Source organism: Taudactylus pleione, unplaced genomic scaffold (genome assembly GCF_031769625.1).
Source record: "Taudactylus pleione unplaced genomic scaffold, aTauple2 ptg000478l, whole genome shotgun sequence".
Lineage (NCBI taxonomy): Eukaryota > Metazoa > Chordata > Amphibia > Anura > Myobatrachidae > Taudactylus > Taudactylus pleione.
The window spans coordinates 4106247-4228601 of record NW_028284880.1 but is presented as its reverse complement, the minus strand read 5'-3'; the positions used below and the strand labels follow the sequence as shown (position 1 = coordinate 4228601).

General features: G+C 45.9%; 1 protein-coding gene across 1 annotated transcript; it reads right to left on the bottom strand.

The window, feature by feature from the left end:
* Positions 1-1185: 1185 nt before the first annotated feature.
* LOC148503037 (putative N-acetylated-alpha-linked acidic dipeptidase) lies at positions 1186-65998 on the bottom strand. Its single transcript, XM_088449034.1, has 19 exons — positions 65796-65998; positions 61987-62098; positions 57363-57549; positions 50863-50964; positions 49432-49557; positions 48634-48820; positions 47650-47743; positions 46204-46302; positions 45075-45160; positions 44619-44738; positions 44086-44168; positions 40871-40934; positions 28058-28125; positions 26028-26119; positions 23878-23968; positions 18225-18489; positions 10811-10892; positions 6262-6354; positions 1186-4292 (listed from the first exon to the last, which is right to left on the bottom strand). The coding sequence occupies exons 1-19, from the start codon at positions 65917-65919 to the stop codon at positions 4103-4105; spliced, it is 2265 nt and encodes a 754-aa protein (XP_088305160.1). The 5' UTR covers positions 65920-65998; the 3' UTR covers positions 1186-4102.
* Positions 65999-122355: the final 56357 nt, after the last annotated feature.

Genomic DNA, 122355 nt, shown 5'->3' with positions numbered 1-122355 from the left:
CATAGAAACCTATGAGGGAGGCGGCTGCCAACGGCAATGGAGGGATCGCGGCAGGTATCGGAGATACCTACTGCAGTCCCTCCTTCATACATTCGGGGGATACTTAGTATTTGAGGTAAACCCCCGAAAACGTGTGGTTTCTGGGAATTTACCTCAAATTCACTTTGATAAATGGGCCCCCAAGTAGCTTACAAATAGAAGTATTGATGCAGCCTGAAGCATTAGGGTATCGCTGGGTGTTGTAGTGCACCGGATGTCAGAGTGTTAAAAACACCAGCAGATAGTGATACTATGCTCCTCTAATGTAGTGGTGGTGATGTAGTGTACTCGAGGGACTCCATGGGCTCTGCAGGGTTGACAAATCCATTCACTAGAAACAATGCGAGCATGTGCAGTAACATGGGAGTAACTACCATAGGTGCAAGGGGTACAGATGCTATGGGGCCCAGAGCTTCCTTGTCAAAGTTACATGTGTTATATACATCCATGGGAGTAACTACCATAGGTGTATTGGGTGCAGCTGCTATGGGGCCCAGAGCTTCCTTGTCAAAGTTACATGTGTTATATACATCCATGGGCGTAACTATCATAGGTGCAAGGGGAACAAATGCTATGGGGCCCAGAGCTGAGGTGGGCCCATCTTCCTTGTCAAAGTTACATGTGTTATATACATCCATGGGCGTAACTACCATAGGTGCAAGGGGAACAAATGCTATGGGGCCCAGAGCTGAGGTGGGCCCATCTTCCTTGTCAAAATTACATGTGTTATATACATCCATGGGTGTAATTACCATAGGTGCAAGGAGTAAAGATATTATGGGGCCCAGAGCTTCGGGGGGGGGGGGGCCCACCTTCCTTGTCAAAGTTACATGTTTGGGCAATAGCGCTAAAGGTGACTTATAAATGGGTATTTGTGGTCATCATTGCTATTACTGGCACATACGGTGCTGCGGATACTGTATAGTGGTTCACGAGCGCCCTACTGCCACACTAATGGGCCTCAGTGGAGATCTCCCATCAATTGTGGATGAACATTCATGAAATGTAACAATCTTTATATAATGCAAAAATGAAAAAAATAAAAATAATAATAATAATAATAATAATAGACTCTGTGGAGGCCAACACCTAAGTAAGGACACCGGAGACAGTCATATAGTGTAATTGTAGCTTTATTGGGCCCAAGTACAGGAATGAGAAAAAAAACAAAACAGAACAGGAATAAGTTATACTTAATGCTAAACACAGAACTCTCCCACCTCTGAGTGTCCTCCTTCGCCCACCACTAAGGAACCTCACGTCAGACTCCTGATGTTTTAAATCTGCACATGCGTCCTGGGCGGTGACTTTCATTGGCGGGTGTGCCGGGGATCTTGCCGGCATGAGGGACTGGACGCAGTTCCACTAGACCGGCGGCCGTGTACCGTCGGACATTTTGAACAACCACAGGGTGGCTCTAATGTCCATGGTCTCAGGCGACAACACATTGGCTGCGGCAATAGTATAAGTTTGCAGGAGCGGCTGTGACTTTTGCCACCGCTATTACTGCATCAGCGCCCGTCTCGGAGTCATGCCCGTAATTAGCTTAAAAGAAAACATAGTTTATTGGCTGCATTTGAAGTTTGCGTAATGTCCATGCTGGATCAGGCATAAGCAACCCCTTGGCACTAATGTCACAATGTGGTACTTGAGGATGTTTTGAGTGGCACCCCAGTGCTGGATTACCAACAGGGCAGCTGGGGTCGAACGCCCAAGGGCTGCCACACACTGGGGGGACCCTCACGTATAGCTGCATCACCAGTGTGTGGCATAATGTGAGCTGGGGTTTCTGTGAGGTATAATGTGACCTGGGGGCACTACAGCATGTTTAACACATTTGTGGTGCTGGCCGTAGTTTCACGTTATGTTGCCCGGGGCCCCACAAACCTTAATCCTGCCCTGGTGTTACCGATGGGGTCAGTCCCTCTCATGCTAGTAACACTGCTCCGCCCCTCGTATTCTATCTCCTTCCCATTTAGAGAAAACAAGGCACTTTAGACCCTCTCCAAATAGTAGAAGCTAAGGGCCTGATCCAGAGCCGCTCGCAAGCGGCTTGATATTTCCCCCCTGCGCATGCGCCGTGTCCGGCGTGGGCATGCGCGAGCCCTGCCGAGCGACTGAACTTCAGTCACTGCGGAGCTCGCTACAAGACGGGGCGGCTGTCGATGGTGAGTGACAGCTCTCCCCGTTTTGTAGGCGGGGAGGGGGGGTGGCTGCACAAATGCAGGCGTTCCCATTGGAACGCCTGGCGTTTGTGGAAGGCCCTACTGACATCACTAGTGATGTCAGTAGTGGACTTCCTGCTCTATTAGAGCAGGAAGTCCACTCGGTCTTGCGGTAGCCGAGACCCTACCACAGGGTCTCGTCGCAAGGACGATGGTCGCGATAATCACGACGGCCTCCTGCCCGCTCGCACAAGCTGTAGGAGGTCTCCCACAGCTTAGTGAGTGGCCAGAGGATATAAAAAAACATGCCCATCAGACCTTGTGAGCGGCCTCCGAACGGGTCTGAATCAGGGCCTAAGTGTGGCCGGCATTCCCAGCAAAGCCCGGGCCTCTGGGGAGTGAATCCTGCCGCAGTTAGTGCTGCTCACAGTTGAAAAAATAGTGCAAAATTCTGAAGCCCGTCTTCAACCCCAGACTAGACCAAACTAGCTTACAGGGTAGCACTAACATTTTTAGTAACGATCTATTACTTTTGGAAATGTTTGTATTTGTTGTAATGGTGGTGGCACTCCTGAAATTTTTTGTTTTGGCTTGTAATGTTGAACGTCTGGCACCCTAAATGAAATTAGTTAAAAAATATTACCTACCCCTGTGAAGGGATGGGCATTGGTGGGATGTCCATCAATGGTTACCATCGATAGGCCCATCGGTGATTACCATCTATAGTGAACCATTGATGGTTTGCAACCCCTTGATGGACACCGCTGCTAGGGGCATGGCAGGCAGTGGGTCAATCAAAAAATTGGGGGCGTAGCTTAGCGTCTGCAAGGGGGCGGGGCTAAGATCCGTCCTTTCAGGTGGAAAGAAATCGGCTACCACTCATCCATAGATGGTGGAGAACCATTGGTTCTCCACATTGATGGTAAAACTAGTTAACATCGGCCATTCACCATTGATGTTTTGAAATCATCGATGGTCATCCCTACCCCTGTGCTAGATATTGGTTTAGGACAGGGGTGGGTAACCTTTTTTCTGCCGAGGGCCATTTTGATATATATAACATTATTTGCGGGCCCGGTGCAGGCCACGCCCCCTCCGTGTGATGTCACATGGGGGCACGGCCACATTCGCTGGTGATTACAGCAATGCCTGGAGCATCCTGAGGATGCTCCGGGGAGCTGTAAGGGCAGCGGTGTGACCGTCTGAAGCGTCCTAAGGACGCCCCAGACGGCACTGCTGCATAGATTCTGGCTGCAGAGTACCATTCTAGGCACCAGGCTAGCCAGATGAGGCTAGCAGCAAAAAGCTCAGAGGGCCAGACCAAATGATCTCGTGGGCCTTATACGGCCCCTGGACCTGAGGTTCCCCATCCCTGGTTTAGGATATACCATATGCAGGATATGAGCAAACTGTCACCACTATACCCCCTTAGCTCTATTGTATAGTCAAACCTTTCTAAATCGGGCCGCACCCCATCAAAAACAGGACATCCTGCCCTAATGACGTTACATCGCGCCTGACTCTAAACCACACATGGTGCAAATAAAGGGATTATGGAGTAGAGAAAACAAATAAATAAGCTATGATAAATTACCAAAATCATCAATCTTACAAAATCATCAATGTAATAGCGCTGTGACAAAAACTAGGTAAAATCCTATTACAATCCATTAATATTTAAATGAGATATAGGAGAAGGAGGGGGGGGGGGGAAACACTGTTACAGTCTCTTTGAGAAATGGTTTCACAAACAAGATTTTCACGTGTACAGTTCTAATAACCAGATGACATAATAGAGGTGGATCCAACATGTTGGTGAAGCATAAAGATTAGGAATCTTGTTACTAGTAAACACATTGGTGGAGAAGTTGAATATGAGACACAGTCAGTTACTGTATTCAGGACACTTCTTGTAACGTCTGTGCTGCAGCCTGAACGGTGAAAGCGGCTATTGAGATTTGTTTCCTCACTTCGTCCCATGCATTGGGCTGGTCAGCCCTGTTCTCGATATCAAACAATGCATCATAGATGCCAGGGAAAGACTCGCCGGCGTACTTGTTGTGACTGCTCGGAGCGAAGATTATATGCCTGGGGAAATGCAGAACAAGCAGGAAAATGCAAAGAATTACTGTAGTTCATATTTTTTTAAAATAATATTTAATTTTTTTAAATTTCATTATGAGATCTCAGTTTGGGACGAATCCCCTCTTAGGGGAATATTTATGAACATTATATTTTGGGACTTTTCTTGTAATAGATCATACCCATCAAAAGGTATCCCTTGGATGTACGAAGGAGGGAACACAGAAGATATCTCCAACATCAGACGTGGTCCCTCCTTTTCCCACTGCAAAAAACAACCTCTGAGGGCTGCTTAAATGGCCAGATTACATTGGGCAGGACAAGGATGCAGTAGGTAATGCAGCATCTCATTGGTCAGCAGCTATAGACATCCTCCAATCATATGCCACGTTCACTACACACCTCCTGCTGACTGATGAAAGCACCACTCTGCGGTAGATTTACTAAAGCTTCTAAAAATTAAAAGTGGTGGTGTTACCCATAGCAACCAGATTCTAGCTATCATCTCTGTATTGCATGCTATAAAACGATAGACAGAATCTGATGTCTTCTCATCAGGGCCGTTAAGAGTCGCACCGGGCTCGAGTGAAGGAGGCGTGGCCTAATTGAGGGAGATGAGGCCACACCCCCTCAAAAAGTGAAAGGATCCTAGTTGCTGGGGAGGGGAGCGCTGTGAGCCCCCCAGCCCAGCGCAAATCCGTGAGGGGGGGCCCGATCAGTGTGATAGCTGCCCTCCACAGGATGAGATGAGTAGTCTTCTACTGTAGCCCATCACAGCATTGTGTACTGGGCTGCTGAAGGGAAAGAGGGGGGGGGTGTTGGAGCCGGGCCCCTCCAGCAAGCCCGGGTAATTACTACCCGCGCCCCCCTCTCGGCGCCCCTGCTTCTCTTAAACAATGTGCTGGCATTAAGTACCTGTGGTGGTCCAAGGGCAGGAATCTCACCTAAATGGTACACATGAAGGGGTGGGACGTTGGACCTAAAATGTTGGGATGGTCCCAAATTGGGCAACCCTTTTAAGCCTCATTCAATTCACCAAACCCCACCCACCCCCCAAGTCCTCATTAGTTTTTGTTACCAGTGCCAGCTACAAACATATTATAACAGAACCAAAGTTGAGGAATGTATCATTATAAATCCATGAAGAACGTAGTAACATCGGTGTAGAACAGCACGCGTTTCTTAGTTTCCCTCTAAAACAAATTGGTATCCGTTGTGTCTGTTGAAGAGCTGCAAGTAGTTGGCTTCACTACAAAAAACAATTATACATATTTTTGACAGCTACAAAGTGTCCAGTGTATTCCTAACGTGCATAGAACAACGGGGCAGATTCCATTTGCAGTGGGACTTTCCGCAGGGTTTAGCTACCAGGTTAAGTGCCTGGAGCTATTCAATTACTGCCCGCGGCAAGCCTGCGACTAAACCCTGTACTTTACGAAGATTACTTCTCGTGCTGTCCTGAGAAATCTGTGTTAACTAGTGCTTCCGGGGCCAGTCGTGGGCTTAACTCAAGTAGCGATTAAATACAGTAGCTCCAGACACTGTGCCTGGAAACTATTGGGGCCCATCCATCAGCGGATTGGCGCAATCCCGCGATGCCGCAACCCGGCATCGCCGGATCACAGAAATCCAACATGTTGGATTTTCCCGATTTGACGATCGCGATCGTCAAATCGGGGACATTTAACATGTAATATTTCAGCAATCCTGCGACGGATCGCTGACCATCGATGTTGGTCGGCCGGCGTTTCCACCCGGCAGATCGGCATTTCCAATCGCGACGCGGGATCGCGGAAATACCGGTCAGATGTATGGGCACATTATGGCTTACAGCGTATTAGCCGCAGGTTTACCGTGGGAAATAGGTAACCCGAGAGCTAAAATCCTATGGCTAATTCGTCCTGCCCTAATGATTGTACAGAGGTCTGACATTATCCTGAGCAGGTGAATTCACTCATTAGCAGTTTTTCTTTACCTGTAGAATTTACGACCCGGTAATCCCAAAGGATCAATGAACGCTCTCTCCAGATACATTAGCTGATCGTTCGTGGATCTCACCGCTATTGGGCTATTACAATAAGATACAGTATTACGGACATTAGACACTATATACAATATATAAATGGATGCTGTATGAAATATACACTAAAAAGAGGTCAGCAACAATATAAAGGCATGTGGTTATTATAATATGCAGAGGGGGGGGGGGAGATGTTGTCCTTTATATTATACTGCAGTGTGTGATGAATACTGAAGTCATGTCTACAGTATGTTCATATCTGCGCTTGCTATGAGAAGTTCACATGATCACACACCCATAAATCGGCCAGTAATTTCGTGTGTGGGGAGGGGGTCAATCCAGGATTATTGCTAAGTAACAAGGGGGTAGATGTATGAAGCAGTGAAAAGGGTGAGGAAGTGTGCCAGTGGAGCAGTTGCTCATGGCAACCAATCAGATTTGAGGTTGCTTTTATGAAGTTCATTCAAAATAATAGCTAGGAGCTGATTGGCTGCCATCCACTGGCACACTTCCCCACTTTTTTCACTGCCTCATACATCTATCCCATGATTCTGCTGGACAATGAGGGAGCTGGCGCAGAGTAAGTCAGCTTGTGTTGCATGTTGTGTGTGATTTCGCTGTCTGCATGCTCAGAAATCGGAGCACAAATATGCGAGATTGCAGACCCGCACACATATGACAGTTACGACACCATGTTCATGTAACAGTGGCCCATGTAGATCTGCAGAAACATGCATACAGTAGATGCCTGTTAGGAGGCATATGTTTTGCAAACGTGCTATTGATGATGACTTGTAGCAACTACTGTGGGGTCGATTCAGACCCGGACGCTAAGCTGCGCTCTCTCGCATCCAAAAGGGGCTGGGTATGCAAATTCCACAATCGCACTGTCTGGTGTAAGGCCGCCCTCTATGTCTTTGAAAGCGACGGCAGAGCAAACGCACGCCGGTATAAAGACGTCCACTTTTCGATCTTTACACACATCATCTCCTGGAAGTGTATGATTAATCAGAACCATCGGAGCAGCACGCAGCGCTTGGGGTAGACCCTACTCCGCCGCAAGCACTGCGATCACTGTAGGCTGAAATACAACCAAGTGACGTGTACTATGACGCTTCCATGCTAATTATGTACACCCATAACACTCTGTTTTGACACCCAGACACGCCTGCGTTTGCAGCACCACCCTCCCAGTTCACAAGCACCTTCCCCTGTCACCACCCACAAACGGCGCTGTCACTCATAGTAGCGTCCAGTCTGTGTACTACGAGCGCACAATCCCGGACACAGTGACTGGTTTGCGCATATGTGTTTTTCCGCATATGCAGGCGTAGACAGGCGACAATCGCCCATAGAATGCGTCCGCGGCTTAGCGTCCGGATCTGAATCGGGCCCTGCATGTGTGCAGGGATTTGCCTGTGTATAGAAATATGATAATTTGTGATACTGTATTTGTGAGTATATAAATTTTTCTACTATCGCATCACACTCCAAAAACAATGGCTACAACTGCTAACAATGGACCCCGACTGCTGATAGCAGAGCTGTTTTCTAGCCATCAAAACCGTCTTCAGGATAAATTCCCATCAAGGGATGCATGGGGAGTCTCTCTCTCCTGCAAATATGCCCTGTTATTAGACACAGTGGATCTAATAGTATTCATATCTACAGAGTCTACAGCATTTGGCCCCCTCTCTCCTACTCTAAAGATTTTCACCCAATCTCCAAGAGATCTTGAGAATAGAAGACAAGTGGTCAACTTTCCTCCACTCTACTCCACTTCAGTAACAAGCAGAGAAAGGAAACAGAGTGGCACAGCAGATGCACCAATCTACATCTGCTCAGACTAAACTAGGCACACCTTGGCACTCTCAATAAAGCTGTAAGTACCTTAACTGGAATCTGTGTGCCAAAGCCAACATTGATTTTGGGTCTGAATAACATATTGACAACAAATATAAGAACTGCATAGTGTCCCCAAAAATAATTTGGGGCCTGAATTGTACACCTGGCAGAGTTATCGGCAGAGGCGGGTTAAGTGCCTGATTCAGAGGTGAATGATTGCCGATGTTGGACGTAGTGGAGCTATATTTTGCTACTGCATCTATGTCACACCGTGCATGCGTCCTGATTGTGGCCCTCATTCAGACCTGCTCGCAAGCGCCTATGCGCTCACAAGCGGGTTGATGGTGGGGCACTGCGCACGCGCCGCGTGCGCAAGCCCCGGAGCGAGAGAGAAATTCTCTTGCTCTGGGGCTCGCTACAAAACGGGCGGCTGTCGATGTTGATCGACAGCACGCCCCGTTTTGTAGACGGGGTGGCCGGACAAACGGAGGCGTTCCTGAAGGAACGCCTGCCATTTGTAGGCGGCCCTACTGACATCACCAGTGATGTCAGTAGGGAGCTTACTGCTCTGTTAGAGCAGGAAGTTACCTGGGGCTTGCGGTAGACGAGACCCTACTGCAAGGGTCTCGTCACAAGCCCCGATTGACGCGATGGTCTCGACCATCGCGACCATCACCTGGTCACTTGCTAAAGCTGTGGGTGGTAACCCACAGCTTATCGAGCGGCCAGGAGGTCGCCTTTCTAAACAAAAGCGGCCACCCTCATTCAGAGCGAGCGCTCTCTTTTTGTGAGCGGCTCTGAATGAGGGCCTACTGTATGTCCACGCAGAGCTTCTAATTTCAGGCACATGCAGGGAGAAGCACATAAAATGTTGTGGGCCTTCCTGGGTAGTTGCATGGAAGTGTCCTAGTGCACACAAGGGAATGGACCGGGATCGGTATGAAATACCCCCACATATATTTTTTCACTATTACTAACCCTCTTCCCCCCCTAACCCTATCCCTCCCTTAGGGGTGCCTAATCCTAATCTCCTCCCCAAGTGCCAAACCCTAACCCCCCCAGTAAGTGCCTAAACCTAACCTCCCCGCAGCCTAAACCTAACCCTCCTGGGGGGGTACCTAACCCTAACTTCCCCCCTAACCCTCCCGGGGGGTGCCTAACCCTAAGTCCCCCCCGAGAGCCCCTAACCTATCCCTCCCCCCAACTTGTGGCTGCCCACACCCGACTTACCTTTGTTCGGTATGCCGGGCGTCAGGCTCCCGGTGTAAGGATAATGACAGGCGTCGGGATTCCAACGCCTATCATTAGACCCCTGCCGGGATTAGACAGCCGGGAAGCCGGCGGTCAGCTTTTCGAACGTCGGCTTCCTGGCTGCATCCCGATGGACCGTCTTATGGGCGTGCTATGGGAGTGTTGCAGGCTTGTTGGTGAAAGTGTCTGCCTAGACAGATGCATGACCACTCGAATAGGAGGCCATACAAAGACATAGAAACTGGTGCAAGTTTGGATGGTTTAACAGATGGTGACAACTGAGGATGCACCAATCAGTATTACTGCTTGCACAGATGTCAACAGTGGGCATCTCAGATCTTGAACATTCCGACGTACAGATGAACACAAAGGAAGATGTGCAGTCAAGGGAGGCAGAGCCTCCTCTATCATACTCCTGAGATTTGATATAAAAATTATTACATTAAAACAAAGAAGATATTTATAACTTATAAACATCTTCTTTGTTTATTGTAATAATTGTTATAGTTAACACTCACTAGCTTTATGGAGCTCCCTGAGACTGCAGGGAGATGAGAGATGAGGCAGCAACAGCTCAGCCTCGCTTCTGTATAGTCAGGCACTGACTCCAGAGCTTGGGATGGGGCCAAACCACGGGAAGTAAGCTGCACATAGAGCTAATAGAGGCATGACTCTGAGTATGGGGGCGTGCCTTGAGCACTGATGGATACCTTGGATGTGTCATGTGACCAGGAAGTGCACTGCAGTGTTTAGAGATTGGAGCTCAGCAGCAAGAGAAGACACAGTGATGCAGGTAGGAGAATCAGTGGACACTGAAGCCTAGTGTAGTGAGGGGAGAGTTACAGTGAGTAGGAAGCGAGACAGGCTCCCAGCACTCAGACCCATCTCCATGTGTGCCTCCCCAGCCATTGTCCTCACTGCACGTCACTGCCAGGGGCCCATGTGGACCGCACACCTAGCACCTATTGCAGATATGCCCATGGTTTAGAGGTCCATAGTATCGTCGCTAAAGATCTACTGTAGACTATATTGTGTCTTTAGAATATGGTATACATTATATAATAGCCACTAGAATGCACTCTGTATTAAAGCCACAGGAATGCACCCTGATGTGTAGAAGACACTAAAATGCTCCCTCTATTGTATACCGCTCTCTAAAAGGGGTTCAGTATTGGATATGGGTGAGATCATGTGACACAGACAATTATAACTCTTTGAATAACTAAATTTCACACCTATCAAACCGTGCCCATACCATCCCCCAGATTCTGACACAACCATTTTTTCCCCAGTGTTAAAATTGCAGTCTCTCATGTGCCAGCTACTAATATATTAATTTTCTGTATACTGTGTAATGGAAAGCTCCATCCAGGGTAGGGCACAACAGGTAGGAAAGCTCCTTACTTACTTTGCCGTATCCAGGTCTTTCAGCCGCTGGTGAAATGATTTAGCCGTCCTGGTAAAATTTTCTACAGCAGAAAAAAGTGGATCTGGAACAATAAAAGTATCATTAATAGGTGACATAGTATATAAAGTATATAAAGAAATATTTTCAGTCATGTTGGCAGCTAAAGAGACATTTTGAAAATACATTGGTTTTCAGAGCCAATACTGTATCTCCTGTATAAGACAGAGCATCTCTGTGTGACACCTTATGCAATGGTCATTATTTGGTTAAGAAAAAGTAAGTACTTAACATTGCACAGAGAGACTCATTTACTAGAGCCAAATGTAGAGTAGAGTCGGATAAAAGCGTAACGTTATATTTTTAGTTATATACTACTTAGGTTACATGCAACATAAAATACCCTGCAGCAGGTAAGTGACCAATGTACTGCTGGTGCAGTGTGAGGACCAAGCTAGCTGGCATTTCGGATTTAGCATTTTTTCGCACTGAGGGCCTGATTCAGAGCCGCTCGCTAGATGCGATCGCTCGCTAGATGTGTATGCAAATTGTGTAGGCAGTGCTACAGCACAGCAATGCATTAGCATGCCCAGTATTTCTTAGAGAGCGATCACATAGTGTATGCAGACACCTACCAGGCTGTTTTAAGACGCCAACTTGTGCACGTCATGTCCAAGAAGTGTATGCAACCATCGGTACATCGGATGCTATCGCAGCGCTTAGGTTGACCATACCCTGCCGCAAGCACTGCGAGCACTTCAGTGTAACAACAAGCCAGGTGACATGTACTATGATGCTGTAATATAATTATGCACACATCTAACACCCTGTTGAGATGCTCAGGCACGCCTGTGTTTGCACCTCCACTCCCCCGTTTTTAATGGCCAGCCCCTGTTACTACCTACAAACAGCTTCACCTGTCACTCACTCTGCTGGGCTGTCTATGTGCAGCGAGCGAACGCATTGTGAACTTTCACTAAGGTATGCACATGCGTACTGCGATACATGCGCAGGGCCGCAACTCGGGGGGGGCTATAGGTGCACGTGCACCGGGTGGGGATTTGCCGGGGGGGGGTGAAAAAGCTGACTCGGCAAACTGAAAATGGCCACCGCCAAAGAGGAGACTAATGCTAGAGGTCCAGTAGGACCTCTAGCATCTGTCTCTTCCTTGACGGCAGCCATTTTTGGATGGCTGTTTTCAGCAGATTCCATGCGGACTAGCCGTCCGCATGGACTCTGCAGAAAACGGCCATCCAAAAATGGCCGCCGCCAAGGAAGAGACAGATGCTAGAGGTCCTACTGGACCTCTAGTGTCTGTTAGCAGAGTGCAATGCACACAGCGTTCCCGGAAGTGCCGGGACCGCTGGCGCTGCAGGGAGAAGATGCTGAGAGCTGCATCTTCTCCCTTCAAATCCCCTGGCAACGAGCATAAACCCCCCTGGAAACGAGCATAAACCCCATGGCAACGAGCATGTAACTCCTGGCAACGAGCATGGAACCCCATGACAACGAGCATGGAACCCCATGGCAACGAGCATGTAACTCCTGGCAACGAGCATGAAACCCCATGGCAACGAGCATGTAACTGCTGGCAACGAGCATGAAACCCCTGGTAACAAGCATAAATCCCCTGACAACAAGCATGAAACCCCCTGGCAACGAGCATGTAACCCCTGGCAACGAGCATGGGACCCCATGGCAACGAGCATGTAACCCCTGGCAAGGAGCATAAACCCCCTGGCAACGAGCAGGTAATTTTAAAGTAATTAGAAGCATTACTGTGGGGCATAAAATGGTGTCGGGCAAATATGTAAGTAGCACTTTGGTAATAGGCATTACAGTATGTGGCATAATGTGTAATGGGCATTATGGTGTATGGAATAATGTAAGTCACTATACCAGGGACGTCTGAGTAGTGCACTGCTTTATGGAGGAGCAAGGACAAACTCCAGGTACAGGAAGGGAGGGGGCGCAAAATTGCTGCCTTGCACCGGGTGACAGATATCCTAGTTTCGGCCCTGACATGCGCATAATGCATACACCCTGCATACCATCGGCAGCAGTGAGAGTATGCATCTTAGCGAGCGGGTCTGAATCAGGCCCTGAAGCCTGGCCAGAGATCAGATGCGCGATTGCAGAGTGGAATGCACTATGGACACATGAAGCCTTATGACTGGAAAGGTAGAACAGCGGTGGGAAGGGGCGTTATCACATAGGCAAAGATGATTAGCATCTTGTTTACACAAATGCGGCTCACGCAGACCAGCAATTAGACCCATATACACCTGTTAGCAGGCGTGTCTTTCGCACATACTATAGGGCAGATGATGATGATGACCTTTCGCAAACTCGGCGCATAAGCAGCTGATGTGGTGGCATCCTGAAATGTAAGGAATTTGTACATTTTGCTACCAACTCTGCATCAGCCGAAGAGTAGACTCCTCTCCTCACATCACAAGACCGCCTCTCTCACATCACTAATCTCCTGATACACTCTGTGCAGCTGGGGAACCTGGCTCCTCCCACTCTATAACTCTCAGTCTGTGGCTTCCTGCTGCCTCCATACCGCTCCTCACATCATGTCACTGCCCCTGTCACATGCAGCCCTGTCCTCACTAACACATCACTCATCTCCTGATGATTTTTCAACACGTTTGAGGTTGATTTTTTGTTTTTGCAGGAGACTAAGATTAGTAAATTGGACATCCTCCACAAAGCAAAGCGCGAGTGGGGAGGGGTCCTTCTTACTGGTCTCTTGCGGCCGAGCCGTACGGTGGGGTGGCAGTACTTTTTACTGACATGGTAACTGTGCACAAGTTTATAGAATTGCAAGCAGGTAGATGTATGATTTTGGATATCAACATAAAGGGTCAAGACCTAAGGTTGATTAATGTTTATGGGCCACAGACGTCCTGGGATAGGAAATGTCTCTTTATGGAGATTAAACCTTTCCTTTTATGGCTCAGCAGGTTATCTTTGGTGGTGATTTTAACACGGTAGGCCAAAGGACAGGGGAGGTTCAAGGAGACCTCTGGGCCCTGATACCCATTTTTTTTAGTTAGTATGGTTAGTCAGGCTGGTCTGGTGGACGTGCACTCCCCTGAACTCAAGGGTTTCACTTATTTTAGTTGTAGTCATAGGTCTAGAATAGATAGTTTTTTTGTTAAGGAGTCTTCCAAAACCTCATCCCTAGGGGTGAGGTTGGTGGAGTTCTCCAATCACGGTTTTCTCTCAGTAACTTTGAATGCCTCAGAAATCCCTCAGAAAGGACGGGGTTTATGGCGTTTGAACTCTGAGCTTCTAGAGGAAAAGAGAGTTAGGCAGTCCTTCAGGGTCTTCTTTCAATCTCAGGAGACACTTCTGGAGGCTGGTTGGAGTAGTCTCAAGTGGTGGGAGGTGATAAAAAGGAGAATCTGTAAGTCTTTAACCGTAGGCTCATAGCCAAGAAAAATGTCATAAAGCAGAATGCCTACCTTAACCTGAGAAATAAATTAGATTTCTTGATCTCTGAGGAGGGAGATAGTGGGGAAATCTCTCGGGTGAGGACGCAGATGAAAGAATTTCAGTATAACCGTCTGGCATCCTTGGTTCTGGAGAGGGATTACGGAACATACCACTCACCGGATCCTTACCAGAATTGTAGAAGGTCAGTCGATGCCAAAAGGTCAGAGGGCTGGTAGACGGACAGAATGTTCTTCGTATTGATATGAAGGGCATTCTGGATATCATTGTGTTCTATTATTCAGATCTTTTGTCTGAGCACTCACTTGTCAGAGAGAGGATGGAGGAATTTCTGAGGGGGACACCAGGTCTGGATCCTCGGTTGTGTCGCTTGACTCTTTGGAGAGTGACATAAAGGCGAGGGAAGTTAGGAAAGTGATAGAGGGGTTACATTCCAAAAAGTCACCAGGACCAGATAGGTTAACCTCTGAGTTTTATAAGACCTTTTCATACCTCCTAATTCCCTGCCTAGTGGAAGTGTTTAATGAGAGCCTGGATGAGGGAATTATCCCTCCTTCCATGAGGTTATCCGCTCTTATTTTACTGTCCAAAGGAAAGGACCTGTCTTGTATTGAGAACTGGCGACCCATAGCCCTTCTTAATACTGACAGGAAAATTCTGGCAAAAATACTGTTTAATAGGCTAACGGAATTTCTGAGCTGTTGCTTTCACCTTCTCAGCACTGTATGGTGAAGGGTTGTAGCACCTTTAGTGCTGTCCTTGGTGTCCGAGAGGACATTGAGCGGTACAGGGCTGAAAAGTGGGGAAAGCACCTACTGGCATTGGATCAGTCTAAGGCCTTTTGACCGGGTATACCATGAATACCTTTGGACCCTACTGAAATGGTATGATCTTCCAGAGCGGGTGGTGAATTTGCTGCAGACTATTTATCATTGGGCCCGGAAGCTTCCCACTTGTGAACGGTTAGGTGGGTCCCACTTTTGGTGTGGGCTCTGGTGTCCGTCAGGGTTGTCCCCTGAGCCCCCACATATGTTTTCGCAATTGATCCCTTCATCAGAAGGGTAGAGATTGGAACTGTGGGGGGGTGCAGCTGTCCCCACTGACGGTGGTGGCCTATGTGGATGACGTCACAGTGGTTATGTCTTCACAGGCAGAGGCTCGTGATGTGGAACACCTCATCTGTGAATACTCTGAGGACTCATGCTCCAGGGTAGATTGTGAGAAGTGTGAAGTTGGGGAGGAAGGTGATGAGTTCTGCCTTCCGGACAGCTTCCCTCAGGTCAGTCAGCAAATCAAAATTCTAGGCATCAAATTTGACCATGGTGATTACGCCTCCCTAAATTGGGATAAAAAGCTGGAAGATGTGGTCAGGAAGGTAGAGAGCTGGAAAAGATGGAAGTTATATTTGAGGCAAAAGGTTGACTTGTACAAAACTTACCTGAATCCTATATTTTAGTATGTCAGTTATGTGTGCTTTTTGCCTCAATCTATGTGGTCCAGATTGAATTCCTTGTTCTTTCTGCTGTTGTGTGGGATCAATATAGTCAAGAGGGGCATCACCTACAGACCGAGGAAAGACAAGGGTTTAGGCATGGTAAACCTTGTCGTCTTTTTTGTAACAACCTTTTTAAAACTGAACGTTGGGAGTATGTTTTTAGATAATTCTCCTTGGTGGGTAGAGGGATTCAGATTGTGGGTTTCTCCCTTCCTCAGTTTGTGGATAGAAGGAGGCCAAGTGAGAAGCTTTTGGATTCAGCATGGTTACCTCCTGATCTACGTCATCCAGAGCTTGAAGGCGATAAGGTAATATGGGGTGGAAGCAGGGGTGTATCTATAATGGGCGCATGCGCTGTGAGGAGATCTCAGGGAAAATGGCGGCCGTGCCAGTTCACCGGCTATCTGCGCATGCACAATAGACCCTGGGCACACTCTAGTGCCCAGAGGCTATTGATTCTGCAGTGGCCGGCCAGCCGCGTCAGTTGGTTGCCGGCCACAAGAGTGAGAGGAGGGGGCCTGTGACGGGTGATGCACACGGGCCTCCTCCTCTCTAAAGATGCCCCTGTGTGGAAGTGGGTGAAGTCAAAAACTTTTCCAGAAGGGAGTTGTGGAAGATAATTTTGCAGACCCACTTCCATGTCCCGCTGTCACTGAGGGACTGTCCAGACGATGTTGCTTCGGCCGGGTTAACTCTATCAAATTCCCAGAGGATACCACAGAAGTTTAAAGATATAGCCTGGCTCTCTTTTCATGGAAAGCTTTATGTTGGAGGGAACCTCAGGTGGAGGAATGCCAATGATCGTGGTTGCCCACGGGAGGAGTGTCCAGGGGTGGAGGAGACGATGGACGATTTCCTGTTTGAGTGTCCCTTTAATGTAAAAGTTTATGAGGAGGTATCAAAGGCCATTGGTATCCCATGCCTTTCGTGTCTCAGTTACACTGAGTGGGCTTATGGGGCAGTCAGAAGGTACGGTGGATTTAATTTGAACACAATTTATTTAGTTAGTTTAGCGGTTAGATTTCATATGTGGAATGAACGATGTCATGTTTCCATAAAGAAAAAGGTCCTCCCTTGTGAAGAGGTGGTGGGTTTAATTCTACAAGAGGTGAAGAAGATGATGGATCTGGAAAAGAAAAGGCTGGATGCGGTCAGCTGGTCTCGTTGGTGGAGTCAGTTGAAGCCCCCTTGAGAGGGTGGTAGGCAGTCTTTTCTATGTCCAGCTGTGGGTTCTTTTTCTTTTATCACTCCCTCGTAAATTTTTGATGTTATGATTGTTTTTTGATGGAAAGGTTTGCATACATCTACCTGTAGGTGTTAGATAGTGGTGAAGGGTTATGGTAGGTTAAGTTATGGGGCACATCCACTAGACGATCTACTCCCTGTCCAATGTCTAAACGATTTTCCCTTGAATTTTCCCTTGAAATTTTATCTTCCACTCTGAACGATTTGCAAAAGATCTAACGATAAACTATGTTGTTTCAATCTGTGATTCAGAGCTTTCAGCTATAGCGGGCAGATAGTGGTTCATCGTTTGATCGTTCAGCGTGATTTGTAAGCAATCAAGTGAAATTGACCTGCATGTTCAGTCGATGGAGGAGACGATCAAACGACCAGCGGGAGCGCGCATCGTACATCGTTAGAAACAATTACTACACGATTTGCAGACGATTTTTAAACGATTTTTAAACGACTGAACGATAACGATATCGTTATCGTTCAATCGCCTGCTAAAATCGTCTAGTGGATGCCCCCCATTAGGCTTGTGTGTGATGTAGATAGTTTAGGGGTGTCTTTAAAGCCTTGCTTAGTTTTCCCTTGGAGGGAGTGGATTGTTATATACAGTAGGTGGTAGGTTCAGTTCTGTGTATTAGGTTTCTTTTTGTGGGGATTTAATATGATGAAATATTACGGTTACCTATGGTTTTTTGGTTATGCATATTTATTCTATTTTATGTATTTATTTATATTTTATGTTGCAAATTTTAAATAAAATGAAGCATCTCCTGCTATACTCTGTGCTGCTGGGTACACTGCTCCATTCACTATAGAAGTCTCAGTCTGTGGTTTAACTGCGGCTTCCATTCCCCTCCTCAAACCACTAAAGCGCCTCGGTCACATGTTGCCCCATCCTCACTTACATTAGTGACCATATTGCTGCTCCCTCACAAGAACAGCAAATTAATCTCTTGAATATTCTGCGCTGTTGTGTAAATTTACATAATCTGATTGGCTGCGGGCAGTTTTATCTCCCATTTGAAAGTAGAGCAGGTGGCAAGACTGACAAACATAGCACACAGACGATAAATACAGATCATCCTCGGCAAACTTACAGCACATGTAAATCTTGCCGTTAATCAGATGACAAGACAATACCCACAGGCAATGATAGAAAATTGTGTTACTATCCGCAAAACAGCACATATAACTTATAAAAAGGGAAGGGGAGCAGAAACTTACCGAATGAGTCATTATAAGCCGCCACTGGAGATAAATGTTTCTGTGCCATATTGTGAATTATAGTAGCATAATTGTTTAGCGCGTCGGCATAGTCTCGAGCATCGAAGGGGAGAACCACAGAGTCGGCCAACTCAAAGACAAGTCCACCCCGCACTTTAGCTACCGCCAAGTGATTCTTATAGAGGGGGTCATAAAATGTATCGACGATCTCAGAAGTCTCGTAGACGCTGTGATATACAGGGTAGCCACTAAATCTTCCCTCTTTCTGAGAAATAACCATTTAAAATGATGATTAAACTACTGTATCATTTCTACAAATAAAAAAACATCATGAAAGATTAATAATGATCATGCGTGATTTGTGACCTTATGTAATATTGAGCTTTGGTTATTAAATGTCCCGAGTTGGATTCGCAGGTTTGCAGGGTCATTGAGAGAGCCACAGGGCCAGGGTTACTGAATGGGGCGTGGCCAAACCCAGGAGGTGTGGCCACACTCCCTCCGGGGGAAAAACAAAACAATAGAAAAACTATGCATGGCGTCTAGAAGCTGCACCACAAACTGCACATTTCTCCCCTTAGCAGCTGGCCTGAGCCCCTCCAACAGGCCCTGGTACTTAGTACACCCCACTTAAAGCCTCTCGACGCCCCTGCCAGAGCACTAAGGACCTCATTCAGAGCCGCTCGCTATTTGCGGTCGTTCGTTTAAAAAAAAGGGGTGACTATTCAAATGAACCGTTCCCTCTTTGCGGTCTGTTCACGCCTCTAAGTCTGAACGAGCGAGCAAAACTTGCGGTCAAAATTTTGTTAAAAACGCCCCCTGGCCGCTCGCATCATACGTCATGTCCGCTATTTATCAGATTAATCGAGTACATCGAACAGCATATGAACTGCTCGCTATTCTTGTGGCTGGTTTTTCCTACCACAGTTTTGCGAGCAGTTCTGACTATAAATCAACCAAGTGACGTGGTCAATGACACTGCTGTTTTAATTATGCACACCCATAAAACGCCCGCTTTGACCTTTAAGCACGCCTGCGTTCTGATCTCCACTCCCCATTTTCAAGCACCTTCCCCTGTTACCACCCACATACGCCTCATTCTGTCACTCAAAATTGCAGGCCCTCGCTATATAGCGAACAAACGATTTTCGGCCGCACTGACTGGTTCGCGCATGCGTACTAAAAACCGTACGCATGCGCAGATGTGCGAACATCGCTCGGAACAAGCATACTGCCGCTTACGAGCGGCTCTGAATGAAGCCCTAAATTCGGTGAAATAGGGTATGCAGTGCAGATACGATGGTCCTCCACCGGGTGTCACTCCACCCTGTGACACCCGGTGCTGCACGCTGTAAAATGGGCGTGGCCTCATGGTAAGGGGACGTGGCCTCACGGTAAGGGCGTGGCCATGCAGCCTGTACCCCCCACTTTAGTCTCCCCCAGTGGGTCCCATAGGTGAGGACTGCCCCCCGGAGACCAGTGTATTTGCAGTGCCGGCTTCCTCACTGAGGGCCTGATTCAGACCCACTCGCGAGTGCTCACAAGCGGGTCGATGTTGGCCCAGTGCGCATGCGCACAACGGAGACGGCTCCGTCGTGCACATGCGCGAGACCCGGATAGCGACGGGCAAGTCATTGCTCCGGGTCTCATACCAAAGGGGGCGTGCTGTCAATGGTGAGTGACAGCATGCCCCTTTGGTGGGCGTGCTGGGGGTGTGGCTGCCCAGACGAAGACGTTCCCATGGGAACGCCTACCATCTGGGGCCGGCCCCACTGACATCACAAGTGATGTCAGTGGGAGTGCTTTCGGCTCTGATAGAGCCGAAAGCACTCCAGGGCTTGCGGCAACGAGACCCTACCACAAGGGTCTCGTCGCAAGCCCGATGGTCGCGATGGTCTTGACCATGGCGACCATCTTCCTGGCCGTTCTAAACATTAAGAAGGACGGCCCTGATTCAGAGTGAGCGCTCTGTCAGAGCGTCCGGCTCTGAATCAGGCCCTGTGTCAGGAGCCGAGTGCTGCAAGCTACAATACAGCACCCGGCTCCCATGTCTGAGGGCACTTTGGCGTCACCCCTCAGCGGGTAACACCCGGGTGCGGCCTGCACCCACCTTGTGACGCCACTGCCGCTGAGTATAATGAATAAATAAATTATGATTAGGGGTCGATTCAATTAGCTGGAAGCCCCACAATGCACTCTTTGAACAATGTGGAAACGCCAGCGATGGCGAATCAACTTATCCCCATCACACCCCGATCTCGTGGATTTTCATATGCAGACCCAGAATCTGCCTGCCAAGCCCACCATAAGTGCGGCATTTGTGTGCACTTACTCACGGGTGAGCTGACTTGTAGCTAATTGAAATAACCCCTTATCTGTTTTTTGCCAGGAGTGCTGGGGGGCAGTAATTGTGGAAACGTGGTTGGTTGGGTCTGGTGTGTACAGGTCACGGTCTTGTTTTTCAGGTAGCGGTCTTGTAGATTTGTCCAAGAAGCGCAGTGAGGAAAAACTCCAGGTTCCAAAAGTGGTGGTCAGATGGAAAAGACAGTGGTTTAAATATAAATTTATTCTAATGAGAGGTGTTAATGTAAGAGTATAACTATGGGTGGACACTGCTAAATGTAAGAGAATGTAAGAGAATGGGACATGAATTAGGATACTGTACAGTTGTGTCCCCATACATCTAGCCTCCTTGCGCATTAAACAGCTCTTCTAGTCTTCCATGCTGTGCCGTGTCTCGGCAGCGCCGATCATTGTTTTCGTGAAACTTTTTCCTTTAAAATGCGTTGTATGCGCAAAGTGTGAAACTGCGGCTGTATCTGCATGCGAAATGCTACGCTACAGTATCACAGCCGCTGACAATGTAACATAGCATTTCGCATACAGATGCACCCACAGTTGCACACCACATTTAAATCAGCAGAAGCTGCTTGTGTGTTGTTTTTGCATTGCTTTGCGAATAAGACGCATTTTAAGGGAAAACATCACATGAAAAGATGCTCGGCGCTACCGAGTCACGCGGCGCTCACGCATTATGTGTAACCCATCGGGCCAACTCACCACCCAGTATCCACCTGGCACAATCTTCAATCTCTCTGTATTGATTATCTTAATTTTCCTCCAATCCTCATTCAGGGGCCTAATCATCATCGAAGGCCGTATGGCCTCCGATGATGAAGTTTAGAACTCACTACGATGGATACTTTAGTATCCAACTCGCAGCGGGGGAAGCCTGACACCGGAGCAATTCATCATTGCTGCGGTGAGGGGACAGCTGCTCTGAAAAGCAGTTGCCGTCGTCATGGCAGCGCATGCGTGACCTCGGGTCACGCATGCACACAGCTGCCAGGGACTGGTGAGGAGGCGGCGGAGGGATCCGCTCGGATCCCTCTTCGCATCCCCGGAACTCCTTCCCATAGGAAGGAGCGGGGATCCGAGAACTAGCGCCGTCTGAAGATGGCGCTTGTTCTCGGCAGCAAACTCCGAAAACTTTCAGTTTTTGCAGTTTGCTGAATACCGGGGGGGTCCGGTAGGACCCCTAATGATGAATGGCATGGTAACTTAAAAATGTGGAAACTAGCGTTTCCACATGGTTATCGGGCCATTTATCGTTTGATGAATAGGCCCATCTATTACAAACGGGATACGGTCAAGATGCTGGCGGATGGGATGTTGGATGTTGGTATATCGATACCAGAATCCCGACACCCGTCAGGAAGCCAAAGCCACCATCCGACTCAAAGGGATCAAGATACTGACGTCGGCATCCAGACGGTAAGTATGTGGGTAAAGGTAAGCGTTAGCCCGGGGATGGGGTTAGGCTCTGGGGAAGGAGAGTTAGGGTTAGGCACCACTGAGGGGAGGTTAGGGTTAGGCACCACCCAGGGAGGGTTAGATTTAGGGTGCAGAAAGGGGGGGGTATGGGTTTAGCACCACCATGGGGAGGTTAGGGTTAGGCACCACCGGGGAAGGGTTAGGGTTTAGGGGGGAGAGGGTTAAGATACTTGTCGGCCCCTGTAGGGATCTTCACCATCGGGATGCCGCTGTCGGTCTTCTGACAACCGGCATCCCGTCAACCGGGAAATCATACCGATTCCTTACAAACACACTACACTGTAATAATTCGCATTTGGCAATTCATTCCATTAAATGTACAAAACTTTTTTTTTTCTCTCCCTCTCTCGCCACTTTATCACCCTGGTGGCCCTGCCCACTCATCATGTTATCACATTTTTGAGGGGGAGGCCACCACAGGGTGGATTATCGTCCATCACTGCACTTATATTTCCATTTTCTCATCTCCATGATCTCATACTGAGCCACGACTGGAACCTCGCAGCACTACTCGAAAACATACAAGACTGGCACCAGAAAAGAATGACCTATTCGCCCAGCCAACCACCTGAAGCTATCTCAGGTCTTCTGAATGGTGCGATAATCTAGTAAATTGGTGGATTGCACTAATTATTATTATAAATGCAAAGTAAGGCCCTCATTCAGAGCCGCTCGTTAGCGGCAGTACGCTCGTTCCGAGCGATGTTTGCACATCTGCGCATGCGTACGGTTTTTAGTACGCATGCGCGAACCAGTCAGTGCGGCCAAAAATCGTTGGTACGCAATATAGCAAGTGCCTGCTATTTTGAATGACAGAATGAGGCGTATGTGGGTGGTAACAGGGGAAGGTGCTTGAAAATGGGGAGTGGAGATCCGAACGCAGGCGTGCTTAAAAGGTCAAAACGGGCGTTTTATGGGTGTGTATATTTAAAACAGCAGCGTCATTGTTCACGTCACTGGGTTATTTTATAGCCAGAACTGCTCGCAAATTTGTGGTAGCAAACACCAACCACAAGAATAGCGAGCAGTTCATACGCTGGTCGATGTACTCGATTAATCTAATAAATAGCGGACATGACGTAGGATGCGAGCGGCCAGGGGGCGTTTTTAACAAATAAACGAGCGTATGTTTTGCTCGCTCGTTCAGACTTAGAGGTGTGAACAGACTACAATGTGCGTACGGATCATTTGAATAGCCACCCCTTGTTTTTAAACGAACGACCGCAAATAGCGAACGGCTCTGAATGAGGGCCTAAGATAGTAATGTGCTACAGAAAGTTTCAACCAAATCTGCAATGGTTGTGAAAGATGACATTGAAAGTACACAAGTGTAGGGTTACACCAATATGGCATGGTAAAGGTTTGTGCTACTTATACAATACAATTAGAAAAAAAGGAGATGGAAAAAACAAATACAATAACAAAAAGTTACATGAAATGTGAAATACAGTCTGGAAATGAAAGGTGCAATCCCTTCGGACCTATAGTAGTTATGTACAGATGGAATAAATCATTGCAACATTATATCTGCTTTGCTACACAAATAACATTTCCTGGAGTAATTTTGAAATAAGATCAAACAGGTGACCAGTCTTGTACCGCTTATTTATTTGTCCCTGGAACGGTTCTTATTTTTCAAATGTCACTAGTGTTCGTTTTAAGTTTATACAATTATAGCATTTAAGGCCTCAGTGTGGCATTTGGTTTTGGTAACAGATATTTAGCTTGTCACTTGTTAGAGCTGCGGAATGACTCAGTGCCGTTGATACATAAGAACCGCCCTCCCCACTTACCAGGTGCTCTGGTAGAAAACACTCACCCTATTTTTAGTGTAGCGAGCTCTTCCAGAAGCAATGCCAAGTCGCTGAAAAAAGACTTCAAAGTCATTTCCTGAACCCAGCTTGTTTATCCTTTAAAATGGGAGAAAATTTAAATAATGATTCGAGAGTGTCCTGTCAGACACTTATCACTCCATCCACAAACTCAGAGGGCCACAAGGCGGGAACACAAAGCAGCCACACTGGCAGAGTGCGGCGGAAGTCTAGCTACGCGTCCACGACAGGCGGTTTTTCTCTGTGGTGAATATGCGTACGCAGACTGCAGTAGTTTTTTGCGGTGTGTCCAGAGCTGCATCCAAATCGGAATTAAGCCCAGAATGTCCAAAAAGATTCACTTTAATGAGTACATAGTATTCTATTTTTTCTGCTTGCAGTAACCACCGCTGAATGAAATAGTTTATTTTATCAATCACCTTCAGATTTTTTTATATGTTGCAGCATGGAAAAATAAGAATCTCTCAAGGACATCTTTGTTTTATTCTCAAAGGGCAAACAAATTGCATCTTAGGAGCGTATTTGAAGCAGAAAATGAAAAAAAAAATAGGGCCATTTACAAAGAGGTTTCACACATTAAACTATTTTAAAACATCCTCAGTTCTGTCCATGAGTTCTGAGGTGGGAATCCACCACAATGACTGTGGACACTTCTTGTCTACTTTTTGTTGCTCCTCTCCAGGAGAAACTCGTAGAGGAGATGCAGTATCTTAGGGGGCCGTGGCAAATTGCTGGCCATCGCAGATCCATGAGGAAGAGGCAGTGCTAAATGTAGCCCTGCGCTATACATATGGACCCTCGATTCCCGGCATTATCCCCCCATCATCCCCACTTTACTAGGAAACAGGTGTAATGCAGGACATCCATCTACTCTTCAAGGGGTGCGGGGGACTACCAGAAGAATCGGAAGCCTCCCGCACCTTCCGTGATAGTAGGTAAGTATCCTGTGGGCCTTCTTTTATGACCTTCATAATCAATTGTGAGAGAGCTGAAAAATTGAGGATTATGACATGGAAATGACAGCTGTTTTGTGATTGGAAGAGCACCTCAACTATCCAATCAGGAACCAGTTGCCATTTTTAGACCCATGTCATATCCATCAGTGGAATTGGTATGAAATACTGCCGGCCGCACGGCCGGCATTTGGATTCCCGGCAGCAGCAGCCCGACATCAGCAGAGATCACGGCAGCGGAAGCCCGACAGCGCTGGAAATCTCGATCGTGTATAGGTAAGTATTATCTAACCTAATCTAACCCCCCTAACCCTAACTCTCCTTAGGGGTGCCTAACCCTAACCTCCCCCCCAAGTGACTAACCCTAATCCCCCCTCTAAGTGCCTAACCCTAACCACCCCTTTCCCCGCTGCCTAAACCTAAGTCCCCCGGGGGGGTGCCTAACCCTAATTCCCCCCCGAGTGGGTAACCCTAACCCTCCCTCCCCCTAGCCTAACCCTAACCCACCCAGGGGGGTGCCTAACCCTAAGTCCCCCCCGGGTGGCCTAAACCTAACCCTCCCCCCCCCGCGGCTGTCCGCTCGCGGCGCCCGTCATCACTACGATCGGGATGCCGGGCGCCGGTCTTCCGGCGTCGGGGAAATGCCGGGTGTCTACATCTAGATGCCTGCCATTTCACCCTTGCCGGGATATGACAGTCGGGAAGCCGGCTGCCGGTATTTAGGCAGTCGGCTTCCCGATTGCATACCTCCATCAGTATACACAGAAGACTATGAAGGATGACCAGCATAGATTGCAAAGCGGTGGAACCCTGCTGAACTGAAGAGGCCATAAGGGTCTCCAGGGGAGGATCATCCCGTAAAGTACTAGAGAGGTGAGTGCAGTCTGGAGGCTCATGTTAAAGAATAGTGGAAGTTCCAGGGCTATGTCCCAAAGTACTGCACTGGGAGATTGGTCAGTAAATAGATGGAGGATTGTGCCAACATAGAGACCCATTTAATGTATATCAACTTTTTTAATTTTTCGCACCTGAAACCCGCGATGATGTCAAAAAGTCCGGCAACGGACTTTTCGCTTCTAATTGAATATGGCCTTAAGTCAGTTAGATTGACAAGTGTGTTATTAAGAGCAATCCACAGCCTGCTGGTGGTAGAGAACAATGCAGCAGGTTTGCCATGTAGTTACCTTGGAGAATCCTTATATTCTGTCCAGTTATCTTTCTTGTGCCAGCTTTCATAGAGAGATTTGCCTTCAAAACCAGTGTCTGGGCTGGCAATCTGGGGAGAATGAAAATAAGCAGCTTGTTGGCTGTGAATTGGTACTATATATATATATATATATATATATATATATATATATATATATATATATATAATGCAGATCTGTCACCAGGGAAGGGGGTCACTTCCAATCTGGCCTTCACTTCCACCTGTAGCGTAACCAGAGACTACGTGTTTGCATTAACTTTCCTCTGATCTCACAATCTCATCTGCGCGTCCATGATGGTTACCCTTCCCTCTATAATGATTTTCATTTGATGGTGCCTAGACATGCAGTATTGTCTTTAGATTGTAAGCCTGCGAGCAGGGCCCTCTTACCCTCCTGTCCGCCTGTCATTACCCAGCCTTTGTTTATTACTGTGTTCCCGGGTTTCAGGGAACAGTTGCCATTTTCACTGGACTCCCTACTGTGGGGTGTTCCCAGATTTGTTCCTGGATTTGGTACAGCTTTATGTTGTGAGTGCCATTGGCGATAGCATTTAGTTGATTCTACTGCACTGAGCTTTGGAACCAATGGAGTCCACTGCAGGAGAAACTAAATATGCTCCATCACTCTTAAAAGCAAAGATGACAAAGTCCCTGCACTCATCCAACTGGCATGGCGGGGCAGGTACATGATGGAGTCTGGGCTCTGTATGTTGTATCTGCTTTTTTTTTTTTTGCACTAGTTTTCTAGTTTAGGGATTTGCTTTCTCAACTAGTTTTTTGTTTTTACACTAGGCATGAGATTGGTATCTGTATTGTACCCTAGTCATATAGTGAGCTGTATTGTACACTAGTCATATAGTGAGCTGTATTGTACCCTAGTCATATAGTGAGCTGTATTGTACACTAGTCATATAGTGAGCTGTATTGTACCCTAGTCATATAGTGAGCTGTATTGTACCCTAGTCATATAGTGAGCTGTATTGTACCCTAGTCATATAGTGAGCTGTATTGTACACTAGACAACACGCTGGGGTTTTTATTTTACACAGGGCATCAGATTATGTATTGCACACCAACTGTCCAGGTTTGCTTTGTACACTAGGCATCAGATTGACGATTTTTTGTACACTAGCCATCACATCTGAGTCTGTATTTTACACTTCCGATCACATTCAAGTCTGTATTGTACACTAGCCATCACATCCAAGTCTGTATTGTACACTATCCATCACATCCAAGTCTGTATTGTGCACTATCCATCACATCCAAGTCTGTATTGTACACTATCCATCACATCCAAGTCTGTATTGTACACTATCCATCACATCCAAGTCTGTATTGTACACTATCCATCACATCCAAGTCTGTATTGTACACTACCCATCACATTCAAGACTGTATTGTACACTATCACCTCCCAGGCTGTATTGTACACTATCCATTACATATGAGTCTGTACTGTACATGAGCCATCACATCTGAATCTGTATTGTACACTATCCATCACATCCAAGTCTGTATTATACACTATCTATCACATCTATTGTACACTATCTATCACATCTGAGTCTGTATTGTACATTAGCAATCCCATTAGGGGCTATATTTAACAATAAGACTCAGAGTTTGGTAAACTAGACAGCAGATGGAGGTCGGTATTATACTCGTAAATTAAATGCATTATACATGCTAAGTGTAGGTAATCAGTGTAAAGCAGATGTCTATAGGTAAGGATCAGTTCCCTGATCCCCAATTTAACATTTTATCATCATCTCTCTGAATGTCCTGTGGGACAGCTACATTCCATAAACAGTAAGTGCCCTCCTGCCCAGCTTGCCAGCCTTCCCCTGCTTACTAAATACAGAAACCAATATTGTTAGTTCCTTTCTCACCCTCTACATCACCATTCTGCTAAACCCCACCACAACGTAACACAACAATTTTAATACCAATTTAGAATAATTATAAATAAAACTTATGTAGCTAATTTAATAACATAATAAATACCTCTTTTGTCAAGCGGTAAACCAGTTGATACATTAGTGGTGTACAGTCAATTCTCAAGGTAAAGTTCCCTGCAAAAAAAAATAGGGATTCAAAAAAAGTGACAATAGAACAATTGATAGTTTACATATTAACACAAAACCGTAGCGCCCTAAATACATCTGTATAAGCAGAAAATCCTGCAGAAGTTTTAATTACACTGTACAACAAATTAATACTTTTAATTTGTTTCCTTTGTAAAAATAGTCATACATTACTAATTTGAGGTCAAGTAAAACAAATGATTTCAGAATGTTTTTACTAGCTCTATTTTTTGAGCTACACTACTTGCACTATACTGTATGTAGATTAGTAATATAGTCATATGGAAAAGCTATTTTAATATACAGTATATACTCGAGTATAAGTCGACCCGAAAATAAGCCGAGGTACCTAATTTTACCACGAAAAACTGGGAAAACTTATTGACTCGAGTATAAGCCTAGGGTGGGAAATGCAGCAGCTACTGGTAGTAATCCCCCCCTGGTACTGTCCCCAGTAGTAATCCCCCCCTGGTAGTGCCCCCAGTAGTAATCCCCCCCTGGTAGTGCCCCCAGTAGTAATATCCCCCCCTGGTAGTGCCCCCAGTAGTAATACCCCCCCTGGTAGTGCCCCCAGTATTAATCCCCCCCTGGTAGTGCCCCCAGTAGCAATATCCCCCCCTGGTAGTGCCCTCAGTATTAACCCCCCCTGGTAGTGCCCCCAGTAGCAACATCCCCCCCTGGTAGTGCTCCCAGTATTAATCCCCCCCCCCTGGTAGTGCCCCCAGTAGCAATATCCCCCCCTGGTAGTGCCCCCAGTATTAACCCCCCCTGGTAGTGCACCCAGTAGCAACATCCCCCCTGGTAGTGCCCCCAGTATTCCCCCCCTCCCTGGTAGTGCCCCCAGTAGCAACATCCCCCCCCTGGTAGTTCCCCCATTATTAATCCCCCCCTCTGGTAGTGCCCCCAGTAGCGATATCCCCCCCCCCTGGTAGTACCCCCTGGTAGTAGCCCCCCCAGTAGAAAGAAATGTAAAAAAAACAACACTTACCTGTAACCCCGCTCCTGGTCCCGACGCTGCTACAGGCTCCTCCGCCGCTTTGCATAATGGGAGAGACGTCGTCATGACGACGTCTCTCCCATTACCCACTGCGGGAGCCGGAAGATGGCTCCCGCAGTGGGAGCAGCAGTAGCCGCTGAGAGTCTGACAGACTCTCAGCGGCTGCTGATTATACCAAACACACAGCTGCCGGCTCCGGCGGCTGTGTGTTTGGCAGTGTGTAGTGCTGACCGAACTCCGTCCGGTCAGCGCTACACACGCGGTGCAGGCTGTGTCACAGTGACACAGTCTGCACCGCGGCCCGCATGGTACGCTACTCAGCAGCGTACCATGCGGGCATGACTCGAGTATAAGCCGAGGGGGTGCTTTTTCAGCACAAAAAATGTGCTGAAAAACTCGGCTTATACTCGAGTATATACGGTAATCTGATATTTTCTTGATAGAAAATAAATAACAGTTGTTTTAATTCAATCAATCACAAATAAGAACACAAAACGAAACAAACATACAGCATACGAAACAAACATACAGCATAGGAAAGTACTATCTAATATAGGGCCTGATTCAGAGCCGGACGCAATTAGCGCTCGCTCGTCCAGAAAATAGGGGTGGCTATTCAAATTAACCGTTTGCTCTTTGCGGTCTGTTCACGCCTCTAGGTCTGAACGAGCGAACAAAACTTGCGGTCGTTTTTTGGGAAACTACGCCCCCTGGCCGCTCGCATCCTACATCATGTCCGCTATTTATTAGATTAATCGAGTACATCGACCAGGGTATGAGCTGCTCGCTATTCTTGTGGTTGGTTTTTGCTACCACAATTTTGCGAGCAGTTCTGGCTATAAAATAACCCAGTGACGTGGTCAATGAGGCTGCTGTTTTAATTATGCACACCCATAAAACGCCCGTTTTGACCTTTAAGCATGCCTGCGTTCGGATCTCCACTCCCCGTTTTCAAGCACCTTCCCCTGTTACCACCCACATATGCCTCATCCTGTCACTCAAATTATCAGGCATTCGCTATTTTGCGAGCACATGAATTTCGGCCTCACTGACTGGTTCGTGCATGCGTATAACGATCCGTACGCATGCGCAGTTGGGCAAACATCGCTCGGAGCGAACGAGCTGCCGCTTACGAGTGGCTCTGAATCAGGCCCCTAATATAGTGGCCTATTCATGGGGGTGCTTTCTCTTTGCTTGTCGCTTGTACTCCTCTTCTGGGTCATCTCTGTCACTGTCCAGCAGTAGTGATCACCTTCCCTGATATCTTTGTTCCATTGCTGAAATGTCTTGGTGGAATCGCTCACTATGCTTGTCACTCAGTGCACCACAGTTATCTTGTGGGGGTAATCCCGTGAATCGCATATATTTGAATAGGGGAGGGGACAAATAACTGATTAATTTAATTGGGTCATTAGGCCCCGCCCCCTCTGCGCGGAATGCAGATTGCTGGTAAGATTCTCTCCATTCTGCCCACGTCACTAGGAATACCCCTACATCATCATAAATGGGATATATCTCGGAACTCAGTGCTAATAAGAGTTTTAAATGTCATGGTCATTCTTTGCATGCTGAAATCAATTAGAAGTAACTATTTTCACATCGGAAAAATTTTCACTGTTGTGCAGTGTTATGAGTTAATATAAATCGTATTGAATCCAATAGGAAGTTTTGTTGTCTCTCTTACATATTACCATCTTTCTCTAATGTGTTTTTTTCATGGCTAAAATGCCTCCCACATGAGGGATATTAGAATAGAGGGCACATACATGCAGGGTGAGAAACCCATACCTTGTTCGCCAACGTATTCTCTCCAACTTCTTTAATATCTGTTCTCTTTGGTCTCCCTTCTATTTGCACCTTCTGGCGCTCTTAAGCTGCATACACACGGTACAACCTGCACCGCCAACGATATCGCTGAACGATTTCCCTTCAACTCTCTGTAGTGCAGGACAAACGATATTGGGTACACAGACTGAAAGATATCTATGATCGATATATTTCAGTGAAGTCATCCAGCCACATCTGTGAACATGCAAATCGTGATGAAATCGTCCAAGTTGGCCTGCATGTACGGACGACCATAGATATCGTTAACGTCCATGTGGGAACGCGCATCGTTGGTCGTTCACTGCATAAAAATGAACGATATGAACGATTTATCGTTGAACAATATTGTTATCGTTCATATTGTTCATAGACATCGTACCGTGTGTACGCACCATTAAGTTTAGCTGGTTAACTCTGGTTTTAGTCTAAATACGTGTATGCAATTAGTGTACATCGCCAGACAAATAAGATCTAGGTAGTTTATTTACGTGCATACATATATCAGTGCATGTTTTAGTTTAGGTATTTGTGTTTTGTTTTTGAGTTGTTCTCTAATGGTTATATAATGTGCACTTTATTATACATTTTTTTCAGTATATGAGAGATATATGTGTATATAATGGAAGAGTAAATAACACCACTATATTTGTAGGTGTCATTCACTTCTTATTTCTTAATTGAACCAGGTGTTTCATCCATGAATCTTGGAATATGAATAAATAGATGAATATAACAACAAATGGAATTGAGATTAAAATTATGCACTGATATAATGAATGTACGGTTATAATGTTTTTTATTTCTTTGGAACTGTATAATTGTTATCCTTTTTAATCTTGTATGTATTGTGGTTAGTCTACATTTGTTCTTGTATAGGTACAGGTATACAGGTATTATGAAGTCTCAAAACCCAATGATCATAAATGACAACCCATGGACTCTAAGGAATAATGGAATCTGCAATTCCCCTATTTATTAGAGGGGGATGTTCTGCTGTTTGTGTGTGGTACAGTATAAGAGATAGAGAGTAATTAGATAGACAATGTCTAGATAGACACCAGATGTTAGAAAGTGAATAGTTAGACAGGCACAAAACTCAGACACACTAAAGGTAGCAATGTAAAAAGGTTGACAGGTACAAAAGGTCGACAGGGTCAAAAGTTCGACATGAAAATGGTCGACAATTTTTTATTTTTTTTAACCCTAACCCTCCCCTTGGTGCCTAACCCTAACCATCCCTCCTGGTGTCTAACCCTAACCGTGGGGGTAAGTGCCTAACCCTCCAGTAAGTGCCCAACTCTAAAACTAAAAAAAATGTTGACCATTTTCAAGGCGAACTTTTAACCCTGTGGACCTTTTGTACCTGTCGACCTTTTTACATGTCTAACTTTAGTGTGTCTGACTTTTGTCCCTGTCGAACTTTTATCCCTGTCTAACTATTCACTGTCTAACATCTGGTGTCTATCTAGACATTGCCTAACTAATTACTGTCTTATAGTCGGGAACCCCTGCTGTTCTGCAGGCATTCAGCTTGAAACAGTCCCAAGGTGGGGGCGAAACGCGTTACTGCCCATTACCACTATTGAAGTGAACTGTGTCCAACTGATTATCTGGGGACGGTATTAATACTGCCAGCAAAGCACCATTATGGGGATCCCTGCAGCCGTGGCCACACCGCTACTGTCTGGTGGATCCACAAATCTAACCTAGCCAGACACGTCTTAGGACAAGTGCTGGCCATTATCGTCCGCGGTGAGCTGTACAGCCGCAGCCTTACTTGACAGCCGGCGGGACCCTGAGCTGGAACAAGCCGCACGTGGCCCGAGGGAAAGTGCGGATGAAATTCTGGCAGGCATCGGTGGTGCTGCACGGAGGCCCAGACTCAGTACAGGATACACTAGCGCTATTCACACTATCCAAGGCGCGGACTTTGATCTCTGGAACTCGGTTACTTTGTAACAAAAGGAGCAGATAAAAAATGTCATCTTCATTTGGAATTGCTGCCTGATACTAAGTTACAGGGGTAACTGCTGATTATACTTACATACACTACCAGCCATGGTGATCTGGACACAGTATTTCATAAAGCTATAAAGAACATTATTATCTACATAAGCATATGATTTTATACATATATATTAGATTATGTTTACAATACTGCAGTGAATAATTGTCTTTTATTATTCTTTTTAATACTATTGTGGTATATTGTTTATATGTAATCTGTGATTGATTTGATTGGTTTAAATAGAGATTATCTTTAGTATTGTTGTACTTTATTCCAGCGCAGTTTTATCCTTTTTTCATACTTGATTGCGTTCCATTTGTTTTAATCAACAGATTTAGAGCCATTTCCAGCTTACACAAGTGCGACGACAACAATTGTATATCATTTGTTTTTCTCTGACTATAAAGAAAGACATCTTATTTTGGAACTTGTAAAACAAAACATATGGGGTGGGATTTACTAAACATTGTATCCACAATGCGGTACATCCCGCCTCTCATTGGGTACATACCGTGGTTGATTACCACGGTATGTACTTAAGATATCGCAAAGGACAGCTCTCCCGATAAGAGCTATCCTCTCCCGATAAGAGCTGTCCTCTCCCGATAAGAGCTGTCCTCTCCCGATAAGAGCTGTCCTCTCCCGATAAGAGCTGTCCTTTGTGATGCATCGTATTCCAGTGCTTAGTGCATATGGGGTTATGCAGTAAAACCCACAAAAACATACATTTTTGTGTTTAGTACATCCTGCCCATAAACTTACATGGCAAGACAAATGTATTCATCCATGTATTTCCCCACATTATATTATTATAACAACTAAAATAAAGAAGATGAGTTTGGTAACATGATAACAGGTATTGGGTATAATAAGGAACAGGCATTTCATGTTACCAATTTCCATTCATCACTATTATGCAGGAGTGCCCACTGAGATTTACAGAAGGGCAGAGGACCTAGGTATCCCCTAAGGCAGAGGTTTCCAAACTCAGCCATTACAGTCCAGGTTATAAGGATATCCATGCTTGAGCCCAGATGGTTAAATCAAATTGATTGAGGTACTAATTAAGTCACCTGTGCTCAAGTATGGATTTTCCTAAAACCTGGACTGTAAAAGGTGGAGTTTGGGAACCTTTGCCCTGAGGTGTAACAGATATGTTTGTCAGAAGCAGTTCTGTCTGCATTAGCTCATACAGCCTGGTGCAGCCCTGCAATAACATAGATGTGAACCTAAAGAAATAGTATCAAGAGTTGATTTACTAAGGGGCGGGAGGCATCAAGGGTAAAAATGCGATCAAACCACGGAAATGCGGGTTTGATCGCATTTTTCATATGCACCAAGGACTTGGTTGCGGTGGGTAACGCCATCTTCCTGATGGCGTTACCTATAGAAGCCTATAGGCTTCTCTCTCTGCTGCGTGCTGATAGAGGGATCCAATTGAATCCCTCCCAGCACCCCCAGCGGCACGCGCAGAATGACGCTGGACGGGCTTCTGGGTCATAGACTCGGAAGTCCCTCCACTGCAAAGGGCCGCTCTTACCGACAGAGCGGTCCTTTGCGGTGATCGTCATGCATCCCACCCTAAAGCTTCTAAGACAGACAAGTGGTGTTGTTGTTGGCCATAGCAACCACTCAGAGCCTGTCTCTGATTTACTAGAATGCAACACCACCACTTTTTTAGAGCTTTAGTCAGTCTACCCCTTAGGCTCATTTAGTGGACGTGGTGTGTTGAATATCATTATTCTATGGGGAGCCAAATAAGTGCCGAGTACCACTGAATGCTTTAGTTTGTATGGCACTGGAGTGTGTGGTAATTATGAATGGCTATAAGGTTAGTTAGCAGAGTAGGCATCCTGAAAGAGGAAAATAAGACTCTGCAAAAGACTGAACGTGAGAGAACTGGCTTATTGTAAACATGAATGAGATTTCAAGATGAACTGGACAATATAAGGCGGAGGATGTGATCACAAGTGAGGTGCCCACTAACGGGAATATTAAGGAATCCGCTTTCCTGTCATTGGTCACCTGGGGAATATACATAATAATTCCATATTAATACAGATAATTCCATCCAAGATTAAAGTCATACTGCTGTGTATTACACAACCTAGACAATCTGTTCTACAGAAAGGTATAACGGGCAGTATCCAGGCTCCAACACTGGAGCCTACAAATCACCACCTGCAGGGCCAGATTAACACTGGGGTGGATGGGATTATAGCCCAAGGCCTCCATATAAAAATAGGCCCATCATCATTGCAGCGTGGTGATGACAAGCCACCAAACCAGTCAGTCAGTCAGTCAGTACTTCATTTTACTCACAAAATGATGCTATTGTTGTACTTCTATGTATTTAGTGTAAATGCCTACATGACACTGACCCCACCCACACAGCACTGGCCACCCCTCCTCCACTTTTCACAATAGGTCCCTGATCATTTTCAGCCCCAGTACCACGTGGGTCTTAATCCAGCCATAAACAGTTATGTAGGCACACACCAGTGGATCTCTCCAGTTACTTAACCAGTGGTGCTGCTTTATTGATAGATAGCAGGTACAGCTGTACTCACTGTTACATGCACACAGAGCTGGGTTCCATAGAGCTCAAGCTCACCAGCCAGTGAGTGTATGCCGCTTGTGGGCAGTGGTGCAGGATGCTGGACCAACATTAAATGTGTGTATTAACAAGGTCTCTCATATGACCTTCTGTCTCCCACCATGTCAGTCTACACCAGTGGTGTCAAACTTGCGGCACTCCAGCTGCAGTGGAACTACACATCCCAGCATGCTAAAACTGTGGCAGTGCATGCTGGATATGTAGTCCCACAGCAGCTGGATGGCCACGAGTTTGACACCTCTAGTCTACACTGTACACATTAAAGACAAGATGTCCCATGCACATGCTCAGTAGTGCTCTCGATGGCCATCTTGGAACAGGACATGAAACCTCCCTGGAGGGACAAGACGACTGGTGCCTGCTTGTATCGCACTCCTTTCAACACATCACACACCAGTGGCGTTACAAGGAGGGTGCGGGCTGCAACCGGGTGTCAACCGCCGAGGGGTGACGCCAAAGTGCCGGCTCCTCCGTGGCGACAGGAGCCAGGTGCTGCACTGTAGTATTACATGCAGCACTCAGTACTGCACACAGAGTGGTCCCCGGGGGCACTCCACACCTCCGGGACCCGTAGAGTGACAAAATGGGGGTTTGCCTGCGAGGCCCCGCCCCCTTTTTCACCAGTGCACGGCTCGGCCGCGCGCACTAGAAGCCTCCCCGCACCAGGTAGGGATGCCACTGTCACACACACTGTACTTACCTTCTACAGAGCAATCCGGATTACATAATAGTACACATCACACACACTGTACTTACCTTCTACAGAGGAATCTGCATTATATCTAATTTTTAATTACTTGAAAAGTGTACTGCAAACTAGGTAACTCATCATTGCTGCAGACCATCTAATTTTTAATTACTTGAAAAGTGTATAGATTACTAGACCTAGTTCTTCTTAGCTTTGTGGCATTCACTGTTTGTTTATGTTAGGACATTTATTGCTAGCCATATTAGTGGGAGGGTATTGGGGGATGATTGGATTCATTGAATACACATGCAATCACTGACTATTTAAGTTCATAGGAAGGCTGAAGGCCCCTGGGCTGAGTAGGGCTTAATTATTAGAAGTGCATAATTTGTAAAAGTGCATTTCTTACCAAATTCGGCATTATACAGGCATTAAACCGAAGTTAAACAGAAGGAGACCACTCTAACCTGAATCTATTCTTTAACAAGAACATATGGACAAAGTATAATCAAGAAATGTAAGTTCACAATATCTACACTACAAGCACCTGCTGTCTGCATCACCTGGACAATCCTCACTGGCCTCTGTTTGCTCACTATAAGAACTTACACTTGCTAATATTTGTACTGACTCGCTCGTTTCACAAACAACTCATAGCTTACTGTATTCAGTGCCAATTTCAGTTTATTTCTTAGAAATAATGTCTTCCCACCTCTCTTCTTTTCCTAGCCTGTCATCTGCCTTCTAATTCAGTTTACTTTAATATTCCATTTCTCCTCTTTTCCTCTGCTCAATAATAGTTTGGAAATTTTGCAGGCACATTTTCCTTGTTACTTGCTTCTCTGCACTCATACTTTATTCCTACATCTAGTTTTCCTCCCCCTACCCAACTCTTCCACACCATTCTCATGTGTACCTCCCCCTCCACTCACTGTCTACCTAATACTCTGCTCTACCCCCTTTTTCCACCTATATCATTTCCCCCTTGTCTCCTCCACCTCCTCCTTCCTTTATCTCCCCTCCTTTGTCTGCCGTCCTCCCTCTCCTCTCCCACTAATACACTTTCATTCTCTTCTACCCCTCCTTTGTCCTACTACCCCACTGATAATCCTTCCTCCAAACCTCCTCTCCATGTCACCCCATACCACCCCCATCATATTAAACTCCCTCCCTGCCAACCACCTACAGATTCCCTTCCCAGCTCTGGTCCCCGCATAATCTCTCCACTACATTCATCTCGGCCACCCATATTAAACTCACCTTCTCGCTACAGCAACCCAAATAATCTAATTCACATCTCTCCCACAAACACTGTCCCTCTATCCTGTGCCCTCTGGAATGCCAGATCAGTATGTAACAAACTCGTACCCACCCATGACCTTTTCATCTCTAAAAACTTGCATCTCCTAGCCATTACTGAAACCTGGATTTCACCCTCTGACACCACTTCCCCTGCTGCTCTCTCCTCTGGGGGCCTCATCTTCTCTCATACCCCTCGGCCTGGGGGTTGCCATGGTGGTGGGGTAGGGGTCCTTCTATCCCCCGGTTACTTCTACCAACTCCTACCCTCTGAACCATCTCTTACTTTCTCTACATTTGAAGTTCATGCTATACGCCTCTTCCAACCAGTTCACCTTAGAGTAGCTGTCATTTACCGTCCCCCTGGCCCTCCTTCCAATTCATTGACAACTTCGCTTCCTGGCTTCCTCACTTTCTCTCCTCTGACCTTCTCTCTATTATCCTAGGTGACTTCAATATTCCTATTGATATCCCCACAGAAGCCTCTGCCTCCAAACTCCTCACCCTCATGTCTTCATTTGGTCTCTCCCAATGGACCTCCTCACCCTCCCATGTGAGTGGGCATTCGCTTGACCTGGTCTTCACTCACCGTTGTGATATTTCTGATTACTCCAATTCCCCATTCCCCCTCTCAGACCATCACCTTCTCTCTTTTAACCTATCCCTCTCTCCTTCCCTTCCTCTACCTCCTAAGGCCACTATCACTAAGCGTAACATTGACGCTATTGACACAGTTTCTTTTTCTTCCCAGCTTGACTCACTTCTCTCCCCTATCCTCTCTCTCTCCTGCCCTGAACAAGCCATTTCTCTATACAATACCTCCCTTACTTCTGCTCTGGAGTCTGTTGCTCCGGCAATCACTATTCACCCTCGCAGATTTACACCTCAACCCTGGCATTCCAAATGCACCAGATACCAGCAAAAGTGTTCGCGAACTGCCGAACGACAGTGGAGAAGATCACGCTCTAAGGCTGATTTTCTCAATTTCAAATTTATGCTCTCATCATACAGTGCTGCCCTTTCCCTCTCTAAACAGTCATATTTCAAGAACCTCATCTCCTCTCAGTCCTCAAATCCCCAACGTCTCTTCACCACCTTCAACTCCCTCCTCCACCCACCCCCTCCTCGCCTCCCCTCCTCACTCTCTGCCCTTGATTTTGCTACCTACTTTACATCTAAAATTGACTCCATACGTCAGGACATCATATCCCACCAGTCCCCCTGCTATCCACTTCAGCCTCTCTTCCCATATCACCCCTCTCCTTCAATTTTACCAACTCTAACTTTCTTCTCCCCTGTATCTGGAGAGGAAGTCATGTCCCTCATACAGTCCTCCCCCCCTTCCACCTCCCCCCTTGACCCTATCCCTTCATGTCTCCTCCGCTACCTCTCTCCTTCTGCCTGCTCCCATCTTGCCCACCTCTTTAATCTCTCCCTATCATCAGGCACTGTCCCGTCTGCATTCAAACATGCCCTTGTCTCCCCCATACTAAAAAAAACAACCCTTGATTCTAACACTCTCTCCAACTACCGTCCCATCTCTCTCCTCCCTTTTGCTTCCAAGCTCCTTGAGCGTGTTGTTTTCAAGCGCCTTACCACCTTTCTTTCCTCTCATTCCCTCCTTGACCCTTTTCAGTCTGGCTTCTGCTCTCTCCACTCCACTGAAACTGCCCTCACAAAAGTCAGCAATGACCTCCTTGCTGCTAAATCCAAGGGCCACTACTCTCTGCTCATTCTCCTTGACCTTTCTGCTGCTTTTGACACTGTGGACCACCCTCTCCTTCTGCAAATCCTTCACTCCCTTGGTCTACGTGACACTGCCCTCTCCTGGCTAGCCTCCTACCTCTCTGACCGATCCTTCTCTGTCTCCTCTCATGACTCCTCTTCTCCCCCACAGCCTCTTGCAGTGGGTGTTCCCCAAGGTTCTGTTCTTGGACCTCTCCTTTTCTCACTCTATACATCCTCACTAGGTGAACTAATCAGCTCTTTTGACCTCCAATATCATCTCTATGCTGATGATACTCAGCTCTACCTTTCCTCCCCTGACCTCTCTCCCTCTCTCCTCACTCGTGTCTCAAACTGTCTCTCTGCCATTTCTTCCTGGATGTCCCAGCAATTTCTTAAACTTAATATGTCTAAAACTGAGCTTATCATCTTCCCTCCCCCCTACGTAACCACACTTCCCACCATTTATTTATCAATTGATGGCACAACTATCTCCTCTAGCCCCAAAGTGCGCTGTCTTGGAGTTATCCTGGACTCCTCCCTCTCCTTCAAACCACATATGCAGAATCTCTCACAGTCCTGTCGCTTTGATCTTAAAAATATTTCCAAGATTAGACCCTTTATCACCCAGGATGCCACTAAAACCCTCATACACTCATTGGTCATCTCCAGATTGGACTACTGTAACCTTCTCCTATCTGGCCTCCCCAAATCCCTTCTCTCCCCTCTCCAGTCTGTCCTCAATGCTGCTGCTCGGCTCATCTTCCTCTCAAAACGCTCTGCATCTGCCTCCCCTCTCCTACAAGCCCTACACTGGCTCCCCTTCCCCTTTAGAACGCAATTTAAGGCTCTCACACTCACTTACAAAGCCCTCAGCCATTCCTCTCCTATTTACATCTCTGATCTCATCTCCCTTCACTCTCCTGTCCGCCCTCTTCGTTCAACAAATGCACGCCGCCTCTCATGCCAATTGATTACTTCCTCCCACTCCCGCCTACAAGATTTTGCCCGCGCTGCACCCCACCTTTGGAACTCTCTCCCGCTTCCCATCAGACTCTCCACCTCTCTACAATCCTTCAAACGTGCTCTCAAGACCCACTATTTCATCAAAGCCTTCCAGCTCTCATCTTAACTTGCTGCTACATACTCCTCTCTCCCTGCCTACCCCATCTGTTTCACCCCTGTCTGTCTGTCCCTCCCCCTTAGAATGTAAGCTCCTATGAGCAGGGCCCTCTACCCTCTTGTGCATCTCCTTACTATACCTTAATCTACTTCTTACTCTCTACCAGGGCACCTAACACTTGGTTGCTTTGCATTGTTGCTTATCTGGGTGTTATGGTCGTGAATGTAGCAATGTATATTATCCATGTCCTGTAATGTATTGTACTGTACTGTAAGTCACTGTAAATCAATCTATTTGTTTATGTACTTTGTAAGGCGCTGCGGAACACTTGTGGCGCCATATAAATAAACGATGATGATACATAATAGTACACATCACACACACTGTACTTACCTTCTACAGAGGAATCTGCATTACATAATAGTACACATCACACACACTGTACTTACCTTCTACAGAGGAATCTGCATTAATATAAGCAACTGCTCTTTTCTCCAGTATTTTAACATTTTCCTGCAAACATAAAACAGTACTAAAATTAAAAGAAAACAAATCGGTAAGTAGTATATCATAATAATAGACTAGGGGGGAGATGTATCAAATCTTCGAGAGAGACAAAGTGGAGAAGTTGCCTGTAGCAACGAATCAGCTTCCGACTGCTTGATACTATAGCTGTCAGGTAGAAGCTGATTGGTTGCTATGGGCAATTTCTCTGCTATAGCTCTCTCGAAGGCTTGATACTGTGGGCTTTATTCAGAGGCGGCCGTACGGTCTACGACCGCACGGCCGCCTCGATGTTTGTCCAGTGCGCATGCGCACGAGGGAGCCGGCTCCTTCGTGCGCATGCGTGAGACCCGCTACGACCGACAGCGCCGGTCGTATCGGATCTCTTTCCAAAGGGGGCGAGCTGTCGATGTTGATTGACAGCTCGCCCCGTTTGGAAGGCGGGCCGGGGGGGTGGCAGCCCAAACGGAGGCGTTCCCATGGGAACGCCTGCCGTTTGGGGGAGGCCCCACTGACATCACTAGTGATGTCAGTGGAGAGCTTCCGGCTCTGATAGAGCCAGAAGCTCTCAGGGGCTTACGACAAGTGAGACCCTACCCTAGTGTCTCGTCGTAAGCCCCGATGGTCGCGATGGTCAAGGACCATCGCGACCATCACCCTAGCGGTCGCTAGAGCTGTGGGTGTAAATCCACAGCCTAACGACCGAAACAGAGGCGGACGGTCAGGATGCAAGTGGCCGCCCAGTTTCTGAGCGACCGCTTGCATCCTCCGACCGCCTCCGAATGAGGGCCTGTAAATCTCCCATTAGGTTGGTTAAAAGTTGTAGTAATAACCATAGTAAATATTAATGTGCAGTAACTGCACTAATTCTTCTTTCTGGATTGTAGATGAATTGCAGAGACAAGTTTACATCTCCTTAAACAGTCCTATAAAACCACAATGTAACTGGAACTACTGTGCTCCCAAGTGAGCTTTCTCCACTTTATTGGTATTTCCCAATATCGCAGTGTGTGATCCAAAGTAATGCAAATAATCTTAGTAGCAAACATGACCTGTTAGTGGTGCCATGTAGAAGTGATAAGGAAAGAATTTACATATATTTTCAACCGGATGCAGTCACTATGACGACAATCACAATGTTGACAGTTGTCAAAATGGCGAAATGTTCTATCTGCAGAATGCTGACATTAGGGTTAGGCTGCGGGAGGGAGGGTTAGCGTACACACCGCAGATGACACCGCCGGAACTCCTCATCAGCTGACCACCGGGCAACAAGACACTCCCGAAGCAGGTAGGTGAAGCCACTGCACCACCTGGACTATGACCATGTCAATATTCTCATATTGACGTTATGAATGGCGTTAAAACAAACACAAGCAGTATCCAACAGTGCAAGACTTCTCAAACCGTATGTTTCGACACTTAAGTGTGTCGCCAGTTGGTCCCTGCACAATGACAATGGGGTGACAAAGAAAAATAATATAAAAAAAAGGGCGGTTCCCACTGGACATCTCCGACCAATCTGCAGAGCAAGGGGAGGAGACTGTGCTTTCCTGCTCTTCCTCCTGTTCCATGATGTGCTCTGGCCAATCAACAGAGCACGGGGAGGAGAGTGTGTTTTCCCCCCTCTCTCCCTGGCCAATCAGCAGTGCAAGGGGAGGAGACTGTGCTTTCCCGATCTTCCTCCTGCTCCAGGATGCGCTCTGGCCAATCAACAGAGCAAGGGGAGGAGAGTGTACTTTCCCTCTCTCCCCCTGGCCAATCAGCAGTGCAAGGGGAGGAGAGTGTACATTCCCACTCTCCCCCCCTGCTCCACTGGATACTATGCGGGTGGTCAAAACAAAGGAGATGTACTAAGGCTTCAAAAGTGAAAAAGTGGAGAGAGATAAAGTACCAACCAATCAGCTCCTAACTGCCATTTACCAAGCACAGACTGTAAAGTGACAGTTAGGAGCTGATTGGTTGGTACTTTATCTCTCTCCACTTTATCACTTTCAAAGCTTGGTACATCTCCCTGAAAGTCCCATCCGCCCCCCGACTTCCTGCAGCATCAGAGAGGAGCTGGGAGCAGGCAGCCACAGCAGTGCATATGTCTCAGCATCATGACGTCTGTCACAGAGAGGAGCCGGGAGCAGCAAACTCAGTAGGACGGAGACTAAGAGGAAATGATGAGGAAAGGAGTCCTAAAGGCTTAACACTGCAATGGTAACGTGGTAGAAAAGGGGTGTTTGGGATGTAAAGGACTGCGGGGAGTGTGTGCTAATGTTCATTTATATTTATTTTTATATCTTTAAAATGTTGTATCATGTACGTGGATGTTACTCTTTAGTGTGTCACACAGGATTTTTTTTTAGAACCATTGTTTTAGTGTATCAATGTGTGCATATTATATAATAATAATAACATATATTATGGGCCTGATTCAGCAGTGCACGCAAATGCAATGCTCTACGCAGATTCCCGATTATCGAAAATCTGCGCATGCACAGGACCCATTCTATTAGTGTGCAGAATGGGTCCTGCGTAGTCGAACGCAGACCCTTTAATGCCTCTGCCTGATTGACAGGCAGAGGCATTTAAGGGGCGGTGCGGGGTAGGCCAGTGTTCACAATACAGGGGGGAGTGGTAAGCCCAGGGACTAGTCGAAGCAGTTTACAGAACTCGCAAGCCAGCCAGTCTGAGTAAGCTGAGGCTTACTCAGCTGGCCGGCGGCCCGGCACCGTCCACCATCGCGAGCAAAGACCCCTGATGGTCGCGATAGTGATCCCAGCCTGCGACCTCCGTCGCAATGCTGGGATCGCAAATGCAGCAGGATGATGCACATGAAGAATCAGGACAAAATATGGGGAGGAGACAGATTAATAATACGATCAGGAAGGGGAAGGTTTTTTATCAAGTCAGCTGGAACATTTTTTCTAAACAGCAATAGCACCATTGCCACCAAGGCGACTAAAAGCATAAATATCCTTTGGCTCTTTAAGCTAAGAAGTTCAGCGCTATGACTGTAAGCACGATTAGTACAAACACCCTACAACGTATTTTCTTCTCCTTTTTCTCCACAAAGTGGATATTTGTTTTAGGGATTATATGATAATTCTCCACCTCTTAGAGTAAATGTCAGCAGCAATCTGTATTTATCAAGAAACTATACGCGCGTTACCTCAGCCCATTCTGTAGAGCCTAGCAGGCCAAACTCCTCTGCATCCCAGCTGGCAAACATCAGCGTTCTCCTCGGCCTCCAACCTGAACAATATTTACAAAAGTATGAATTACTGTATCCTCCTGTTTAGCTCAAGTAGTCAGTGACTGCCAACAGGATGCGAAATCAGCATCTATCATCATCAAGGTACAGGGCCTGATTCTGAGTTCCCATAATGTGATCGAAATTGCTGATGTCCACACCCAACGGAATGCTAATGCGGCTATACACCCGTATTACAGACAAATTACATTACATTCAAATTTATGCAATCACATCCCCACAATCCCCCGTCAGCAAGACCAGCCGTCATCACTATTATTAGCACTCGCTCTATAGTAGGTGCAGGGAAACCATCTAAATTTCGCATGACTCAGTAAAGGACCAATTCTGTTTCGCCTTTTTGCTTTCTGTACCCTATCTTTTTTAAAGGAATAAAAAAAGAAACAATTGCAAAAACAAAAATAGTTAAAAAAAAGTCCATGAAATATTACCTTGAATTTTCAACTTCCCCGCACTTCTGACAATTTCATTCACTACAGCTGCTCCACTTTGTGGGTCAATCCCTCCGAATACCCAGGAGTCCCTATGGCCCCCAAGGATGACATACCTGTCTAAGAATGACATGAGTGAGTTTGATAATGCGGCACAGAGTTACATTTTATCAGCTCATTACAGACATTTTTGAATGTCATTTAGCCCAGGACACAGATTAGGGTGGAGGAGGTGGCCATTTTGTAGAGTGAACCATTATTTAGCCTTTGGATTGAGTAGGAACAAGTGACATCCCTAAGATCTGAATCCCAGTCGCCATTGCGACCACTATACCTATGCCATGATTATCTGGCACACTGGCTAATTTGACTTCCGCATGCTCAGGACCCTGCTGAATTGAGCAAATGTTAGATTTACAAGATGTGGAAAGAAAGGTCATAATGTTCCACTGTCACCTGGCTCCACGGCGCCTGTAATGGTCCCGATAACGTTATACACTCTCCTTATCTCTGTGTAGGTATGGATGTGCATTCTGACCCTCCTGTTCCAATGACAGTAAAACATATGGGTTCATTTGTAGCACAAATTAGTGATATTATAAATCATTACCGAAATAAAAACCAAGTTACCTGAAATATCGCTATAAAACTATGTACTTTATTCCAGTTAAGTTACAAGCAGTGGTGTATATACATGGAATAGACAAAGCCACATTTAGGGGGTTATGTAATAGCCTGCGAGATGCAAGATTGTTTTGAGAGTCTGGCTGTATTTTTAAAGCAGCAACCTGATTTAGCCTTTTAAAATGATGGCCGCTTTAAAAATACATCCCGGCTCGCAGGAATTTCGGCAGAGGCTGTTTGTTTTAGCCATACAAATGATTAATAACAACAACAAAAAAACATACTTACCTCCTCTCCCAGAAGGTGCAGGAGACTCACATTTTCCAGTAGGGATGTGCAGGCTCGGATTAGTTCGGATTTTCCCGCCAAATTCTGATTTTTCCTGCCAAAAATCGGGTCTCAGAAAGAGGCAAAACGTCATCTTTCATGGACAAACATCATCATTCCTAGTCCATGAAAGATGATGTTTGTCCATGAAAGATGACGTTTTGCCTCTTTCTGAGACCCGATTTTTGGCAGCAAAAAACAGAATTTGGTGGGAAAATCAGAACTAATCCGAGCCTGCACATCCCTAATTTTCAGGGACTCCCACGGAAGAGTGGGTGGATTTCCCACATCCTGTCCACTTCCTAGTGAAGTAGCCAGGGTGGGGAGATAATTCTGGGAATCCCGGGTCTGCATGGAGGCTGCAGGACTAATATTATGTGAATCACCTAGTTTTAGCCGCACTTCTTCCCCACGGACATACATTTTCCCATGTCAGGGCCTAATGATTTGGAAACCCAGCCCGACCCCTGAAGCGGTCAGCTCCATATCCTCTCTAGAATCTCCTTTAGCAATCGAGTGGGAAAATCGGTTTCTAGATGTGCTGAAGGCATTTGAACTCCACACAATAAATGTTTGATTTTTCCTCAGCACTCATCCTATAACCAGACTGGATATAAATAAATGTTTTGCTTACTGTGTCGCATGACTGTCTGTGTACCCAGGACCGATATTGTAGGACACGTTTAGACTTCCTTTCCAAGTGCTGTTCGGTGCAGGAGCTCCTCCCATGTTTCTGTAAATGGTAAATGTGCAATACTTATCGTTGCGAGTATAGGATAATAAAGCAGTCAGATGTGAGTCCTGTTTTCATATAGAAATTGATGTTAATATGAATCATCACAGTCTCCATTAAAGAGCATCTATGTAACTCCCAACTACAAGTCCCTAAAACTCTATGTAGTTGTATTAACTCGGGTGAGAGATGTATACTAATCATAACAATGAATTTGTTGGCATTTGCATAATATGTACTAGGAAAGGAGGAGAGGGTTAGGCACTAGGAGGGTTAGGTTTAGGCACTAGGGGGAAGGTTAGGGTTAGGCAGTAGGGGGAAGGTTAGGGTTAGGTAAAAGGAGAAGGGTTAGGCACTAGGGGGAGGGGCACTAGGGTTAGGCACTAGGGGGAGGGGCACTAGGGTTAGGGTTAGGCACTAGGGGGAAGGTTAGGGGGAGGGGCACTAGGGTTAGGGTTAGGCACTAGGGGGAAGGTTAGGGTTAGGCAGTAGGGGGAAAGTTAGGCACTAGGGGAAGGGTTAGGGTTAGGCACTAGGAGGAAGGTTAGGCTGAGGCACTAGGGAAAGGGGCACTAAGGGAAGGGTTAGGCAATAGGGGGAAGGTTGGGGTTAGGCACTAGGGAAAAGGTTAGGCACTAGGGGGAAGGTTAGGCTTAGGCACTAGGGGGAGGGGCACTAGCGGGAGGGTTAGACAATAGGGGGAAGGTAAGGGTTAGGCACTAGGGGATAGATTAGGCTTCGGCACTAGGGGGAGGGGCACTAGGGGGAGGGTTAGGCAATAGGTGGAGGGTTAGGGTTAGGCAATAGGGGGAAGGTTAGGGTTCGGCACTAGGGGAAGGGTTAGGCACTAGGGGGAGGGTTAGGGTTCACAATACTTATTGCCTGAAGCGCAGCAGGACTATGGGGTGTAAAATGGACTAGGGCATTATTACTATATGGTGCATAAAATGAACTAGGGCAATATTATGGGGCATAAAATATATAACCACTGTGGAGAGAGGTGTCTCTCTAGAAGCATTGGCGAGGGGCCCCTTGAAAATGTTACTATGGGGACGACAAAGTTCTGGCTATGCCCCTGCCAGCAGCTTTTGGTCATATTTAAGGCCTTTGGAAATAAAAACTACCCCCTGCTCTGATGCAAAACACGGGAAAAAAGTCAAGAGGCTGATGAAATAAAGTCACAAGAAGACATGTACTATCCAATGCATTAAGGTTATATAAGATGTATGAGAAATGTTTATACCTCTTTCCTCATACATCAGTAGATTAACATATAAAAAGTTCAACCTTTTCTAGATATCGTTAATCAATATTATGTAATAACAGTTCTTACACCTTGATGCTTACCGTAATAAAGTCTCAGCGTCATGGTAGCCTATAGGGTGGACAGGGATTTTAGGAAGCCCCACACCATCCTTTACATCAGATCTGTAAGTGTATTCTGTTAAAACATAGAATTATTATTGTGTATTACGAACTGGATCATATTGTTGTTGTCCCTACAGCGGCTAAGAATGAAGAGGTCGTCACAACACAATTTATTTCATAGCAGAAAGAGAAGAGTGCAATAGGGTGTAACAAGTGTCTATTATAAAAGTTATCATATATCAAGAAAATATACTCTGCGTAACTACGGCTACATTTAGGTAAATGGACAGTATCAGTTTGGAAAGTTTTTACTCTACCTGTTCACTGCAGAGTGATGTGACAAATAATTATTTAGCAGTAGATAATGATAAAGATAAATGATAGTTAGAAGCCAATTGGTTTCTGTAGCCGCACTTCCACTTGTCCTCCTCAGAAGGTTTGATAAATCGACCCAGGAGTCCCTGACTGCACTTGTTCCATGAACTGCTGAAGGAAAGTTCTGGCTAATGGTGAAAGCGTAATCTCTGAAGAACAATATTTAGAGGACTGAAAATCTATGGAACCCCACAGAAGGTTCTAGGTACAGGACCAGGTTCTCCATGTACCATGGACAGCTCTGGTCAAAGTGGGTAAAAGCTATGATGGGCATGGAGGTAAATGGGACATCTTGGCTATTTATAGAGCTCCTAGTTAACATTGCTTTTATATATCAAATGGGGAGAATACACACATACACACTTTCAAAAATGATACAATAGCATAAACAAAAATGAATGGGCGGCAGATGGTTTAGCTTTTATTTCCCCTTATTAGGTTTATGCAAGTAGAAGAAGGGAATTCCAATCACACTGCTCTAGGCAATTGGTGTATACCCACCAAGTACCTTCTTGAATGGATTATACTGTACATCAGTGTAGAACCCCACCACTAAAGACTCAACATAGCTAAAGATCCTGAACTGACCTTTAGCAGGATAACCTGGGGTTAGAGGGTCTCCTGCCCCATTCAGGTTCAGGACATTTCCACGTTGGGCGCCACCACCTGGCAAGTTCCAGCCATCAGGATAGGGCTCTACCCCGGGGGCACAGTAATCAGCCGGATCGGAATACAGGATAATCCCTTTGGCTCCTGCCTTTTCTGCATTATTAACCTTGGAAAACATTAACAGAATTTAGTTAATGTTTTAGAATTTATTAAAGTGACTTGCAGGGCAATCTGGAAATGTTGTGGATTTTTCTCACATTTCAGGCATTTATTTTCATTTATGTTATGTTCTCTTTATGATAGAATGAAATGTGTTAATCAATGTAATAATAAGTTGTTTGTCTTTATTATAATTATTTAGCATTTATTTTGATCTATTAAGAATGGCCATCGATGGGTAGCAACCATCAATGGTTTTCTGCCGGTGGTCAATAGTGGAGGTCCAGTAGTACTCTGCTATTGATGGCATTTTTTTTCTGGAGCGCTGTCCATGGCGCATAGCTCCAACCCCAACTTTGCCCACTTCTCCAATTGTCCCGCCACCTGCCGTGTCCTATCTCCCATCAGTCAGAGATGCTGTGTGTGATGTCTATAGATGGTTTTCTATCATCCATGTAAACTACCGATGGCACCATCAATAGAGACCATAGATAGTAAGCCATTTGATGGCCATCCCTACAAGCTACACCTTTAGCAGCACATAATATAACTAGGAAAACATGTAAAGAAATATAATCTAGGTTGGGAGGGAACATAAAGAAAAAGTTTGATACTTACTTTGTTTCCTCTAAAGATTTTCCCATATCTGGCAATAACAATCTTGTCTTGGACACTGATGCTCAAAACCCGCTCTAAGAGTAGAAAGTCTTCAGTTCGTGCATAATTAACATAGACTAGTTCTCCCTGTAGCAAAAAAATAACATAAGATATGAGGAACAAGGAAAATATCACCATAAACTCTGTGTCCTAAGGAGTCAGTAGGAGATCCACTCTATCGCCAGGAATAGAGCCTCTAATAATGTGGCTGCATAAAGCCATTGCTTCAAATATTTATAACTATTTATTTATTATTTATAACTTGTTTCTACGACTATTGCAAGGGACGTTTCCGAAGCTAACTGGTTCCAAGCATCTTACAACCAATAAGATGCTGCATTCCATAGTATTGAATACTCCAAGAGCATGGCTCCCTCTAAGGCCACCATCTAGAGGAGTAGGAAGTGTGCTCTGTCATGTCCTTGCCCTCTTCTGCTGTCAATCACTAATGTTGTAGCGGCTATTACCATCTAATATAAATTCTCCATACATTTAGTACTTGTTCTCTGATGCTGTGTGCAAGTTCAACAGCAGACGTAGAGTAGGGGGGTATGTAGGAAACAGGCTGGGTAGTTGGTGGGGCATGTACGACACAAGGTGGTGAGGAGTGGGGACATGTAGGACACTGGCTGGAGAGGAGGGGGGCATGTACTGCACAGGCTGGAGATGAGGAGGACATGGACATAAGTTGGTGAGTAGGGGGAGATTTGGGAAGCATTGTGGAGAGGAGGGGGGACATGCAGGACATAAGTTGGTGATGAGGACATGTAGGACATAAGTTGGTGAGGATGAGGACATTGTAGGACGGAAGTTGGTGAGGATGAGAACATGTAGGACATAAGTTGGTGAGGATGAGAGGATGAGGATATGTAGGACAGAAGTTGGTGAGGATGAGGACATGTAGGACATAAGTTGGTGAGGAGGGGGGACATGTAGGACAGTAGTTGGTGAGGATGAGAACAGGTAGGACATTAGTTGGTGAGGATGAGGACATGTAGGACAGCAGTTGGTGAAGATGAGGACATGTAGAACATATGTTGGTGATGAGGACATGTAGGACATAAGTTGGTGAGGATGAGGACATTGTAGGACAGTAGTTGGTGAGGATGAGGACATGTAGGACAGCAGTTGGTGAGGATGAGGACATGTAGGACATAAGTTTGTGAGGAGGACATGTTGGACATACGTTGGTGAGAAGGCATAGGATAGCAGTCTGGAGAGCTAGAGAGGAGGGGGACATGTAGGACATAAGTTGGTCAGGATGAGGACATGTAGGACATAAGTTGGTGAGGAGGGGGGCATGTGGAAAGCAAACTGGAGAGGAGCGGGGACATGTAGGACTCAGCAGGTGAGGTGGGGGACATTCTCCACAGTAATGATTGTATTGTTTACCTCGGGTATCCCAGGTGCTGAGTACGCATTGTATGGCGGGACAACAGTGGAGACATTTTCATAACCTGGGGGGATGGGCTCATATAAAGATGTATTGAACAACTAGATAAGAGATAAAAATAAAAAGTCAGTGATAAGAGCATATGTAATCCACCACAGCCCCTTTCAGGCTTTGTATGACCCTAAACATTGCCTACCCTCCATTGAAGTATATAGGGGGAGATTTTTCAATGCTTGGAGAGAGAACAGCATGTGACAGACATGATAGTTAGAAGCGGATTGGTCGGTACTTTATTTCTCCATACTTTATCTCTCTCCAAGCTTTGATAAATCTCCCCCTTAGTTAGCATAAAATGAAAAGTTCCAAAAGCATTCCTTGCTATCTCAAGCCATACCTGCATGGCCAAAAGCATGTGGACACCTGAACGTGACACCCATACTGTACGTGCTTGTTGAAAATCTCAGTCTAAAACTGCGGGCATTAATATGGAGTAGCTCCCCCCCTTTGGCGCTATAGCAGCCGCCAATCTTCTGTGAAGACTTTCCACTAGATACTGCGGCCCTGATTCAGAGCCGGACGCTCTGACAGAGCGCTCGCTCTCAATCAGGGCCGTCCCTCTGAAATTAAGAGCGGCCTCCTGGCCGCTCGCATAGCTGTGGGTGACCACTCACAGCTATAGCGAGCGGCCAAAATGATGGTCGCGATGGTCAAGACCATCGCGACCATCGGGCTTGTGACGAGACCCTTGCGGTAGGGTCTCGTTGCCGCAAGCCCTGGAGTGCTTTTGGCTCTATCAGAGCCAAAAGCACTCCCACTGACATCACTTGTGATGTCAGTGGGGCCGGCCCCAGACAGTAGACGTTCCCGGCACGCCCACCAAAGGGGGCGTGCTGTCACTCACCATCGAGAGCACGCGCCCCTTTGGTGCGAGACCCATAACGACGGCTTGGCCGTCGTTATTCGGGTCTCGCGCATGCGCACGACGGAGCCGCCTCCGTCGTGCGCATGCGCACTTGGCCAACATCGACCCGCTTGCGAGCGCTCAGCGCTTGCGAGCTGGTCTGAATTAGGCCCTGTGTGCAGCTCTGCAAGTCGGTCCATCTCTGAATAAGGCCCTTAGAACATAGGCGCTTCACCCTTCGCTCAGCTGAGCGGTTGTTGCTCGTAGACATTTCCACTTCACAAAATCAGCACAAGTGACCGGGGCTGCTCTAGCAGGACAGTAATCTGACAAACTGACTTGCTGGGAAGGTGGTATCCTATAACAGCTCAACGGTGAGAGTCTTGGTGCTCCTCAGTGCGACCCACTCTGCTGCTAATGTCTTACTACAGAGATTGCATAGTTGTACTGAGGTCCTTATTCTATGCACTGGTCAGCAATGAGTGTGATGGAAAAAGCCAAACACACCAATTAGAAGAGACATACTTTTGGCATGTAGTATGTACAGTATATACTGTAGGTTTTTCCCGGTATAACCAGTTCATTTCTGCTGAAAAGATGAAGGCACATCTGCTGCACTCTCATTGCTATTGCATATTTGGTGTGGAAAATCAATTCTCGTGATGGATGCGATTTGCCGTTCCAAAGTTGCACAGTAAAATTTGCAATACAATAACTGCAATATACGTTCGCAGCCGTGCATCACAGCAATGCCCGGCAGCACATTGTCCTCAAGTGAATTCCCCAATGGTCATTATTCTAGCAGCCATGATTAAACCACTGACAGCACGCTGTCGGCAGGGGTGGGCCGAGCAGTACCGGACGCGCGGCGCACTAGGGTATAGCCAGCCTCCATGTACATGGTCTTCTTCAATGAAACTGAAAATTCAGTTATCCTTAAACTACTGTCATTACTGTACTCTATAACATTATTTTGGAATTGCTTTTGCCAAAATGGGTATGTAATGCCGGCTGTCAGGATGCCTCCTGTCACAATACAGACAGTGACATCCCAATGGTTGGTATCCCGACAGGGGTCAGGTAAGTATACTTACCCTCCCCCCTTCTCCCCCTAGCCTAACCCTCCCCACCCCCTAACCCTATTAGTGCTAAAAAAATAAGTCTCCTCCCTTCGTGCCTAAACCTAACCCTCCCCCCTTAGTGCCTAACCCCTCCAGTGGTGCCTAATGCTAACCCTCCCCCCTAGGGGTGCCTAACCCTAACCCTCCCCCCCCAAAAAAAACTAACAATAACCCACTTAGCTAGCTAAAAGTGGCGAACACTAAAGACGCCCCGGACTTAGCTCGTTCGGGCAGGCGTCCTTCTGTGTTCCGTCCTCGAGATTAAAATAGGCGTCGGTATTTCAACGCCTATGTTAACTCCCTTGTCGGGCTTTGGTATGCAATCGGGAAGCCGACTGCCTAAATACCGGCAGCCGGCTTCCCGACTGTCATATCCCGGCAAGGGTGAAATGCCGGGCGTCTAGATGTAGACGCCCGGCATTTCCCCGACACCGGGAGACCGGCGCCCGGCATGCCGATCGTAGCGATGCCGGGCGCCGCGATTGGACAGCCGCGGGGGGAGGGTTAGGTTTAGGGCTCCCGTGGGGGACTTAGGGTTAGGCACCCCCCTGGGAGGGTTAGGGTTAGGCTAGGGGGAGGGAGGGTTAGGCACCCCGGGGGGGACTTAGGGTTAGGCACCCCCCGGGGGACTTAGGCTTAGGCAGCGGGGAAGGGGGTGGTTAGGGTTAGGCACTTAGAGGGGGGATTAGGGTTAGGCACTTGGGGGGGAGCTTAGGGTTAGGCATCCCTAAGGAGGGTTAGGATTAGGGGGGTTAGGTTAGACAATACCTACCTATCCACGATCGGGATTTCCAGCGCTGTCGGGCTTCCGCTGCCGGGATCTCTGCTGATGTCGGGCTGCCGCTGCCGGGAATCGAACCATGCGGCCGGCGGTATTTCATACCAATTCCCGGGCTTCAACCGTCGGGATTTAGACCGGTTGCCACAATAACTACAGCCTGCTTTTGACACATCTGCCTCTTGCTTACGAGTAAAAAGAGAGAGGACTGACAGAACAAAAAGTCACTTTTAGAGGATAAATGTAGTCATTCTTCATGTACTTTCTTCCCTGACTAAACCAGCAGCACCTTAATGAGCCAGCTAGTGATCCCATCTGAAGAAAATAGAGAATAACTATTGAACATTTAAATTTACCTATTAAAGCGAGTCAAAAGAAACTTTTATAAAGACAAATAAACCCAAAACTTTAACATCCTAAACAAGATCCTTTTCAATTGAATCAATGTCACATAAAAAATTGTTAAATCGCTCATCAAACACTTTTCAAGACTAATTTTCAGATTACTCAAACTTTACTTAATGACTCTCAATGTGTCACTGACAATGCTGGAAATTCATAAACTAGTTGTCACTGACAACCAATTTATCACACACAGCCCTGTGGAATTTCAATTTTCTGTTATGTAGAAGGTTTGACACACTCCAGCACCACACGAGGCCTGTTTAATGAATCCTACTAATACGCTTCGGTTCAGTATGAGGTCTTTCATACTGCGCCATCGCCAAAAGAAGGCAGAATCTAGATATAATTGGATTGCCACCATTTCTATTTCCAGTGCTGATATTGGATCAACACTTTTTTTTTCTTCCATGAAACAGAAAAAAAAAAGTTCTTTAATAAACTAATTTTAAACAATAAATATATAATATTTCTGTTATAAAATAAAAATTTTTGCTACATTTTAGGTTATCGGTTCATCAACAGCACAGATAGGACATGAACATACTGACTTATTAGAGTCAAGGTCATTGACAAGACAGTTTACAACATTATCAGGCCTATTCATCTTCAGGGGCTGGGCGGTCCCTAATAATTAAGGGGTCTATTTACTAAGCTGTGTTAGGAGACAGAGTGAAAAGTGATAAGGTGCCAGCCAATCAACTTCTAACTGCCATCTCACAGGCTGTGTTTGAAAAATGACACTTGGGAGCTGATTGGTTGGCACCTTATCACTTTTCACTCTGTCTCCTAACACTGCTTAGTAAATAGACCCCTAAATATCCAACTCGCTGCCAATTGCGGTGGTGGATACTTAAGTTGCGGAGCAATTAATTATTACTCGGGTGTGAGGACAGCTACTCCGAAAAGCAGCTGTCTCCGCAATCCCCTAACACTACTACCAAAGTAGCAGCGTTACTTACTTGCGCTTTGCAAAAAAACACGCATTTGGAGGGAAACAGTTGCACAAAAAGACGTTAGGCGCTACTGAGTCGCCTGGCGCTCTGCGTTATGTGTATTGCGACTTGTAGCGCAGAGAGGATAGATGTTTGTAGACATATCTGTATATCTTGTTTCATTATTATATGAACCTTAAATAGATGCCACAAACCCAAAACACCCACTGTTAGATCGTCTGCAGAAACCATTCATCAATGTAGCTAAATGGACCTGCTACAGTCACTTCTTCAGTGATTAATTGTAATAGTCCCAGTTAAAAAAGGTCAAGGAAACACCTTAGATCAATTGAAGAAATTAAAATAGAAGGTTTAAGTGTTCACAGCACGATGTTTGGCCATTGCAGCTTAGGTCTATGGTGAAATTAAAATGAATACGCCATACCTGCAAGCATGGGAAGACTCTGATTGACTGTCATGTCTAAGGACAATTGAAATAGCTTTGAAACAGTGAGTCATTCAGCGATATTTCTTCAGGTGTTCCGTGAGTTAGTAACAATGTAAATGATCTATACATTATTGAGGAACGAGTTATGCTCTAATGTAGTAGTGACTGAGGAGCAAGGGAGACGTACGGTCAGTAATGTTTTCTAAATGCATGGGACATTCCTAGGGGGGTGACAGGCAGGTGGCTAAGCGGACGCCCGGAGATGTTCCGTCTTATGGGTGTGTTATAGGAGTGTCGCGGGCGTGTCACCGATAATGGTTGTGTACAAAGCCGCAGAATCGCTCACATGAAGCAGGGGCGTTTCTAGAGAGGGAGGGCCCGTGTGCAGTCTGCGTCATGGGCCCCCTCCTCTCCATCCGGCGACGTACTAGAGTGTGCCCAGAGTCTATTGCGCATGCGCAGGTCACCGGGAAAATGGCCGCAGTGGCCATTTTTCCTGCACTGCGCATGCAACGGGAAAATGGCAGCGGTGCCCATTTTCCAGCCATTTTTTACAGCACAGACACCTGTGCCGTCATGGGACTCTGGAGAGGCAGGTATAATATGGGTGCAGGGTGTGCCCCCCCTGGACCCAGGTGCCTGTGTGCCCCGCACACCCTGCACCCATTATAAATATGCCCCTGCATAGGAGGTCATATTAATCGAATGATCTGCGTCTGCAATGGGGCTGGTGTAAGTTTTGAAGGTGCAACCGATGGTGACGCACCAAGCGGTATTTCAGCTTATATGGACACTGAAAATGGAATCTTGGGGCTACTTCAGAGGTGGACGGTAATCCGATTTTCATGCAGGTTTCCACTGCGCATATGCAGATCTGGTCCTGCGACCTTTTACGCAGTGCAGCTGCAGACGCTGGGTGAGTGACAGTCTGCACCTGTGTGGGGGCGGGGAAGAGGATCTTCATAGAAAATGGGAGCACATTTTATAAGCGTGCGGAAGCCAGTGACTGTGTCCTCGGACGCAGTTTCACTGGCCCTAACAGCGTAGCTTTGCTGGACATCCTGTGTAACCTTAGGGTTACTCCGTTTTCCGATGACCGCCCCATATTTACTCAGTGGATCCGATGCTGTGTCTTTGGACCCAGCCAACATATCCCGATGAAGTCAGCAGGGGGCGTATATTTAGAATCCAATAACTATTGTACCATGTGTGGGCACATCATTCACTGTCACTGTCCAATCCAACTGTCCAGACTTTTAGCCACTAAGCTAATGATGAGCAACTGGCGGCCACCAGGGAGCCTGGAAGTGGTCACATGCAGCCCTTTTGACCAGAGTTATTGACCCCTTTTTGATCCTCTTTTAGTAATAACCACCGGTGTGAGACCTTCAATTTACAGATATGAATTAGATCTCATTAATGATATAAGGACAGTATTTTGATCTCATAATTAGATCTTATTCTTACTTGAAATTGTACGTTGCCCGCCATTGTGATAATGGCAAAAACTAGTTAATAAATGCCCATTGCCGCATGTGTGGGCTTTGACATGGAACAGCAGGACCCCCGCACATGCATTTATGATCCAGGGGTTTGGTTTAGTGCTCGGAGCTATGTATCATCCCCCTGTTTTAGTCGTTCCAGTGCTATAGGGAACAACCAGATTGTAATGTGCACATTGGTCGTCAAAATCTGAATATTATTATTATTATTCAGTATTTTCAAAGCACCAACATTGTCCATACTTGGGAAATCCAATGAGCTGTACAATGCAAATAAAGAGATTAGAATCTTAACATTATTGGGTGTAGCTGTGAGCAAAGTGTCTATACTACACCCCCCACAACATGCAGTAAAGTCCTTTCTTTTGACAATCAAATGAGGAAACACGCCTAGTCTTCTATCATGGATTACCTCATTTCCATCCTCATCGATAATGGAAATATAGTTGGGGTTTGTTGCGTTGGGGTATGACAGGAGAATGTCATAATGAGCCAGTTCTACTTTATCCAGCCCATACTCCTTCCACTGGGCTTGGATTTGTTTGGCTAGAAGAAAATTCTCCTCCGTCCCGGCTAAGTGAGGAAGCTGCGTAAAGTTGCTAAAAAAAAAAAAAAAAGTACATTGTTGTTACTTGACAACAACAAGAAGTCGGTTTAAACATTGAACACATTACTTAAGAAGTCATCCCCATTCAATATACAGGATACTTATGAATTCAGTAGGGACCACTGCCACATTAACCTACCAGTATGTTTTGGAGTGTGGGAGGGCATACATGCAAACATGGGGAGAACAGACAAACCCCACGCAAAAAGAGCCTTTGGGCCTGATTCAGACCCACTCGCGAGCGGCTGTCCACTCGCAAGTGGGTCGATGTTATGGACTGAGCATGCGCACGACGGAGGGAGCTCCGTCGTGCGCATGCGCCAGACGCGACGAGCGAAGGAAAGTCCTTCGCTTGTTGTGTCTGATCAAAGGGAGCGTGCTGTCGATGTTGATTGACAGCACGCCCCCTTTGGTGGGCGTGCCGGGGGCGTGCCTCCCTGACGGGGGCGTTCCCACGGGAACGCCTCCTGTCAGAAGCCGGCCCACTGACGTCACTAGTGATGTCAGTGGGAGTGATTTTGGCTCTGATAGAGCCAAAATCACTTCGGAGCTTGCGGTTGAAAACCTCAACCGCAGGCTCCGGCTCGCAATTTCGATGGTCGCGATGGTCTCGACCATCGCGGCCATCAAAATGCACGCTCGTATAGCCTGTGGGTGGTGACCCACAGCTATACGAGCGTCCAGAAGGACGCTCCATTTTCATGGAGGCCGACCCTCATTCAGAGCGTGCGCTCTGCTCAGAGCGTACGGCTCTGAATGAGGGCCTTTGTCAGAAATTTAACTCATGACCTCAGGAGTCACTGTATGAGTCAGTAATACTAACTACTACACCAACCGTGCTGACCCACTGAATGGGGATCAAATGGGAATAATAGATTGAATGGATCAGGATGTAGCTAGGGACAACTAGGGTTAGAAGGTAATGCAATGCAACACTAGAACTCAAGGATGGCCTAAAATACAGGTGCCTGGCTGGTTTTCCCACATATCTGGGACTGTGAACAGTCGTTATTGCAGAAAAACTTGGATTTCCCAAAAATTTAAGTAAGTAAATACTTCCTTTTATACCTGAAGCTTGGCCTGAGGTTGCAGTACTGGTAAATAATAATACATAATGCATTCATTTATCCAGCACAATCCCAGCAATAATTCTAATAATTCAATTCAACTATGCAACTCCATGATTGATTATTATAGTAGTTTCCGTACTGGGCTTACCCTAAACAGACTTTCACCACTACAATCCATTTTGAATGCAGCTGCGCGGCTGATCTTCCTCACTAAAAATGTATCATCTGCTGCTCCGCTCTGTCAGTCCCTACATTGGTTTACTGAATTCAATATAAAATACTTTTACTTACACATAAGACTAATAACCAAACTACACTAACATACATCTCTTCCCTTCTCTCAGAAAATCTCCCAGCTCTACCTCTCCGTTCTGAGCAAGATCTGCGTCTCTCATCCACACTCATCACCTGCTCCCAATCACGGTTACAGGACTTTTTTCAGGCTGCACCCACTCTGTGGAATGCCCTCTCATGCACAATAGGACTTTCCTCTAGTCTCCGAACCTTCAAGTGTGTTCCCTGAAAACTCACCTCTTCAGACAAGCTTATCAGATTCCAGAACCGCCCACATAACCTTCATACGCTATCCATCCTACCCAATTACATCCTCTCTATATAGTCCATACATAACATTACATATTTCCTCTTTCTACGCTCTCACATCCCACTGACCCCAGGCCAACATTCTTGTGTGACTGGATCATAAAGCCCAGCAAGAAGCAATCTGGCTGGACCATTTGCAACATATACAATAGAACTTATCTTTGTGTATCAAATTCCTATTTCCCCCTTATACCTCTATGTCTGTCTGTTTTTATCCAGTCTTGTTATATTACTGTTTTGTGTCCAATTGTAAAGTGCATTGAAATATGCTGGTGCTACATAAGTAACTGTTAATAAATATTAACTAAATAATAATTACAGATAGACCAACCTGACACAGACGTACTGCTATTGCTAAATTACCTTCTTTCAATTATCACCAAGACATCTTTCTTATATATTTGGATTTTCCAGAAGTAGGGTTTGAATTATAGGACTTGCTGCGGTTATGGGGCCCAAAGGGATTGTGAGCCCGGAAAGGCCCATTCTCCCCCATGAGTCCTCTTTCAAACATACGTGGGCGCCTTGGACATGTGCGCCTTCCGCCCTGGATGCATGCGCCATTCCGCTTATGTTCAGAGGAGGTCCCCACTCTGTCTATTCAAAATAGAGAGGGGACTCAGGCTACGAGCAACTCAACATCATGGGCCCCTACCCAAATTTTACTGTGGGGGTTCAGTGATGCTCTATGCGCCTCTTCGTAGAAGCCAATGCGTGGGGCAGCAGGAACGCAGAGGAGGCAGACAGCCCTGTGTCTAATCACCTTCTGTTCTTAACTCATGACTACCAGCAAACAACAGGTCAACAAAAATGAAGATGGATGCAGTGTCTCCAATATGTTGACAATCCTCAAGTCAATAATTAGTGCTACGGTTATGGATAACTTTGATAGAAACTATTATAGAAGGAGAGACAGTCAGCTGTGTAACCCATTTGTGTCTAAAGGCAGAAGTAGAGAGCTCTATATTGAAGATGTGTATATCTTCCTACAGTTCTTCTCCTTCTCTACCTCTAAACACCGATAGTCTCGTCTCTATGCCCTCAGAACACTGAGCAGTGGTGACCAGATTAGTGAATAATAACTTATAATCACATTCATCCATATTCATATACGCGAGTCAGCTAATCCGTACAGCTCGGGGTCAGTGTCTCTGAGGCAGCCAATCATCTCAGCTGTCCCGGGGAGACATTTATTTCAGGAATCGGCCTCATCATCATCATCGGAGAAGGGGGCCTATTGACTCCATGGACTCCTGGGAGCGCGGGTCACCCTCTCGCCCTCTGCCAGCTTCCTAGTGAAATGGGCAGGGAGGGTGGAGGCGTATCCATGCGATTCTCAGCGAATTGTGGAATTACGTCCCCGTCCCCACTCTTGATGCTGCAATTTGTGGCATTTGGCACACTTCCCGCAGTGGTTACAAGACTCTACCCTGCTGGAGCTGCTCAGGAGGTGAGTAAGGAAAGTCAAATATGCCCTAATGCTCGGCATACTGTAGAATGGTTTCTGCAACATTCACAGTGATTACATTACTGTGATATTTTTAGTCAGGACCGCATGTTGAATACCCCTATCTATATAGATAAATAAATATATATACAATAGAGATAGATAGATAGATAGATATTTTTTAAAAAAAGTCCCGGTTTAATCTCTATATTGTATATACTTTTGTTGCTGTGACAACATAGAGAACAGAATGCACTCTTTGAAACTGATGTTCTGCATCTGAATAAACGAGCGGATTAATATAAATGAATGATTAGCATAAATAAATTGTGAGCCACTGAATGAATGAATGAACTTCAGCCAATGAATGAATGTGAGTGAATGTGAGCCAATGAATAAATGGGAGCAGTGGCATAACTGGCTTTTTGGAGCTCAGGGCAAGACGAAAACTGGCGCTCCCCACTTTGTGCTAAAAAGTGGGTGTGGTCACGTGACACCTGGGGCGTGGCCACTGAAAATTGGGGCGTGTCAACATGACACCATCGTTTCTCGTCACTCTGGGAACATTCCTTTTCATTTCAAATGTACCTTAAAGCCCCCAGTAGTAGTGCCCCTTATGCAATGCCCCCCTGTAGTAGTGCCCCTTATGCAGTGCCCCTTATACAGTGCCCCCAGTAGTGCCCCTTATATAGTGCCCCCAGTAGTGCACCTTATACAGTGCCTCCAGTAGTGCCCCTTATGCAGTGTCCCCCAGTAGAATCCCTTATATAGTACCCCCAGTAGTGCCCCATATATAGTGCCCGCAGTAGTGCCCCCAGTAGTGCCCCTTATGCAGTGCCCCCCAGTAGTGCCCCTTATGCAGTGCCCCCCTGTAGCGCCCCTTATGCAGTGCCCCCATTCTCAATGAGTGATAAAACTCGCTGCGTATGATACATGGTGCTCCAGCCAGTCAGCTCCCAACTGTCATTTTCAAACAGATGACGGTTGGTAGCTGATTGGCTGGAGCATTATAATAATACGCAACAAGTTTTACCACTCGTTGTGAATAATAAAAATGGTTGATCAATGGGCCCTAAGTGCAGTTTGCACTACACACTGAAACCACTGACCTGGACGGCAGCCGGTGGCCGCCCCCCCCCCTGCGCGTTGCTGGTCCGACAGCACCCAGGACACGTGCCCCACCTGACACCCCCCCCCCCACACACACACACACGTTACTCCACTGAATGGGAGTCTTACATACAGTATTCGGTTTGTTTGGAAGACTGAAAATTTGAAAATATAAATTGATTTTAAACAGGTGACTTACTGGAGGTAGTGCCTGATATTCTCTGCCCTCATTTCATCCCAAAATGCTTTTCTCATGCTTTGTGCTGCTGCTTGAGGGGGCTTTGAGTCTCCACTGGTATGTGAAAACCATCCTATAAAGAAAACAATTATAAGATAATGCAGCCATAAAGAGATACTGGGAATTCATGTTCATGCAGCGTTTCCTTTCCCGTGCAGCTTTAGATTTTTACAATATAAAGTACTATTTTTATTTTTTCCATTTTTAACAGTAATAGGGTTTTGCTTGAAGTCACATAGATGACAGTCTCCTTGGGCAATGATTTTAAGTACAGATAAAATATTCTATTCGCTGGATGCAGTTCTCAGGTTCTTTTTTGATCACACTTACCAGGGGCAGCCAGGTCAGGGAGGCAGGGGACGTGGTACGGCAGACTTGGGCGGTGCGGGGCCATGATGGTGCAATCGCATCGCCGTGGCCCCCGCCATCCGATATACAATGCTGCAATTACAGCCATTGTAAAGTGAGGGCGGGGCCAAGATGACGCAGTTCAGTACAGATCCCTTCATCAGCTGTCTGGACTGCTCTTTCATTCATGAAGTGGGTGGCATCGGGGCTGCTGCTGGCTCTTCTGTGTGTCTTGGCGAGCCACCCGAGAATTTGGGAGCCTCCCGGATGGAGACCAGGCAAGTATGGCTGATATTTTGAGTTCACCACCACACTCAGGGACTGAGTTCACCACCACACTCAGGGACTGAGTGGCACCACCACACTCAGGGACTGCAGTGCCTAACAGTGGCAGTGACTTCCCATTGGAAGTGCTCCCTGCTAATCGCACAATGAACATGCTGCCCCAGAGGGAGGTGTTTTCTCCCCCTGGAAATGCCAGTCCAGGCTGCAATAGCAGAGAGCTGCTATCATGACAGCCCTACCTGGCCAATGCAATCCCTAGAAGCTGACCACCTTATTAAATTGTATGCATGAGCAGTACCGCAATCTTGCGCATACACACGATTACAGACCCCTCCTGCCAGCAAGGGCAGGAGCCACCGCTGAAATTCACTTATAGCTTCACAACATCGCTCTATGATGGCTGTAATTATTGTACCTTTCTTAGGGCCTGAGTCAGAGGCACTTGCTCTTTGCGAGCGCTCGCTCTGAATCAGGGCGTTCTTTTTTTTTTTTTCCGGCCTCCAGGCCGCTCGCACAGCTGTGGATGACCACCCACAGCTCGTGCGAGCGGCCTGGCAATGGTTGCGATTATCACGACCATCGGAATTGCGAGGAGACTCTAAGGTGGGGTCTCAGCACTCGCAATGCCGAGTGGACTTCCTGCTCTAATAGTCCAAGTAATGTCAGAATATGCCACCCACAAACGGCAGGCGTTTCTTCAGGAACGCCTCTGTTTGTGCAGCCACCCCTCCTACCCGCCTACAAAACGGGGCGAGCTGTCGATCAACATCAACAGCTGCCCCGTTTTGTTGTTAGCGCCGGAGCAAGTGAAGTTCTCACTCGCTACGGGGCTTGCGCCGAACGTGCGCACTGGGAAACCGTCAACACGCTTGCGAGCGCTATGAGCTCGCGAGCGGGTCTGAATCAGGCCCTTAGTCTTAGTATGGGCGGGATGCATGACCAGGGCCGGCAACAGAAATCACGGGGCCCGGTACACACATTTTTTTAGGCCTCCCCCATCCCCGGTTGAAGCAGAAGGGGAGGGGGAGAGAGAGAGAGAGAGATGTGACGGGTGCTGTTCGCAGGTAATGTCGCCAGTTTCCCGGCCTCATTGCGCCGGGGGCCGGTCAATACATTGTGATGTCAGGCCCCCGGCAACAGCAGTTTCAGAGAGGTGAAGGGGAGAGGAGGAGATAGGAGGGGAAAAGAGGGTAGGAGAATCTCGGGGCCCAGTACGGCTGAGCCCCTAGTCCCCCCCTGTCGCCGGGCCTGTGCATAATGTATTGCAATTGGCATGTGATGCATCCCGCCACTCAATGTATGCACTCCGGTGGTAATTACGCCAGTAGGCATGAAGAAAAAGGCAAAGGACAGCTCTCTTGGTAAGTGCTGTCCTTTGCTAGAGAAAGACTTCCGGGTCTATGACCCAGAAGCCCCTCTGCCGTCCTTTCTGCCTGACAGGAGTGGAAAAACAGAAAACAATACTAAAAAAACCCAAAACAACAACAAAAATGCATTAAGGGCCAGATTCAGCAGCGTACGCAATTAGCGATTACAGACGCAGATCGAGCAATTGTTTGTCATCGCACAAGCGTATAAGCCGCACTGCACATGCGCAGCGATTGCATTGCGATTATGGATGCACAGAGGAAGTTATTCCAAAGTGAGTGACAAGCTCTGGGGCTGGTGACGGAAGAATTCAGGCGCGTCTGTCCGTTTTCTGCCTTGTTTCATGGGCGTGCATACATTAGCCACTGCGACTGCATACCCAGCATGATAGCTCTCTGCGTGCGAGTAGACTTGCCGTTCTGCGGCTGGCCAGACTTGTAAATGCCGCGTTACTGCCCGTTGCACGCCGATGGTACGCAGCAGAGCGTAGTTGGACAGATATGAGAAAGCAGCAGTGGGTGTCTTTATGCTGGCTGAGCTGTGGTAGGAATTAGCATATTTTCACGGCTTCATTGCGTGCGAAATCGCACTGTAATCGCATTAACATCCGCAGTTGAATCAGCCCCTAAGGACTGGAATGTATCATATACAAAGCAGAAGGTGATTTAACTGCAGACTTTCAGATTTAATCTCTATATTGTATATACTTTTGTTGCTGTGACAACATAGAGAACAGAATGCACTCTTTGAAACTGATGTTCTGCATCTGAATAAACGAGCGGATTAATATAAATGAATGATTAGCATAAATAAATTGTGAGCCACTGAATGAATGAATGAACTTCAGCCAATGAATGAATGTGAGTGGATGTGAGCCAATGAATAAATGGGAGCAGTGGCATAACTGGCTTTTTGGAACACAGGGCAAGACGAAAACTGGCGCTCCCCACTTTGTGCTAAAAAGTGGGTGTGGTCACGTGACACCTGGGGCGTGGCCACTGAAAATTGGGGCGTGTCAACATGACACCATCGTTTCTCGTCACTCTGGGAACATTCCTTTTAATTTCAAATGTACCTTAAAGCCCCCAGTAGTAGTGCCCCTTATGCAATGCCCCCCTGTAGTAGTGCCCCTTATGCAGTGCCCCTTATACAGTGCCCCCAGTAGTGCCCCTTATATAGTGCCCCCAGTAGTGCACCTTATACAGTGCCTCCAGTAGTGCCCCTTATGCAGTGTCCCCCAGTAGAATCCCTTATATAGTCCCCCAGTAGTGCCCGTTGCACGCCGATGGTACGCAGCAGAGCGTAGTTGGACAGATATGAGAAAGCAGCAGTGGGTGTCTTTATGCTGGCTGAGCTGTGGTAGGAATTAGCATATTTTCACGGCTTCATTGCGTGCGAAATCGCACTGTAATCGCATTAACGTCCGCAGTTGAATCAGCCCCTAAGGACTGGAATGTATCATATACAAAGCAGAAGGTGAAAGTTGTCGGAGGGTGGAAAACACCTTTTAGAAAGTATTTTATATTTCCGGAGTTTGCACAGGGTGTCATAAATAAACTGAATACAAATAAGAATGTTTTCTAGAATTAAAAATTAAAAATAAAAGTTAGAAAAGGGGACAGATCTGGAACGGCTTGAAAGTTAATACCTAGTAAAGTATATCAATCACTGCAGCCACACTGCAATTTCACATACAGTACATTAGACATAAATATATGTTTAAAACTTAGCTACAGTGCTGCTGCTATTAGTCTGGAACTGATCTTTACCTATGATGAATCCTAAGAGAAGAAATCCAATGGCGCCCAGTGCCAGGGTGAAGAGGGTGCGAGAGCTGAAGCCTTTGATCCTGGCACCCACCTCATAGTCATCTGTGCCCAGCAATCTTAACATTTTGACTTCTTGTAGTCAGGCTGTTGTTTATGCATTGAGGCCTTATGCAGGGAGCCGGAGACTGCCGCTGTACAGCCTACTAAACTTCTTCCAGCCCTTGAAAGTTAACAGCTTTCAGAAAGAGCTCTCCTAATTAATGCTGTTCCCTCCCTCTCCTGTCTTTGCTGACAAGGTCAAAGTTCTCTACTAGGACTTGTGCATATATTAACTAGAGCTAGACAGAAGTGGCCTGTTTAATGTTGGTGATAAAACAGAGTAGTCTTAACTGATTTCATTATTAGTTATTAACTCTCTTGGCGCCCTGAAAACTCAGTCATTTTGGTCAGTAGTTTTTACAATACAAAGTGGACAAACTGAAACTTGTAATATACGTAAAATGTTGTCTAAGGGCCTGATACAGCTCGGATCGCAGTTGCTAATCCGTACGCAATCAGCCGATTGTTGCGTGCTGTGCATGTATATGCATCGCAGTGCACGAAGGCTACACTGCGATCGGAACTGTGATCGCAGTGTCTACGCAGACCCATCGCAAAGTGATTGACAGGAAGTGCCGTTTGTGGGTAGTAACGGGGGTGGTCGGTGAAACGCAGGCGTGCCAGTGCGTTTGAACCCCGCTGTAGGGGCGTGCATAAATTATCCACTGCGATGCCCTGTGGTTAGCAATTTCTGAGTAAGGTCAGAGCTTGTGCAAGTGTGTGTGAGGCTGTGATAGTACTCGATTGTACCGATGGTTTAGAATTCTTGCTAAACATTACAGTTGTGTGAAAGGTAAAGTGGGCGTCCTTATGTAGTGCTGCAGAGGCACAGCGATCGCAATGAATTAGCATACTATCGCAGTTGGACTGCGTGCCTAATCGCAGCTGCGATCGCAATAACGGTCAAAGCAGAATCAGGTCCTACAATCATAGGATTTTTTTTTTTGCATGCATCGTTAAGATAAGACAATAAAAATGTATCATCCATACAGTCTTTTATCGTCTCTTTTGTGTGCTTGTAAATATTGCATTATCTCTAAATCCTCCCAACCATCCCGATTTAAGCAGGACAGTCCCACTTTTTCGGACACTGTACCGCCATCCCACCTAAGCTGAAGTGTCTGTTGGGGGGAACGGTTGGCTGCTCTGCATGGCACGACCTCCAAGGTCGGGAGCAGCATAGTAGCTCCGGAAGTGCTGGGCACGACCCATACGTGACACATGACATATGACCACACTCCTAACATGACAAATCTCCCTCACAAATGTTGGGAGGTATGCCTAAATATATCTGCAGGGGTTAAGAATTAGTGATGGGATCCAGATGAAAGTGAGCATTCCAGTTCCACATATAGCTGCATTTGGAATGTATTTTCACTGCTACTGTGATTCCCCTGGCTTCAATGAAATTCTATGCACGTTGCTGTAACAGAGGTTACCATTTGGTGGCGCTGTAGAGTGCAATGCTGGTAAGAGAGGTTGTCCATGTGCAGTTGAGCTGGTCAAATGCCACGGAGCTAAGCTGCAGAACGGGGCGAGGTGCTGCATGCCTGTGAGTGAGGACTGGGCAAACAAAGATGCTGAGATGGTGCTGAGTGCCAGGGCCACTGAGTACCCACTGATAGAACACTGGGTACCCCAACAGAGTGCCAGCAGTGTATGCAGGAGATCTGGGCAGACAGCGTAGCAGCGCTGAGAGGAGCAGCAGGATCCATGAAGGCTCTATGAGATGACCTGAATAAGGGAGACGATCCTATTGTAATGAGCTGCAATCTAATGTGATATTTGTCTAATGTGTGTGTGTGTGTGTGTGTGTGTGTATATATATGTGTGTGTGTGTGTGTATATATATACAGGTTGAGTCCTCCATATCCAAATATTCCGAAATACGGAATAATTTTGGCATGACTGAGAAAATTAAACCTTTGATTTTTGATGGTTCAATGTACACAAATTTTGTCTAAAGCACAATATATTAAAAAATGTATAAAAATTACAAATTGAAAATATTGTATAAAATGACCTGCAGGCTGTGTGTATAAGGTGTATATAACTCATAAATGCATTCTGTGTATATTGGGGTCCCATTCCTAAGATATTTCATTATGGTATACAGTTATTCCAAAATACAGAATATTCCGTTATCCAAAATACCCCTGGTCCCAAGCATTTTGGATATGGGAGACCCAACATGTATACACACACACACCTTATGTGTGTGTGTACATACACAGTATATATAGCTATACATAATGTATATATAGCCATATATACTGTATGTGTGTGTGTGTATGTATATATATATATATATGTATACAAAATGAACCCTTATATCGCGCGTACACTGGTTCAGCTGCACCAATTAGGTGGACCTTTAAATAGAAATGGAAGAGAAGGGGTACCTTTGGTGTGCTACAACTTTGAGTATTAATCGAACAGAAGAAATTTCCACCACTTAGGGGGATTTATTGCAATATTAGCTGTTGGTCAAACACAACCCTCTAGTCTTCAAATCACCATAAGTTTATGTTTTGGATATTGTTCATAAAATAAAAGCCCTATGGTAGCCCATAATACTTATACCTGAATATTTTATTCTTGGTATATCAACAGAGATAAAAATATAAACAATTTACAATACAAATAAATACATAAATCGCATAAAATAACTTTTAGCAAACTTGCCCCAGTACAGAAGGATAGATGTTGTTATCTGCCACCTACAGAGGGAGACATACACTTTACTGGACTGAATAGAATAGAGTTTTACCACTTGCTTGGCACTGGGGGCTTTATTCAGAGGCGGTGGTCGATGTTTGTCTAGTGCGCATGCGCACGAGGGAGCCGGCTCCTTCGTGTGCATGCGTGAGACCCACTACGACCGACAGCGCCGGTCGTAGCATGTCTCTTTCGAAAGGGGGCGAGCTGTCGATGTTGATTGACAGCTCACCCCATTTGGAAGGCGGGCCGGGGGGTGGCAGCCCAAACCAAGGCGTTCCCATGGGAATGCCTGCCATTTGGGGGAGGCCCCACTGACATCACGGCTCCGTCGTGTGCATGAGTGAGACCCGGCTAGCGACGGGCAATCCGTCGCTCTGGGTCTCACAACAAAGGGGGCGAGCTGTCGATGTTGAGTGACAGCTCGCCCCCTTTGGGGGGCAGGCCGGGGAGTGGCTGCCCAAACGGAGGTGTTCCCATGTGAACGCCTACCGTTTGGGGGCGGCCCCACTGACATCACGAGTGATGTCAGTGGAGAGATTTGGGCTCTGTTAGAGATGAAATCTCTCTGGGGCTTGCGGACACGAGACCCTACCACAAGGGTTCGTCGCAAGCCCGATGGTCAGGAGGCCGATCAAAAAAAAACACAAGCCCGGCCCTGATTCAGAGCGAGTGCTCTGTCACAGCGTCCGCCACTGAATCAGGCCCATAGTGTGCATATATACATATACAGTCAGGTCCATAAATATTGGGACATTGACAGAATTTTCATATTTTGTCCTCTATTCACCACCACAATGGCTTTGAAATGAAACAAACAAGATGTGATTTAACTGCAGACTTTCAGATTTAATTTGAGGGTAATTACATCCAAATCAGGTGAATGGTGTAGGAATTACAGCGGTTTCTATATGTGCCTCCCACTTTTTAAGGGGCCAAAAGTAATCAGACAAACTAAACAAACCTAAATCTAACTTTCACTTTTTAATACTTTGTTGCAAATCCTTTGCAAGCAATTACAGCCTGAAGTCTGGAATGCATAGACATCACCAGACGCTGGGTTTCATCCCTGGTGATGCTCTGCCAGGCCTCTACTGCAAATGTCTTCAGTTCCTGCTTGTTCTTGGGGCATTTTCCCTTCAGTTTTGTCTTCATCAAGTGAAATGCATGCTCAATCGGATTTAGGCCAGGGGATTGACTTGGCCATTGCATAACATTCCACTTTTTAGCCTTAAAAAACTCTATGGTTGCTTTTGCAGTATGCTTCGGGTCATTGTCCATCTGCACTGTGAAGCGCCGTCCACTGAGTTCTGAAGCATTTGTCAGCAGTCACATCATCAATAAATACAAGGGAACCATTTCCATTGGCAGCCATACATGCCCACGCCATGACACTACCACCACCATGCTTCACTGATGAGGTGGTATGTTTTGGATCATGAGCAGTTCCTTTCCTTCTCTTCTCTTCCCATCACTCTGGTACAAGTTGATCTTTGTCTCATCTGTCCATAGAATGTTGTTCCAGAACTGTAATGTCTTTCTTAGATGTTGTTTGGCAAACTCTAATCTGGTCTTCCTGTTTTTGAGGCTCACCAATGGTTTACATCTTGCGGTGAACCCTCTATATTCACTCTTGTGAAGTCTTCTCTTGATTGTTGACTTTGACACATATACACCTACCTCCTGGAGAGTGTTCTTGATTTGGCCAACTGTTGTGAAGGGGTTTTTCTTCACCATGGAAATAATTCTTCTGTCATCCACCACAGTTGTTTTCCGTGGTCTTCCGGGTCTTTTGGTGTTGCTGAGCTCTCTGGTGCGTTCTTTCTTTTTAAGAATGTTCCAAACAGTTGATTTGGCCACACTTAATGTTTTTGCTATCTCTCTGATGGGTTTGTTTTGATTTTTCAGCCTAATGATGGCTTGCTTCACTGATAGTGACAGCTCTTTGGATCTCATATTAAGAGTCGACAGCAACTGATTCCAAATGCAAATGTCACACCTAGAATCAACTCCAGACCTTTTACCTGCTTAATTGATAATAAAATAACGAGGGAATAGCCCACACCTGTCCATAAAATAGCTTTTGAGTTGATAGTCCCATTACTTTTGGCCTCTTAAAAAGTGGGAGGCACATATAGAAACCGTTGTAATTCCTACACCGTTCACCTGATTTGGATGTAATTACCCTCAAATTAAATCTGAAAGTCTGCAGTTAAAGCACATCTTGTTTGTTTCATTTCAAAGCCATTGTGGTGGTGAATAGAGGCCAAAATATGAAAATTCTGTCAATGTCCCAATATTTATGCACCTGACTATATATATACACAGTATATGTGTATATATATATATATATATATAGCTGTTACATGGAGGCCCCCACAAGTTTGTTGCCCAGGGGCTCCCATAGACCTTAATCCGGCCCTGGCTTTACGTATACTAGTAAAATGACAGACCTACTCTGCTTTTGCTCACACGCTAGGGGGTGACGTGACAAGGGGGAATGCTCATTATGAGTGATGACAGGGCTTATATATGAGCTTTTCTGTTATTGACGCTTTGTTTCACACACACAAAAAAAAAATCAACGGCCCAGTGATCGCGCTGAGAGACAAAATATGTGGGTCCCAGGGACCCTCCACTTAAAAACAAAATAGGGTCCTACCTGACCATTTCTGGGTCCCATCATAATTTATGTTTTAGCGCTCCCCATATACCCCTCAGACCTCCCCATATGCCACCACACATCCCCACATATCCCTAGAATCCCAGCTGATACCCCTAGTAGCATGGAACTATCTACTTTCCCTTCACGGAAAGGACCCTGACGTCATCAGCTACTGTCCAACGTCATTCCCTACCATACCAGTGGGCATAGAGGTGAAATACAATCTTGTGGCGAGCCCAAAGCATGGCGAGCGTAGCGAGCCCTCAAGGGGACAAGTTTCTGCTTTAGGTGGCCTTTATGGGAATGGAACTGCACTTACGCCCTCACTCAGGTGACTTCCAAGAGCCTAGCGCGAAGGGGAAATAAGCTCTACCCAATAGCATCAGTTTATACCTAGAGGTCAGACTGCAGTCCCCAAAAATATTTTGTTCTCTTACCTTTGAACAAAAATGCTCATGGAATTATCCGCGTCTAGCTGTGCTCTCTTCTGTCCTTTTATTCTGTGGGAGCTGGATGAGGGTGGCTGGGCTCATGCTACAGGTCCTTATGGCTCCTCTTCTTCTTGATGAGTGGGAGGCAGAGCTGGGAACAGGTGTAGAAGGTAGGAATCTGAGCACAGGAGTAGGAGATGGGGAGCTGGGAACAGGAGTAGGCGGTGGGGAGCCGGGAACAGGTGTAGTAGGTGGGGACCCGGTGACAGGTGTAGGAGGTGGGAAGTCAGGGTCCAGAGTAGGTGGTGGGGTTCCGCGAATAGAAGTAGGAGGTGAGGAGCCGGTGACAGGAGGAATCGGGGAGGGGAGCTGGGAGCAGGAGGGGTAGGCAGGGACAGGAGAAGGGGCTGAGTGCCACTGGGTATTAGAGGGGAAAGGGAGCCCCATAAAGGAGATGGTAGAGGTGAGCTGGGGATAAAAGAAGTAGGTAGGGACAGGAGAAGGGGTTGAGTGCCACTGGATATTAGAGGGAGTGAGCAGCCACATACTGAGGAGGTGAAGAGTAGCTGGGGACAAGAGGAGTAGGAAGGGACAGAAGGATCTGAGTTCTGAGTATTAGATGTTAAGGGAAGCCACATACAGGAGGAGGTGGAGGGAAGCTAGGAACAGGAAGAGTAGGCAGGGACAGGAGAAGGGACTGGGTGCCACCGGGTATTAGAGGGGGTGGGGAGCCACATACAGGAGGAGGTGGAGGGGAGTTGGGGAACAGGAAGAGTAGGCAGGGACAGGAGAAGAGACTGAGTGCCACCGGGTATTAGAGGGGGTGGGGAGCCACATACAGGAGGAGGTGGAGGGGAGCTGGGGACAAGAGGAATAGGCAGGGGTAGCAGAAGGAGCTGGGTGACACTGGGTATTAGGAATGGAGGGGAGGCGGGGATTAGAGGCAGAAAGCCGGGGACTACTGGAGGCGCTGTGGTACTCTCATCCTCATTCGCAGCAGGCACCAGGCTGGCTATTCCATAACAGGCTGACACTTTAGGCTATGGCTGCGCTGTCCTCAGGCAGAGAGACTTGGGGCGGAGCCAGAGCGGAGGGGAAGGTAGGGGTTATTGGTCAGCATGCGGGACTCGGGAGCCAGGCAGCAGGGTCTGGGCTGACAGGGGGCCGTTCCCTTGACTTGTAAGGGGCGGGGCTGGGTGCGGCCACGCTGCACGGGCAGCTGTGTCATACTGACACAGTCTTCCCAATGGAACTTTACTGCGCATGTCACTGGTGCGGCCGGCCCAAAGTGCTGAAAAAGGGACTGGCCCGGGGGGCATCTGTCACCCTGCCCCCCGGCCCAGCCCGCCTCTGGAACCTGGACAAACCGTGTTGTAATGCAAGGGGTGCAAATACTTTTTATGCATGTAGTGTAAAGACTGGCTGCTTTTGATTATAGCTCACAAATACTGCACAGCTTTATTTTTGCACTGTAATTTAGATTTCATTTTGGACACACCCCTCCCAAATCTAAATCTTTTTGCACATTTTAAATCTTACCCACCTGCAGTGCAGCATGGTTTCACCAAGATGATCAGTTACTGGCTCTTTCTTACTCTTCCAAAAGCTGAATCAGGCTGTTGAGTCTGTAAGGGTGCAGCGAGGGAGAGAGAGAGAGACATTTTGATATTTTCAGGGGCGTATTCAGAGAGGAGGTGGCCCATGTTCACTCCCCGTCCAGGGCCCCCTCCTCTCTCCCCAGCTGCCGTTAGCAAACTTACAGCAGCAGTAGACTCGGGCACTAGAGTGTGCCTGGAATCTACTGCGCATTCGCAGTTCACCAGGAAAATAGCACAGTGATTTCCTACTGCACATGCGCAAAACACCAGCAAAATGCCATTTTCCAGGCATTTTCAGCAGCGCTACTCCATGGGACATCGGAGAGGTAAGTTTGGAAAAAAAAGCATGGGTGCAGGGTGTGCGGTGTGTGGGGCCCCCCTGGGCCCAGAGGCCCATGTGCACCATACACCCTGCACCCATTATAAATATGTCCCTGCATGCAAGATCTGGCTATAGTGCAGTAAGGACTAATATACAAATATTACTGAGTGCTGAAGATAATTGTGCTGTTAAAGTCTGAACTGTATTACTGTGCGGTATCATTGCAAAGTTTAAACTGTTGTTTTTTTCTGAATCAAGAAAGATCAGAATTAGAGGATAACTTTGCCTATTGTGAATACCCTGTTGTGGATTACAAGTACATGCATGTATTAGGATCATGATCACCTAGCAAGAGAGTACTCCAATTAAAGAACTCTGTGTTCACTTTAAAGTAAATGACTGATCAGTCTGAGGTTTTGCTAGTTTGCTGAGTGATAATATATTTTGCTACATCATTATATGTGCTATTGAGAAAGAAATTGTGTATTTAGACTATAACATGTTGAAATAATAGAGAAACTGTATTTTCTATAGTCATAGCCAAAAGAGGTGCTGCAGCAGTTAGGATAAAGAAGTGTATTTAATTGCCAAAATTAACATTGCCTATTGATTTTCCATTGCAGTATTCCTAACCATTGTCATATATCAGTATTGTGTCATTTGTGTTGAATTGTATGTAATTTATATGCTGATCACTATTTTCTGCAGACTATTCCCTGGATCCATGTCCTCTTGTTCTCCTTTAATACATTTGCTAGATTGTTCTATTTATCAAAGTTGTCACATTAAGGGGTCTATTTACTAAGCAGTATTAGGAGACAGAGTGAAAAGTGATAAGGTACCAGCCAATCAGCTCCTAACTGCCATCTCACAGGCTGTGTTTGAAAAACGAAAGTTGGGAGCTGCTTAGTAAGTAATTTTACTGTGTGTATGGGCCTGGCCTCTCTGCTACAGCTTGAGAAGGACAGGAGGTAACAGGTTGTGGGCCAGCAGGTCCTCCTGAGTATCTATAATCTTGCCCTGCTTGAGCCCTTACACCTGGGTATGCCAGGGCCAGTGATGAAGGAAGAAAAAAGTGAATGTGAATACATTTGAATAAAACTAATGTGTGTGTCATTATCATATTAATAAATGCAATGACTGCAACCTTTATATTTCTAAATACTGGCAGTATTCCCTGTATCTTTATAAATACTATTTACACCACTATTTTTACTATAAATATTTGGCAGCCATATTTTATGTAGTGGATTTAATATTTTATCATCTATATTCTTGTCTTGATCAGTATTAGTCCAGTGGATAAAAAAAAATACCAGTAAGAGCGAGCTACTGTATATTGTAGGCTACAAGTTCCTGATGCAAAGGAATTAACCTTGGGCAAAGCTACGTACTTTTTAGATGGTCACCCAATCAGGAGCTGTCTTTCATTATCACCAATGGTCTTGCTGAGGACAAGTAAACGACACTGGTAACTACAGAGAGTGAAACACACATACATACATATATACCAGTAATACGGTATGTAGTCGGCATCCCATCGTGTGGAATGCCGACGGTCTAAATACCGGCACGGAAATCCCGTCAGGTTGGGATCCCGGCACCAGTATCCTGACCGTTGGCACCCTGAAGGTATCGGGGTGGTAGTGGGAGGTTAGGTAGCAGGATCAGGATTAGGCACTAGGGGAGGGGGGTGTTAGGTTTAGGGTGCGGGGAGGGGGAGGTTAGGCTTAGGCACTAGGGTGGAAGTTAGGGTTAGGCACCGAGGAGGGAGAGTTAGGGTGCGTGGAAGGAGGGTTAGGGTATTGGTTGGAAAAATACTTACCATGCGTTCCTATGGATGTTGGGATTCTGGCTGTTGGGATGCTGCTGTCGGTATTCTGACCAGCGGCATCCCGACAACTGGGATTTCATACCCAACCCACGCAGTCATGGGCGCCGAGAGGGGGAGGGAACGGGTACAGTTTACCTGGACCCGGGCTTGCTAGAGGGGTCTGGCGTCGCCCCCCCCTCCCTCACAGCAGCTCAGCACACAGCTTGTTTCCTATGGCTGTGGGGGGGAGCGATCACACTGATCGCGCCCCCCCCCCTGCTCAGCGCAGGGCTGGGGGGCTTACAGTGCCCCCCTCCCCAGCGTGCAGCGCCGCGCAAAAGTGATTTATTTTTTCATTTTTTTGTGAAGGGGCGTGACCACGCCTCCTCCGATTAGGCCACACCCCCTCCTTTACCTGGGCCCGGCCAGGCTCTCTACGGCCCTGCATACAGTACATACACCTGGAAACAGTGAGTAGTCCAGGAACTGAAAAACAATTTACTTTGCTTCAGTTATGTTGAGAAGAAATCATAAAATTGAAACATTGCAGCCCCCATAGTCACTATTTAACTTCCAAGGAAAACAGGCATATGATATACATCCAGGCGGTGCAATCTTCAGTCAGGTTGTTCTTTATGGTAAAAGGCTCCATACCTGGTTCCTTCTGAGTGCTTGTATCATAACAAGTAACAGCTTGATCATTTGGTCATCATCTTTTACAGACTTTTTTTTTAGATTAAATGGTTATATCTAAGGTGTCTGACGAAGTCCCAGCTAGAGTTGGCATCATCTGTCCTCCTCCGAGATCTAGTGCTGTCAAACGGGCAGAGTCGGGTATTGCCAGCCACAAATGGGGGTAACCGCCTTATCAATGTCATTATCCAAAGTAGTAATAGTACCCCCTGTCCTGTGGTATGTGAAAGACACGTGCCAAAATCATTGCCCTCTTTTGCAAACTGATAAGAAAATTTTTTAAAATGTACTGTACACCCTTTTCTTGCAGGAAGCAGGGACCTTGGCAAACACAGGCCTGTACCTGGCAGGAGCCTATCTCTGACTCTGTTGTCAGGTCTAATGGAAAAGTGTTTATAGTCACAGCCTTCTTTGCAGAAGTGCCAACAGAAGGAAGCCTGGATAAGAGCCATTCTGGAAACAGAATTTCCAACAAGCTCTCAGAAGATCCACCTGTCATGCCTCCGGGATCCCAAGGATTCCTTTTAGTGTGTACAGCTGAAGAACCCAACTCCAGGAGACTGTGCAGTGATGGACAACAGATGGCCCTATGCTGCGAGTTCTCTTCAAGCAAGCGTTCTCTCCAAGCTTTAACCTATGGGGTCTAGCTATGTGCCCCCGCAGCTTCTAAAAAGGACCCTCAAAAAGATGTAACCATGCCCCCACAAGTGAACATGCCACCCCCTTTGCACTGAGGCCCAGTGGATCTCTTGATATCTCTGGGCCTATTGCTTCCACATGAATGTCCATGCAGCTTGCTAAAATATTTCTAGCAGTTTGATCTGTAACGTACATCACCCCCCTATACCTGCCATTCATTGTCTAACTATCCATTAGCTAACTCTCCATTAACTAGCTATCCATTAACTAACTATCCATTAACTAGCTATCCATTAACTAGCTATCCATTATCTAACTATCCATTAACTAACTATCCAGGGGCGTATCTATAATGGGTGCAGGGTGTGCGGGGAACACGGTCCCCTGGGTCCAGGGGAGCCACGCACCGTACACCCTGCACCCATAATATTACTTACCTCTCTGGAGTCCCACATCAGCGCTGGGGTCCGGCACTGTGAAACGATTGGAAAATGGCTGTGGCAACCATCTTCCCGTCGTTTGCGCATGCGCAGTACAGGGAAAATGGCTGTCATGACCATTTTCCCGGTGACCTGAGCAGACACTATAGACTCTGGGCACACTCTAGTGCCCAGAGTCTATAACTCCGGCGCTGGCCGCGCACAGCTCAGTGTGCTGCCGGCCGCCGGGTGGAGTGGAGGGGGCCTGTGTCAGAGACTGCACATGGGCCCCTGTAACTATCCATTAACTAACTATACATCTCATGCAGGTTTGCTGTGAAAATATGCTAATGAATGCTATTGCAATGCCATCACACTGCCAGCATAGAGACACCCACTCCCTCCCAATACCGCTATCTCACATCCGTAATACCTTGCAAACCTCCATAAACATTGGTGACTTCGAGTACCATCGGCCCCTCATGCAGAATTACAGCAGACCTGACCCTACTTAGAAATCGCTAACCTCGTTGCACACAGTAAGTACTCAAGTTGTGTCTGCCATCACACTGGCTAATTTTTGCATGCCCATGCAACGGCGTTCAAATGGTCAGACGCACCTGCGTTTCTCCGACCGTCGCCCAGTCACCACTCCCAAAGGTATGCAGTCGGGATGCCGGCTGGACCTAATCCCGACAGACGGCTTTCCAACTGTCATATCCCGGCAAGGGTCTAAAGACAGGCGTCAATATGCCGACGCCTGTCATTAGTGATACGCCGGGAGCCCGACACCTGGCATCCTGATCGAAGAGGCACCGGGCATGGATAGCCGCCGGGGGGGTTAGGTTTAGGGTTCCCGGGGGAGACTTGGGGTTAGGCACCCCCCCAGGAGGTTAGGTTTAGGCTAGGGGAAGAGGGAGTTAGGGTTAGGCACTGGGGGGAAGGTTAGGGTTAGGCATCCCTAAGGGAGGGTTAGGGGGTAGAAATAGGTTAGTATATACTTACATTTGACGATCTAGATTTCCTCCTCTGCTGGGATGCCGCTGTCGGCATGGGTCCGGCGGTAAATCATACCGATTCCCTCCCAAATGCTCACTGCCTGTCAATCACTCTGCGATGGCTCTCCGTGATCGCAGTGGTGCCTTTGCGTATGCGCACTGCAATGCATGCGCAACAATCGCCTGTCTGCGTATGCTTTAGCAGTTGCGATCCTTAATGAATCAGACCTATCATAGATATTAGTCAAACACATGACACTGCAGAATGATTAGCCTGCAGTATGTACTCTGTGAAATTTGAATGATAATGAAATTTTGACTCATCAAATAATTATCGATATTTCTCTATATTTAGTCTCATCTCTGCAGACTTTGAGGACTATGGACCCGACGCAAAGTTGAACGTGGCCCCAGTTGCAGAGCGTATACTCTGTATATTCAGCTCATGCTCCAAAAATGTGCGTTTCACCCCAGTGTGTTTATCAAGGTGATCTTGATGAAGACAGTGTGTAGAAACGCGTCAGCTTAATTGCCCTCTTCCAGGGAAATAACATCAGAGGACACATATAGTTCCATCTACATAGTTTCATCTATAAGTCCATTAGGCATCCATCCACACCACAGCGAGGGAATATTGTTTTATCTGGATGTTTTTTTAGTACAGAATATTGTGTTTCTACCAGTTATGAATAAAATGTGATACACCATAGAAACCTTTTTCCATAACTGTTTACTTGGAGAGTTACAATCACACCCCTTATCCATTGTGGAAAATATCTATTTATGTATTTATTTATTTGAGTTGGATGTGATGTGACAGCAATAAAGGTAATTCTTTGTAAATAGGTTTTTAAAGGGGGGAGAAGCTCTTTATAACAGATTTAACATATATTTTTCTTTCCCTTCATTTCTGAGGTACAACACTGGGAGATTATCAGTCTATAGAGATCTTCATACGGAATAACTGTCATGTCGTAAGTGTTAGGATTTGCGGAGCAAATCATCTTGGTGGCAGTTCCCAGTCATAGTCGTTACTGGGATACTGCATCATGTTCTATCCTTGTTCTGGCCTTTTTGCAGGAAGCTGGAAATCCTGTCTTGTCTGTGTTTTATCCGACCTGTCATTCATGTCTATCTGTGTGTTTGTTTCAGGTGCTCCACTAATTATTACTAGCTGTCTCTTTGCAGAGCTAATACACACATGCCTTGGGTTAGTAATTTATTTCCAGGAATTGGTTCTGATTGGATCCTGCTTCCTTTAAGTTTCAGCTAGCCCTTCAGTTCATCCCGGTTATACTGTCTGACAACCAGTGTTTGCATGTCTCTCTGAAGTCTGAACTTTTGCAGGTCTCTCCAAGTTCCACAGTTCCAGTGTTCTGCACCTGTCCTGTCTGTTTAATATTTACCTGTGGAATATATCCTGCTGCTGCCTGTGGCACATTGATTCCAGAGTCCAGCCTAGCCGTGTCAGTCTGCTTCCTGCCTGTGTTCCTGTCGTGCCTGAGTTCACCTGTCTGCCATATTGCTCCAGACACACCTTAGCCTGCATCTCGTCTCGGCTGTCAAAGCCACATCACGGCCCACAAGGCCGCATCATAGCCTGCATCTCGTCTCGGCTGTCATAGCCGCATCACGGCCCGCAAGGCCGCATCATAGCCTGCATCTCGTCTCGGCTGTCATAGCCGCATCACGGCCCGCAAGGCCGCATCATAGCCTGCGTCTCGTCTCGGCTGTCATAGCCGCATCACAACCCGCAAGGCCGCATCATAGCCTGCATCTCGTCTCGGCTGTCATAGCTACACCAGGGCCCGCAAGGCCACACCATAGCCAAGTATTACCCGGCTCTCAAAGCCGCATCCCGGCTGTCTTACTGCCCCACGGCCTCTAGGTCATCTAGTACCTTGTGTCTATTTTTGTTGTGTCGTCCTGTTGTCTGTTTTCTGTCAGTCTTGTCTTGTCTAGTCCAGTCCAGGTCGCTCCTGCCCTGCTGCAATTAGTTTTGTCATGCCACTCATTGCCTGACTACCCAGCTGCATCACTGTCCCTGGACATTCCTGACCCATTATCTGTCGCTGCTGGTGTATCCTGTCCATTCCGCCTGTTTAAATACCATTACCTGCAGCCTCACTCCAGTCAGCCAGTTGTGGAAGGACTGCCACATCACCATCCTGTCTTGTCCTAGTCAGCAGTCCTGCGGTCTCTCGTGGGTTGTGTAAGCCTCTACTGATCCTCTCCCTGGCTCTAAAGGTCTTACACAACCGTGCGAGAACCGTAACAGTAAGTAAGTAATTTGGAATGATTTCTGATGCAATACTTTATTGTGATACATTTTAGTAAGTGTCAATGGACTCTGGGCCTGATTCAGACCCGCTCGCTAAGATGCATACTTTCGCATGATGTGTATGCAAATTGCGTAGCCATAGCAATGCATTAGCACGCCCAGTATATCTTAGAGAGCGATCACATAGTGTAAGCAGACACCCACCAGCCTTTCTTAAGACGCCTACTTGTGCACGTCATGTCCAGGAAGTGTATGCAACCATCGGTACATCGGATGCTATCGCAGAACTCGAGGTTGACCATACCCTGCCGCAAGCACTGCGAGCACTTCAGTGTAAAAACCAGCCAGGTGACGTGTACTATGATGCTGTCTTATAATTATGCACACCTCTAACACGCCGTTCAGATGCTCAGGCACGCCTGTGTTTCCACCTCCACTCCCCCGTTTTTAATGGCCAGCCCCTGTTACACCTACAAACGGCTGCTCCTGTCACTCTGCTGGGCTGTCTATGCGCAGCGAGCAAATGCTTTGTGAACTTTCGCTAAGGTATGCACATGCGCACAATGCATACACACTGCATACCATCGGTAGCAGCGAGAGTGTGCATCTTAGCGAGCGGGTCTGAATCAGGCCCTCTATTCATTATCACTTAATTTCTCAGCCTTTCTCCTTCCATAACTCGGGTCCGTCTTGTGACATTACCAAAATACGTAATTAGGTCCCTGGTTGCACTTAAGAGGTTGGCTGCCCACCAGCATTGGAAACCAAACACCCATGTTGGATTAATGGAATAAGTCAGAACATGACACTACTCATCCTTATGTTCCATAGCCTAGAATTGGTCATGGTGAGCCAATCACATCTGTTCTTCCTGGAAGAGAAGCATCGTGTTCAGATCCTACAAACCAAAAGCCACCTATTTGTGACGGACAGCAAAATTGTCAGGCATAGGGTACTCTGGCTGCCCATTTGCACCCACACATGTATTCTGCTACCCAGGTGGTGGTTAGGAATGCATTCATGGTACGCTGCCATTGGTGGTAATAGTCTCGTTAAAGGCACCATACCTCCTGGATCTTTGCTACTACAGTTCCCACAACCATCTTCCCCACCAAGCACATGTCCATCTCATTTTTCCATTTTGGCAAAGGTGCCTGCAGTGCCCACACTACGCAGAAATCACTTTTCAGCCTCCTCTTGGTAGTGTGAAGTACTGGCAAGCCAGAGAAAATTGTGGCTTAGGTTCAGATGGATCCTGGGAAGGAGCTAGAGGGTTAGGTTTACTTAAGCTTCTAAAAAGGAAAAGTAAAGGTGTTGCAACCAATCAGAAGTCAGCTATCATTTTCTAGAGTGTACTAGATAAATAATAATTGTGATGGCCAATGTATTGCGAAGATGAAAATAACTTCCATTAATAATAATTAATTTATTGCTCTAATGATAACTATATATTAACTTTTTTTTGTAAATGTAAGGACCTTTCATGGCAGGTAATCGGAATGCGCTTTTGTTAGATTTAGTCATCCTGTGGCATTTATCACCCACTTAAAGGTATCTAGAAATATCACATGGAAGGTTTTTCATTAGCATGTAAATCATTGAAGAAAACAGAGGGGAGCTTGTATTGTTTTATTAGTATGTACATCCCTGAAGATATGCTGTGAGCAGGAAATGCAATTACCAGGACAGGACATTGCTAAACAAGGCCTTAGTTTATGTCTGCATACAGTATACTGTAGATTACTTGAAGCTGCTCAGTTGGCACATGAAACTACAGGGGTATTCAAACAGCCATCTATCCAAATAGTGTGACTGGCCATAAACAGACCTAACCTAATGTTATAAGTTTTTGACTATAAAATTATATTTCTAACAGCTACAGAAGTTCCCAAAATCATAAAAATATACCTGAAGTCTGTACTATGAACTAGTGTGATTTGAGAGCCACGGACCCTAAGACTTATGGTTTTGGAGAAATTAGGTTTCTAACCAATCACACATCTCCAAGCAGTCTTGCTTACATTCATTGTATAGCTTCCATAAAGCAGATCAATGTGAACATATCATATTTTATGTAGCTATTACACAGAAGAAGTTATTTACAGATAGTTGTACTTATGTTAAAAGTTATGTGGGCATACCTGGTTTGGACCCTGGGATAATTAATAAGCCAGCTAGTCAACAGGGACTGGTTTATGACATCACTAACAGGGGTGGGACAGTTCATAAAATATATGGGAGCCTTTTGTCTGACATGGGGGATCAGTTCTGAGCTGAAGGCTGGACCTGCATTTTCCTGCCGTGCCCCCGGCACAGAAAATACTTTGTAATCATTTTTATTTCTACCATTTATTGTAACTAAACATTGTACCTTTTGTTAATAAAGTGTTCCTTAATTAATCTATTTGTATTAGGTCACTAAGGTTATGCTAGAACTATTATTTATTGCTGGAAGCAGGGGGAGACTACCTAACTGAGTTGTACTTTATGTTGCTGAGTCTGCACAATTGTTAAAGAGGCTTAGGGGACCTGTAGCCTCTGTATTTTCAACTAATGGTGGCAGTAATGTGACATGTACAGTATACAGAGTGATAGAATATTGATTGCAAATATTATATATGGCTCTCACTAGATCAGGACTTGGAGATCTGCACGATCACAGTCCTGATGCCAGTGTAGTACCAGTCAGGGTGATACAGTTATTGACACTGACCTAGTCAGTGCCAAATCAGGGATGCCTATTGGGGTCCCTGACATAATAATAATAATAATCATAATATTATACAGTAGCCCCATTTTTGACAGACAATGTACTCAGTAGGCATTGTCGTCAACTGATCTGTCGAGACCATAATCCTAAATCAATGAGGGAAGGTCACTCAACTAATAAATAATGACAGCTCAACCAAACTGCCGCATATCCACTAGACCATATAAGGAACGACTGAACGATATCGTTCAGTCGTTCATTATATTGTGCAGTGGACGTTGAGCCCACACAGAACGAAATATATCGTTCAGGGCCGGCACCCTCCCTCATCCCCGAACCTGCACAACTTGGCGATAGGTTCGGGCGATGAGCGACGGCGTCAACGACCAGCGGGAGCGCGCACTGCTGGTTGTTGACGGCATATCCACTGTATGATATAATGAATAATTGAACGATATCGTTATCGTTCAATCGTTCATTATATCGTCTAGTGGATATGTGGCATAATCGCCACAACAAAAATAAAAACGGTGACAACATCAAAAAGGTGGTGGTAGGGTTTCCAGCAGGCAAGAGGAAGAAATAACTACCACTGATCACTAATATATTCCCCTAAACACGCCCCTGCCTGTGATAGGTTGACACATTACCATCAACAATAAACACTATCTTCTTAAATGGGCCACGCTCTAACAACCTTGTGGTTTAATTTTGCTCTGGCTTATACAGCCAAAAATAAATTGCCATACTTTCTAAGACAACACAGGAGAAAAACAATCCAATAAATACTAACAAAATGTAACTCTAAGTAAATCACCGCCAACAGCTTCCAAACAACCAGCATAAACTCAATGTGCTCTGCTGTCTCAGCCCAATTGGCTCTTAGAAACAGAGGCTGAATTATGGCAAAGTGGGGCTGCATCTCTAATCAGGCACAGTGTGGATAGTGGAAACCATTTATTATCAAATCTAGAAAGCAGGGATGGAAAAAGACGAATACTCGTAGAAGTCATTGACATTCTGCTCTCATTTGGTTCCCTGCTAAGTGACTTAATAGAATTGCATTTTTATATTCCCCAGGACAAAGGACAATCATTTATCACATACAGAGTAATAAAGCAGCTTTGATAGTGAGGCAGCACTGCCTGTTACCCTTAAAGGACATACAGTTTGTACTGAAGAAAAGGAAGATTTGCTATGTAACACTAATGTGATTTTTCCAAGGCACCGATAGGATTGTGAATATCACCAATGAACTTGCAGACTATCACACTACCATGAGAAGTACTGTTTGGGAGACAGAGACTATCAACGGTTATTTAGTAAAATGGTATAGAGTACATACTGTAACACCAGAATAATGACTCATTGGAATCAATCAGAGATATAAAACTTCAGTTTGAAGGTGATGGACACCCCTGGCAGTATTACAATATTTATTAAGATTGACTGTTTGCAAAGAACATCTTAGGAATGTATGTCTACATCACTTGGTCGGCTCGTATCCTACCATAGGACTCCACTCTAGGGATGGCCATCAGTGGTCAATGGTTATTTAACCATCAGGAGGAAACCATCAGTGATTAAACAAAGGGACATGTCTGTGCATGTGCAAATGGACAGGGACTGCAGCCCCACATGCACAGTACTCAAATGCTCTGTGTTTTTGCTATGGATGTCCTCCATTGATGGTAAAGCTACCTTTAGGAAGAAACCATCAATGACTACAAACCATCAATAGTCGATTATTTTTACCCATCGGGGATGGGGGAACCAGTGATGATGAAACTATCAATCTTGGAACCAGCGCTTATTAGAATGTATAAATGATTACTTAAAAATATGAGTCTAACCTACAGGATGGTGTTCGCCAGTAACCCCTCCAAGCGGGATTTGGGCTTAGCTGCACCCTGCAAGCAGGTCGTGGTCCTTTGAGCCCCGTGGGAATGGAGGCACAAATAGCAGTGGCCCTGGGAGAATTGCCTAATACATGGCACTATAATACCAACAGTAGCGTAAGGACGCTTGTAGCACAGGAAGCATGGTGGTAATCATGCACTCAGACTGAGGTGTACGCACACTGTAGCATGGGAAATCACAGAAGACGTTAGCACACAGGCAGAGATGAAAAACACACTGTTGCACGGAGATCACTAGAGACGTTTGGCACACAGGCTGAGATGTAACACACTGTAGCACAGAAGATCACCGGAGACGTTTGCACACAGGCAGGGATGGTAATGCACTGTAGCACAGAAGATCACCGGAGATGTTTGGCACACAGGCAGAGATGGTAGACACTGTAGCAGACACAAGGACCGAGGAACCTGGACCGGAACTCAACTAATAGGCACTAGGAGACAACCGTTGTTCAGGCAGTTTCCTGCAGAATGAGGGCTGAATATATACCCCACAGGACCCCTTGATAGGTGCACAGCTTCAGCTGATACTCACCTATCCCGGGCCGGAAGTACTGTCACCTGGGCAGACTGTCATGGCGGCGCCCATGACGGGAACTCCGAACCCCGGCACTGGACCACCCGCAGTCTCCTGCGCTTGGGGAGAATACTCAGCTCCTCCTCCACCGCTGCACCAGCCGCCCGACTGCCCGGGAAGTCAAAGGAAGCCGGCACAACGGTAAGGCAGCGCACGATCCCCGGCTGGGCCCTGACACCAGCAATCCAACCCAGGTAACTTGCAGGGTTTCACACAGGAATAACCCATGAAACCCTGCAGTGTAAATGGCGTCACGATGACCTGGATGGTGCCGCATGCCTACTGATTGGCTGGCTTCAGTGGCGCTTACATATGTACAAAGAAAAAAAAACGGATTCCGGGGATTGCATTGGCTGCAGTCCCTAGAAGCTAGGCAGGGCTGGCGATATAGCCAGAGGGTGGCTTTCCTTTGCAGTCCGTACTGGAAGTCTAAGCAGGAGAAAACACCTCCCCATGGGACTGTTTGTCCAGCGTGTGATCAACAGAAAGCACTTCTAATGTGCAGTCACTGAGGGTGGCAGATATTACGACATGTAGTTATGTGACAGGCCGCCGGTCACAATCCCGACTGCGGAATGCCGGCTAGGGATTTATGACAGATGTCAAGATACCGATGCCTGTCATAATCCCGATGCCAGAATCCAGGACGACGCGGGCCCGAATGAAGTGAGTATGCGGCGCCCGTCTTGTTAGCTGCGGGAGGGGGGGTAGGTTTAGGGCACCCTGGGGGGACTTAGGGTTAGGCACGCCCCCCCGGGAGGGTTAGGAAAAGGCTAGGGTAAGGGAGGGTTAGGGTTAGGCACCCTCGGGGGGAGGTTAGAGTAAGGGACCCCCTGGGAGGGTTAGGTTTAGGGTGCGGGGAAGGGGAGAGGTTTAGGCACCCGTAGGGGGAGGTTAGGCACTAGGGGGGATGTTAGGGTCAGGCACCCCTAAAAGAGGGTTAGGGGGACATGGGGACTGAGGCAAAATATGGCACACAATGGCACCCTTGCCTCCAACTTAGAAACAGGTCTTTGGTGAAGGCCGACTGAGGCAAAAGATGCACACAATAGCCTCACTCCAAGGTGCACACAATGGCGCCCCTGCCTCCAACTTAGAAAGAGGGTGTCAGGACCTGGGGGGTTTTTGGAATCAGGAGTCAAAGCAACAATCGTCTGGTTAAACTGAAAGGCAGCTGGTTTAATGGGAGCATTTGGATTCATGGGATAAAATAACTATATAAGTACTGTAACAAAAGTCCAAAGGTGAACTGAGGATAAATGTCTGGCAAAGAAATAAAGTCCAATTGCTGTGGAACTGTGAAACAAGTGTCTGATAATAAACAATCCAATTGATGAGAAGCAGAGGAACAGATGTCTGGTAATTAAATTAATCCAATTGCTGTGAGGCAGAGAAATAGGTGCCTGGTAATGAACTGACAGAAAAACAAAGTCCAATAGAGGTATGCTGAGGATCAGTGGTCTGTAAACTGCGGTGGGTTCTGAGTGTGTGCGGCTGGTCAGTGAACACCCTTAAGTACCATGGTAAGGTGCAAGATAGGCAGCTGAGAGTCATATGCAGAAGCTCCAATCTGATTGGCCCATTCAGATCACATGCCCAAAACCAAGATGGCGGCGCCCAGCAGTCTACAGCGCAGAGACATCAGGCAGTGAAATTTGAGACATAAGCTGTCTACATTTCTTTTCTCCACTCCGGGAAAATCCCCAGAAATGAGATGTTGTTTGTCACTGTGGGTGATTTTGGCCCCATCATGATGAAACATGCTAAGAATTGTATTATCTTTCGCCTATCCTGCCTATTTCACAAGAAGTGTGTGGGATGCGAGAGGGTGAGCTACTGTCCTGGGAGCCTCTGGGGACTCCCCAAACTTTTGGTAGTCTCACAGATGTTCCAAGAGACTAGGCATATGTGGAATGGAGTGCTCTTTTCAAAGCATCTCAATATTAGGGATATTAATTTGTATTTTAGAATTAGAGCCTAAGTAGTAGCATGGTCAAGTTTGGAATGATTAATCATTTCTTATTCAGGATGGCATTCTGTAAATCAGGGGAGTCACAAGAACTTTGGGACCTCGTAGCAAAATTTAAAGCTTTTTAGGGAGAGAATGCCCCGTCCACTCCATTTATCCAATAGCGTATACTTTACTTTCTCTCGTAGTGTGTAGCCCCACAATTACAGTCCCGAGCACAAGGGAGCATCAGAGCAGAATTTAATTTTGGGAACCTTGAATGCTGCTGGCCACCTGGGCAAGGCATCCATGGTCACACAGCACAGAGATCATGGAGCTGTCTGCTATCCTTGGCACCTGAGAGCGCAGTGCAGTATGTGTGGCAACAACACAGTGCCAGTCAGCTGATTGGCCGTCCTACACTTGCTACCCTCAGAGGTACGCCATTGCAGCCAATAATGCCATGGACAATGGGGCTCAAACACAAAAGGTACCATTGAAAGGAATATCCTCATGGTTAAGGTAGATATTGAAAGGGACCTTTAGGATGTGGCATCACCACCCAGACTCCTTCATGTATACAGGGGTAAACAGTTTTGGGCAAGTGTCTATTTATGGGCCACATTGTTTTCTGTGCTAACTTCAAATAATTTAATTTTTATTCTTGTACTGGTGCTTAGTCCATTTGCTTCTATGACCTCCTGCTGATGAAGGAAGTGGAAAGAATCATGTCAGAAGCTGATACATGCTTGAGCCTACTAGAGGACCTAGGAGTACTGGTGGCATGAAAAAAGACCATTAACAACCACAGCTAGACTAACTTTCTTGGAGAATTAGAGATTCAGGGTGGCAGTCCTTTCTAGTGATAAGGTACAGACATTCATAGATGAGATTTGGGAAGAGAAACTGGGGACACAAGGACAATGCTGAGATTTGCAGACTCCTCCTAGGTTCATTAAATCGTGCATGCTGAATAAGCCACGTGGTGAAGGAATTCAGGGTCTGATTCAGAGCCGGACGCTATTTGCGCTCGCTCGTTCAGAAAAAGGGGTTGGCTATTTAAATTGACCGTTCGCTCTTTGCGGTCTGTTGACGCCTCTATGTCTGAACGAGCGAACAAAACATGCGGTAGTTATTTTGAAAAAACGCCCCTTGACCGCTCGCATCATACGTCATCTCCGCTATTTATTTGATTAATCGAGTACATCGAACGGCGTATGAACTGCTCGCTATTCTTGTGGTAGCATTTTCCTACCGCAATCATGCGAGCAGTTCTGGCTAAAAGACACCCAACTGACGTGGTCGATGACGCTGCTTGTTAATTATGCACACCCTTAAAACGCCCGTTTTGACCTTTTGGCACGCCTGTGTTCTGATCTCCACTCCCCGTTTTCAAGCACCTTCCCCTGTTACCACCCACATACGCCTCTTTCTGTCACTCAAAATAGCAGGCATACGCTATTTTGCGAGCACACGATTTTCGACCGCACTGACTGGTTCGCGCATGCATACTAAAACCCGTACGCATGCGCAGTTGTGCGAACATTGCTCGGAACGAACGAGCAGCCGCTTACGAGCGGCTCTGAATCAGGCCCTCAATTGCAGGTTGGAGCTCAGTATGAGGAGATTACAGCACCATTTGATAAGGATAACCAAATAGAAAGACCTTCAATCTACAGATGCAGCATAATCAAAAGATTTAGGGGGCATGGGTTGCAGGCATATGATAAATGGTGCTCCAGCCAATCAGCTCCTAACTGTAATCTGTTTGAAAAATGACAGTTGGGAGCTGATTGGCTTGAGCACCATTTATCATATGCAATTAGTTTTAAAACTCATTGTGTATGATAAAACTCTTCTTAAGCATCTACACTGGCTTTCCCTCCCTTATTCTCAGTGACTTTGATATCCCCACTGACAACTCCTCAGACACTGCTGTTTCCAAACTTCTCTTCAACATGTTCTCCTTTGGCCTATTACAATGGTAATCCACCACTAACCAAAGCATCAGTCACTCCATTATCCTTGCTTTATATCAATCCTAAAACATTTCTTAATTTCCTTTAATACTTTCCGACCATGACCTACTGTCAGATCACCCTGTCTGTATTACTGAGCATGTGCAATCAGGGGGGGAAGAAAGTACCCCTTGGCCTGTAACCCCCTTTTTGTGGGAAAAACCCCCTCCATTTATTGGTAGCCTGGGTGTCCAGGCAGAGAACTGCGAGGGTGGCCTGTTTCTGGGATCCACTGTCCACTCAAGGGAGCCAGACAAGCAGGGCGGAGAGAGAGGGGAAGGTTTTAAAAGAGCAATCCCTGGAGGGTTGGAGGTTGGTTGTAAGGGGGCAGAGGGATTAGCGAGACTGCCATGAAGAAGAGGGCATGGTCAGACTCCCGTTATTTTGGATTACAATACCTGTACCCAAGTGAATTACCCTACAAAACCCCTGCCAGCAAATTGCTCGGAGACTGGGTGGGAAGTTGTGTGGAGTGCTTGTTGGATCCACTTGTTAGATTGTGATGAGGTTGCATTTGACCCTCTTCATTACCTTGGATTGTAGTAACTTGTTTGCCTTATCAAGCCCCTACAAGTGCCTGATGTGTAAAGTCACGCTCCAGAAAGCTAAAGAATCCAGATGAGTCTACCCCTGTGAGTCCCCTTAGAGTAGCCACCACAGAGAGCCCTTTACCTGTCAGCTACCGGACCCGCGGTGGATATTCTGGGCTACTGCGCCGACCGACGGGAGTGGTGTGCCACCTGGATTTGAAACCCTCCATCACTAAGCCACTGATGCTGAGGACTCCTGGGAGAGCTGGAGGGTCAGAGAGGGAAGCTCCATCTGCCGCCTGCCCACTGTGCCCTGGGCGTTAGCCACTGGCACCCTGTGGGAGGGCTGAAAGGTTCCGGAAGCGAAGCGCCTGAAGACCCAGGAGGATTTCCCCTGCATGTTGTGGGCTGCCCGGAGAAGTGCCCGAAGACACACAAGACCTGCCACTGACCGGAGGGAAGCTCCACGGAAGACGACCCTTGGGACGACCTGAAAGCAGCAGGCACGGGTAGGGACGGCCTGAAGGAGAGTGCTCAAGCACCCCGGGAGTTTCATTATTCTCCGTGCTGGATGGAGCCCTGAATGGGGAGACCTTTCCTGGAGACACCCTCGTGTAGTGCCTGCCTGGAGACCGTGGCACGGGGCTCTGGTGCGGTGCTCAGCATCCCGGAACGCCGGTGGATGTCAGAAGGGCTAAACAGCCGCAGCTTGGGGTGAGATTTATCCAACTACCTGCTCCTGCCCTAGTGCCCTACCATCCTCCTGTGTCTTACCCCTATTTCTAGTCAGGCCCCCATTAGTGCAGTGCTCCCCTGAACTGTTCCAGGGTCAGGGTAACTTAGGGGATCTCGTTCATAGACTAGCCACCCCTGACCTGTCTGTTAGGGGTACACTTACACAGGGCCGGCCCTAGCCCAAATTTTATTGTAAGCGAGTATATTTTTGGCGCCCCCAGGCATATTGTTGCGCGTGCCCAAACAAATTAAGGGGCCGTTGTCTCATGGAAAAAGCCATAACCATGACACACACCCCTCTCTCGTCACTCTGGGAAAAGTGCTTTCCATTCAATATGCACATTAATGCAGTCCCCCAAGTAGTGCCCCTTATACAGTACCCCCAGTATGCAATGTCCCCCAGTAGTGGTCCCTCTTATGCAGGCCCCAAGTAGTGCCCCTTATACATTGCCCCCAGTAGTGGTCGCCCTTCTGCAGGCCCCCAGTAGTGATCCCCCCTATGCAGTGCCCCTTATACAGTGCCCCTAGTAGTTCCCCCTGTGCGGTACCCCTTGTGCCCCAGGAGTGGTCCCCCTTATGCAGTTCCCCAGTAGTGCCCCTTATATAGTGCCCACAGAAGTAGTCCTCCATATGCAGTGCCCCCTGTAGTGGTCCTCCCTATGCAGTGCCCCTTATGCCTCAGGAGAGTTCCCCCTTATGCAGGACTCCAGTAGTGCCCCAGCAGTGATCCCCCCTATGCAGTGCCCCTTATACAGTGCCCCCAGTAGTTGTCCCCCCTGTTCAGTACCCCTTGTGCCCCAGGAGTGGTCCCCCTTATGCAGTCCCCCAGTAGTAGTCCCCCCTATGCAGTGTCCCTTGTGCCCCAGGAGAGGTCCCCCTTATGCTGGACTCCTGTAGTGCCCCCAGTAGTGATCCCCTCTATGCAGTGCCCCCAGTAGTGGTCCCCCCTGTGCAGTGCCCCTTATATAGTGCCCCCAGTATAGTCCCCCCCATGCAGTGCCCCCAATAGTGGTACCCCTTATGCAATGCCCTTTAAGTAGTGGCCCAAGTTGTAGTTCCCCCCTATGCAGTACCCCCAGTATTTCCCTTTATAAAGTGCCCCCAGTAGTGGTCCCCTGTAAGTGTGCCCCCAGTAGTAATGCCCCCGTTAGTGTGCCCCCAGTAGTAATGCCCCCTGTTAGTGTGCCCCCAGTAGTAATACCCCCAGTAGTAAAGCCCCCTGTTAGTGTGCCCCCAGTAGTAATGCCCTCATTAGTGTGCTCCCAGTAGTAATGCCCCATCAGTGTGCCCCCAGTATTAATGCCCCATTAGTGTGCCCCCAGTAGTAATGCCCCATTAGTGTGCCCCCAGTAGTAATGCCCCATTAGTGTGCCTCCAGTAGTAATGCCCCGTTAGTGTGCCACGCCCATACACAAAAAAACCCACCACAATACTTACCTTTAGCCCCGATCCTACGTAAGCTGCCGTCCACCGCTCCTCGGAACTATGGGAGAGACGTCATGACGTCTCTCCCATAGTGCCTGTGGGGGGGGAGCCGGAGCTCAGGAGTGAGCTTCAGCTGTTGCGGCCGGGGGGGGTGGGGGGAGTGTGGCGGCGGCAAAGGGGGGGTAGGGAGACGAGGAGAAGTGTGGCGGCGGTGCTAGGGTGTGGGAAGGACTGTGGCGCTGGGGACCCCCGCCCACAGCGCCCTCTGCTGGCTGGCATTCTATGCAGCTGCGTAGTTCGCGTAACGGGCGGGCCGGCCCTGCACTTACAGTAGCTACTGTGCAAGGTGTGGCTTCTGGTCTGGTTAGCTCATTAGGCAAGGGAAATAAGGATAGGTTACCCCTTTCTGTTACCCAAAGTCTAATTGCAGTCTTGTAAAGACCTTTCCTTGTGAACCTTAAGCTCATGCTGGGAGAAGACGTGAGATATGGTAGATTGCGTCAGCTCATGTCTGATGCGACTGTGAATACTGTCACTGCTGGTTTCTTTAATGAAATGTATATGCATGTTTGCTGGTGTCTTATTTAAATGCTTCTCCCAAGGCATTGTGTATTTCTGCTGTTAAACATTTTCAATGCTGGTTTCTCGAATGAAATGTATATTCATGTTTGCTGGTGCCTTATTTAGATGCTGAGTTCTTTAGTTGTTGCATGATTTTATGTTTTATTGGACCCTGTGTGACCTCAGCTGGCAATTCTCGGGCAGTGGTGTGTAACTTATGCTATTGTATGTTTTTCTCTTTTCTCATTGGAAGCTGGAGTGTTAGCATAGACTGTAATTACTGCTGTAACCTGCTGGTGCACTACAAATCCAAGCACGGCCTGCATGTTTTTCTCTTTTCTCATTGGAAGCTGGAGTGTTAGCATAGACTGTAATTACTGCTATAACCTGCTGGTGCACTACAAATCCGAGCACGGCCTGCATATTTATTCCTTTGCCCCATTGGAAGTAAAGTACTACATAAATTGTGTTTCCTTTTACTTACCCTTACTTGCCAGCTGGGGTCACCGGTAGAGAACAGGGAGGTAGTGTTTAATTACTGTACATTTAAATAAAAAATCTGCAAGATTTATTTCTGTCTGTTGGATAGATTCAATACTGTCTGTCATTTACACCATTGCTATAAGAAAATAGCATTGCACCTTTTTCCCAGTGTGGTTACTGTGTCTGCAATAAGGGGTTTATCACATACTTGCCTCTCTGTCACGGTGTGTCCTTTGCTACTGGTGTGAAGAAGCTGGTCCAACGCATTCACAATTAAGAGCTTGGTTATCACACCTGGAAGGCTATCGTGAAGGTGCTGCAGTTCCGTTATTGTAAGTTAAGATAAAACACACAACACACTTTTTTTATAGTTACACCAGAAAAATGTTTTATTTAAACATTCTATAGTTTGTTAGTTATTTGTATATTAAAGACTCAATTAACGTTTTATTGGGGCTTGTTTGTGTTTTTGCAGCCAACATGGCCAATAAAATGTATAAAACATCAATAATTATTTTAAATATTATATATATTATATATATATATATATGTGTAGATTTCTAAAATGCAAAAAGTATCTTCAAGTTACCTAAACCCTGATAAGTATGGCGCGGTATGAGCTACAGTATGGAGTTTGTGGCACAGATTTCAGGAGTACAATCACATGCTGCAAGTGCAAACTCAGTGGTCCTGGCCCCATTGAGATGCACCACCAGCATGTGTTCATTAACCCGCCTGAGTCTGTGTCACAAACACCATGCTGCATACAGCACCATACTTATCAGGGAGTATGAAACTTCCTCATTACTGTGCTACACTATGCCAACATGGAGGATTTTTGGTAGAAAACAACTGTATAAAATGCAACAAGTATTATTACGAGGGGGACCCACATCACAATTGTACGATAGCAGCATTTTCCTCATCAGCTTCAAGTAATGCTGAGAAAATACTGGGCTGGGCTGGGAGGGTGGAGAAGTGGGTTGGTTGGAGGAGGTAGATGGGGGAATATGTTGGAAGGAGGAGGTGAATGGGGGAAGATGTTGGAAGGAGGAGATGGGAGGGGAAGCAGGATGGTAGGAAGAGGTGGGTGAGGGAGCAGGATTGTAGGAGGAAGTGGGTGGGGGAGGAGTTTGGAAGGAGGAGGTGGGTGGGGGAGGAGGTGGGTAGGAGGAAGTGGGTGGGGGAGGAGGTGGGTAGGAGGAGGTGGTAGGGGGAGGAGTTTGGAAGGATGAGGTGGGTGGGGGTGGAGGATGGTAGGAGGAGGTGGGTGGGGGACGAGTTTGAAAGAAGGTGGTGGGTGTGGAAGAAGGTTGGAAGGAGGAGATGGGTGGGGAAGCAGGATGGTAGGGTGGGTAGTTGGCCGTTGGTGGAAGGTATGCCTGTGTTGAATAGTGGGTAGGTGGCGGCGTGGTGAGTGTATCGGGGGCAGGAACTGCGGGCCAGGTTACAATGGTTGTGTCAGATGTGGGTAGACAGTTCCGACATTTGAATATCAGTTTGGACATCAGTCTTTCAAACTGAATCCTTTGGTCTTGGACCATTGCTCTCAGCACTGTGCTCACATAGGCAGCAAAGTGGTCGAATTCATCCTGTGGTTTTAATAGGGCTTCTCTGGCCTGTCTAAGTAGTGGGCCCTCCTCCTCCTGTGTATGTTTTGTTTTTCGATACAAGGGGGGGGAGGGTAAGAGTCACCACAGTTTCATCTCAGCTAGCGAAAAGGTCCGGGGTGCTGGGCATGTCAGGAGTCTGATAACAGAGACAAATAAAATAAATTTCATATAGTAATTTTTTTTTCTATTCTTTCACAGTTCCCTATAGGCACAGAAGAGTGGATAGGCATTGGGGATGAATACTACTACAACTATAAGAGGTACTTCAGCATTGTTCTGATGGCGGTGGGGAACGCCAACTACGAGTTCCTGTTCGTAGATGTATGGAAGAACTGCCGTGCTTACGAACGGTGGTTCCTTTAAGAACACGGCATTCTACGAACGGCTCACCACGAAGACCCTGCATTTGCCGTTCAGAGAGGCAACGTAACACGGCCTAAATTATGTATTCGTAGCTGATGAGGCTTTCGCCCTTCATGAGAATGTCATGAAGCCATTCCCACAGAGGGCACTCAAACATGACAAGCGGGTCTTCAATTACCGGCTATATTGGGCAAGGCGAATTGTAGACAACACCTTTGGGATCTTCCGGATTTTGCATACCCCAATTAATTTAAAGGTGGAGATGATTGACTGGGTGGTCACCACTTGCTGTGTCCTGCACAACTTCCTGTGCAAGAAAGCCACCCAGCAAAGGATATTGGGCACAGCTGCAGTGGAAGACCTAGACCATCCGGAAGAGGTTGCCCAGTTCCCCTCATTGGCTGTACCACCAATGATGGAAACCGGGAGTGCTCTGGCCAAAAAGGCCAGAGAGGAATTTATGGCCTACTTTAACAGGGACGATGCGGTGCCGTGGCAGAAGGAGTATATCTGAGAAAGTGGTGGGGACTCTAATTGCTGACTTTCCACATTGCTGGGTCTCTACTTACTGAAGATGCCTCTGCTGATTCCCCCACATCCTCTTGCTGCACTCCGCACTTCTCTGTCTCTGCCATGACCTGCACCGATGGATGGACAGGATCCTGCTGCACCAAGAACATGAGCAGGTCATAGTACCACAGCTTGCTTTTATATATGGTGTCGGGCCTGGCTCCCGATCGCTTTGAATTTTCCACCTTTTTGTATTCTTTGATGAAGGCAGTCCGCAGATTTTGAATCTTTCTGCGCACCCAATCAATGGATGCAGCATCGTTGTATGGTTTACACTACAGTAGTCAGCCAGCTCTGCGTACGCCTGGTACCATTTCTGCTTGTTGCTGTAAATTTTGGACTTTGTGCGCCATAGACAGTCATGGTGCCAGTATAGCTCCACGAAGCCAGTTATAAATTCCTATAAAAAAGAAAAACATGAACTTATTCGGGCCACCCCCAACAGTGGGGGTGGCCGTTGAACTGCATAATTGTAGACCCCAAATAACGGGGCCCTTACTGGACTTATTCGGGCCACCCCCAACAGTGGGGGTGGCCGTTGAACTGCATAATTGTGGCCCCCAAATAATGGGGCCTAAGTGGACTCTTGTTCACTTGTGGTTCAATTGTTCACTTGTTGTTAATAAAGTTGAAATGGTTACACACGCAGGGCCATAGCTAGGGTAGTGCGGCCGGTGCCATCGCACAGGGCACCGCAGGTCAGGGGGCGCTGTTTGGGCCTGTCAAATTTCTGTTTATTATCATTCTTGCTTGTAGCTTCCTCTTATTTCATCCCCAGCATCTCCTGGCCTCTCCTATCTCTTCCCTGGCCCTTCCCCATGAAGCCATGGCCCTTTTTTGGGTGCCTTATGTCCCTTTAAAAAAATGAGGGGGGCGCCAATGCTCTTTCTGGCACAGGGCACCAAAAAGTCTAGCTACGGCTCTGTACATACGTGTCACTTATTTTAGATACATATAATGTATAGGAGGGGGAGAAATAAAATTAATTGACACAAAGGTCTTTTCTTTATTTACTGAAAAAACATTATACAATTACATTTTTTATATAGAAGACTGTTGTGTGAAGGAAATTCATACTTAATAGCTTAATGGCATATAGTACACAATTACAACATTATTTTGGGGTACGCTGGGTGGTAAATCACATTTGCACAGCATCAGGCTTAAAAACACATTATAATAGATCTGCTTCTTCCCATATACATTGGTGGGCATTACAGGTAAACAACCATATTTGCACATAGCACATAAACAGTGGAGGGTCAATAGCAGTAAAAAAACACCACATTTGCAAAATAGAGGTATCACTTTTAAAAAACAAATCCATAAACAACCACATTTGCACATTTGAATATTTGCACACAGCAGATTTTCCCTGTGGACACTCTGTGCATATAGAAAAACCTCATACTTACAGTGTATTTAGGGTTGATTGGTCTTAAGAATTCATGAATGTGTCCAATTTGGACCCAGAATGTAAGAAAATAAAAGGTGATGAATACTCTTTATACTGGAATTACTATTTATTTACTGTGTATGATTCAATTAAGATAAAAGGTAGCGATAGCAATATTCTTCTAAAGGATTGCACTAATAAATACACTGCTACTAGATAAATAAAAACACTAAAAAGTCTTTCAAATTCAGTCAGAAACTGGAAACAAAATAATGAAATTGAATAAGCGATAAACAGCATGTTCTGTATCACACTGAAAGCGTAACTAATATGCAATACACAACAAACTCAACCGTTATATTACATTGTTATTCAACACATTTGCCAAATCTGCAAGAAATAGAAACACGAGACATGAAGGCTCGCATGACAAGCTAACATCACTGTCGACATCTCAGAAAAATCAAAGCTTATTGATTCTCCCATTATAGTAGGTCAGGTAATAAAGGTTAAACTCATCTCTATCAGCCACTAGATGGCAGAACTGAACTACAACAATATTTCTGTACTACGCCCTAAGTATATACAAAACAAATGACAAATAAATCTATTTTCGCTGTGTTTTTTTTTTGCTTTTTAATAATAACGTCGGGTTTAAAATAAAATGCAATCTGACAAATTGCTATAAAGATTTCAAATAAAAATCTGTAAATAGGTTTAAGTAAAAAGTTAGTGAATGAGAGTCCAATGAGGGGCCATTCATCATGTTAATTATTGGGGTTCGGGCAGCCCCCAATAATTAAGTGTCCAACTTGCAGCGAGGAGCTGCGGTGATACAAATGCACTGGAGCAATTCAACATGGCTCCGGTGCGGAGACAGCTGATCCAAAAATCATCTGTCGCTGCAATCTCTTTCATTGGTACTTCAGAGAAAGTTAGTACTGCTGAGTTTGACTCGACATTGCTAGTGCACCTGCATGAACTGGGCTACGCGCAGGTGCTCAATTTTTGTCCCATCTTTCACCCTTTTTTACCCTTGTCTCTCTTTCCCCATCTCTCTCTCCCTCTCTCTCTCTCTCCCTCTCTTTCTCTTACATAGCCTCCCTATTCCCGTGTCTCTTTCCAATGTCTCTCTCTCTTTGTCTCTTGCACACCCGGTGGAGGGTCCCATTCTCTCAAATCCAAGACATACACACCACGCATTATGGTGGACACTAAGCCATGTGCAGATGCAGCTTATACAATAAAGACACAAAGTTTTCCGTACAATGGGGAGAAGATCCCCACATGGTAAATTGCTATGATTGAAGCATTGCCATGCAGCAGTATTTTTTGTTACTCGGGGAGCCGCAGAATGTTGCTGAGACACACGCGCCTCCTTTTACGGGACCAGTATGATTTACCGCTGGCCGCAAGGTTCCAATCCCGACAGCGGAAACCCGGCAGTGAAGATCCCGACAGGTAAGTATTTCTTCTATTTACTAACCTAACCCCCCCCCTAACGTAAGTGCCTAAACCTAACCCCCCCTTCCCCGCAGCCTAACCCTAAGTCTCCAGGGGGGGTGTCTATCCCTAACCTCCCCCCGGGGGTGCCTAACCCTAACCCCCCCTTCCTCTAGCCTAACCCTAATCCCCCCCCCGGCGGCTGTCCGCGCCCGGCGTCCGGCTTACCTTCGATCGGTAAGCCGGGTGTTGGGCTCCCGGCGTAGGTCTAATGTCATTAGACACTTGCCGGGATTAGACAGTCGGGATGCCGACGGTTGGCACTTAGACCGTCGGCATCCTGACTGTGGAATCGGTATGATTTACCGCCCGATCGTCCCTAAGGTAAGTATTGACTAACCAAATTCCCACCCGGGCACTATTTGGACCTGTCAGTTTTCCTGTTTATTATCATTGTCACTTGTAGCTTCCTCTTCTTTTATCCCCAGCATCTCCTGGCCTCCCCTATCGCTTCCCTGGCCCTTCCCCATAAGGCCATGGCCAATTTTCAGGTGCACTGCAAAAAGTCTAGTTACGGCTCTGGCCGTGGCACCCAGGGGTGCCGGAGGTTGGTGGGCCAGGACCAAATTAAATTATTTATAAACCATGTGATAGGTAAAACTAGTGCTGGTGGCAGCCAAATATAAAATATGTGGACAAACAGAAGCAGAACCCTGTCCCCCACCCCATAACTGACCCTAAGGATGACGGGTTGGCACAATCAACGTCATTTAATAATTTTTGCTGAATTTCATAACAAGAAACTTTAGGACCAGGGGTGCTGTAAAACAAATGCTGCTACTCTAAAGGTGCCGTGATACAAGAAAGTTAGGGAACCACTGCCTTAAGGCCCCCCCCCACGGTGCGATTTTTTAAACAATTTGGCCTTTTTCGACCATTTGGAACAACAAATCATTTAAAAAGTCCCATGTGTGGCCATGATAACAATGCTAATGGGCGCTGTCACTGATTGTGGCCGCTGATCATTGAATCTGCAGAAAGATATCGACCTATCTTTCACGATTTGGCACACGTCATTCCGTGTATATGCATGTAACCCTGTTTGTGACTGCAGATTGGTTAAGTTTAGTGCCTCCACCCAAGCTATTTACTGTTATAATGTAGTATGGGTCCACTTGGGCAAAACCCACCTAATTACTAAATTAGTGTTGCGTTACATAGAAACATCATTTACCTGCTATCTGTATAATTCTTCTCCACTGAATTCACTCTTTGAAATATCTCACCTAAGGATTATTAAGTAAATAACACCACAGTAGAAGTTTCTTTTCTATATTTTGTGATAACTTTCAAACAGAGTTTTAAAGGTTTCGTACTACTAACATATTGAATAACACATGTTTATGTTGCAAATATATTAGAATAGTGGTTTTAATACAATCAATCATACTCTTATTATTAATATAGTAATTTATATTATACCTAGCAAATAGCTAACAGGATAAATAGCCTGTATATTATTACATACAAACACTGAAAAACATCACATATGAAATTATTTAGAAAAGTCTATGAATGAGTCTATCACACAATAGGCAGCCTGTGGCGTGCCTTTAGTCCTGCATCAGGGAGTAATCCCAATTTGTATTTAACAGAAGGATGTCCTCTGCTATAGTTCGCTTAGACTGAGCAGTATTTAGTTTGCTATATGTTCCGGGTAGTGTTTTATATCATATCCTGAGGACGGGTGCCTTTAGTACAGTAAATGTGCTTCTCCTGTCTCAAGTCCAGAATCCCGTTTAATATTGGCAACTATTGTAGCGAATCACCTTTTAAAGTTATTTTCTTTTGAAAACAGAACCTCAGTAATATTGCTACTACAGTCTGCTTTTTAAGGATGTCTCATGGCCCCAGGGATTAGTTAGTGTAATAATGGTAATCTAAGCCAGAAGGTAATATCTCTGTAAATGCAATCACTGCAGGTCTAAATTAATCCAATCTCTCCCCCAGCACTTCGCTCCATTTGGCTATTATAAAAGTTTTATAAGAGTGACTCCTTAGTGTTTATTATTAACTGGGCTCACCACCTCCGCGTATAGCTGCTCCCAGCTGACTCCTTATGTCACTCAGGCAAATCTCTAGCAGCTGCCTCCGCCTCCTGCCTTCCTTCAGCTGTACTGAGCTCCTGCGTCACACAGCTCCCTGCCTGAACTCCACTATCTCAGTGGCCAGATGCTGCTGCGGCTACTCCTCCGATCTGACGCTGATGCTGTCAGCTTAGTGCAGATGCTGCTCTGCTCACACTGGCCTGACTGAGCCTGTTACTCCATCTCTGCTGTCATCTCAGCTCTTAAGCCAGACAGCATGGAGGTGATCAGGTCAGTCAGCACTGGAGGGGGATCAGGAGACTGGCAGTTACTAGACTGGCAGTTACTGCTGCTGCAGTGGCATTTATAACCTTGCTGACCTGTCCATGTGCTCTTTCTAGAACTATCCCTCCATGCAGTGTATGAGGTGCAGTAAATCACTTTCACTGGGGCCATGTTTCACCCCTTCACACTGTACATATAATAATTATACACAGTCATATTAAACACATACAGATACAATACTATCTTAAAGATGTAATATACACACATATAGTTCTGTTTTATTTTACATATTTTACACCCTATATGGATTATCCCTCTTTCTCATACTTATTAAAGGGTGTTACACTCTCCCCCTGATGCACAAACAAGGAATTTGAAAAGAATCTTGTGAGTGCATCAACAACTTCATGTATTGTAACTATGCCCCTTTTACAGTACTATTTTTATTCCTCTTATACCCATTTACTGTACATTCTATCTCCACCCTACATTTCCCTCATCCACCCAAAGTAAGGCCACGAAAAGACTATATTGGGATGGATTATGCGAGGTACTTCAACGGGTTGTCCTAAAGTGTCATAGGTTAACATCATCGGAGGCCTAACATTCCTCTTTGGTCGTAGAAAGGTCTCTACCTTCCCTAAATCATTTTCAGTTTCAAAGGATTCCTCACCCAGACTCCCTGAATCCTGTAATTCCAACTGAGGTGCTTCTAACGGAGAAAGTTCATAGAGTGTCACCATTGAGGACTCATTGGTATCTTCACTCTCATTATCTCTCCCTAATAGCTCAGGAGAAAACAATTCTCTTCTTTGTTCAATATCAGTAGGTATGTTGACATCCCTTGAAAATGGGGAATCACAGTAGTAATAACCTCCTTTTTCCTCACTGTGGGAGAGGTCACTTTCTGTAACACATTCCTCATCCTTCCCTCTTTTGCTACGACAAACAGGGATTGAAGAGTTTTGTTTACTTTCAAGCCCTGGCTGAAAATCTAAGAGAAGTCTAACTTCCCGACCTATATGCAATAAATGTTGCCGATGATAGGTTTTAATTGGGCCAGAAGCCCCTTCCGGCCTAATCTTGTAAGAGGGGGTCTCTGGAAGCTGTTCCACAATCTCATATGGTTCAGGATTCCATCGGTTGCTCAGTTTGTGTTGGGAAGAATGTCCTAAATTCCGAACCAGAACTCTATCCCCTGGTAACAGTAAATGTTCACGAACTTTAGAATCATAGTGCACCTTGTTCTTTTCTCCTAATTTCTTAGCTGCTCTTTGTGCAAGTTGGTGTGCCTCATGCAAATCTCTCCTTAATTGCTCCACGTATTTTGTATGGGGAATACAGCCAGCTCTTCCTGTGGTGGTTCCAAAACAGACATCTATTGGAAGACGGGCTTCTCTTCCGAACAGCAAGAAGTAAGGGGAATACCCCGTGGCCTCATTTTTAGTACAGTTATATGAATGTACCAGCAAACTAATGTACCGACTCCACTGAGATTTCTTACTAGGATCCAAGGTACCCAGCATATTGAGGAGGGTGCGATTAAATCGCTCTGGCTGTGGATCTCCTTGGGGATGATATGGGGTGGTCCTAGATTTCTTGATACCACATATGTCACACATTTCTCGTATGATTTGACTTTCAAATTCACGCCCTTGGTCCGAATGTATACGAGCTGGCAACCCATAATGAAGGAAAAACTTCTCCCACAAGATCTTGGCAACTGTAATGGCCCTTTGGTCTCTCGCTAAATAAGCTTGCGCGTAGCGAGTGAAGTGATCAGTGATCACTAATATGGATGACTTTCTATCCTCTCCAGACTCTATAGCCAGGAAATCTATACATACTAAATCTAATGGGCCATCAGATGAGATATTCTTAAGCGTTGCACTCTTTGTTGGCAAAGTCTTACGGAGAATACAGTTGCCACAGTTGTTACAATAGCGAGTCACATCTTCTGCCATTTTAGGCCAATAAAACCGATCTACAATCAATGCAAAGGTCTTGTCTATCCCAAAATGGCCATGGTCATCATGCAAAGATTTAAGTACTATGGAGTGGTAAACTTCTGGTAACACCAGCTGTTCTTTGACTTTTCCCTCCTTGGAAACTTTCATCCTATATAACAGTCCTCTCCTGATCTTGAGAAGGTTAAACTGTCTACAGAGTAATCGAGCTTGGGGGTTATCAGTAGATATCAGTGGAGGATGCTTTAGACCTTTTATCACAGCTTGTCTAACTTCTTGAATATACGGATCTGCTTTTTGCTCAACTTCTAGTTGACTGCGGCTTATTCTTTGGAGATCTCCCATCTCTACCTTAGATAGCCAGCAATAAGCTAATGGAAGTGCCTTTCCTGTGGCTCCTAACACTTCAATAAAATTCTTAGCTATTTGTTTAGCTGAGCTTTGGTGGCATAATCCTCTTACTTCAGAGGCTGGCACCTCTATCCATCCTTCCTCTTGCGTACCATCCGGTTCTTGTTTCAATCTGGACAATGCATCTGCATCAATGTTACTTGTCCCTGGTCTATATTTTAAACAAAAATTATATACTGACAGGGCTGCCAACCACCTATGCCCTGTGGCATCCAATTTAGCCGTTGTCTGAACATACGTGAGGGGGTTATTATCGGTGTGGACCTCAAAGGCCACACCATACAAGTAATCGTGTAATTTGTCTACCACCGCCCATTTTAAAGCTAGAAATTCTAGTTTATGAGCGGGATAGTTCCGCTCACTAGGTGATAATCCTCGACTGATATAAGAGACCGGACGCAATTGAGTGTCATACAGCTGGTATAAAACTCCCCCAAGCCCTTCAAGGGATGCATCTATATGTAGAACATAAGGTCGGGATGGATCAGCGTATGCCAAGACTGGTGTATTGGTAAGGTGTTCCTTCAATTCTAGAAAGGCTTTCTCACAATGTTGAGTCCAACGCTCACCAAACTCCTCGTTAATCCGATAGTAAGCACCTGGGTCACTTTTCTTATATCTAAGAGAAGATTTTTTTAAAGGAGGATACCCTTTAGTGAGGTTAGTCAAGGGCTTTGCTATTTTAGAAAATTTTGGCACAAATCGCCTATAGTATCCACAAAATCCTAAAAAGGAACGTAATTCTTTTAGTTTGGTCGGCCTAGGCCATTCTTTCACTGCTTCCACTTTAGACGGATCAGCAGCTATTCCCTCTCGGCTGACAATATGGCCAATATACTTTACAGTTTTCTGACATATTTTACATTTTTCTAAAGATAGCTTAAACCCGTGAGCAATGAGACGATCTAACACCTTTAAAAGCCGCTGATTGTGCTCCTCTAATGTCTTACCAAATACAATGATGTCATCAAGATACACCACCACTTCTCGGAGATGCATATCTCCAACTGTCTTCTCCATACTCCTCTGAAACGTGGCAGGAGCTCCCTTGGTTCCCTGGGGCATTCGTAAAAATTCAAAAAACCCCAACGGACAGATGAATGCAGTCTTCTCAGCATCTTTAGGATCCATCAAGATCTGATAAAATCCACTTTTTAGATCTAGCACTGAAAACCACTGACTACCCTGTAGGCAATCCAAGGCCTCATCCACCCGTGGTACTGTGTATTGATCTGGTACAGTCCGTTGGTTAAGTTTACGGTAGTCAATGCACATGCGTACCTCTCCATTCTTTTTTCTTGCGACCACTATAGGTGAAGCAAAAGGGCTTTCCGACTCCCGAATGACTCGGCTGTCTAATAATTTTTTCAAATGCTCTCTCATATCTTCTAAATCAGCTGGCGCCAATCTACGGGATCTTTCCCTAAAGGGAGTTTCGTCGGTTAAACGAATTTGATGGGACACATTGGTGGATAAACCCAGATCCCACTCATGCTGTGAGAACGCAGCATTCCGCTGTATGAGATCCTTCACCAACTTAGATTTACTTTCATCTGGGATATCACTCCCTGAAAAGCACTCTTCAAAGTCATGTTGTGGGCTGTATTTGGTCTTGGCCTGCACTTCTTCAATTTTCCGATATGCCTCCAGGCAGGAGGGATGTATATGTAAGGAGTTGGCATAGGCTGTCCCTCCCACTTCTCGACACCACTGCGCCAAAGTTTTGAATAAATTTGCATTGGTTCCCAGAATGACGGAAGCCTCTCTTTCCTCTCCATCTGATTCTGGGCAAATTAAAGCCGTGGTATGTATTTCTCCATTCACTCCAGCTACTTCCAAGGGAAATTTTAATGTAATAGGTATGTACCCTAGATATGGGTAACTATGATCACTTAATCCCCATAGGATAAGACCTGACAAGGGTAATATAGGAATATCATCCAAATGATGTCTATACCAGTCCTCGAATATGATGGATACCTGGGATCCGCTGTCTAACAAAACAGTACATGGGTTTCCATTAACAAATGCTGGTATCAGTGGAGCCGGTCCCATCAATCCCTCAGGCACAGAGTAGCTGCCACTGTAACTCCCCATCACTTCCTGCTGATTCTTTAGGGAGCCGATGCGGGGTTCATCGGTCTCCCACTGGCATTTCCCGATGAGTTCCTGCCTCGACTAGCCCGAGAGCCTTCTTCAACACCGTTCCATCTCTGATCACATTCAAACGCTCTGTGGCCAAGTCTTCCACAGCGAAAACACCTTTGCTGTCTAGTAACCCTTCCTCTTTCAGCAGTATTCATGGGCGTAGTTCCAGTGGGTGTTTTAGCTGCGTCATCTTTCTTCTTTATCTCCTCTTTCAACTGAAATGCTAGCTGCCCAACTTGCTCTCGTAACTCTTCTACTACTTTAGCTAAATGTTCAATAGGAGCTGTTTTTGTTTCATTCGTTTTAGGTGTCACCATTTTAACTTTTTTTACAGTCTTCTCTCGTGCTTCAACTAGAGCTTCTTCCTGTTTAACTTCCCTCATTAATTGCATAAAGGAAGGAGGTTGTCTGCTGACTGTAGTGTATCTCAGCCGCTGAGCGATTGGATCAGTGGTAAGAGCCCCTTCTATCAACTGTTGCATCCTTTTATCATTAACCTCTTCTGTTGTCATTCCCCCCTTTTCAACAATTTGATGAATGATTTTGTCAATGCGATACAGATATGCTGTCAACTTCTCCCCCACCTCTTGGTAAGTATGCCGCAACCGATACTTAAGATCATCTACATTCTCCATTGTCCCAAATTCTAATTCTAGAGCTGCAAGATAATCTCGGAAACTTATAGTAGGGTCATCTCTCCGAGTGGCATTTATTACTTCCATAGCTGGGCCCCTTAAACTTTCTACTATTCGTTGTTTTTTTATTGCATCAGGACACTGCCAGTCTTCCGACAACTGATGTACGGTGTCTTTCCAAGCTTCATAGCTGTCTTCTCCAGTGGGTACCGGCCGAATCCCAGAAAAAATCCTCAAGCGTCTATACCCTCCCTCATGATGAATTCTCCCAAATTCATCTACTAGCGTCTTTACAACAGTCACCATCGCATTGTTCTGGTTTGTATCAGCATTAGATCCTTGGTCCTGAGTATTACTCCCCATATTCTGTAAATTCTCCCCATTAAAGGGTGTGGAACGATTATGAACAGATTCCCCTGCCCCTATACCACTGCTTGGCTTTTCAACTGGCCAAATAATATTCCACTTCTGTCCATCTCCATCAGGAGTGGGTATCCTAACAGGAATCATATCCCTTTCCAGCGGTTCCTTGGTGACTACTAATGCAGCGCACACTACTCCATCAATTTTTTCCCAAAAATCTACCACTCGTGGCTCTTTGATGCCGTACAAATTCTCAACAGCTAATACTATCTGAGCACTCCGAACATCGCTCAGATTCCCCCCTAGGGCTAAGCAGTTCAGTGGGGGGACACTTTTCCTTTCACACCACTCTAAAATATCTTCCCTCTTTATTGACGCCATACCTTGATAGTAAACAGAAGATACCCCGAGGCTTCCCTGTCTCACTTTTCAGATCTCAGCAGTGCCTCCAGTTGTAACCCTGTTTGTGACTGCAGATTGGTTAAGTTTAGTGCCTCCACCCAAGCTATTTACTGTTATAATGTAGTATGGGTCCACTTGGGCAAAACCCACCTAATTACTAAATTAGTGTTGCGTTACATAGAAACATCATTTACCTGCTATCTGTATAATTCTTCTCCACTGAATTCACTCTTTGAAATATCTCACCTAAGGATTATTAAGTAAATAACACCACAGTAGAAGTTTCTTTTCTATATTTTGTGATAACTTTCAAACAGAGTTTTAAAGGTTTCGTACTACTAACATATTGAATAACACATGTTTATGTTGCAAATATATTAGAATAGTGGTTTTAATACAATCAATCATACTCTTATTATTAATATAGTAATTTATATTATACCTAGCAAATAGCTAACAGGATAAATAGCCTGTATATTATTACATACAAACACTGAAAAACATCACATATGAAATTATTTAGAAAAGTCTATGAATGAGTCTATCACACAATAGGCAGCCTGTGGCGTGCCTTTAGTCCTGCATCAGGGAGTAATCCCAATTTGTATTTAACAGAAGGATGTCCTCTGCTATAGTTCGCTTAGACTGAGCAGTATTTAGTTTGCTATATGTTCCGGGTAGTGTTTTATATCATATCCTGAGGACGGGTGCCTTTAGTACAGTAAATGTGCTTCTCCTGTCTCAAGTCCAGAATCCCGTTTAATATTGGCAACTATTGTAGCGAATCACCTTTTAAAGTTATTTTCTTTTGAAAACAGAACCTCAGTAATATTGCTACTACAGTCTGCTTTTTAAGGATGTCTCATGGCCCCAGGGATTAGTTAGTGTAATAATGGTAATCTAAGCCAGAAGGTAATATCTCTGTAAATGCAATCACTGCAGGTCTAAATTAATCCAATCTCTCCCCCAGCACTTCTCTCCATTTGGCTATTATAAAAGTTTTATAAGAGTGACTCCTTAGTGTTTGTTATTAACTGGGCTCACCACCTCCGCGTATAGCTGCTCCCAGCTGACTCCTTATGTCACTCAGGCAAATCTCTAGCAGCTGCCTCCGCCTCCTGCCTTCCTTCAGCTGTACTGAGCTCCTGCGTCACACAGCTCCCTGCCTGAACTCCACTATCTCAGTGGCCAGATGCTGCTGCGGCTACTCCTCCGATCTGACGCTGATGCTGTCAGCTTAGTGCAGATGCTGCTCTGCTCACACTGGCCTGACTGAGCCTGTTACTCCATCTCTGCTGTCATCTCAGCTCTTAAGCCAGACAGCATGGAGGTGATCAGGTCAGTCAGCACTGGAGGGGGATCAGGAGACTGGCAGTTACTAGACTGGCAGTTACTAGACTGGCAGTTACTGCTGCTGCAGTGGCATTTATAACCTTGCTGACCTGTCCATGTGCTCTTTCTAGAACTATCCCTCCATGCAGTGTATGAGGTGCAGTAAATCACTTTCACTGGGGCCATGTTTCACCCCTTCACACTGTACATATAATAATTATACACAGTCATATTAAACACATACAGATACAATACTATCTTAAAGATGTAATATACACACATATAGTTCTGTTTTATTTTACATATTTTACACCCTATATGGATTATCCCTCTTTCTCATACTTATTAAAGGGTGTTACATGCACGATGAACGATGTGATGGACAATGGACGATATGTTGTCACTTTTCCTCCCACTATTTAAATTCCAGCATCATGAGGTTGTTTGCTACATAAAAATATATCGTTAACGATCTGCAGTCGTTAACGACTGATCTATATCGTTTGATCGTTCCATGTGTAGGCACAAAATCGTTTGTCCAGGAGTGTTCAGGAGTTCAAGGGAAATCGCAAACGAGATTGGATCGTTTGCAAATCGTACCATATGTGGGGACCTTTAGAACAAAATAAACAGCAATGGGCAGGAGTTAGGCGGTATACAAGGCTGAAAGACAGGGGATCTTCTTATCTGGTGTGGGGCGTCCACACTGGATTGCTAAGAAGATATTTGAGGCCTCCACTCTAGAATCCTTCAAAAATAGACTTAAGACTCACCTATTCACCCAAGCATTTCACTAATGTCCCTTGTTTAAGCTTGTTTTGTATTTTGTACTGTAAATGTAAAGCACTTTGAGTCCTTTAGGAGAAAAGCGCTATATAAATAAAATTATTATTATTATTATTATTATTCATTATGGCCGCTGTTACAGACTAAAAGCAAATACTCATAATTTAAAACACCTTTATGATGGTAAGGCTGCCTCCATGTCCCCTGCACCAGTTCATCTTTTGTACCTTGTGTGTGTGTTACAGCGGGGCAGAATATTATATGACTGGAATTAATGGCAAAAAATAGTGAGTGGGAATGCAGTTCAATGGCAAATGCAGGATTTTTAGAGGGGGGTTTCCAAATGCCTGATTTTAGAATGTGGCCAGTTCATGAAGAGGGCATAATTAGTACTTATCCAGCTTTAATATGTGTCATACAAAGTGTATTGTGTGTCATAATTCCAGCATATAGAGGACCAGCAATCACTGTAACCCATTAAATGCGGCACTAGGGCCATCCTGCCTGAGCTGAATGCTTTTACTTAAGACAGGCAGCACCGGTACCAGCAGCAGCTACAGCCTGTGGCCCTGATTCAGAGCCGGACACTCTGACCAAGTGCTCGCTCTGAATCAGGGCCGTCCCTTCTCCTTTTTGGAGCGGCCTCCAGGCCGCTCGCATAGCTGTGGGTGACCACCCACAGCTATAGCGAGCGGTCAAAATGATGGTCGCGATGGTTAAGACCATCGCGACCATGGGGCTTGCTACGAGACCCTGCAGTAGGGTCTCGCTGCCGCAAGCCCAGGAGTGCTTTTGGCTCTATCAGAGCCAAAAGCACTCCCACTGACATCACTAGTGATGTCAGTGGGGCCGGCCCCAGACGATAGGCGTTCCCATGGGAACGCCTCCGTCTGGGCAGCCACGCCCCCGGCACGCCCGTCAAAGGGGGCGTGCTGTCAATCACCATCGACAGCACGCCCACTTTGGTGCGAGACCCATAACGACGGCTTGGCCGTCGTTATTCGGGTCTCGCGCATGCGCACGACGGAGCCGCCTCCGTCGTGCGCATGCACACTTGGGCAACATCGACCCGCTTGCGAGCGCTCAGCGCTCGTGAGCAGGTCTGAATCAGGCCCTCAATGCAGACAGACTGTGCGGATGCGATGGCATGCTGTTGTCAGGCCTATGATGTCACAGCACCGCTTCGCCATTGGTCAAGACCAGGGCCCCGGAGTTAGCATTGGCACTGCTGATGGTGGTTGATGCTGCGGTTTCCAACAGGCATGCCTTAGGCCAGTCCTAGTCAGTCTAGGATCCCAGCAGTGGTCGCACTGCGTCCCTATGGATTAGCGCCTCCAATCGTCTGCTCTGCTGGAACGTCCCTCAAGCCGGCCCTGGTATCAGGACTTAAACCAAACCCATGCTGGGTGCAAAAGAGCAGTCTGAATCTGTGTCGGCACACCACAAACGAGCATGGAAGTCGGCTTACGCACCCAAGACTTACACATGACACGCCCACAAGACGGATCAGCTCAGAAACACCCAATTCACAGAAAGAGTGGTCACCACTTTAAGGGGTAAATTTACTAAGCTGGGAGTTCTATTTAAGAAGTGATGTTGCCCATAGCAACCATCAGATTCTACTTCTCATTTATCTAGCACCTTCTAGAAGATAATACCTGGAATCTGATTGGTTGCTATGGGCAACATCACTTCTTAATAGAACTCCATTCTTAGTAAATTTACCCCTAAAGCTGCATACACACGTAACGATTTTTTGATTGATTTAACTAAAACGACGTCGTTAACGTTCAATCATTGAAAAAATCGTTCAGTTTCTGAGTTATAACGATGGATGATTATCATTCATGCACGTTCCCGTTTGTAGTTTGTAGTTCATTCTGACTGACCAACTGAACGACTTTCATTAAGGGAAGTTACAAAAATCGTTTGTAGTTCAAAAAAATCGTTCATTACACTTTAAAAAATCTGACAGAAAATCGTTCAGAAAATCGTTGGTAACAAAATCGTTGTGTGTCTCTGTGCGCATGCTTGTCAACTTAGTGGCACATCATTGGTTTCAACTGCGAAAGAGCAGATATCCGCAGTATCCAGCCACATTCGGACTCCATCCAACTCAATACCTGGGTCTGATTTTGAGATGTAGACTAAAATAATCACAACTGCAGTTTATCGCAGGTCGCAGTTGCTAATGCCTGCAAAGCCGAGCGTAGGGACGCCCACTGCTGCCTTCTCATATCTGTCTGATGACGTACAACAGTGTAAACATCAGTAACATTGACGCACATCGGGCAGTCACACAGCACGTAAGTCACGTCTGACCAGCTGCAAACACTGAAGGAAATCGCAATGGCTAATTTATGCACGCCCATGAAACACCTGTGTTTTTCTATCCACCCCCATTACCACCACCAAATGCTGACTAGCTATTACTCACTTTGCCAGTGGTTCCTCTGTAGAAGCATAATGGCAATGCAATCGATGTGTGTACGCAGTGCGGCTTTCATGCATACGCAATGGCAAACAATCGCTCAATCTGCATCAATGTCGGCTTGGCCTAAATCTCTGAGGGCCTCATTCAGCATGGAAAACAGATGCTAATACGCACGCAATCGGTCGATGTTTGTGATCTGTGCATGCGTATGGATCACTTTTCCGCGTGCGTGAACTAGTAATTGCGATTGGAACAGCGATTGCTGAGGCTTCGCAGACCCAGAGCACAGTGATTGACAGGAAGTGCCGTTTGTGGGTGGTGACGGGGGGGGGGTCGGGCAAACCCAGGCGTGCCAGTGTGTTTCAACGCCATTGCAGGGTCATGCATAAATTAGCCATTGCGCAGCCAAAGCATTGATAGCGTGCGTGGCTGTAAGCAATTTCTGAGTAAGGTCAGGGCTTGTGCAAGTGTGCGATGTTACCGATTGTATCGCTATGTCCCCCTAGTATACAGATGTGAGTAAGGGGAAGTAGGCGTCCTTATGTTAGGATGCGATCGCAAGGTGAATGCAAACAGATAATAGCACCGCTGATTATAGCAACTGCGGTGCATGCGTATAAGCAGAATAGCGATCGATAGTGAATGAGGCCCTCAGGCCGTAAGACATTTTCTGATTTAAAAGGGTAAATAGTTTGCTCCATCAGCTTCAGAAGGAAGAAAGTGGATGTAATATTTTTCACCACTAGATGGAGCTCCAGTGTAAACAGTCTGAGGTGTTGGGTGATTGATTGGAATAAGTTAGAGATCATACTTTAAGCTGTAAACGGCGAACATGAACTTTTGACTCTTGAATACTTTCAGGAAAACAAAACTGCAATTGTCAGGCAAATATGGGGGGGGGGATCTCAGAACGTACTTTTCATGCTTTTAAGGTGCGTACACACTGGGCGATTAAAGTGGACGACTGAACGATAACGATATCGTTATCGTTCAGTCGTCCACTTTATCGTCCATGTTTAACACAAAAAAGATGAACGATGACGACGACGCGCGTTCCCGCGGGTCGTTCGTCATCCTCGTTCATCGGGCTGACATGCAGGCCAACCTGACGACCTCGTCAGGTTGCTGCATGTCAGGGAATGGGTGAGAGAGCCCGGCGCTGAACGATATCGCTAATGATATCGTTCAGCAGCTGTGCTCAATGTCATGAACGACATTGAGCACAGCCTGCCGGGGACACACTAGACGATATCGCTCAGGGAGCATATCGTCTAGTGTGTATGCACCTTTAGTGCGCAAAGAATTACAGACTTGGAGCCTGGTTCAAAGATGTACGCTAATTCCACTGATCCCATACGCAGCGGATGTGGGGAATATGCAAATGTCACCGCCGTATAATACATATACACACATATATATTCACACACATACTTATGTCACACATACCTTACACACACACACCTACTGTAAGTCACACATACATTACACACACACAGCTACTGTAAGTCACACATACATTACACACACACAGCTACTGTAAGTCACACATACATTACACACACACTTACCTTGCAGCAGCTGCGGCTTGTAGACCTGATAAGGATGGGATCTGGCAGGTTGGCAGCATGTCATTAGGCCCCTCCCCCTAGCAAAAAAATGCTGCAAGGTCAATTGGGATGGGGCAGAGCCAAATTATGCAAATTATGTCATATTGGCTCCGCCTCCTCCAGATTGACCTGCGGGGGGCGGGGCTTAAGAAGATGGTGCTTGCTCTCCAGTCTGTCAGGGATTTTTTTGGGTACTCAGAAACCCCCCCTGCGTGCGCTAGTGTCCGTCTATTCCCACAAATGCTCCAGATCTGTAGGCAAATATTCGCTGTGACCAACGATAATGTAATTTGGCGCTTGCGCAGAACAACTCATACGCATGCATAGACCACTGATAATCACTGATAAAACAAACCTACAGGAGCCGTAATACAATCACCTAATAATGAAACACCCGAAATTTGGGGTTCCGAGGCGAATCGAGTCCTTGCTCAGATCACTTTTTGGGTTACTGGTAGAACAGAGTCCCGGTTTGGGTCTGCTGTAAGTTCGGAACTCAGATTTAAAAACTGAACCTCCATTTTTGGATTGCATGTAAACAGGTCCAAATGATATGACTTTTATATATAGTGACAACAATCACATAGACCGGGTAAAATCCATCAGTAGCTTTTATTGCTCGCCACAGACAGGTACACAGGATACGGCAGTTTCACAGGCAAGGTGTCATACAAAGTCTTCCAATACAGCAATATTTCTTCAGTGGACTCGCAGGTCCAGGAACCCCAACACTAGTCACCCCCAGGCCTATAAACTGGGTGACTATCTCACCGTCAGGGTCAGTTTACCCAGTGTCTCTGCAGTTCTTAAACCAGCTTCTCACATGTGTCTGTAATTAGCTGCCTTTCCAGGCATTGATTGAGGCAACATTTGAACTGGACATTTACACAATCCTAATGCCTTTGCTCTGCCAAACCTGGGAGATCTTGATATTCCACATTTACTTCATGTGGAATTATGCTGGCCCTGTCACACTATATATATATATATATATATATACATAACATATATATATATATGTATATATGTGTCCACTGGCAATGTTGTCCTGTGCACACTGTCCCCACTGGCACTGTACTCCTCCACATGTGGCCTCACGTACCCTCCGCTTGCCACTGATGATGGTTAAACCTGGGTCAATAGCAGGGGCGCATTCCCCGGTTGGAGCCTTTCAAACATAAGCAAGACCCGGATGGTTTGGTCGAACCCCGGCAAAAACCCAGGAATCACGCTATGTCTGAAAGGGTTATAAGTGATTCAGAACCGGGATTCAGTTCGACTCAGATCCCCAAAGTTCGGGTGTGTTTGGTTTTCAGCAAAACCGAATCGCTCATCTCTAATATTTTTTTCTGGTCTATCACAAGCAATTGTTGACTACCACTCATGGCATGCCCTTCTATTAAATGCATTCTAATCTATTAATAATAATTGGCTATCATTGTGTTTGTGCATGTGTTTGCATAAAATATATTTTTGGGTCTTCTTGGTGATTTCATCTCCGAATTTACGTTTTATTTACAGTATATAAAAATGGATATTCCCTATAGTAAATGTAAAATTTTAGCTCTATTATAGAGCTTTTGCTTCAGAGGCCCTATAGCTGGTAATACACAATTGTATAATTAATCTGTAGGTTCTTCCCTTCTGCAACAGCGATAAAATGATAATAAATAAATAAAATAGAAATAAATTAAAAATATTAATTTTGAACAAATGTTATTTGGATACCTGATTAAAACCTCTATGCAATCCTGTCTATACCTTCTAAAATCCTTCCTATACCTTCTAAAATTGTCGCTGTTTAGCGTAATGAGTCGCATAGTAAATAAATGCTTTCAGACTTTCAGTGTGGTTCCAAAGCACAAACAGTTATTATTCAATATAAAAACAGATGGTTACACGCTGTGATCTAAAGATAATTAGCGCAAATAAATCATACAGACCCAAGGAACAGTTGTTACATACGCACGCGCTCTGGGCCCAGATACCGGCATCAGCATTAGAAACCTCCGTCAACAGCACAGCAAGAAGACTCTCAACCGGGATCATAGAGCGCACATATATACTCTTACAGGGATAGGCAATACAATAGACAAGTTTGACATGATTCCATTGGTTCTTCTTAAAGGTGCTTCTGTTACAGGATATTTCATAGGTCAATTCGAATGGACACAAACAGCCTCCAACAACCCTTTGTGTCCTTTTTCCGGCTGCATGCTAATCTAAGCTGCTAACATTACAGAGTACATTTTAATGTTTTAACTCTCTATAGTCCATAGTTTGCAGATGCATGTTGCGATCTTCTCACCGATGATACCGGAAATCTGTGGAGACACAGTGGATCAGTACAACACCAAACACGGTCTGCTTACCATGTACTAAACCGTAGATATCAAATAACCTTTATTACACAACATTAATAATTACTGCATAAACCTTGAATATTACACTTAAATGCTAGGAAACCTTTCATGTAAGTGTGCAGTGTGTCAGTATTGGGGAATTGGGAAAAGACGCTAGTTAGCGCTGTGTGACTGTGTTTTGTGCAGTACACCATGGAACGTGTTTTGCAGGGATAATCATTTTATATGTATTAGTGGCTATCTGTGTTTATGTAGTGAGGACTTTTAACTTCTTTCTATTGCTTGGGAATCGCACGACGCTAAATAATAGCATCGCCGTATGTACTTATAATGGCGAGTTTCACTAAAATGGCGCTGGGTGGCCAGTCACAAAATGGCGCCTCATTGCCATACGCAAAATGGCATCGCCCCGATCTAATTTTAAACCGATCCTGTCTCAGCCAATTATCCGGCTTCGACAATTACAATATAAATATTTATCGAAGATTTAAATTCATGCTCTTCAGAAATATTCCACACGAAGACAAATATTTAAAAACAAAAATCATGTTAATTTTTGCAAATTCACTTTTATATTGAATATAAATTTCTGAAGTTCTATGAAGCAAATTGATATCCCTGATAAAATGTCAAAATTGAATAATATAGTTTTTTAAATAAGGATAATGAATGAGAAACAACACAATTTTCGTGTATAGGTTCTTTATTATGTAAATTGATATATGTAGCTGACTTGGAGTTTCCGTGTTTCTCATTGGATTTTTTTCCCGTCTTAATGTGAAACTTAAACATTTCACCACAAGCCACAGCAGGGATATTCTTCTGTTACCAGGACAACTGACATCGTTCTAGCACTGAGTACAATATTGATCACATTTTATATACTGGGGAATAGTTCAGCTATCACAAACAGACAGTGCCTAAGTGCTGCGCTGCGCCCCTGGCGATCTCCAGGTAAAATATATTTTCTATTATTAATCCTGTTATTAATCCTTTCACTGCCTGAACGCTTACTTCAGGAATAACAACCATTTTACACATGTTTGCACTGCGTTACTTCAGTAAGTTTATTTTTTTATCACACACATGAATATTATATATATTTCATGCGGGTCACATGGGGCTTTTCTTTTGATATTGCAGTCAAATAAATATGCCATTAATGGCTAGCCTAGTAACTTATTCTATAGTCCCCGCCATATTGTTAAAAATAATAATAATAATAACATAATTGTTTTGCTTTTTAAACATGCCACATAAATAGATATTACAAAACAGAGCCGTAACTAGACTTTTTGGTGCCCTGTGCCAGAAAGAGCATTGGCGCCCCCCTCATTTTTCAAAGGGAAATAAAGCACCCAAAAAAGGGGAATGGACTCATGGGGAAGGGCCAGGGAGGAGATAGGAGAGGCCAGGAGGTGCTGTGGATTAAATAAGAGGAAGTTATAAGTGAGAATGATAATAAACAGAAATATGACAGGCCCAAACAGCGCCCCCTGACCTGTGGTGCCCTGTGCCATGGCACCGGCCGCACTACCCTAGCTACGGCCCTGTTACAATATATACCTCTGTACAGCAAACTGGGAAGAAGCCCCCCGTTACTTAAGTTGACAAACAGGTGCAGATTCAGTTATATTTAAGGTTCTGACTGCATGCACTGCAGGTATTATAGAAGGTAAAACATTGCTTATATTTGCCCTCTATGGGTGTGAGCAAATATCAGCCATGTTATACTACCCTATTTCGTGGGAAGTATCATTGCCCCTTAGCATTTTTAAAGAGGGAGGGGGTTCAGAGCACATGGCTTTATGTAACAAGGTGGGCACCCTGTGGGTAGACCTCCGTTTTTTGCTGTATGGATGGGGTGGTGGTTTTTCTTTGGTTGGAAAAGTGGTTGTATAAAGTGGCCATCTCCTTTTAAATTCTAAAGTCCAGAGATTAAAAGTGCCCAAACACATAGCGATATTTTACCCGATCTGGCCGATTCCGACACATTGCACAGATCGTGCAAAATATGCCAAAATCCTGAGTAAATCGTGACTCCCCACTCACGATCACCAAGCGATGCGCGTCCCCGCTGGTCGCACATTGCATCTTCAGATCTCCCGTGCAGTAGGGCAGATCTGACAATCTAGGAGGCGATGCACTGTGAAAGTCTGACTCTAGGAGAGATCGGATGAAGATTGGACACCAAATCGTGTGCAGATCGTGTGCAGAGCTGCCAGGGAGAGTTTCAAGGGAAATCGCACACAAATCGTACACATCGGCTGATCGTGTGCAGATCGCTATGTGTGTGGCCACCTTTAGATTGAATAGCGAAGATTTGTATCCAACCTATATAACGATTTATACAGAGCATTTAGTCAAAAGGGATAACAATTTCAAAAGTAAAACCATTCAAGTGAAGGACTGTCCCTGGAAAATAGGGGCAGTTGGCAATTATGTCAGATGGTACAGTATGTAGTGAGAATGTGACATTTCAGGGTTAGGGTCAGATTAGGATTAGGCTGTGATTAGGGTTTGGGTTAGATTAGCCTTAGGCTGCGGGGAGGTTTATGGTTGGCCTTACATTAAAAGTGAATCGGTAAATGCAGTGTGGCCATGCCGACTGTTGACAGTCATATTGTCGACATTCTGACAATGTCGACGTTGTGCCAGTGTCGTCACCCTGCAGACTGGTAGCTGGTTTTTATTTTATTTTCATTTATTTGATTATATTAATTCTGTGTTACATAATGGATTGTAAAAACAACAACCTACTAAGGTGTCTATGTACTTCGCCTCGGGGAGAGATAAAGTGGATGGAGATAAAGGACCCCATTTACTAACGAGTTTTAAGGGTACTGCTAAATATGTTTTTCACTCGCTGTGCTATTTATCATTTTATTGCCTTTATTTATTATTGTCCTTGTCTGCAGTGAGCGCTAATGTTATTTTCCCTGTCAGCGCTCTTTCTCTATGCCAGCTTAGCTGACAAACGATATTTCCCTCCTTGTTTGGCACATGCGCAGTGAGACTGGACACCGGAGTCTTTATGGGCTTTATTTGGTGTGTGTGGTGCTTCCCGGCCGGCTAATTGCACGGGTGCACTCCACGAACCCTGCTTGGCAGCGGCAGCAACCTACTTTCCCAGCCCAGCACACGGTGTTGTTTCCTGGGGAGGGAGGCTGCTGCTGCACCTGCCTCGCAGGGACGGAGCCAGACGCGTGCTGGACTGCTACGGGAGGGAGAAAGGGGGGGGCCGCCTGCTGCTCAGGCTTGCCTACCCTCCCAATTTGGCCGGGAGCCTCCCGATTATCGGGTGCCGCTCCCGGCCCCCCAGAAAGGCAGCCAGCAACCCACCCGACCTCCGCCAAGAATAAACTAGAAACCCCCGCAGCGGGGGGTCCGGTGACGCGATTCGCGCTGAATCGCGTCATCGTAGCCCCGCCCCCTGCTTCACAATGCCGAAATAACGGCATTGTGAAGAGGGGGTGGGGCCACCGCACGGCCCCGCCCTGGCTCCACCCCCAATGCGACATCAATGACCGGGCACGCCCCCCGCTCTTTTAGCTGACAATCAGCATTCTCCCGGAAGGAGGGAGCTGATTGTCGGCAAGTATATTGCTGCTGCTGCTGCTGGAGGGAGTGCGCCGGCTGTTGAGCACCGGGGCGGGGGCAGCGCCGGAGGGACGGACCAACGAAGCACAGAGTTAACTTTAGGGAAACGAATGGTAAGTTATCATTGCCGTCAGTTCATAAATAAAGGTTGCCATCTGATTTCATGGGGAAACGCTAACACATAGCGCTTGCATATACAAACCCTATGCATGCAATAAGAAACATCAGGAGCACTTGTTTATCATCACTAACGAGTTTAAACAGCAAAAACTAAATTACATTTGGCCCAAAGTACCAACCAATCAGCTCCTAACTGTCAATTTTCAAACACAGCCTGTAAAGTGACAGTAGGAGTTGATTGGTTGGTACTTTGGGCCAAATGTAATAGGATGAGAGTTTAGAAAATGTAAGAGTTTAGCAGTAATCTCTGACACTTTTTAAGCTCGGCCAATGTCAGAGAAAGAGTAAACTCGCATGTTTTTAGACTCCAAAAACTCTCACGTTTTAAACTCTCATCCAGATGTATTACCATTTTGAAAATAAAACTCGACCAATGCTAAACTCTCACATTTTCTAAACTCTCACTCCCACTTTATCTCTCTCCAAGGCTTAGTACATAGACACCTAACTGATATAACTGAAGCAAGGCAGACATAAGCACAGCACTCAGCTATCCCTTATTTCTGAATATGCGGCAGAGATTCTTTATCAAGGGTGCCTGGCGAGGATTCCCCTGAAGCTACAGCACACAGTATTCCTGGCTTTCTAGGTCTGTGTCCAGCAGCAAATATGATTTATGGGTTACAGTATGTAGGCATTATTTATAACTGCGTCTCATGTTTGCTTTCTGTTCCTGTAGTTTGAATTAATGCAGAGAAGAAAGCAGGACACATATCCTTTATTCATTCCATCCTCATGAAGGTGATGCACCTTTAACCCTATGCACTAAATCAGATATGAGTATCCTCTGATTCGCTAGTTGCGAGACTACAAATCCCAGCACCCCCTTTTATTTTTGGACAAGAGGGCAATTTACAGCTGTGATGACAATAGGTACAATTGAATTAGGCCAAGAGTCTGTATGGTTTAATTAATAGTCCCCTAATACTAATATAACTGTTTATGTGGATTTGTGTAAGGGGGGGGGGGAGACCTTTTCATTTGCCCCTTCAAGACCAATGAATAGAATAGAAAGGCATATACTGGAATACTAACACTGAACGTAATTCTCGCCATATACAAACGCCAAGTGCTCGTCATTTAGATCTATTGCATAGTGATAACCATACATGCCTACCCTCCCGGAATTCACGGGAGGCTCACGATTTTTCGGATAACCACCCGCACCCCTGGAAGGGTAGGCATTTCTCCCACATTGAAGTGGGCAGAAGGGGGAGCATTTCCGCGGTGATCGCAGATCTCCGTGTAGGGGGGGGCTTAATGACATGATTCTTCATGAATCGCGTCATTTTGCTCCGCCCTCTATTTAAATTCAAGCCAATCGTGGCAATTTACCATGAGGGGCGGGGTTTAATGATGCAAATCGTCAGGTCCCGCCCCCCGTCGCCACTCTCCTGCTTCTCTTACCCTGGCTTCTCCCGGGAAGAGAAATAAAAAGTAAGCAAGTATCATGATAACCAATAAAATAAGTGTAGCGATAAATGGATTTTAATTCAATAATGTCTTCTTTCTCTTGCGAGGAAAAATCCCCTGACAAGTGCTAAATACTGTAAATAAGGATAAATTGGGCTTATTAATCTACCACATAACTACCAATATCCCACTCAGTCAGTGGTTCTGCAAGTTTGCGCTAATTAATCTTATACAATAAGTAATCACCAAGTGTTCAGCCAAATATTGACATGACAGTCATTTATGGTTGCCCACGTTCCTTTGCTTCAAAAAACAGTTTCCATAGAAATTATATCAAATTGTAATAATCTGCTTCGCTAGTTCACTGGCTCAATTAACATTAAATTGACAGATGAATCCAAGCTGTATGTAAGAATCTGATTTTATATACAGTAGACACATTCTTCACACTTACATGTTGCTGCTGTTCCTATTGCAGTAATGTTCTTTTTGATCTACTGCGCCAATTGGTTGGCCTAGTCCTGTGAACGTTTCTAATGCTCTCATTGGATACAGGTGCATAGTCAAGTGCTCTGATTGGCTGCAGGTTGATCTATCCCTTTGAATTGTTTCTGATGGTCTGATTGGCTACAGACTGTTCTGGGTTTTTGAATGATTTAATGCTCCGATCGGTTACATTTGTTCATAAAGAAAGGATGAGGTTCAAGTTTGGTGAACAAGTTGATAGTGTTTAAACTAAATGTTAAGCAAATTATATGTATAATGCGATGTTGCTGACTTAATTAAAAAGTTGCTCAATCTCAATTTGAAAATTAGTTGATTAGTATACCAACATTATTTAGGTGATCACCAGACAACTAGTAGAGGGCCACATCGTTTGAAAGAGGGTACCCTGAATTTACGGACGCCACCTTGGGAGAGATCTTCCATCATCCCTGGAATCCATGGTTTTTAATTAATTAATGTATTGATTTTTTTCCCTGGTGATCACACTGATCAATGGGCTATAACTTTTATGTGGTCACCTGTAATGAAAGAGTTGGCTCCCCTATTTCTTAGTAGGTGCCAGGGTTGGGGAGGCAAACAGACTTAAAATCTCTCTCCCCTCCATACTTTCATCTCTTTAATTTTTTTACTTTTACAAAGCAATTTGATATGCAACACTTGTATATGTGTGTGTGTGCGTGCATGAAATCTATAGCTCCCAGGACATAATGCATACCTGTGAGGCTATAGAAAGCCACTCTTAGCTCATGCTGTGACTCCTGGCTGGGGAAGCAGATTGAGGGGTAGGAGATGGTCTTCAGGACTGCCAGCAGCTAGGCGGGTTGGCAGGAGAAGGTTGGCTGACTGAAGCCCACTACTCGAGATGTTACTGTCTGGTAGGAATCAGTGGCAAAACCACAGAAGATGTATCACAGATCTAGATCAAGGCCATGTTTAGCTCAAGATGTTTCTTGGCAAAGTCAAGTTGGCAAGGTTGAGCCGGACATATGTAAGACCTCTCCAACAAACAGAGCATTGATGTTCAACCACTCCCTAAAAAAACGAGAGCTCTGTATGTTCTGCGACCCCTCATT

Bases quoted from the DNA above. Each gene is read 5' to 3' on its own strand.
- LOC148503037 (XM_088449034.1), bottom strand. From the start codon at position 65,919: ATGTTAAGATTGCTGGGCACAGATGACTATGAGGTGGGTGCCAGGATC. The intron at 28,126-40,870 runs GTAAGTACAGTG...TTTTTTTTGCAG, and splicing joins TGCAGATTCCTCTGTAGAAG to GGAACTTTACCTTGAGAATT. The intron at 6,355-10,810 runs GTAAGTAAGGAG...TTATTGTAATAG, and splicing joins AAAGACCTGGATACGGCAAA to CCCAATAGCGGTGAGATCCA.